The sequence below is a fragment of the Macrotis lagotis genome, chromosome 5 (assembly GCF_037893015.1).
Source record: "Macrotis lagotis isolate mMagLag1 chromosome 5, bilby.v1.9.chrom.fasta, whole genome shotgun sequence".
Lineage (NCBI taxonomy): Eukaryota > Metazoa > Chordata > Mammalia > Peramelemorphia > Peramelidae > Macrotis > Macrotis lagotis.
Window position 1 is genome coordinate 239,325,480 of NC_133662.1, and position 121,896 is coordinate 239,447,375.

Here is a 121,896-nt window from a genome sequence, read left to right on the forward strand (position 1 = left end):
AACAGGCAGTTTTCAAAAAGAAGAAATCAAATAGTCAATAGTAATATGAAATATTAATAGTCATATAAAAAGACTCTAAATCGTAATAGATAAATACAAATTAAAATAACTCTTAACTAACACCTCATACCTATCAGATTGGCTAAGATTATGGAAAAGGAAAATGATAAAATACTAGAGGAAATGTGGAAAAATCACAACTCCATTTAATTGTTGGTTGAGCTATGAATTGGTGCAACTATTCTGGAGAATAATTTTTAACTATGTCCAAAGGGTTATAAAATTGTTCACACTCTTTGACTCAGGATTCTCAACAAGATCAAAGAAAAGAGAAAAAGATGTATTTGTAAAAAAATATAGTAGCTCTTTTAGTGATAAAAAGAATTGAAAATTGAGAGGATATTCATCATGTGGTAAATGCCTGAATAAGTACATGATCATGATGGAATAATACTGTGTTATAAGAAATGATGAAAGGGATCATTTCATAAAAACCTGAGAAGACTTATAGGAGCCGATACAAGAAGAAATGAGCAGAGCCAAGAGAATATTGACCACTGAAACAGCAATATTGTAATAATGATCAACTGTGAAAGGTTTAGCTACTCTGACCAATATATTGACCCATGTTAATTCCAGAGAATTCATAATAAAAAATACTATCCACCTCCAGAGAAAGAACTAATAGATTCTTTTTCTTTTTAATGGTACTTTATTTTATTTTTTCAATTATATGCAAAGATAGTTTTCAATATTCATCTTTCTTTAAGCTTTTGAGTTCCACATTTTCTACATCCCTTCCTTCTCTCCTCCCTTCCCCATGACAGCAAGAAATCTAATATAGGTTATATATGTACACTCATGTTTAATATATTTCCATATTAGTATATTGTAAAAGAAGAATCAGAACTAAAGGGGAGGGGTGGCTAGGTGGCACAGTGGATAAGGCACCAGCCCTGGAGTCAGGAGTATCTGGGTTCAAATCCAGTCTCAGACACTTAATAATTACCTAGCTGTGTGGACTTGGGCAAGCCACTTAACCTCATTTGCCTTGCAAAAACCTAAAAAAAAAAAGAACTAAAGGGGAGCAATGGAGAATACCATCTGTATCCAGAAAAAGAACTGTGGAGTTTGAACAAAGACCAAGGACTATTACCTTTAATTTAGAAAAAAAAAAAACTGATATCTTATTGTCTGATCCTGCTATCTCTTTTACTTTATGTTTCTTCCTTAAGGATGTGATTTCTCTCTCTTCATATTCAATTTGGATCAATGTATACCATGGAAAAAATGTAAAGACTGGCAAATTGTCTTCTGTGGGGGTGGGGGGGGGAGGGAAGGAAGATTGGGAGAAAAATTGTAAAACTCAAAATAAATAAAATATTTAGGAAAAAAAAATTTTAAAGAAAAAAAAAGAACTAAAGGGGAGGACTTCCAGAGTAGAGCCAAGATAGCAGTGTGAAGCTAACATGCTCCTGGACCTTTTCCCTACCAAAGATAAATGAAGCCTCTGCATAGACATTCAAGCTACAGATACCACCAAGAAAAGGAGAAGATTCCAAGAAGTCTTCAACAGTAGAGACATCATGGAGGATGTTCAGTGAAGGTCTGTCTCTTTGGGGGAAAAGAAGAAGTAAAGCCAGGAGGTGGGAGAGCAGAAAAGCCAGCAGGAGGCTTTTTTTTTTCCATTTTATTTTAAAGATTTTATTTGAGTTTTGAGTTTTACAATTTTTCTCCCAATCTTCCTTCCCTCCCCCCCACCCCCACAGAAAGCAATCTGTCAGTCTTTATTTTGTTTCCATGCTGTACATTGATCCAAATTGAGTGTGATGAGAGAGAAATCACATCCTTAAGGAAGAAACCAAAAGTATAAGAGATAACAATATCAGACAATAAGATATCTTTTTTTTTTCTAAATTAAAGGTAATAGTCCTTGAAATTTGTTCAAACTCCACGGCTCTTTATCTGGATACAGATGGTATTCTCAATCGCAGACAGCCCCAAATTGTCCCTGATTGTTGCACTGATGGAATGAGCAAGTCCATCAAGGTTGAACATCACCCCCCATGTTGCTGTTAGGGTGTACAGTGTTTTTCTGGTTCTGCTCATCTCACTCAGCATCAGTTCATGCAAATCCTTCCAGGCTTCCCTGAATTCCCACCCCTCCTGATTTCTAATAAAGCAATAGTGTTCCATGACATACATATACCACAGTTTGCTAAGCCATTCCCCAATTGAAGGACATTTACTTGATTTCCAATTCTTCCACAGGAGGCTTTTAACCACAGTGCAGTCCAGGTCCCAATAGCTTGACAACACAGAGGTCCCAGCAGCTAGATAACTAGCCAGCAGGGAGAATTACAACTCCAACAAAGTCTGAACCCTCAGAACACCTGGGCAAAAGAAAGCACTGGGTCAGGAATCAACCACTGCTAAGACAGAACCTAGATATAAGGGAGGAAACAAAAACTCTACAAAAGAAAAGCCTGGACTGCATAGGCAACATCTTGGACAATGACAAGCCAGGGATCAGATCCCAGCCCCAGTATTAAAAGCTTTGTTCTCTATTCCCTATACCCCAGGTGTAGAGCTAAAACAACAAAGATGCAAAAAAAAAAAACCAAACCCAAAAGAGTGCTCTCTGTAGAAAACTACTTTGTGGACAAAGATGATATTAATGACATGTCAGAAACAGAAATCAATGAAAAATCCCTCACAAGGGAAATCTCAAAAGAGTCTATGAATTGGACTCAAATCCAAAAGTCATTGAAGAACTTAAAAAAGAATTTAAAAACTAAAGAGAGGAAGAAGAAAAATGGAAAAAAGAAATGAGAGTCATGCAGGAAAATTATGGAAAATTGACCAGAGAATTCAACAACTTTAAAAAGGAAACACAAGGAGGTGTCTAGGTGGTGCAGTGGATAGAGCACCGGCCCTGGAGTCAGGAGTACCTGGGTTCAAATCCAGTCTGAAACAATAATTACCTAGCTGTGTGGCCTTGGGCAAGTCACTTAATCCCATTGCCTTGCAAAGATCTTAAAAAACAAAAAGGAAACACAAAAGTAATTGAAGAAAATACATTCCTAAAAATTAGAATTGAACAAATAGAAACTATCAAACCTATGAGACTACAAGATTCCATCAAGCAAAATTAAAAAGACTGAAAACATTGAAGAAAATGTAAATTACCTTTTTAGGAAAAACAAATGACCTGGAAAATAGATCCAGGACAATTGAATCTATGAATCTCTGGACTACTAGAAAGCCTAGATCAAAAAAAAAAAAAAAAAAAAGAACATGGAAAGCATCATGCAGGAAATTATTAGGGAAAACTGTCCAAATCTGCTAGAATAAGAAAAAGAATACACAGAACCCCTCCAGAAAGAGACCCAGGATTAAAAACTCCAAAGGTTATTATAGTCAAATTCCAGAACTCTCAAATAAAAAAAGAGAATACTGAAAGTAGCACAAAAAAACCCCCCAATTTAAATATAAAGGAAACACAATTAGACTCACACAGGACTTAACAGTCTCAACACTAAAAGGACCAAAAGAGCTGGAATACCATATATCAGAGAGCAAAGGACCTGGGATTACAACCCAGAATTTACTACCCTGCAAAATTCAGCATATACCAATCAGGAGAAAAAGATGGACGTTCAATGAAATAGAGAACTTCCAGAATTTCCTGACACAAAGATCAGAACTGAACAGAAAATTTAATTGCCAAATATATGACTCAAGAAGTGTATAAAAAGGTAAATGAAAAGGGGAAGGAAAAAACAAAACAAAACAAAATAAATGTTGGTCAAGACCATGAAATTGTATACAACCCTAAAAGGGAAGATATAACACTTCTAATTCACCAGAACTTTACTTCTCTTAGGATAATTAAAGTTCGAATATAATTGAAGAGATTGGACTTAAAGGATATGGGTAAACTTGGGTCTTTTCTCTCCATTGTAGCAGTCCAAGATGACATTACTATGTTTGAGACAAAAAGCCCCTATGAAAAGCAGGGGTGTTAACTCTAAACTTAAGTTAAAGTCTAAATTTATCCTTTGACCCACTTTAATTCTGCTGTGCTGACAAAGCTTAGCACTTTTTCTGGTGAGGGCATATTAACTGAGCAGTCTTGAGTCAGTGTCTCTCATAACTCACAATCATTTGTAAAATTCTCAGGTGAGATCTCCAGAGCCTCCGAGGATTTAGAGCCCTTTAAACATCATAGACTTGGGCAGTCCTGAGCCAGTGTCTCTGTAACTTTCTTTTTTTCCTTTTAAATAGTATTTTTAAGATATCTTTTTAGTTTTTTCCTTTTTTTTTTTGCAAGGCAATGAGGTTAAGTGGCTTACCCAAGGTCACACAGCTAGGTAATTATTAAGGTTTCTGAGGCCAGATCTGAACTCAGGTACTCCTGAATCCAGGGCAGGTGCTCTGTCCACTGTGCCACCTAGCTGCCTCATCTCTGTAACTTTCAATCATTTATAAAGTTCTCAGGTGAGACCTCCAGAGCCTCCCAGCACTTAGAGATCTTTAAGATTCTTGTAGTTAATTACATCAGAGTTTGAGTTAAACTTCACTTCACTTAACAAGGGGTTAAGCACCCTGGGGGGAAAAGGGGGGGAAAGAAAATAGGCCTGGTGTGAGGGCTACAAAATGTTCAAGAAATTATTTGGTTTTGGATGATACTTTGGCTCATGAGGAGGACTGTGTGTTCTTGGAGGGTACTTGAAAAGGAAATGTGGTAAAAAATGTTTATTTTTATAATTTGTTGTAATTTGAGACAATGCTGCTTATCAAGCAATCAATCTGAGATGATACTTTGATAACAATATGAGCTTATTAAGCAATCAAATGATCAAACTGTGATTGATAATACCTGATTAATAGTACTGGAGCAATAAATAACACCAAGTGAAGAGGCATAAAGATTTACAATTTTAGAGGGAAAGAAGGAAATTCTATTCAATAGATTTGACCCAGAGAGAGAATGAGATACATTCCCACTTGGTTTTAAAAATCTATCCTAATCTACAGGGAATAAGGGGATGGGGGAAGGGAAAGATAAGGGAAGAAGGGACTGATAAAAAGGAAAGTGAAGGTATAAGTGAAAATAAACTGAAAGTTAAATTTTAAAAGACAAGTTAAAGGGGAAAGGGAGTAAAATTTTAGTGAGGAGGAATAAGAGGAAAGAGAAAATATAAGTGGGGAAAGACAGCTTAGAGGAAAATATAAAATTATTAATCTTAATTGTAAATGTGAATGGGATGAACTATCTCATAATCCCACAATATGTTGTTTACAAGAAACACATTTCAAGCAGAGAATGTTTACACAGGGTAAAGGTAAAAGGATGGAGCAAAATATATTATGCCTCAGCTGAAGTAAAAAAACAAACAAACAAGGAAAGGGTTCCTAATCTCAGATAAAGTAAAAGTTGATTCCATTAAAAAGGATAAGGGAAGGAAACTACATCTTCTTAAAAGGCATCATTGGTAACAAAGCTATAGCATTACTAAACATGTATGCCCATTATCACCATTACTATTCAATATAGTATTAGAAATGCTAGCTTTAGCAATAAGAGAAGAAAAAGAAATTGAAGGAATCAGAATTGGCAATGAGGACACAAAACTTTAGAACCTGAGAAAATCATCTAAAAAAACTCCTTCAAACAATTAACAAATTCAGCAGAGTAACAGTATATAAAATAAACTCACATAAATCATTAACATTTCTATTTTTGAATAATGAAGCCCAAGAACAAGAGATGGAAAGAGAAATTCCCTTTAAAGTAACTATAGGCAGGGCAGCTATGTGGCACAGTGGATAGAGCACCAGCCTTGGAGTCAGGAGTACCTGGGTTCAAATCCAGTCTCAGACACTTAATAATTACCTAGCTGTGTGGCCTTGGCCAAGCCACTTAACCCCATTGCCTTGAAAAATCTAAAAAAATTTTAAAAAATAAAGTAATGATAGGCATTAAATATTTGGGAATCTACCTTCCAAGACAAACCCAGAAACTATATGAACACAATTATAAAGCACTTCTCACCCAAATAAAGTCAGAACTAAATAAATGGAAAAATGTCAATCACTCATGGTTAGGTCAAGCTAATATAATAAAAATGACAATTCTACTCAAATTAAATTACCTATTCAGTTCTGTAGGCACTCAAACTACCAAATTACTATTTTTATCAAGCTAGAAAAAATAGTAACAAAATTCATCTGGAGAAACAAAAGGTCAAGAATAGTGAGGGAACTGATGAAAAAAAATGTAAAGAAAGGTAACCTAGCTCTACCAGATCTAAAATTATACTATAAAGCCACAATCATCAAAACTGCCCTTTACTGGTTAAGAAATGGAGTAAATAGATCAACAAATTGGGATAGGTTCAAAAGAAACCACGGTAAATGACTACAGTAATCTCCTGTTTGACGAACCCAAAGACATCGGCTTCTAGGATAAGAACTCACTATTTGACAAAAATTGTTGGGAAAACTTGAGAACAGTATGACAAAAAACTAGGCATTAATCCACATCTCACATCCTATACCAAAAATAAGGTCAAAATGTGTACAAGATTTAGACATAAAGGGTGACACCATAGATAAATTAATAGACCAAGAAATTATCTATCATATCTATGGAAAGGGGACAAATTTATGACCAAACAAGAAATAGAGCACATTATAATCTGCAAAAGGAATGATTTTGACTATATTAAATTTAAAAGGGTTTGCATTAATAAAATCAATGCTGCCAAAATTAGAAGGAAAGTGGAAAGTTGAGAAACAATCTTAACTAGGAGTTCTGATAAAGGTCTCATTTCTAAAATATATAGATAATTGCATCAAATTTATAAGGTTACATGTCATTTCCCAATTGATAAATGATCAAAGAATATGAATAGACAGTTTTCAAATGAAAAAATTAAAGCTATATATAATCATATGAAAAATGCTTCAAATCATTATTGATTAGAGAAATGCAAATTAAATCAACAATGAGGTATCACCTCATCCCTATCAGATTGGTGAAGATGAGAAAAAAGGGGAAATGATCTATGTTGGAGAGGTTGTGGGAAGATTGGGACATTGATGCATTGCTGGTGGAATTGTGAATGGATCCAACCATTCTGGAGAGCAAAATGGAACTATGCCCAAAGAGCAATAACACTGTTCATTCCTTTTGACCCGGCAATTTCAATTCTAGGTCTATATCCAGAAGAAATCATAAAAAATAGGAAAAGGCCCACAAGTTCCAAAATATTCATAGCAGCTCTTTTTGTAGTGGCAAAGGATTGAAAATTAAGGGGATGCCCAACAATTGAGGAATGACTAAGTTATGGTACATGAATACTATGGAATATTATTGTTCTATAAGAAACCATAAATGTTAGGACTCTAACAACATTCTGAGATGATCAACCATGATGGAAACAGCTCCTCTCATAAGTTCAGAGAGCCAGACAGCCATATTAGACCAGTTATGAATAATCTATCCTCATCCAGAGGAAGAAAAACAAAACAAAACAAAACAAAACAAAAACTCCTTCGGAATCTGATGAATACTTTATAAAAATTATCTCTTATGTATCTCTTTCCCTTACTCCTAATTCCTCATACTGAAAATGACTAAACTGTAAACATGTTTATCAAAAATATGTATGTACAATGTTAACCTGACTGTTTGCCTTTGAGGGGAGGGGGATGAGAAGGGAAGGTAGAAGGAAATTTTGTAATTTAAAAATATACATATACAAATGGATGAATGTTGAAAAAACTTCATAATATGTATTTGGAAAGATAAAATATCAATTAAAAAAGAACTAAAGGGAAAAACATGAAAAAGAAAAAATAAAACAAGTTTTAAAAAGTGAAAATAGGATGCATTGGTCTATATTCAGACTTCACAGGTTTTCTCTGGATGTAGATGACATTTTCCATCATGTCTTTTAGAATTGTCCTTGACTGGGGGTGAATAGGTGGCACAGTGGATAGAGCACTAGTCCTGAAGTCAGTCGTACCTGAGTTCAAATCCAGCCTCAGACACTTAATAATAATTACCTAGCTGTGTGGCCTTGGGCAAGTCACTTAACCCCATTTGCCTTGCAAAACCTTTAAAAAAAGAAGAAGAAGAATTGTCCTTAATCACTGAACTGCTCTCTGAGAGGAGCTAAGTTCATCAGAAAACTAATAGATACCAATTTAAGAATAAAGTTTTTTTTCCTTTTGTATCACGGCTAATGTAGAAAGATCTTTGGTGTGCTTTCATTTATATATAATGGGTACCTCTTTTTTTTTTTTTTAGGATTTTGCAAGGCAAATGGGGTTAAGTGGCTTGCCCAAGGCCACACAGCTAGGTAATTATTAAGTGTCTGAGGTCGGATTTGAACCCAGGTACTCCTGACTCCAAGGCCGGTGCTTTATCCACTGCGCCACCTAGCCGCCCCTGGATACAGCTTTTCTTGCCTTCTCACTGGGTGAGGAGGGAGAGAAAGAATTTGGAGCTTAAAATTTTTAAAAAAATTTATGTTGGTCGCAAGATATTTAATTCCGGGGACTATGCTTTGCTAGAAAAAGAGAAGTATCAGTTAAGATGAAATTTCAGAAATAAAATCGGCACGCATGAATGGAATATGAAATATGCTTGAGAAACAGCTTTCATTTTAACAATCATAATAATTATTATAATTTTGAGTACAATCCAGGAAGATTCTCAGTATCGTCTCACAAACTCCAATAACTCTTTTGCATGACCTCTGGAGACAATACAAAAGAAAAATGAGAAGATATGAATAGTGTGTGAATTATTGAACTCTAAGCAAAAAATTAAAGAGGACCAGAAAACAAATCAATGCCAAAGATTCAAGATTCTTTGGATTGTCTATTAAACAGCAGACTTTTAGAGTTGAATTTATGCAATGGTCATAATTATATTCCATTGGCAAAGAAAAGAAGGTAAACACAGATTTCATCTGACCAGCTGGATTTTCCCAGCTTGAGCAAATGCCCCAGGGTACCTTAGAGATATCTACCATTTTCCAAAAGTTGATAGAGAAAGTATCAAATTCCCCCTTGTATAAGATGCACCCCTTTTCAAAAACTTTGGGTCTAAAAGCTGGGAGTGTCTTATACAGTGATTGTAGATTTTTTGACTTTCATTTCCCACTTTTTCTCACTTCTTGTCTTTGCGCTCATTGTTTCACATTTATTATCAGTATATTAGATTATGTTTTGCCACATTCTGCCCAGAAATGGCTTGGAAAAAATTTTCATACAGTGCTAGGATAATTTCAAGATTGAGATCATTGTCAAGTCATTTAAGAAATGTGTAATTTTGGGGCGGCTAGGTGGCATAGTGGATAAAGCACCGGCCTTGGAGTCAGGAGTACCTGGGTTCAAATCCGGTCTCAGACACTTAATAATTACCTAGCTGTGTGGCCTTGGGCAAGCCACTTAACCCCATTTGCCTTGCAAAAAAAAAAAAAAAATGTGGAATTTCACATGCCATAGCTGGAACTGAGGACAAGGCAATATGTGAAGACAGAGATTCGTCATCAAACACAGATGAGGACAAACTAATGCATGGGAGTTTTGACAGTGATGAGGAGTTGTATGAATTTTATGATGAATAAAATGAGTTCAATACCTTTATATAATATATTTTTTTTCAAATTTCAGGTCCCAAAATTAAGGTGTGTCTTATACATGAGGAAATATGGCAGTTGGAGATATACATTATCTTGAAGCAAAATGGACCTAGATGGTCTCATTTTTTTTTATTGGAAAAGCACTGAAAGAAAGGTTAATTGGAATATTTGGTTTGAATGAAGCTGTTGGATGACAAATGTCAATCAAGTAGAACCTTTGTTAAGTTATAGGGTCATATAGGTTCTAAGCATCATGTAGTATCCAAGACAACCAAGTGATACAATGCATAGAGTACTGGTCTTGGGGTTACAAGAGCTGAGTTCAAATCCAGACTCAGATACTTACTAGTTATGTTGACCTGGTCAAATCACTTAATTTAATCTGTAAAATAGTGATTATAATAGTACTTAGCTTTCAGGATTATTGTGAGGATCAAATGAAATGATATTGGTAAAATGCTTAGTATCCCACAGTAGGCACTATATAAACATTGACTATTATTATTATAAACAAGGAGTGAATACTTGAGGAAGCTAGATGTCAAGGTAGATAAAACACTAGTCTTGGAATTAGGAAGATTCACCTTCATGAATTCAAATTTGTCTTCAGACATTTACCAGCTACATGACCCTGGGCAAGTCACTTAGCACTGCTTGCTTCAGTTTCTTCATCTGCAAAATGAACTGAAGAAGGAAATAGCAAACCACTCCAGTATTACTACCTGAAGAGTCAGACAGGATCGAAATGACTGAACTACTGCATCCAAGAAACTTAACTGTTCATATCCAAAGAACCAAAAATATTCATGAATTTTTCTAGAATTTAGAGATTATGGGGAATTTGTAAAGAAGCATCTTGCTATTGGCACATATATATGTATGCAAATGTATGTATGTACTGTCCATATACATCACATATAGGTGTGTGTTTGTACATAGATGTAGACAAAGATGGACAAAGATATAGAAATAGACACAGACACAAACATAGACAAAGATGTAGACAAAGACACAGACACAGACATGGACACAGACACAGAACAAGCATAGAAACAAGGATGTAAATGTAGATGTACACATAGATATACATGAAAACCAAAATCAAAAGATAATGAAAGATAAATTTGGAGATAGTTGGGATATATGTGAATAAGCTTATAAAATTTTGATCCTTTGTCACATATTGACCTTGCTGTTCCATGTACAAGATAATCTCCGGACTCTATCATTACACTGGCTATCTATTTCTCATAGGGCAGCTATGTAGATAGAGCATTAGCCTAGGAATCAGGAGGATGGAAGTTATATGACCTTGGGCAAGTCACTGAATTCTGATTGCCTCACATTCAGGACCATCTCCAGTCATCCTGATTCATATCTGGCCACTGGACCCAGATGGATCTGAAGCAAAAAATGAGGCTGATGACTTAGTACAGCACTCTCTCATTCAAATACAATTCATATGCTTGTCATGGCATTACCTCCCTTAATGTCATGGTCTTTTTTTGTTTTTGTTTTTTTGCAAGGCAATGGGGTTAAGTGGCTTGCCCAAGGACACACAGCTAAGTAATTATTGTCTGAGGCTGGATTTGAACTTAGGTACTCCTGACTCCAGGCACTTTGCCACCCCCATGGTCTTCTTTGAGAATAAAGGACAAACAGCATCATCATCTCCCATGTTCTCCCTCCTCTGCTCTTTCTCTTCTTCTCTATTTGCCTTCAGGTCTCAGCTAAAATCTTTTGCAGCCTCCTCAATACTTGTGCCTTTCCTATGAGATCACCATCAATCTATTCTATCCACATCTTGTATGTACATAGTGGTTTTCAGGCTGACTCACTCAATAGAATGTGAGCTCCTTGAAAGCAGGAACTGTTTTTACCTTTCTCTGATTTGCCTGTACAATGTCTGGCATATAGATAGGAATTAATAAATTCATGTTGACTGACACGTACCAGTAAGCTAAAGCTTTTTTGTTTTTCTTTTTGTTTTTTGGTGGGGCAATGGGTTGATTGACTTGGCCAAGGTCACACAGTTAGTTAAGTGTCTGAGACCGGATTTGAGCTCAGGCCCTCCTAACTCCAGGGCTAGTACTCTATCCAATATACCACCTAGCTGTCCCCAGTATACTAAAGCTTAAGATAAATTGTGAACATGGGAAAGAGTGTCCACAAGATCGACTTGTGTGTCCTGATCATCTGAAACTCTGAAAAGATCAACCCCCAGCTCAGACTTGCTATCTGCCCAATTAGAGTCTCTAAATTTCCCAGAACACCTGAAGAACAGGGGCCCAAAAAGGATGAATGTCACAAGTGAAGGGGTTTTTTCTTACTTTATAGACAATAATCCAACCTCAATAGCATTGCTCCCCAAGACTCACCTTGTGACTGTCGCACAGATACTGGGGCTGGTATGGCTTTGAAAACAATATGTGTAAGATCAAAACCAATCTACAGCATCAGAGAAGTATGCCCTTCGTGTGGTGGTAATGAAGGGGCCAACTGCATTCCCATCTGGGACACTCTCCATCTGAGATCCAGCCATTTCTGTCATTTTTCATATTCTTTAATAATCTCAATGAAACACATGGGAATTATATGTAGGATTTTTTCATCTTTTAATGGAATAACACATAATGAGTACTTAATAAATGCTGATTAACATTTTTGTTGTTGTTAAATCCTGTCAGTCTCTTCATGACCCCATTTGGGGTTTTCTTGGCAGAGATAATAAAGTGGTTGTGCCATTTTTTGTCCCACTTATTTTACGGATGAGGAAACAGGCAAACAGGGTGAAGTGACTTGCCCAGGGTCACACCAGCTAGTCAGTGCCTGAGTTCATATTTGAACTCAGGAAGCTGGGTCTCCCTGATTCCTGACCTTATACTCTATGATGCCACCTAGCTTCCCTCATTGACTTTACTATATAACTATAAAGCATTTGCTGCTAAATGTTGGATACTAGTAAAAAGAGACAATTACAGGAGAGCAATCTGGAACTATGCCCAAAGAGCAATAAAACTGATCACACCCTTTGAGCCAGCAATACCGATACTAGGTCTACATCCATAACAAAATGGGCAAAGTTCCCCATGTTCAAAAATATTTATAGCAGCTCTTTTTTGTAATGGCAAAGAATTAGAAATGAAAGGGATATCCATTAATTGGGGAATGGCTGAACAAGTTAAGGTATATGAATGTTATGGAGTACTATTGTTCTATAAGAATTCATGAGTAAATCCGGCCTCAAATACTTAATAATGACCTAGCTGTATGGCCTTGGGCAAGCCACTTAACCCCATTCCCTTGCCAAAAAAAAAAAAACCCTAAAAAAAAAAAAGAATAGTTGGACTCTATGGAAACAGGGAAAGAATTGCATGAACTGATGCTGAGTGAAGGGAACCAGAATCAAGAGAACATTTGTCACATTTAACAACAACTATGATCAGCCAGGATGGCTGCAGCTCCTCTCAGCAGTTCAGAGATCTAGGACGCCCCTGGGAGACCTGTTATGGGCAATATCATCCACATCCAGAGGGGGGGAAAGGTCACAGAACCGGAATGTGTACTGTGTTCACTTTTTAAAAATTTCTCTTATATTTTTCCTTCCTTTCTCATGCTTTTTTTTTCTTTCCCCTTAGTCCTAATTCCTCTTACACAAAATGACAACTATGTAAAGATGTTAAGCACAAATATACTTGCACAACTTTTACCAGGCCGTTTGCCACCATGGGGAAGGAGGAAGGAAATGAGGGTGATTGAAAAATGAATGAATACTAAAAAGCTACCATAGCATGTAATTAGAAAAATAAAATAAAATATCACATTTTAAAAAAAGAGACTAAATTAGTCCCACAGAGCTAAAACAAAGGTCCACCCAGTGCTCCAGAAGTCTTTCCTCTAAATCTACTTCTTTTACCATCACATAGGGTTACCAGGACAGCACTGAGGTTCTCCATATGGGAGTTTTCCATCTTGTTACATGGTATTCATATATTTTTTTGTTTGTTTTTTGTTTTTTTAGATTTTTGCAAGGCAAATGGGGTTAAGTGGATTGCCCAAGGCCACACAGCCAGGTAATAAGTGTCTGAGACCAGATTTGACCCCAGGTACTCCTGACTCCAAGGCAGGTGCTTTATCCACTGCACCACCTAGCCGGCCCAGTATTCATATATTCTTGAGGAAGTGAATGCAAAGAGCAGTGACCTAGGACTGATAACCATGTGTCAGCTAACTGACCCTGGAGCCAGGAAGATGTATCTTTCTGAGCTCAAATTTGGTATCAAACTCTTACTAGTTGTATTATCCTAGCTAAGTCACTTAACTGTTTGCCTCAGTTTCCTCATCTATAAATTGAGTTGGAGAAGGAAATGACAAACTATCTTTGCCAAAGAAACACCATATGGGGTCATGAAGAGTTTTATATGACTCAAACAACTGAATATCAATGATCCTGGTTGTCACTTATCTTAAATAGCTCTTTAAGATTTTTTAGCTACAAAACATTTGCTGATCTGCATTGATGGAGGGAGTATCTTACTCCAAAGAATTTACACATTCTGATCAAAAAAAGAAATGGTATTTGGAATCAGCAGACTGGATTCTAGTCCCAGCTTTGCTCCTCACCAGTTATGTGATCATTATCAAGTCAATTAATAACTCTGGCCTGTTTGTATGGAACTACTTTTAATACATTAGCAATTTAATATTTTTTTAATCTGCCCCACTTCCACCAATGGAAAAAAAAGAAAAATAAAATCACTTGTAATAAATATTCACAGTCAAGAAAAACAAAGTATTCCATTGGCTATATTTTAAAAATATGCCTCATCCTGCCCTGAGAACTATCTTGGGTTGCAGTATTTCAGTGATGGGCCTGTGTCTTCACTGGTATGGCCACTCTGTCCAAAAGTGATGGGTGTACCGTTTTATTCTTTTTTCTTTTTAATTGCTATTTTATTTTATTTTTCCAATTATAGGTTATGAAAGTTGCATATACTTGTATATATTTTTATACACATGTATATTTTTAAGTTACATAATTTCCTACCATCTTCCCTTCCCACTCCCCACCCTCAATGGTGTTTAACATGATTACAGATTGGTCATTTTCAGTATGAGGAATTAGGATTAAGGGAAAAATGGAGATAGTAAAGAAATACATAAGAGAAATTTTTGCAGAGAGAATGTAGAGTTTATTTAGATTCTGAAGGGGGCTTTGTTGCTTTGTTTTGTTTTGTTTTGTTTTTCTTCTTCTGGATGGGGATACCATTGTCCAAAACTGTTCTCCCAGGGTTGTCCTAGCTCGATGAACTGCTAAAAGGAGCTGCATCCATCAAGGTTATCAACTCACAATGTTTTTGTTAAAGTATACAATATTCTCTTGGTCCTGCTCCCTTCAGTTCCTGTAATTCATTCCATGCTTCTCTAGAGTCCGACCATTTAGGATTTCTTAAAAAACAATAGTGTTCCATCATACACTTACACCACAATTTGTTCAGTCATTCCCCAGTTGATGAGCATCCCCTCAATTTCCAATTCTTTGCCACTCCAAAAAGAGTTGCTATAAATATTTTGGAACATGTGGGACTTTTCCCATTTTTTGTGATTTCTTCAGTATATAGGTCTAATATTGGAATTGCTGGGGTCCAAGGGTATGATCAGTTTTATTGCTCTTTGGGCATAGTTCCCATACTGCTCTCTGGAATGGTAGGACCAGTTCACAACTCCACCAACATGTCATTAATGTCCCAGTCCTCCACAACCTCTCCAACACTTATCATTTTCCCTTTTTGTCATCTTAGCCAATCTGATAGGTGTGAGGGTACAACCCTATTTCAAGGGTTACTAGGATTGAAAAATTCATCCCTCTGTGGTCATTCTATTGTTGGGTTTCTCCCTAATTGACTAGGTCAGTCCTCAGGCAACAGACACTTTATCTATACTCAAAACCCTTCCAGACTGAGAGGACTTGCTGGAGCATGGACACTACAAGCACAGTCTCTTCTTTTCTTTCTTTTTTTTTTCCTTTAGGTTTTTGCAAGGTAAATGGGGTTAAGTGGCTTGCTCAAAGCCACTTAATTATTAAGTAATTATTAAGTGTCTGAGGTCGGATTTGAACTCAGGTACTCCTGACTCCAGGGACGGTGCTCTATCCACTGTACCACCTAGCCGCCCCAGTACAATCTCTTCTTAAAGAGATCACCTCTGAATCACCTCTAGGTGGAGTACAGTGATTTGTACATAATAAGGGCTTTATAAATATTTGAGCAAGTAGCACGTCTTTGGAAGTTTTAGTGATGGCAGATTTTGAGGGCAGATTTATTTCTTTTAAACAACCAACAATTCCAACAATTGCCCTCGATCACCTCCGGGCCTTAGGGAATTAACAGAGGAGAACCTGAGTGGAAATAATATTTATATTAAATACTTCTGATACAATAGAATGAGAGTTTCTTGAACAGTCATTTTCAATTGTGTCTGGCTCTTTCGGTCCCCGTTTTGGGGTTTTATTGGTAGAAATGGTATGCCATTTCCTTTTCCAGATCATTTGACAGGTGAGGACGCTGAAGCAAAGAGACATGACTTGCCCATGATCCCACAGCTAGGAAGTGTCTGAGGTCAAATTTGAATTCAGGAAGATGAGTTTTCCTGACTTAAGGCCAAGTACTTTATTCATTGTTCCATCTAGCTGCTCCCTCTTAAAAGCTGGCTTTGTCTATATTTACAGCGCCATTCTAGTACATAATAGGTGTTTCATAAATGCTTGCTCGATGATTTGCAGGTTGATAATATCACAGATTTAGGACTAGTAGAGACCTCAGAGACTGTCTAGTTCAAGCCCCTCATTTTAGCAATGAGAAAATGGAGAGCCTGAGGGGTTACCTAGTCCAAAGTACAAGCTTAACAGGAGACTGGGCTAGGATTGATTGACCAGTTACATTTTTTAAGTTATATTGCCTGAAAGACTCCTATTCTGCATTTTCTTCTACATTATTTCAAATAGAACTTTCCACATTTCTACAACATCTCCAAATTTATTGATTTCATCTCCCTTTGTAGGGGATAAAGTCTTTCCTATATTGAAGCATACTTAGTCCTTCAGTCATGGGGTTATTGTATTATTCTCAGTTCTGTTTTCAATCATTATAGATAACAGAGCTATAAATATCTTTGTACAAGCTGTTCTTTTTTTTCTTCCCCTTTTCAATTGCCACATTAGGACAAACTCCTCTTGATATCATTAGGTCAAAGGACAGGATCAGTTTTATGCCATTTGTCCCTCCGGATAGAACTGTACCAATTAGCCTTGTCATCATAAAGATAGAAAGTGAGTTGGTTTTCACAAAGTTCCACCATTGGGTGTGTATATGTTGTGTGTGTGTGTGTGTGTGTGTGTTTTATCTGTTTATTATTCCAAATAAATAAATAAATCTGGTCCTGTCTGACCAGAAATGCAATTACTCAGCTTAATCATCTACTCCATAACCACACACTTAACTTGGAATGACTCTTGGCTATTTATAAAAAATAATAAATCTACCTTCAAAGGCTCAAGACTTGTCAGCACTATAACTTTCAAAGAATTATTTATTAAACACTCACTGTGTGTTAATCACTGTACTCCACCCTGTGACCACAAAGACCAAAAATGGACAGTTCCTGTCCTCAGAGTTCTGCCAAAGCCTCACCAGACATTCTAAAGCAATGGGAACCTCTAGAAGTGTATCAACTCTCAAGAAGACTTTAAAAGTGACAACTCTGATGTTGTTGCCCGGAAGTCAAGGGTCCCAGGTTATGTTTCTACCTCACTTCAAATCAGTGCAGGAGAGATTTACTAAACATTTCTTGTGGACAAAGTTGCATTGAAGGACGTGGAAAGACACAAAGTTTAGGTAAGTTTTTTTTATTTATATTTTCTTTCTGTTTCAACACAGGACCTGATCCATTGTAAATGGTTAATAAATGTTTGTTGATTGGTTGAGGAAAGAGAAGAAATAAGCATTTATTGAGCTCCTACTATATGCCAGACCCTATAATAGAAGATAAATAATAGTTCATTTGATCCTCACAACAACCCTCAGTTTACAGTTGAGAACACCAAGTCAGATATAAATTATGTGACTTGGTCACAAACACAAGGATCACAAAGCTAGGGTATCTGAGGCTGAATTTGAATTTAAGACTTCTTAACTCCTGTTATCCTCTGTGGCATTTAGGACTTTTTCTACACAATTCCTGACCTCAAGGAGCCTAGAATGTAAAAAGGGACCTATACCAACAATTTATTAAATTAAGCCTCTTGAAGCTAAGTCAGGAACTGGGGAGGGGAAAAGAGGAAGAAAAATAGTTCCCACTATCATAGATGTTACATTTTACAGTGGGAGGAGGCAAAAAAAAAACTGGGGACAGTTAGGTGGCAGAATAGATAGAGAGCACAGATCCTGGGGTGAAGAGAATCTAAGTTCAAATCTTGCTTCAGACGCCTACTTAGCTGTGTGACCCTGGGCAAGTCATTTAACCCCAACTGCCTTCAAAAAGAAAAAGAGAGAGAGAGAGGGAGAGAGAGAGAGAGAGAGAGAGAGAGAGAGAGAGAGAGAGAGAGCAAGTGAGAGGCTCATAGGTCAAAGTTGTTCTTTATTCCAATGAATCCAGAGGATGATCTCTCATTTTCTTTTTCTCTGAGTCAGGAATATTTCTTTGAACCTTGAAATGGAGGAGGGGCAACTCCTTATCTCCCACACATCTCTGATTATTTTGTCTTTTTGATGTTTACTCCTTTCTGATCCCAGGGATGCTGAATCCTACAAGAAGTTAGCCTAGTAAGAGGCCAACCTGTCCATCTCTGATGCAGCCCCCTGAATTTGGTGGAGGTTCCATGGAGCAGTGAAGGAATCCCAGGGCCAGATATTTCTCATTCACATGGCTTCTCCATGGCTCTGTCCTCTGACTTTGAATTCACTCTCCTCAGGGACCAAATGAATGCAGAGAAGAGAGATGTCTTGTAATTTCTATCCTTGTAAAAATTTCTCAGTAAATAACCCTTTGTAAAAAGCTAGCTAATGAAAAGTAATTATGAGATACTGGGGAGCACACTGAATGGAACCTTGTGAGCACTGTATGAGAAGCTACAATTATTCACGGTGGAATGTAAAGGGGGGAAATGATCCTTTGAGAAAGGAAACACATTTCTCTATGAAAGCAGAGATCAGAAAATAAGTGAATGCAAGCTATTTGAGGGTAAAGAATCTTGCTTTGTGTATTTGTAACCTAAATACATTGGCATGTTTAATAAATTAAAGATTAATTAAATTAAATTAAAAATCTTTAATAATAATTCATTCATTCAATCATTTGCTCTCTCATCTCTACCTTGCTACCCCAGCAACGTCTCTCCAGAGCTCAAACTGACTCTCCCATCCAAGCTTAGCCCCCTCAACAACAGCAGCTAACCCATACTCGGGATGCTCATGCCATGGTGGGTTCACCTCAGGACCAGAATCAGTTACTCAACTATTCCAAGCTGCAAGATTATTTTTAGCCACCCACCCAGAAGTAATGGAGACCCTGGGAAAACAATTCTTGCTAACCAAACTCCGTTGAGATAATTCCTAAAGCAGACTGTTAATTGATTAATTATGACAAGATATCTAGTGAGAAAGAAGGTGGTGTTAGGAAAGACCGTCAGCCTTCGAGTCTGAGAAATGTGGGCTTCTGACTCATACTAACTGTACAGCAAGCTCACTTAACCTCTCTGATAAATCTATAAGACTGTGGGCAGGCACACCCTATCTGGAATCTGAGCTTTATCTAGAATCTGTTTTTTGCTTCCAGAGTGCAAATCTGCCTCAGAAAGGGAGTTTTCCTGTATTTGGACTTACCAAGGTGGATGAAATCAAAGGACAGGTGGTGGTGGGGGAATCATGCAGAACTTTGGCACCAAGCCTTCTAGAAGGATAAGTCTATCCAGGGAAAATAAATAAGAGAATCTTGCTAATGATCAAAGGTCCTCTTAATGCCAATTCTGAAATCTCTTTCCAAACCCTCCCCTGATCTTTATTCCCATGACTTGAACCTTAAATAGAATCCCATTCTCTAAAGTCTGCAGGATCCTCTTAAGCATTTTCCTCAACTTCTAAGCCATCTTTCATAAGATTATCAAATTAATTTCCCATGTAGCAGATATGATCACATCATTCTTCTATTGAATACCAAAAAAATTTGAAATAACCTATATCCAATATTTCTATTTTTAAAATTTTCTTCTTCACAAATAAGAACATTTCCATACCTACAAATTTCTAAAAAAAAAGAGAGAGAGAGAGAGAGAGAGAGAGAGAGAATTTTATGTGAAATCATGAGCCTCCATTTCTTTTTGTCTGTTTTTGCAAGGCCATGAATGAAGTTAAATGACTGGCCCAAGGCCATACGGCTAGGTAAGTATTATGTGTCTGAGGTCAAATTTGAACTCAGGTCCTCTCCTGACTCCTATCTACTGCTCTACTGTACCACCTAACTTCCTCCATTTCTTTATTTTTAAAAGTAAATGAGGGATGGCTAGGTGGTGCAGTGGATCGAGCACTGGCCCTGGGAGTCAGGAGTACCTGAGTTCAAATCCAACCTCAGACACTTAATAATTACCTAGCTGTGTGACCTTGGGCAAGCTACTTAATCCCATTGCCTTGCAAAAACTGGGGAAAAAAAAGTAAATGACAGATTCTAAGGGGCAGCTAGGTGGCGCAGTGGATAAATTACCAGCCCTGGAGTCAGGAGTCCCTGGGTTCAAATCCAACCTCAGACACTTAATAATTACCTAGCTGTGTGGCCTTGGGCAAGCTACTTAACCCCATTGTTTTGTAAAAAAAAAAAAAAAAAAAAAAAACAAAACCTAAAAAACCCCCCCAATATATGCAGTAGTATGGTATAGTGAATGGAGTGCTGACCCCTTGTCTTTCTCCCAAGCTTGCCCAATACATCAATAAAAAAATGGAGGCCATTCACACTGAGAGCTCCTTCTTCTCCCTTCCTCATTTTACATTAAGCAGATGTCTTCTCCCCTTAGCTCCCTCTTCATTCTTGTCTCAAGCAAAGATGTGGCCTTTCTCCTGGACAAACATGTAGGACTCTTTTGGACATGAACTTGGTAGGACTAATACTAGAAATTTCTGGGTCTACTCTGTCTAAAGATAAAGTGATATAGAAAAGAGAGTATCCCTGAGGTATTGGGGAGGGGGAATATTTGGACTTTTTTAAAGCTATAAATTTTTGTAAATATCCTTTTGTAGAAGCTAGTTGACATACAACGATATGAATGAAAAGAACAATGACACATCAAGAAATCCAAAGAAAAGTAACAAAATTATAAAAATCAAATAAGGCTCAAATAAAGAAAAGACACTCCCAACTTATTCCTTTGTGGAGGTAAAGGAGTTCATGGGTATTTCATTTTGTCCATATTTTCAGACTCTTTCAACATATTGATCAGTTGTGCTGACTTTTTTTTCTCTCTCTAAACATTTTGTTGTTTTTATTGAATTGTGTCTGATTCTTCATGACCCCATTTTAGAATTTTCTTGACAAAGATAGTGGGATTGTTTGCCATTTCTTTCTCCAATTCATTTTATAGATAAGGAAACTAAGACAAATATGATTAAGTTGCTTAGCCAAGGTCATATAGCTAATAAATGTTTGAGGCTGGATTTGAACTCATGAGGATGAGTCTCTTCCTGATGCTTATCCACTGAACCACCTAATTAGAAAACTTGAGTTCAGATCTGACCTCGGGCCCTTAGTATCTGTGTGAACCTGGGCAAGTCACTTAACCGTGTTTGCCTCAGTTCTCAAATCTGTAAAATGAGCTAGGGAAGGAAATGGTAATCTACTCCTGTATCTCTTCCAAGAAAACCCAAAAGTGGTCACTTCAGTCCTGGGCAGGATTGAAAATAACTAAAACAAATGCTCAGTTGTTAAACAACACTGAGGCACTAATTACTGGGAGCTAATAATGGGTGGTGGGATGGAAATACAACTGGAATGCCTACTTGAACCAATGGTATCAGAGAAAAACACCATTGAAGAAAAACAGAAAAACACCTTGAAGTATAGCCCTAGAATCCTAAAGGAAGAGATAAAGCCAGTCTCCTTCCAGGAGGGTGAGACAAAAGCTAAGCAAAGCATACTCCCTACAAAAGTCACACATAGAATCTATCATTTTTTTAAATTATTTTTTTTAGGGTTTTTTTTTTTTTGCAGGGCAAATGGGGTTAAGTGGCTTGCCCAAGGCCACAGAGCTAGGTAATTATTAAGTGTCTGAGGCCAAATTTGAACTCAGGTATTCCTGACTCCAGGGTCGGTGCTCTATCCACTGTGCCACCTGAGCCTCCCCTGCATATATTGTTGATGGAGGACTTGAACCCAGATCATCCTAACTCTGGGGCTAGTTCTCCATTTGTTGTGCTTAATAAATGTTCATTGAACTGAATTGGTTCTAAACTATATGCCTTTAAAGGTAAGGACACAATTTTTTTTTTTGCCTCTATCTCTGGAGTCTAACACTATGCTTGACCCATGGCCATATTTAATATTTGTTTAATCTTTACTCTGTGATCCACAATGAGGGGGACTCTCTGAGAACAGTTCTGTGGAATTTCTTGTGGGTTCCTTGGAGGTTCCTAGCAGTCAGTTTTTCTTTGTGAAATTTTCAATGATTTTTATTGAGCATAAACTACTATCTAATTTGATCTTATTAAATTTTTTTCCAAAATAAGTAAATGAATATTTATTTAATCTAACTGAACTTCAATCAAACACCTTCCTCCAAAATGCCAAAGTTGTAACCATTTAACCAAGGAGAACTTTGACCTTGGAATTGGTTGACCTTGCTATACAGGTATAAGCAAAGACAGTAAGTTATAAACTTTTTATGTACAAAGGTAAAAAAGTTGTTCAAAGTCAGCATTGGTTTGACTGAGATGGAAGGGTCTTCAAAGAGAAATGTTCTCCTAAAAGTATAACAATAATGCACCCCCATTTAGAAATAGCTAAGGTTTTTCTTCACAACTCTATGATGTGCCCAAAAGTCCAGGGAAGTATTCCTATGGACCCAGTCCTATGGCCAACTGAAAAAGAACTGAAACCAATAAGACACGCGTTCCAGAATCTAGCCTAACCATTATTTTACAGTGAAGAAACTGAGGGTCAGAAAGGTTAAGCAATTTACCAAGGGTCACATAGGTAATGGCCAAGATATGATTTGAATCCGGGTCTTCCTGACTATAAGTCCAACATTCTAACTACCAGAGGCAGCTAAATGGCATAGTAGATAGAGTACTGGGCCTAGAGTCAAATATAGCCTCAGACACTTAATAGCTGTGAAACCCTCAAAGAGTCACTAAATTGCTCTCTGCCTCATTTTCTCAATTATAAGAGATGGACAATAATAGCACCTATCTCCAAGTGTTGTTGTCAGCATCAAACTATTTTATAAAGCACCCACAAAATGGGCTTAATAAAATACTTGTTCTCTTTGCCACTAAGTCATATTCTTGGTGTCTTGTCATTCTACAGAGGGCATCCAAAATAGAATGAAGGTGAAGATTCAAAAGAACTCCCTCAATCTTTGGTAGAAGAGTGCTAAGAGAGAATCTCAGAAGAAAATCTTAATGATAGGAAGGGAAAGAACATTGCCTGTCATCTCTGAGGAAAGAAGCAAACTCCTACCTAAGGGTAGAGAGTTGGAAGAGAAGACCTCTGGGAAGGCATTTCAGCATTAAGAGGCTATGAGGGGTGAGGTGGGGCACAGAAATCCATTGGGCACCCATGGAAAAATCAGTCAGAGTGAAAACATTAGTGGTCTGGAACAGACAACGTTTTGCTTTTTTGGAATAACCTAAGGAAATTCTATCATAGGTCTGCTCTCGATCCTCAACTCAGAGATTTCTAAAGGGTCTCCTGAAGTGAAACTCCCTAAGGTCTTCTTTTACTTCTGTGGTCAACATTCCACCTACCCTCTAAGCCATGATTGCAGCCTACCATCTATAGGGTTGTAGATTTAGCACTGGGAGGGATCACAGAGTTTATCTAAATTAAATATTTCATTTTACAGATAATGAAACTGAAAGGAGAAAAGATTTACCAACAGTTTTTTTAAAATGACAGTGGTGGGGCGGCTAGGTGGCGCAGTGGATAGAGCACCGGCCCTGGGGTCAGGAGTACATGGGTTCAAATCTGGCCTCAGACACTTAATGATTACCTAGCTGTGTGGCCTTGAGCAAGCCACAAACCCCATTTGCCTTGCAAAAACCAAAAACAATAAAATAATAAAATAAAAGACAATGGAGCCAGAATTTAAACTCAAATTCAATATGATTTCCAGTACCCCAATGGTTCCCCCTTTCTCCATATTTATTATGCAAAAACTGTGATTAGTGAAGGAAGCAGAGAAGAGATAGTTGAATGCAATAAAATAATGCCATATCTTGGGTCCAGATAAAAATAGTATCTTTCAGCAGTAGTACAAAGCCTTATCACTGGTGTCTTCAGGAACAACATATAATGTACTGAATCAGACCTTTCTTCTGGACCTCTCTGTACTTGACTTACATGCTTATCAAATTTTATTCTCACTCCAGTTATTTATTAAATGGTTTTACATTCGTAGATTATTGCAAGACACTTGGATTAGGTGTAAAACAATGAGTGTGAGACAGGACAGAAGATTATTCCCAATAGGAGAAATCAGAGAAGTCTTCTAGAAGAGATAGCTCCTAACATGGATTTTCCAAACTAGCTAGGAATTAAAAAAGCAAAGGGGGGGGGGGAGGGAGAGGAGAAAGAAGATATTCCAGGCATAGGGAATAGTGAAGTCACCATGGAGAAGAGAAGTCACAAGCATGTTTAAGGGACAGAGAGCTGTCCAATTTGGAATACAGTGGGTGAAGTAAGATAAGATTGTAAAGATAAGATGGTGCCAGATTATGGAGGATTTGGAATTCCCAGTTAATGGTCTGAATTTTATTTAGGACACATAAGGCACATTCACAAGGCTAGCCATGGGATAAGGAGATCACTTGTCCATGACAACCCAAGAAATGAAGAAACATTTACAATTTCCTTCTGCTTCTGCAAAGTAGCAGAAATGGAGATAAAGGGACCTGAGAATCACACTTTTTAAGATGTTTAGATTGAGAATTTAAAATTTTTTTTTGGTGTTAGATGTTGTTTATGGATATTGTTGCTATTGCTATTTGTTCTTCATTCTCAAAGAGAAGCAATACATCAAGGAACTAATGCCATGACATGCACCTGAATTGAATGGGGGGGGGGGGGTTGTGCTAAGTTACCAACTTCACTTTCTCCTCCAGAGTCATCTTGGTCCAGTGGCCTGATATGGATCAGGACAACTGGAGATGGCCCTGGATGCGAGGCAGTCTGGGAGAAGTGACTTGCCCAAGTTCACACAGTCGGTAAGTGTCTAGTGTCTGAGGCTGGATTTGAACTCCTGAGCTCCTCCCCATAGACTGTGCTTTAACCATTAGCCACCTGCTTCATCATCTATTGTAGAAGAAGGAGAATTCCTCAGAGACTTTGGCAGGGCCTTCCTAACTGAATTAACATATGGTTTAATACTGGTTGATTTTCATACTAATGCAGATGCAAGGAAGGATAGCATAAACTGTTGGAAAACATTTTTCAGGAAGAAGAAATCAGAGAAGTCAATGACTTAAAAATTATTTAAAAGACTCCCACACATTTATCTGTAGGGAACTTGAAATTTTCCACTGGTCAAAATAAAGCTGAGAGATGTTTGATGAAAGATATATCAAAAAAGCCTAGGTGGGTGAAGGACAATAAATTTCCATGTGGAATTTGTTTTACTTGACTATGTATATTAATTACAAGGTTTTTTTCCTTCTTTGTTTTTCTTTTTCCAGTGTAATAGTGAAAGAGAAATAAAACATTTTAATTTATATAAAAAAAAATTGGCCTCCCCTCCTATGCTAAGCTTTTGTTCTGGGTCAGATTCATTTGCAAGTCTATGAGGGGAATGTTCTTACTATATTTTTTTATTAAATGACTTTGTTTTGAATTAATAGTATCTTCTGGCTGAAGAGAAAAACACATTCGGGAGGCTCGTAAACTATGGCTTTGAGTGGCTACAGACCCACAAGACATCTTGAACATCAGGTAGTTGTTCTGGAGACTCCATGTTTGAGGGAGTAAACGTCTGAAATTTTTCACATAATGAATGGTTTCATTAGTTAAAAAGAGAATGGAAAGATATTGATCAAAATAAGCACCATAATGCATCATAAAAATAAAGTTGATTATATTTTAACAGACCAGAACCTGGATGGTGATGTGGAAGACATTTCTGAACAATTTGTCTTTATACAAATAGACCACAGACTTGTTAAAGACAAAAATCAATGCCAAATATTTTTGGGAAAAAAAAAAGAAAGGGCATGCTACTGAGATAAATCCAGTCTTTATTTAAACAAGTTACTGATGCAAAAAATAGAAATGAATAAAAGAATAGAAATCAATACAAATTAGCATCTTTTCTTGAGGAAATTTAATTGGTGTAAATCAATGAGCACAATAGGAGATCAGAAGAGGTTAGGAACTACCTAAGTCATCAAATATTTGCTCCCCTTGCCAAGCAGAGAGATAAAGCAGACAGGGTCACCAGCAATTTAGAATATAAACTTTTTTAATTGATCTGGAATGGTATAAAATTATAATAAATATTGCTTCATAAAACACCAAGATGAAATGATAAAACAATTTTGTAGAGAAGGTGGCAGGAGATCCGACTAAGTCGGTTCATCCCAAGGGTACTTAAGGATGAAACTGGAATGAATACAGATTAAAAAAAAGAAAAGGTCTGTGAGGATCTATAATAAATTATTGTCTCCATGGGTGACATTGCAGTCAACGTGATTGTAGTCTAATATCAGCATCTCTGTTGTGCAGCATTAGGAAGTCAAAAGGACACTCTCTTAAGTGAATAGAAATTGGAAGAACAGCTAAACTAGAACAGGTATACCCAAAGGAAGTCTATTAGAAGAAATAGAATTTCGAGGGCACTAAAGAGTTGATTCTCAAGTTATCTGAAAGAGGGAAGCATACCAAGTATTGAAAAGTATTTGACATTAAAATATTTTCTTATAATCCCCAAAGAACAACCATGAAAACATTACTATTTATTGACCTACTTTCCCATCTAGACAATTTTTCTTTTTTTAGGTTTTTGCAAGGCAGCACGGTTAAGTGGCTTGCCCGAGGCCACACAGCTAAGTCATTATTAAGTATTGAGGCCAGATTTGAGCTCAGGGACTCCTGACTCCAGGGCCGGTGCTCTATCCACTGTACCACCTAGCCGCCCCTTAGACAAATTTTTAATAAAAATAATCCATACACATGTCAAGGATATATTTGATGAAGAAACGAGAAGGGAACAGGTAGGTTTTCACAAACTCTCTTCTACAACAAACCATATCTTTATGGTTTTACAATTGACTAAAAGGTGTTGAAAAAAGCAAGGTCACAGTTTTTTCTTGATTGTTAAAAAAAAAATATTTCCCTGCTGACAGGCTCTCCTCCAACCATGTTTCTCCCCTTTTCATGCCATAATCTTCCCAGATTCCTTAAAAGCAGTGACAATATTGACAGCTTTATATGATGACCCTTTGAATAACAGTACAAAGTGAACTAAAAACAAGAAGATACATGCTCATCATTTTTTTGAAATTCTTGATTTTTTTGTTCTTCCAAATAAATGTTGTTATTATTTTTTCCTAATCCAGTAAAATAATTTTGGTAATTGAAATGGGATAGTATTGAATCAACAGATCGGTTAGATAAAATGGTCAGGGGGGGCAGCTAGGTGGCACAGTGGATAGAGCACCGGCCCTGGAGTCAGGAGGACCTGAGTTCAAATATGACCTCAGACACTTAATAATCACCTAGCTGTGTGGCCTTGGGCAAGCCACTGAACCCCATTGGCCTTGCAAAAAAACCTAAAAAAAGAAAAACAAACAAAAAAAAGATAAAACGGTCATTTTTATTATATTGAATTTGCCTCTCCATAAACCGCTAATATTTCTCCAATTATTTACACCTGACTATTTGTATAAAGAGCGTTTTATCATTATTTCCTTGTAGTTCTTGGGGCTGTTTAGGCAGATATGTGGGTTATTTTATCCTACTACTTTGCTAAAATTATTATTTCAACTGATTCATTGTAACCACAAAAAGAGCTGCTATGAATATTTTTATATGTGTGGGGTTTTTTTACCCTTTTCGTGACCTCTTTGATCGAGTAGTGTATTATTGGATCAAAGGGTATAGTGTGTGATAAAAATACACTAAAGAAAAATTTCAGAGACTGGGTCTAAGAAAAGGAAAGTTTTATTTACTAGAGGGGGAGAGAGAAAGAGAGAGAGAGAGAGCTCAAGTTAGAAAGCTGCACTGAAAACACAATAAATTTGGTTTATATAATTTCTAACTGCAGTTTTCCCCCCTTTGAATATGAGTGTGAGCTCACCCTTAAAAAGGAAATAGATAGCAGAATGGATTAAAAATTAGAATCCAACATTATGTTTACAAGAAACACAGTTAAAAATAATATTTACACACAGAATTAAAATAAAATACCAGAGCAGAATTTATTATGCTCCAGTTGATGTGAAAAAAGCAGGTGGTACAATCACAATTTTAGAAAAAGATAAAATAGATTTAATTAAAAGACAAAGAAACTATACTGTGTCACCAATATAATTCAATATTATTTCAGAAATGGTAGCAATTCAATAAGAGAAGAAAAAGAAATTGAAGAAATTAAGATGAGAAATGAGGCAATAAACTCTCTTTTTGCAAATGATATGATGACACATTTGTAAAATCCTAAAGGTTCTACTAAAAAGGTGTAGGCAATGGTGCTCAATGATGCTTCTTACTGTTCTTTTCTGAGCTCTGTCTGGGGGCCTAAACTTGGAAATTCCTTTGTCTTAGCTGGGGTCCCCAGTCACACCAGCCCACAAAGGCTTTTACTCCCTGCAGTCTCTCCCTCCTTTGGCTGCAAACTTCAGCTCTCCCCTCTGCCCTAGAACCAAAACCAGGGATTCCGGCATACTCTTTCTTGTCTACAATTTCTGTCTAGGATAGAGTGTGCTCAGCCTAGTTAGGCCTAGTATACCATTACATTGCAGGGTCCTTCAATCTACCCCAATTAAGCTAGCTGACCCTCATGCTGTCTATGAGTTGGAAGTTACTGATGCCAAGGCTGCCTTCAGATCCAACAGTTCCCAGGGCTTACTACTAGCTAATTCAGTGGTGTCTACCTCAAAGTGTTTGTGCTTCAGTTGGGTCAAACCTCTGCCCTAGGAGACTGACTCTTTCCTGAGGTCCTCTCAAATTGTCTTAGGACGACTACTCCTTTAACTTTTGTTTGTTTTTGTGGTGATGCCTTCATTTTGAGGCTATGTCCTATCTTCTTTGGAGAAAAAGTTTGGAGAATTTGGGATTTTCTAACCTGTTCTGCCATCTTCCTGTCTCTCTCTTTAGTGCCAAATTAGTATCCCATATGAACTCTACATTGAACTACTGGGCAATAATTTTAGGTTTCCCTTCTTATGCTATTCCATCTGCCAGAAATATACTTTCCTTTTCCCGCTTCCTGCCAAAATCCTTACCAACCTTCAAGACATGAAGCATGATACAGTAGATTCAGAATCATGACTTTAACTCAAGAAGCATTTATTTTTAGAAATTGATATCTTCCTGACCCCAAAAGACATCTCCATAACAAAGAATGAAAATACAAAAGCAAACAGGCAGGTCAACAAAGTGAAGCCAACATTTTAACCAACTCTAAAAGTGTATGCATTGATTTGTCTTCCACTTCTATAAAGAAATATAAGAGGTTCATCTTCAATCAGCCAATCAATCAGTAAACATTTCTTGCTTTCTGCTGTTCCAGCCACTAAGCTAAAACAATGAGGATACAAAAGAAGAAAAAATTTCCTACCTTCAGGGAGCTCAAACCATAATGAGGGAGGGGAATAATATATACAAACAAGCTATATACAGGATAAACTTGTAATAATCAAAAAGGGAATGCACTAGAATTAAGAGGGATTGGGAAAGACTTCCGCTAAAAAATGGGATTTTAATTGAGACTTACAAAGACTCTGTTTTAATAAGCATTTATTAAGCATCTATTTATGTACCAATCTAGGGAGGGATTGACTTCAACCTGAATGATTAACTTCAATCCCTCCCTAGCTGAAATTCCAACTGAAGAAGAGGTTTTGAATGCCATCTGGCTCCTTTCATGTGGCAAAGCAACTGGGTGTTGATTCTATTCCAGTTGAGATTTACAAGGTAGGGGTCCATTGCTCATACAAAAGCTGACTGAAATTTTCTAGATTATAAGACATGAGGTTATCCCCTCCAAGTTCAAGGATGCCTCAATTGTCCATCTCTATAAAGGTAAAGGAAATGACGATTCCAAGGGGGTTTCTCTCTTAGGCATTGCTACAAGATTCTTGCCAGACTCCTCCTTAATAGACCAATCTGTCACCCAGAAGAAGAGCCAGTGTGGTTTCAGAGAAGGCCAAGGAACAATCGTTTGATGTTTGCTATCCAACAACTCCAAAAAAAAAAAAAAATACCAGGGGCAGAACAGAGGTCACTATACAATGTTTGTAGATCTGATCAAGACCTTTGATACCTTCAGTCATGAGGACTTATGAAAAATTAGATCAAAATGTTGCTCATAGAAGTTCATCAGTATTGTATGTCAATCTCATGACAGCATGCTTGCCCCTTCTGGAGAGTGGACAATGCTCTCATGATTTCCTGGTCACCAATGAAGTGAAATAAGGCCATGTCCTTGCTCCCATGCTTTTTAGCATGATGTTTTCAGACATGTTGTCAAATGCCTTCACGGAGGATGAACAGCATCAAGATCAGCTACTGCACTGCCTAGAAATTCTTCAACTTGAAAAGGCTACAAGCCAAGATCAAAGTGGGGGAAGCGTTCATGTAGGGTCTTCTGTTTGCAGATGATTGGGCCTCAATCCAGCCTCTGAAGCTGAGATACAACAAAGTATGGATGGGTTCTCTGCTGCTTGTGCTCATTTTGGCCTAACAATTAACACCAAGAAAACTCAGGTGCTCCATCAGCCTGCACCACACAGGCCATATGTGGAGCCATTGGTTACAGTAAATGGGGAAGCTTTGAATACGATGGATAATTTCTCTTACCTTGTCAATATAATTTCCAGGGAGTTATACATTGATAATGAACTTGACACACACACATTGCCAGAGCTGGCTCGGTGTTTGGAACATTCTGAAGGAAAGTGAAGAAGAAAAGAGGTATTCCACTGTGCTGACATCATTGTTGTATGCCTATGAAACTTGGACAGTCTACCAAAGCCATGCCAGGAAACTGAATCATTTCCATTTAAATTCTTTTAAGAAGATTCTGAAGATTACCTGGTAGAAGGTACCAGACACTGAGGTTCTTTCTAAATTTAAACTGCCAAAACAACTCTGCTGGGTTGACCACATTGTTCATATGACAAACATACACTTGCCTAAAAAGACTATTTTATGAAAACTCATTCGGGATAAGCACTCTCAGGGGAAGGAGAGTCACAAAGAGTATTACAAGAACATTCTCCTGATCTCTCTTAAGAACTCTGGAATTGGTAAAAATGAAATATTTTTAAAAAACAAAAAAGTGAAAAAAAAGAACTTTGGAATTGATTGTGCAGCATGAGAGACACAGGATTGCCCATTATGACATGCCCTCATCAGAGAGGTTGCCATGCTCTATGACCAAGGCAGAATTGAAATAGTTCAAAGGAAATGTGAGATGCACAAGGTTAAAGAACTCACGCCAAATGTTCACATAGACAACTTGTGCCCAATCTCCAGTAGAACATTCCAAGCTTATATCGGTATGATCAACCACAATCGGAAATACTGTAAATTGACTGTAACATGATGATGTTATTGAACCTCTTCAAGAACAAAGAACAACAGCCAACCCACCAATGTGCCAAGCACTGGGCTATGGACAAAGACAAAGAAGATTCAGTCCCCTGACCTCAAGTCCCCTGACCTTCTATACTGGGTGTGTATGGGGGGCGCACAGGAGCAGAGGGAAAGGATTTGTACAAAGGTACTTAAATATAAATATAGCTACAGACTCTGGAGGTGCATATCCCAACTTCAACTCATAGCAATTAGCTAAATCCTCCAGAACAAGACTCCTACATCTTCCCCACCCAGACTTCCAAGGGTATCTAAGGAACTTCAAGGATTCTTCTACAATGTTATTGACTCAAGATCTCATTCCTGAGCATTCTCCATAATATTAATCACCATTTACTATATCCTCCACACCTTGGTATTAATTAGTACCCACTATCATTTAAGCAATATCAATCAGAATTTATAAAGAAATATGTACAGAGAAAATGTTCTTGCTGGTGTAAGAACAGATGTGCAAAGTATTGGGACCAACCAAGTTCATTCACAAATTTAACATAACTAATGAAAGAGTCACTCTCTCTTGGCTGCAGTTTATCTACTGCTAATGCTAGGTCAAGTAGGTCTCTCTTCAATAAGTTTGACAGCTGTCAAACTCATCCATGGACCCCAGTGCCTGGACCTTGGTGGTCTCCTTCTTCCCCCATTCCAGTGAAAATGTTCATATTTCTTAATCCTCATTAAATCCCAGAGACTGGAATCAGATTGTGAATGGCTAGACAATAGAGAGCCACTGGATCTGGGTTTTTAACCTGGAACCCACAGAACCTCAAGATTTCCATGAAAGGTTTCAGCTGATCTATGAACTTAGATGGGGAAAATATTTCCTTATTTTCACTAACCTTTATCAAAAATTAAACATTTCCTTCAATGATTTAGAAACATAATTCTGAGAAAGGATCCATGAACTTTTCAAGATTGCTGCCAAAGAGGTAGTAACATTAAAAAAAATTGTTAAGAACTCCAGCACTAAAGCTTCTTGTGACATGATCAATCCTGTGCTTTAGGAATATCAGTGTAGGACATCCTCTGTGGGCTATTGCCCACACTCATATTTGATGGGTTGAATATCCTAGAAGATGACTAGTACATCAGATTCATGTGTACTTTATGGATCTGTCTTCCTTAAATCATAGCTCACAAGCCCCCACTAGTGAACTTACCTTTAATAGTCATCCAGGAGATATAATTAACTCAAAGCAAATGCATCTAATAAGACAACATAACAACACCTTTTAAAAAAATCCCTTCAACTCCCCACTCCTATCCCTGATAGATAGATAGATAGATAGATAGATAGATAGATAGATAGATAGATAGATAGATAGACAGATAGATGAAGCTTTCTCTCTATACAAAAAATGCAAACAGTATCAATGGAAAGAATGGATGCATATATAGTATGTGCTGGTAGGGAGGCACATATATAGAGAACATATGTAGCCAAAGCAAATCACATCTCTGGCATTGCAGAGCCCCATAGTCCTTTCTCTTTTTGGGGGTGTCCTCATACTGCTACCCCTAGAAACAGCATCTCTATTGGGAATGTCACTCAGTTTGGCTACTTGTGCCTGCTGCTCTCTGAAACTCACTGCTAGTCTACCAGATATAATTCTCATTTGAATCACTAGCTACCTTCATTATATGTTGCCTCCTTGATTTCCTGGGCATTCTCTTTGCAGGATACCACATGAATAGCTGCAATACAGATGTCATGACCAGAGGGACTTGGGGAGGAAAGGAAAGAAAGAGAAATGCTCTCTCCCAACAAAAGGGGAGACAATGATTCCCTCTTAAGCCTTGGGTTCTTCTTCTATAACTGACTCTCCTCCAGACTGCCAGGAATGTGACCCTCCTTGGAGGTGCTTTCTGCCAGGACTATCTCTAAAGAGTATGTTTGGTTTCTATAAAGGGCAGTAGGTGGCACAATGGAGTCAGGAAGACCTCAGTTCAAATTCAGCCTCAGACTCTTACCAGCTGTGGGACCCCATGTGAGTGGGCAAGGCACCTAACTTCTGTTTACCTGTTTCCTCATTTTTAAAATGGGGATAATAAAGCATCTCCCAAGATTGTTTGTTGATCAAATGAGATAATAATTGTAAAGCACTTCTCCTAGAGACGGGCACTATGAAATATATATAGCATTAGATATATATATATTTATATATAATATAGCATTATATTAGATATTTATATATAACATGGCATTATATATTAATATATAATTTACATAATACAATATTATATATGTACACTGAATGCATAGTATAGTATTATATATTAGTATATAGTGTACTATATATTTAGTATTTTATAGTAACCAATATATAAGTGTTAATTATTATTAAAGGCCACCAACTCGAGCATCCAACTTCATCAAGTAAAAATTTTCATATCTTAAACAAGGGAGTGTATTAATGCCTAGTTTTCTCTATTACTTGCCCCTACTGTGACTTTATCAATGGACAGGGGAGAAGAGGCAATGGAAATCAAATGACGATCTCACAACTCAGCCCCAACCCCCTTCCCCACACCAGTTTGGTAGCTATGAGGAAGATGGATTGGACAGAAGAGAGTCTAGTTGGGGTTGTCGCTCTCTCTCTGCTACAGTGGATCACTTTTATCGCTAGGTAAAAATAATTCCCTTAGGTGACCAAAAACAACTGAGGTGGAGAAAAACAGAGAAAATATTGGGATACACATTTTAAAAAGCAATCAGTTAAGAGGTTACCAGGGATATCAGGAGCTCTCTTCCAAAGTCATAAAATTTGATTATATACTTTTTCTCTAAAGGATTCTCACTGGGTCCCAGTGAATCCAGGCTACCCCCAGTCTACATCACAATTTTCTTGCTCTCAACAATCTTAGCTTGGTGTTGTGAGGATGTAGGAGGTTAATTTGTCCCTTCCCAGTCCTATGAGTATCCTGGTACATAAGTCTTAAGTTTGGGGAATGAATTAAATGTCTAACTCTTATAATTATGCTTTTTTTTTTAGTTTTTTGCAAGGCAATGGGGTTAAGTGGCTTGCCCAAGGCCACATGGCTAGGTAATTATTAAGTGTCTGAGGTCGGATTTGAACCCAGGTACTCCTGACTCCAAGGCCAGTACTCTATTCACTGCGCCACCTAGCCATCCCCTTAATTATGCTTTTTTAAAGAAAAAGATACTAAAATGAGGGATCCTGCCTTGGGCATTCATCCCAAGAGAGTTAAAGATAGAAAGAAATATCTCTATCTCTATCTCTATCTCTCTATCTCTATCTCTATCTCCATATCTATATCATCTATCTCTATATCTATATCTATCTCTATATATACCAAAATATTCATAGTATCATCTTGGTGGTCACAAAGAATTGAAAACATAGTAGTTCTCTATCAATTTGGGAATACCTTAGCAAAATATGGCATATGAACAAATGGAAGATTACTGTACCATGACAAATGAAATTGAAGAATCTTTGTGAATTGAACAATCATGATTCTAAGGATAGGTCCAGAGCATACAACAATCTGCAGTTAAGGGAGTCAGGTCAGAGTACAAAGGTGAAGAACCCCTGGATTAAGTAGATAATCTCTAAGATCCAACCTAACTCTAAAATCCTATAGAGTGGATAGTGCAATGGACTTAGAATCAGAAAGATCTGGGTTCAGATCCCACTTCTGACATTAGTTATGTGACTATGAGCATATTACAACTTTACTAAGCCTACTTCCTCCTCTGGAAAATATAGATAATAGTACCTATAATACTTCTGACACCTAATTTTTTAAAGACTCAGATAAAAAAAAATGTTCTGCATTAAAGTTCTATATCAATGTCTGTGATAATGTTGTTCATGGATGGACAGTTCCAACCCCTACATCCTCCTTGAAACTTCCAGATAGAATAATCATTTCTCCATCTTCTGAACCCTGAGGACATTTGACAGGCAGTTCTTCCTCTCATAAACACAGTCTACTTTGTACCATCATTATCTGCATACATAGCTTATCTCCTATACTATTATTGGGAAGTCCTTAAGGGCAGGGAACTTGGCTCTTTAATATTGTATCCTTTGAACCTAGTAGGCATTAGATAAGTATTTGCCAAAGGAATGAATGAAAATAAAAGACTGAATAAATAATTCAGACAATAAAATCAGAAAAGGGAGAAATAACCAAGAGTTAGAGTAATGAAGAAAGCCTTCATGAAGTAGTGAGTGGAATTTGATTTCAATTTTGAAGATTGAATAGCATCTAGATAAATAGAAAAGAGGAAATAGAGGAACACTGATAGAGGAACAACAGTAGTGGAGATAGGAAGTAGGGTTTTAAACAAGTTTATTTGGGATACAGTTGAAGTAGGGAGAGAAAGTATACTATCAGGTAATTATTTTTCATTTTTATTCATTATTCCTAGTAACCAATCACTAAGCTTGCTTGTTTGTAGGATATGTAAACAGTCTAAATTTCAGTACCCTAAGTCAAAGTCTCAACTGCCCCACTCTTGTAAAAACTCTACATATTAATGAACAAAATTTCATCTATAAGAAACTTGACGCATATATCTCTCACACTTATTTCTACAATTTATTTACAGCTTCTGCTGGAAGACATTCCATTCCATTTTGAAAAGCTCTAATTTTTTTTTTGAATGGCTCTAATTCTTAAGAAGATTGTCTTCAAGGCTAAAATTTTCAGTTTTCCCTCTTCTATTCATTGCTCCAGGTTTTACCCCAGATATTGCCACAACATACACTCATATTTAATGAGTTGGATATTCTAGAGGATGACTAGTACATCAAATTCATGTGTACTTCATGGATCTGTCTTCCTTAAACCATAGCTCACAAGCCCCCACCAGGGAACTTACCTTTAATAGTCATCCAGGAGATATAATCAAAGTAAATGCATCTAATGAGACAATATAAGAATGTCTTTTAAAAAAATCCCTTCACTCCCCACTCCCATCCCCCATAAGGGATGGCCAAGCAAAACAAGTTTAAGTCCTATTCCACAAAATAAGTCATACTCAATCAGCAAGTGTTTAGTTAATGCAGAACCAACCTGAACTAAGTCTTCTCTTCTTCAGATTAAGCCTTCCCTATTTTTCCAAACAATTCTCACCTGCCACATCCCTGATGCCCTTCTCCATTTTGATTTCCATCTTCTCTTCACTATCTAGTTTATCAATTTTTTTTGAACTATGTGACCATCGCCATACCCAACTCAAAACTGAATGGGATTGTTAAATGTAGTCTGACCAAAGCAAACTGATCAAAAGAACTATTATTTCTCAGGTTTTGGACACTCTGTCCTTCAATGCAACATGGTGAGAGAGAGACAGAGAGAGAGTCAAAGAGACAGAGACAGAGAGACAGAGAGAGACAGAGACAGAGAGAAGTGGCACAGGGGATAAACTGCCTCAGATGCTAATTAGCTGTGTGACCCTAGGGAAGTCAATTTAACCTCTGTTTGCCTCAATTTCTTCTTCTGTAAAATGGAGCTAATAATACACCCGGCTTGCCAGGTTTATTATGAGAGCCAAATGAGATATTACTTGTAAAGCATTTCACAAACTATAAAGCACCATATAAACACAATCAGTGGGGCGGCTAGGTGGCGCAGTGGATAAGCACCGGCCCTGGAGTCAGGAGTACCTGGGTTCAAATCTGGCCTCAGACACTTAATAATTACCTAGCTGTGTGGCCCTGGGCAAGCCACTTAACCCCATTTGCCTTGCAAAAAACCTTAAAAAAATAAATAAAAAAATAAACAATCAGTTATTAAAATTGGATTGGCTTTCTTGATTGGCACATATTGAAATTATAATCCACTAAAACCTGAGGTTAGGGTTTTGTTTGTTTTTAATTTCCAGGTAAACGTATTTCCACTATCTTGAAGTTGATTTTTTGAACCTACATTCAAGAATTGACATTTATTCCTCTTAAATTTCATTGGATTAGGTTCAATACAAAGGTCTAGCTTGTCAAGATGCTTAGGGATCTTGGCTCTGCCATGCAACGCATTAGTTCTCTTTCCTCAATATGTGCTAATTTGACAGAAATGATATCTATTCCTTGTTACAAGTCATTGATAAAAATGTTGGGCTGCATGGGGACAAAACATAGGGCCCAACAGCAATCTACTTGAAACTTCCTTCAAAACTGACATTGGACCCCAAATGACTGACTCATCTTAGGGTTTGAACATTTAGCCATTTCTCTCATCCCACCTAACCATAATCTCATCATATTCTTTTTTTTTCACAAGAGGAGTATAAGATAGTTTGTCAAATCTCTTAAGTCTATATAAATTATACACACAACTTTCTCCTGATCTTTCCTGTCAAAAAAGGAATTATAGGGAAGGGAATTTTGTTACTGGAAGTCCCAGAAAGGATTAATGGAGTTTGACTGACAAGACTCTTTCTAGAAACAATTGAAGTATTAATTTGATTACTAGAGCCTGAAGTAGAAAGGGTGAATGCTGGACAGGGGATCAACAAAATCAGGGGAATGATGAGAGTTAGGTCACATCAAGAAAAGAATCAAGATATAACATGATCAAGGGTATGGAGACTAAAACTCATATGTACAAAAATATTTTTAGCAGCTCTTTTTGTTGTGGCAAAGAACTGGAAATTGAAGGGTTGCCCATCAATTGGAGAATGACTGAACAAATTATAGTATATGAATGTGATGGAATACTACTGTTCTGTAAGAAATCATGAGCAGTTGGACTTCAGTAAAACCTGGAAAGACTTGCAAGAGCAGATACTGAGTGAAGTGAGTAGACCCAAGAGAATATTGCACATATTAACAGCAACATTGTTGTGATGATCATCTGTGATGGACTTGCTTTTCTCAGCAATATAAACTCAAAGACAGCTCTAAAGTATTTGTGATGGAAAATACCATCCACATCCAGAGAAGGACTATGGAGCCTGAGTGTATACCAAAGCTTATCATTTTCAATTTTTAAAAATTACTTTATGTTTTATGGGGTTTTCCCTTCTCATTTTTTTCTTTTTGTTCTAATTCTTCTTTCACAACATGAATAATATGGAAATATGTTTAATATAGTTATACATATATAAGCTATATTAGATTACTCTGTCAAGGAGAGTGGCTAGGAAAGAGAGAGAGCGAGAAAAATGTGGAATTCAAAAACTTACAAAAAATGGTTGTTGAAAACTATCTTTATATGTGGTTGGAAAAAGAAATTTAAAAATTAGGGTGTAGTAGGTGGTAGGTGAGGCAGGTGGACCTGAGTTCAAATTTGACCTCAGACACTTACTTGATACTTACTAGCTGTGTGACCTTAGGCAAGTCACTTAACCCCACTGCCTTACAAATACAAAAAAAAAGTTCAGAAATTCAATTTTCACTGATCAAAACAGAGAAATAAAAGGAAACCAGGTTAGTCTAGTCTGGCATGACTTGTTCTTTAAAAGGATATTTATTCTAGTGATACTTTTTGTCTTTACATCACCGTCATTTCAACATACACACACCTACCTTTGGACCTTTCGTGTTGACAACAATATTTAATTAAAAACACAAATCCAATATAGTAACCACATCTGACAATATATAATATTCTGATTTAATAGGCTTCTACCTTTGTACTGTGCAGGGAGGGGTATATTTTATCATTCCTAAGTGTTCACTAGCAAAATGTTAACAATAACTTTTTCAAAACATTTGTTAGGAATTAAAGTTCAGGTTACTCATTCATTTCTCTTTTTTTTCTTTTTTTTAAATTGTATTTATTTAAGACAATGGGGTTAAGTGAACTTATTCATTTCTTGCCCCATAAAAGTATTTGTAACCCAGGGCTCTGACTTAGACTCTTTTTTCTCTATATATATAATCCCAATGATCTCATCAAGTTCTATGGCCTCTACTGTCCTCTATTCAAACAACTCAGTGCCCATCCCTCTCCTGAGATCCAGTCCCTATCTCCAAGAATCTGTTGGATATGTTAGTCAGATGGGAACCTGCCTCTAACCTGGGAATGGCTGGAACCATAAGAACAGGTTAAAGGCAGGAGAACCAGGACACAAACAGAAATTTAATTTATTTCAAAGTGAGGAAAATGGCTTGCAAGCAATAACAGGTGCCAGAGCCTTACCCCTAATGGGAGGAACTCAGTTTAGAGTCGACAACTATGGCTAAGCCACTAGTGAGCTATAGCTGTGGTAAAGATGTAATAAGTTCGGTTCATAATAGAACTTTATGTCCAGAACATGCTGGGAAACAATACTGGGCTTTTACTGTGGCTCAGATCATCCAGAGCCCAAAGGATTGTTGTTATGCCAACCTTAGGACCTAGCCTACTTGTGGGACCTTAGCTACGGGAAAGAGGGTGTCGCCAAAATCTTTTGACAGGTAAATCCACTCAGAGCTGTCCTATCATCATCTCAAATGTATGTAACCTGTCAAAAATAGGACTCATGTTTCTCCAAACCTGCCTTTCCATCTGGACTTCCCTGTTAAGGTACCCTATTTCCTCTAATCACTCCGGTTTGAAACTTGAGTCATCCTCATCTCTTCATTTCCCATATCTAGTCAGTTGTGAAATCTTAATTGTCTCTATCCTTTTCTGTCATATTCTTCTTAGATCAGATAATTCTCCCCTTTCACCTGAACCACTCATGTGGAGAGAGGAGAGAAGGGAAGGGAAACAGAGATAGACAGACAGAGACAGACAGACAAACAGACAGACAGGGACAGAGACAGACAGATAAGAACAGACAGAGACGAGCTGGGGGAGAGGGAAGAGAAATCTTGAATCAGTCAATAAACATTTAATTAGTAGAAATACAAAGAGACAAAAGACAGATTCTGCCTACAAAAGGTTTACCTATTGACCAGGGCTGCATGCAAACAAATTTGTATAAAGCATGCTCTGAACAGGCTAAACAGGAAACCATGAACAGAGGGAAAGAATTGGAATTAAGAAGGGGTAGGGAAAGTTTCCTGTTAAAGATGAGAGCTAAATTGAGATTTAAAAGGAAGCAGGGAAAATGAAGAGGTGGAGATGAGGAGGGGGAAGCTTCCAAGCAAGGGGGACAGTCAGAAAAAAATGCCTAGAACCAAGAAATAGAGGATCTTGTTCATGAACAGTCAGAAGACCTGTTCGCTGGATGGAAGAGTACTAGGAGAAGTTGTAAGAAGACTGAAAAGGTAAGAAGGGGCTGTTATAAAAGGATTTGGAGGGGCAGCTAGGTGGCGCATTGGATAGAACATTGGCCCTGGAGTCACGTGTACCTGAGTTCAAATCCGACTTCAGACATTTAATAATTACCTAACTGTGTGGCCTTGGGTAAACTACTTAATCCCATTGCCTTGCAAAAAAAACTAAAAATGATAATAATAATAATAATAATAATAATAAATAAACATAAAAGGATTTGGAGGACAAACAGAAGATTTTGTACTTTATCTTGGAGGGTGATCAGAAACAATAAGAGTTTATTGAATAGGAGGGTAATATGGTCAGGTCTACACTTTAGGAAAATGCCTTTGTTGACTGAAGGGAAGATGGATTGGAACGGGAAGAGATATGACACAAGCAATCCCACCACAGGCTATGCTTCAAGTAGCTTTTTAGTTGATTTTCCAAAGTTCTCTAAGTGCACCATCATATAGTCTGCAAAGAGTGAAAGTTTTGCACCCTCATTGCCAAATCCCTTTCCTTCAATTTCTTTTTTTCCTTCTCTCATTGCTATAGCTAACATTCCTAACACTCTACTGAATAGTAATGGTAATAATGGGCATCCTTGTTTTGCTGAACCCAAAGAAGTGAGATGGAGACCAAGCTCTGAATCTTGGGGAGTACATTTTATTATCAATGACTATGTGGGGATACCTCCTCAAAGCACATAGCACTGAGTGTCCAGAGAACAAGGTTTTTATAGCTTTTTTGGGGGGGGGGGGTATTGTGAGCAAACAAAGATAGCAGTTAGATAGATTTCCTTGTCAGACTATTACAAACATATGCAAACACATGGCCTAGTATAGCTCTTGCTTTATGTCTTAACATGTTTCTCCAGACAGAGGGAGTCCCATATTCACGGGCTTCCCACAGGTTCAAGATGAGTAGAATTTCCTGTCTTATGGTTCCAGCTGCATCTGGGGGAAGAGGAGGCAGTCCTGGGAGAAAGCAGTTACCGCAAAATGATTAAGTTAACAAGCGTGTTTGTGTATCTCAGACAAATCTATGGTATATCTCAGGACCCCCAAAGTCAAGCATTTGGGTCCTGTCAGATTATTCTCAGACCCAAAGGCACCTAGCCAAAGTTATATTCCTGAGCAGTTTCTCAGGGCCCGGAAAGGTGTCAAGGACCCCTTCTATACAAGGATTACACAAATATTGATATTGTACTCCAGTTTCACCTCTGATCTTATGGGAAATCTCCAGCAGGCTATGGCAATAATCTAGGTGTCACAATGGATAGAGCTCTGGCCTTGGAGTCAGGAACCAAGAGTTCAAATCCAGCCTCAGATACTTGACTCTTTAGGCAAGTCACTTAACCCTGATTGCCTTGTATCTAAAGGCCATCTCCAGTCATCCTGATTCATGTCTAGCCACTAGACAAGATGGTTCTGGAGGAGAAAGTGAGGCTGGTAACCTAGCACAGCACCCCCTCACTCAAATCCAATTCACATTCTTGCCATGGCATCATCTCCCTGATGTCATAATCTTCTTCAAAAATGAAGGACATTCAGGAGGCGGCTAGGTGGCGCAGTGGATAGAGCACTGGCCCTGGAATCAGGAGTACCTGAGTTCAAATTCCGCCTCAGACACTCAGACCTAGCTGTGTGGCCTTGGGCAAGCCACTTAACCCCATTTGCTTTGCAAAAACCTAAAAAAAAATGTGATAGACGAAACTTAAAAAAAATGAAGGACATTCAATTGGGGAATGGCTTAACTGTGGTATATGTACATCATGGAACACTATTGTTCTATTAGAAACCAGGAGGGACAGGAATTCGGGGAAGCCTGGAGGAATTTGCATGAACTGATGCTGAGTGAGATGATCAGAACCAGGAAAACATTGTACACCCTAACAGCAACATGGGGGTGATGATCCACCTTGACGGACTTGCTCATTCCATTAGAGCAACAATCAGGGACAATTTTGGGCTGTCTGCAATGGAGAATACCATCTGTATCTGGAGAAAGAGCTGTGGAGCTTGAACAGAGACCAAGGACTATTACCTTTAACTTAGGGAAAAAAAACCTGATATAATTGTTTGATCTTGCTATCTCTTATGCTTTATGTTTCTTCCTTAAAGATATGATTTCTCTCTCATCACATTCAATTTGGATCAATGTATACCATGGAAACAATGTAAAGACTGGCAAATTGCCTTCTGTGGGGAGTGGGGAAGTAAGATCAGGGGAAAAATTGTAAAACTCAAAATAAACAAAATCTTTTTAAAAAAATGGACAAGGGGTAGCATGTGGCATAGTGGATAGAGCACCAGCCCTGGAGTCAGGAGTACCTGAGTTCAAATCTGGCCTCAGACACATAATAATTGCCTAGCTGTGTGACCTTGAGCAAGTCATTTAACCCCATTGCCTTAAAAAAATAAAATTAAAAAAAAAATAAAGAGCTAGAATTGGGTGTGAGGTGATAAAGGCCAGCATTATCAGCTGATGGTGAAGTCTAGAACTGTTTGTCCAAAGCCCCCCCTTTTCTTTCTTCATAATATGCTCCACTCATTTAAAGTAAATAATTACTTAGAATTATAATGCAATAATATCATATATAAAATAATAAAGCAACACAAATGAACTTATCATTATTTAGAAACAAACTTCATTATAAAAGTAAAGATAACAACCAAAATTTATGGGTAAGGGATATGAGATTGCCACACAACAGTGAGGGGGAGAAGGGGGTGAATTAGAAGAGAGGATCAATTCGCCAAGTCCCAATGCAGGAGAAAATTCTGTCCACACAGTCACTCCTTACGTGTTTCAGTGAGCCAGGGAAGCCTCCAAATGCTCATGGTTATGTTCACTTTGGGGTAGAGATCCCCTAGCAGTTGACTAGGCACTGATATGTCAATGTTTACCCAGCTCTCCTATGGCTCAAAAGTTCCCGATTCCCCTTAATCTCATCATTAACCTCTACCTCCCATGATCCTTCAGTCCTTCCTTCCAAATATTATACTTCCCATTAGCCCCCTTGCTGATAAAGTTTTTAAACTTATGAACTTGGCAATTTTTTTTTAAATCAAGTACTTATACAAAGAATAGGAAAGGAGACATTTATATGAAATATTGAATCTCTACTTCAGATTCCTTATTTTCAAAAGTTTCAAATATTAAATTTAATATGGTAGTAGCAACACTGCCCTGCTTCTCTGTGTCCCTTCTTAACTTCCTTCTTGCTTCCCTGTATTTGGGGGGGGGGGGGGGCATTAGGGGTTAAGTGGTTTGCCCAGGGTCACACAGCTGGTAAAATATCTGAAGCCAAATTTGAGCTCAGGTGCTTCTGACTCCAAGGTTGGTGCTTTATCCTCCACCCCATGGAAACTGCTCCATATTCTATGTGTATTTTATTTTATTTTATTTTTATTTTAGGTTTTTGCAAGGCAAATGGGGTTAAGTGGCTTGCCCAAGGCCACACAGCTAGGTAATTATTAAGTGTCTGAGTCCAGATTTGAACCCAGGTACTCCTGACTCCAAGGCCGGTGCTTTATCCACTACACCACCTAGCCGCCCCTCTATGTGTATTTTAAATATTTCTTTGATGTTCGTTTTTCTTTTCTATCTTTTGTATCATCATCCCTTCTCTGTCTTAGTCCTGACTTAACACTACATCAAAAGCTTCCCAACTAACTTTAATGCCTCAAGGTTTTCCCCTTTCCATTTAATACTTCATCAGGCTAATATTGTTTTTCTTTTTTAGTTTTGTTTTATTTTTGTGGGGCAATGGAGTTAAGTGACTTGCCCGAGGTCACACAGCTAATATCAGGTGTCTGAGGCTGGATTTGAACTCAGGTCCTCCTGACTCCAGGACATGTGCTCTATCCACTGTGCCACCTAACTGCCTGATTGTTAGTCTTAAGCATATGTCTTACTAGATCAATCTCCTCCTTGGGAAATTTCAGTGTCTCTTTGTTGCCTAGAGGATCAAATATGAGCCTCTCAAATCATTCCCAACTTAGTCCCAGTGTATTATTACATACACCTCAGAATCAAAAGGTCAATCAATCTCTCTTCCTTATCTTTCCTCCAAAATTCTGTTTCAAAGCATAACTAGCAAGTCTGATCACCTCCAAAATCAAATACAAAATCTTATGCTTGGCATTCAAAGTCACATGCCTAGCCGCCTTCTATCTTTCCAAATACCTAGCTCCCTTTTGACCTTATACAACACCACCACCACCACCACCACCACACACACACACACACACACACACACACACACACACACACATTCAGCAATCTAGTGATCCTGGTCTCCTGCTATTCAGTGAATGGATTCACCATCTCAGGGCTCAGGAATTTTCACTGATTGTCCCCAAGTCTAGAAGTCTGGTTTCTTTCAAATTCCAACCAAAATCTCACTTAATTCCAACTCATTTACAATTTATATTGCCTTGGCATCTTCATGGCATTGCATATCATGTTCCTCTTTGAGAATGAAGGACAAACAAACAACAAAATCTCACCTTCAGGAAGCCTTTTCCAATCCCTCTCAATTCTAAAACTTCCCTCTGTTGGGTTATTTACTCCCAAACCTGTATAGAGTCCATTTGTAGATATTCACTTGCATGTTATATCTTGTATTAGTTTGTAAGCTTCCTGGGGGCAGGAACTGTCTTTTGCCTCTCTTTGTATCCCCCAGTCTGACCTATAATGGGTACTTAATATATGTTTATTGACTGACTGATTGATCCGAGAGCTTTCCCAACTGGGTCACCAGCTGCCTAGTAGAATGCATTCCTTGAAGACTTCAGATTGGTGCTAAATTTAGGTAGAAGAGTGTTCCAGATCAAAGGTTTCAGACATCCTTAGGGATTCCTTGCTTAGTCTCAACTCTGAAGAAAATGATCCAGACCCATTAATAAATCTCTGCTATTAATATGATTTCTGATTTGCATATATATGATGAAAAGAATTTCACTTAAGCTATACCCAGGTCCCCTCATTTCCCTAGCTGTGATTTTGTAAGGCAATGGGACTAAGTGACTTGCCCAAGGTCACACAGCTAAGTAATTAAGTGTCTGAGGCCGAATTTGAACTCAGGTCTTCCTGACTCCAGGGTCAGTACTCTATGCACTGTGCCACTTCCACTTAGGTGCCCCAGTTTTTGGATCCCCAGTACTCAGTCAATGCCAGGCACATAGTAGGCACTTTCCTCAGTTTCCTAATCTGTAAAATGAGCTGGGGAAGGGAATTGCAAATCATTCCAGTGTCTTTGATAAGAAAACCCACTAGGGGGGCTGCTAGGTGGCTGCAGTGGATAAAGCACTGGCCCTGGAGTCAGGAGTACCTGGGTTCAAATCTGGTCTCAGACACTTAGTAATTACCTAGCTGTGTGGCCTTGGGCAAGCCACTTAACCCCATTGCCTTGCAAAAACCTAAAAAAAAAAAAAAAGATGAGGGTGGAAGGATAAGCTGACCCATTAGGGTGAAAGAAGATCTTTTGTGCCTCCCATCTTTCATCAGTCAGGTTTAGGAACTTCTGGAAAGTGGTTTTAAATTGAGAAATGACATGATTAGAACTGAGTTCTCCAGAGTTTCTGCTGGTCGTAGTAGGAAAGATGGATTAAAAGTGGTTATTATAGGGGCGGCTAGGTGGCACAGTGGATAGAGCACCAGCCCTGGAGTCAGGAGTACCTGAGTTCAAATCCGGCCTCAGACACTTAATAATTACCTGTGTGGCCTTGGGCAAGCCACTTAACCTCATTTGCCTTGCAAAAACCTAAAAAAAAAAAGTGGTTGGTATGAGCAAGAGAACCAGAAAAAAGGAGAGCAGCACCCTGGCAGTGTTGCAGGTATATGTGATCATTGAATCAAACATTATTCCTGCTCTGTTTACTCTGATCGATGGGAGGAGAAAAAATCTGACGGCATCCTGGTGTCACCAATGATCAGGGAAGGCTGTTTTGGCAACTTCCATCCCAAAACCTCCTTTGACTTTTCTCAGACCCAGAGGTGAACCCCAAAAGTCAACCTTGTAACTGAAAGATTAGCAATGTTTTTTCCCTCTTGACGTCAGAAAAAGATGTGCTCTGAGAGGTTCCTGTCCATAACCTATCAGTAGAAAATCTTTTGGGTAAATAAACAGGTTGATCACACAACATAAAATGCCTTCTAGGGCCAGAAAAACACCTCAAATCCAGGCCCGGTTACTTTAGGATTTGTTTTATTCGGTTTTGTTTAGTATTGTTATTTCTTCATTGTCTATGCTACCTCTTAGAAAACTGTATTTCTCTTCCTTATTCCTTTTAATGAGATCTTCTTTTGCTTTTGCTTTGTCTGAGATAAGGTTCACTACCCCTGCTTTTTCTCTTCAGCTGAAGCATAATATATTCTGCTCCAGTCCTTTACCCTTACTCTATGTCTTTTGCTCAGCTTCAAATGTATTTCTTCTAAACAGCCTATTGTAGGATTTTGTTTTTTTATCCATTCTGCTATTTCCATTTTAACATTCACATTCATAGTTATAATTACTAAATCTTTATTACCCTCCATCCTATCTTCCCCCCCACCATTTGTACTATTATTTCTCCTTTCACCCTATCCCTCCTCACCAGTGCTTAGCTTCTGATCACTATCTCCCTCAATCTGACCCCCTTCTATCAGTCCCTTCTCTTTTCTTTCCCCTTTTCCTTTGACTTTTCCCCTTCTTTCTTCCCTCCCCTCTATCAGTTCCTCCTTTCCTTCCCTTCCCCCCCTTTCCCTTCCTAATACCCTGTAGAGTAAGATAAATTTCTAAACCCAACTCAGTGTATATTTTATTCCCTCTTTGAACCCAAACTGATGAAAGTAAAATTTAAGCTTCTCATCCCTCCCTTCTACCTCTCTACTGTAATACATGCTTTACACCTCTTCATGTGATGTAATTTACCCTATTCTGCCTCCCCCTTCTTCCCATCCCAGTATAATCCCTATTTTTTAATGTCTTAATTTTTTTAAATAATCTCATCAAAATTAACTTTTGCCCACACCTTCTAAGTTACTCTCTAATAGAGAGACAGTTCTCAAGAGTTATGAGAATCATCTTCCATGAAAGGATATAACCAGTTTAATCTTATTGAATAGCATTCTTTCTCTTTTTCTTTGTTTACTTTTTATGTATCTCTTGAATTACATGTTTGAAGATTAGATTTTCTGTTAAGTTCTGATTTTATCATAGGAAAAATATGAAAGTCATCTATTTCATTATTTGTCCATCTTTTCCCCAAAAAAGAGTATGCCTTCTTTTTGCTGAGTAATTGATTCTTTTTTTATAGCTTGTTTGTGCATATTTTTTAATTTTTTTTTATTTATTTAAGGCAATGAGGTTAAGTGCCTTGCCCAAGGTCACACAGCCAGGCAATCATTAAGTGTCTGAGGTTGGAACTGAACTCAGGTCCTCTTTTTTTTTAAGGTTTTTGCAAGGCAATGGGGTTAAGTGACTTGCCCAAGGCCACACAGCTAGGTAATTATTAAGTGTCTGAGGCTGGATTTGAACTCAGGTACTCCTGACTCCAGGGCTGGTGCTCTATCCACTGCACCACCTAGCTACCCCTGGGTATTGATTCTTGATTTAAATTCAAGCTCTTTTGCCTTCTAGAATATCATATTCCAGGCCCTTTGACCCTTCAATGCTGATGCTGCAAAGTACTGCATAATCCTGACTGTGGAAACTTGGCATTTGAATTTCTTCTTTTTTGGCTGCATGTAGTATTTTCTCCTTGATCTGATAATTCTGGAAATTTTCTACAGTATTCCTCAGTATTTCCATTTTGGAATCCTTTCAAGAGGTGATCAATGAATTCTTTCAATGATTATTTTACCCTCTGGTTCTAGGATACCATGGCAGTTTTCCTTGTTGGCTTCTTAAAAGACATTGTCCTAGTTCTATTTTTTTGATCATGACTTTCAGGTAGTCCAATAATTCTTAAATTATCTCTCTTGGATCTATTTTCCAGGTCAGTTGTTTTTCCAATGAGGTATTTTACATTTTATTTTTTCATTTTTTAAAAATTTTGTTTGATGGATTCTTGATGTTTCATAGAGTCGTTAATTGCCACTTACCTTAGTCTTTCCTTCAAGAAATTATTTTCTTCAGGAGATTTTGCATCTCCTTTTCCATTTGTCCAATTGTATTTTTTGAAGGAATTGACTTATTTTTATTTGCTCAATTATATTTTTATTTTATTTATTGATTTTTATGGGACCAAGTGACTTGCCCAAGGACACAGAGTTAGGAAGTATCAAGTATTTGAGCTCAGATTTGAACTCAGGTCCTCCTGACTCCACATTCAGTGTTCTGTCCACTATACCATCTAGCTGCCCCTCCAATTGTATTTTTTTTTAGGTTTTTACAAGGCAAATGGGGTTAAGTGGCTTGCCCAAGGCCACACAGCTAGGTCATTAAGTGTCTGAGATGGGATTTGAACCCAGGTACTCCTGACTCCAGGGCTGGTGCTTTATCTACTGCATCACCTAGCCTCCCCTCTCCAATTGTATTTTCAAGGATTTATTTTCTTCAGTCAATTTTTGTGCTTCCTTTAACAAAATGTTGAATTTCTTTTGCATTTCTCTTCCCAGTTTTTCTACTTGCTTTTTTAAATCCTTTTTGCCCTCTTCTAAGAAGTCTTTTTTGGGTTGAAAACCAATTCATATTCTCCTCTGAGGCATGACATGTAGTATTTTTCTGCAACCCTCTTCTGAGATGGTCCTGTGTTCTTCTTTATCTCCAAGTTAATTTTCTCTAGTGCTGGCTTTTCTCTGACTTTTCTTATTCGTTTTGAGCTTTGTTCATAGGTGCTGTCCCAAATTTCTTGTGTTGAGGGAGGGGGGCACTTGCAAACCTTCCACTTTGAGAATGCCAGAGGCTTGCTCACTGGCTGGGCTGTCCAGCCTAGGAATGCCTGTGGAACAGGAGGTCTGGCGTACCCATGTTGGAGCCCTCCCAGTTAGCCAAATGTAGCACTGGCCTGCTGAGCCAGGACTCCAGGGGCCTCTGATATGGCTGAGAACTTCTAGTTGGTCTCTTCCATATCCTGCCTGCTCTGCTTTCAGCTCCCTGCCCTGGGCTCCACTCCCTGTTTCTGGTTATACTCCCCCTCCACCTTAGACAGACCTTACTGGAAAATGCTCCACTCTTTTCTTTTATGGGTTCTGTTGCTCCAGAATCAGTTTGATTAACATTTGAGGGAATCCTGGAAGAGTTCAAGGAAGTCCCTGGATTCTCTCTGCTGTCTTGACTCCACCCCCAATTATATCTTTTAAAGTAGTTCTGAATAATCGCTTGTTTGTTGCATCCCGGTCTGCTCTGATCATGTACTTATAGATAGACAGATAGATAGACAGACATATAGACATACAGATGGACAGATGGATACATAGATAGATAAGATGACTGGATAGACATACAGAGAAAGAGGTAAATAGATAAACATAGTTATATTGATATATAGAGAAAAAGATACTGTATTTCCCCATGTATGATGCATCTTAATTTGGGGGCCTGAAATTTGAAAAAAAATATATTACATAAAGTTGTTGAACTCAAGTTTTATTCATCATAAAATTCATACAACTCCTCATCAGTGTCAAAACTCCCATCCATTAACTTGTCCTCATCTGTGTTTGATGACGAATCATTGTCTCAGGAGAGGCTCTGACTGTTCTCCTGTCTGTGCTCTGGTCTGTGGTTGACTACAAACACTCCCTGGGCAAGTCTGGGGTGTGGATGCATGCTTAGTCCATTCCATTTCACAAACTTGAAGGACCAATCAGGTCCTCCTTTGAAATCAGTCACTTCTTTTTCATGAGCATTTCTTCTTGCCTCATGCTGAACCATCTTTGTGGACATAGGAATTCCACTGGTCCTTGGCTCTGCACTCCATCTTTTCAATTCCCTCTCTAACTCTGGCCATTTGACTAACTTGCCTCTCATGGTCTTCTTCTGCCATGGTGTTTTCAATAGGGTTTATTCTTCCCGTAGCCAGTCTTGGATTGTTTTCTCAGTTGGAAGAGGACCAAACTGACATTCAGCAGCATGATTTTCATTCACTTTTGCAAACTGGATCACTTTGAACATGAATTCAGTACTGGATGAAAATCTTTTCTGAGTCATTTCTTGGCAGAACATAGCAAAATGTAACCTAATATACTGGTAAAAAAAAAAATACAAAACAATGAGCCCAAAGACAAGTGCAAAAAAGTGGGAAATGCAAGTAAAAAATCTACAACCACTATATAAGACACTCAGTTTTTAGATCCCAAATTTTCCCATAAAAAGGTGTGTCTTATACATGGGGAAATACAGTCGATAAAGATACATAGAAAGAGATAGGTAAAAATGCAGAGAATGATAAAAAACAAAAGATCAACAGATAGATGATAAATAGATAGATAGATAGATAGATAGATAGATAGATAGATAGATAGATAGAAAGACAGACATGCAGACAGATAGACAAACACCTCACAGTAATGGAAAAGTTCTACAGGTGACCTATCCAACTGCATATCACAGTCTGGAAGATAAGCATCTTGGTTTTTCCTAGAGTTTTGATATATAGCATGGGAGTCATCTGCATAAAGATTATCACTGAGCCCATAGGGTTTGATAGAATCCCTGAAAAAAAAGAAAAGGAAGGGAAGAGAAGAAGGCTGAGATGGGCAAGACACGATTGCTGATCCAAGGAAGGAGATTGAGAAGGAGAACCAGGTAAAAGACATAGTCCCAAAACTCAGGTAGGAGAGAGTTTTCAGGAGGAGGGAGTGGTCAAAGGTATCAAAAGTCACCCAGAAGTCAAGAAGGATAAGGATGGAGAAAAGACTATGGATATAACCCTTAAGAGATTATTGGTAATTTCCGGAACCTAATCAGATCAGTCTATGCCATCCATTCAGATATTCAAGACTACTTTTTTCCCTTGATCCCCAATACCCTCAAGTCTTCTCTAAGATAAACACTCCCACTTTAACTGACAAACATCATAGAACTAGAAGGGATCAAAGTCCTCTGACTGGTATTTAAGACCTTCCACAACTTAACTCTACCAATTTGGCTTTTTAGATTTATTTCACATTACTCCCAGCTTTACATATGCTGCATTCCAGTGATATCGGTTTATATAGATTGTCCACTAGACGTCAAATGTCCTCCCTCCTCACAGCTGCCTCTTCTATCACTTATCTTCCTCAAGTATTACCTCCTAAGAAGCCTTCCCTGAACCTCATTAATATATTTATATTAGAGTTCTTTCTCTTTCCTCAAAATGTCTTGTAATTAGGGCGGCTAAGTGGCATAGTGGATAAAGCACCGGCCTTGGAGTCAGGAGTACCTGGGTTCAAATATGGTCTCAGACACTTAATAATTACCTAGCAGTGTGGCCTTGAGCAAACCACTTAAACCCCATTTGCCTTGCAAAAACCTAAAAAAAAAAAGTCTTGTAATTATTTATTCCTATATATTATAGAATGTATACTGAGGACACATGCTGCACATAATAGAAGTTTAATAAATTTTTGATGGAATGAATAAAAATTTTTTTTAGGTTTTTGCAAGGCAGATGGGGCCACACAGCTAGGTAAATATTAAGTGTCTGAGGTCCGATTTGAACTCTGGTATTCCTGACTCCAGGGCCAGTGCTCTATCCACTGCACCACCTAGCCACCCCTAGCCACTGTGCCACCTAGCCACCCCTGGAATGAATAAAATTAAATTTAAAGTAGAGATCACGTAGGCCAACTTCCAACCAAATTAAAAAATCCTTATCTTTAATATCTCTGTCAAGTGATTATTTATTTCCTCCTTTAATAGCTTCAATGCTGGGAAATTCATCATCCATTCCATTTTCTTGGTAGTTCTTATTATTAGTTTACTATGAATTGAACCATTTGTTTCCTTGGTTTCTCTATAGTAGTCACTCCCAGAAAAATATTCCTAAAACAAGGGTATGATGGTATCAGTCCTTTGTTCTAAAAACTTCCTTGGTCCCCCATTGTCTCTAGGATCAAGTGTCACATTTTCTGCTTAGCATTTGAAACTCTTCACCATCTGGCTTCAGTCTATGTTTCCAGACCAGTTAGAATGGCCTTCTTATCATTCCCTATTTGAGGCATCCTATTTCCTGTCTCTTTGTCTTTACCAAAGTGGTACCCCATGTCTGGAGTACTCTTCCAACTCATTTCTGCTCTTGAAACTAACTCATTACAAATCTTGGTTCAAGTGCTACCTTATTCTAGAAACCTTTACATGTTTTCCTAATTTTTGATTTTGCATAAACATATATATATATATATATATATCAGATTAGCTATTGTTGATATAAAGCAAATTGACTAAAGCAGAAAAAGAGAGCCAGATCCAGTGTAAGTGTATATATGTATGTTTGCTTGTATCCTGTATTTATTTTCCTGAGAACTTCTCATCTCTTTCCATAATTGTTTGCACAGTTCCTTCTGTTAGATTGTAAACTCCTTGAGGGTAACTTTCTATATATCACCAGTGCTTAGCACAATTGCCATCACATTGTAGATATCTAATAATGCTTGTTGACCGATGCTAGAATCTGTTTGGATTTTAAATTCCATGCATACTGAGCCCAGGAATGTCGTTCATTAAAAATTCCTATGTAGCCTCTCTCTCTCTCTCTCTCTTCTTTTTTTTTTTTAGGTTTTTGCAAGGCAAATGGGGTTTAAGTGGTTTGCTCAAGGCCACACAGCTAGGTAATTATTAAGTGTCTGAGACCAGATTTGAACCCAGGTACTCCTGACTCCAGGGCCGGTGCTTTATCCACTGCGCCATCTAGCCGCCCCATCTCTCTCTTTTTTTTTTAACAGTATATTAATTTTTACTGATATCTTTTTTCTTTATTTCCCCTACCTTCATTACCCAAGAAGTAATCCTTTGTAACAAAGAATAAAAAGAAGATATTGTTCAGGCTATTTTTAGTCATGCGTGACTCTTCATCGTCCCATTTGGGGTTTTCTTGGCAAAAATAGCCATGTCTTTCTCCAGTTCTCCAGTTCATTTGACAGATGAGGAATTTAGGCACTAGGGTGAAATGATTTAATCCAAGGTCACTCAGCTAGTAAATGTCTGAGTCTGGATTTGAATTCAGGAAGATGAGTCTTCCTTACTTCTGGTCCAACAGTCTATCCATAGTGCCACCTTTTTGCCCAAAAGAGGAAATGAACAAAAGCATTTCAGCAAAATTAAACAATCCATCAACTGAGTCTGACATCATATTCAATGTCCCACTTCCATAGACGCCCTCCTTTGAAAAGAAGGCACATTTTCTCATCTCCCTCTCCTGGGCAAGTTTGATCATTATAATTACATTGGATTTGGTTTTCTTTTTCTGTTCAATCAATTAACTTTGTTTCAATGATAGCAAACATTCATATAATAATCTTATAAATAAGATTTGCAAAAGAACTTTACATAATATCAGATCAATAAATTCTCACAACAAACCTTTGAGGTAGATATCATTATGATCTTTACAGAAGTGGAAACTGAAGCTGAGAAAGATTGAACAACTTGCCCATAGCTAATAAGTGTGTGAAGCAGGATTTGAATCCAAATCCTTTTGACACCATGTAGAGTGCCCAATCTCCTATACTAAACTGTCTCACTATGTTTATTATATTTCCAGATCATGTATAGAAAAAAGAGTGATCTGGAGCAGCGAGTTGGCACAATAGAGCATTTGCCTTGGAGTCAAGAGTACATGAATTTGTATCCAGACTCAGAAACTTGACCCTTACTAGCTGTGTGACCTTGGGTAAGTCACTTCACTGCTGGACCCAGATGGCTCTGGAGGAGAAAATGATACTGGTGACATAACATAGCCCCCCTCACTCAAATCCAATTCAACTGCTTGTCATGGTATCACCTCCTTGATGTCATGATCTTCTACAAGAACAAAGGACAAGTATCATTATATTTCTATTTATTTCCCTTTGCATCAGTTCATATAAATCTTCCCATATTTCTCTAAATATATACTTCATTTTTTATAAAGTCAGTAAATTCTATCACATTCAGGTTCTATTCCTCAGTCCATAGATATCTCCTCCTCCTCTTCCTTCTCCTCCTTTTCTTTCTGCTCTATGGACCTGTGATTTACTAGTATGCTTTAGGGAACACCCTGATGAGGAAAGTCCCAGATTGAGACCTGTGTAACTCTTCTGCAAACCTATGACTTGGAAATTTTCTGGGACACTAAGAGATTAATTAATTAGCCCAGGGTCATATAGTCAGCAGATGTCGGAAACAGACACTGAATACAGGTCTTTCTGACCCTAAGAGAGATCCTCTCATTACAATCCCATTCTGCTCTTCTTTCCTTTTTTATTCTTTTTTTTGGCTACTACAAAATATGTTGGTGTCTCTGGGATCTTTCTTTTTATCTTAAACATCCTTTAGTAGATGGTTATTGGTGGGGCCAAAGAGTTGACCCTTTTTTAGTCATTTTCTTAGCTCTTTTTTTTCATGACTTAGATGTAAATCTCCCAACCTATGAAATGTATTCTTTCGGCTTGAATGAAGAATGTTATAACTATTCTCATTTAATTTTACGATGCTGGCTATATTCATCTAACCTATCAAGTTCTTTCAAAATTTCAATTCTGTCATCCTGGGAATTAACTACACCTCTTCATCTCCTTAATCATTCCTCAGAAGACATAGGAAGAGGTGTGGTACAGTGGAAAGTTTGCTAGACTGAAGAGATAAAAGGCTGGGGTTCAAATCCTTAACCTGTATGAGTATGGATCAGTCACTTCTATGGGTTTCAGTTTCTTCCTCTATAAATGATAGGATGGGTGACTTGTAATATTCCTTCTAGCTCTCAATCAACAATTCCTCATTCTGACTATCTGCCTCTGGACAAACTCTGTCTGGAAGTTGACGGTGCTCTAAAAATCTAGGATAATTTCAAAGAAGATGGGAATTGGAATTCTGGTCCTTCCACTTCTTCCGAAATCCAGTCCACTCCCTGCCTGGTAATGTGATGGTATCCTCATCTCACTTGGTTCCTCCTTTAATTTTCTGGGGTCATCCTTTCTAAAAGTTATTCCACCCCATCCCTTGATTTTTAATCTCCTTTCCTTCTTAGGAGCACTTGTTATCTGGTTCTACAATGCCCACAGAAAGAGCTAATTTTAGCAGACCAGGGACAATATCATCCCAAGAATTCCAAGGAACAAATTCCTCCTCTCAGATCATAGTTCAAGATTCAAGACTGAAAATCTCCTTGAATACTTGGATTTATTCTTGACCTGCCCAATTTCCAAGGCTTATCAGCCTCTTTTCCACTCAGCTGTTTCAGGAATGGATGAGCAATCGATACAAAGATAACAAAGATTATCCTGCCCTAAAACAGAGAACTCTTATGTGACTTGATCAGATATCTGATATCAAAAGTTCCAAGTTCAAGGACCAAAAGTATACTTCCAATAGTATCCTGCTAAAGGATTCTACATTGGCAAACTTTGTACTTAGGTTTTTTCTTGGGAAAGTGTGGTCAGCATATCCACAGGGAATAGGCAACCCTGCAAGAGAAAGGATGTTTATTTCCAGTTTGGGCAACAATTTTTTTTTAATTTAATTTTTTTTTTATTTTGGGGGAGGGTTGGCAAGGCAATGGGGTTATGTGACCTGCTCAAGGTCACACAGCTAGGTAATTATTAAGAGTCTGAGATCACATTTGAACTCAGGTCCTCCTGACTCCAGGACCAGTGCTCTATCCACTGTGCCACCTAGCCACCCCAACAAATATCATTTTTGTAGGGGGAGGAAGAAGGAGAGAAGGAGAAGGTTTATTGAAGGAGGAGCACGGTGGGCCTGAGAGGGCCTGCTTCTGTCCTCTGGCTGCTTCTGTTCTTTACAGAAGACTGGATCTCTACCTCACCTCCAGTCTGTTTTCCTCTCCCCTCTCTTTTTTCCTTCTCCTCTTTTCTCTTTCCCCTCATCTCTCTTGTCTCCCTTTCTCTTCTTCACTCTCCCTTCTCTTTTTCTTCTCTCTCCCGTCTCCCCCTTTTTCTCTTCCTTTTTTCTTTGATTCTTCTCTATCTTTGCCTTGGTTTCTCTCTGTCTCCCAGTCTCTGATTCTTTCTGTCTCCCTACCCCCCAAATCTCTCAATCTTTCTACCTCTGTTTCTCTCTTTTCCCTTTCTCTTACCCCCCCATCCCCTTTGAGAAGCAATGTGCTTTGGATCTGATTTTTACTTCACAAGGACAGATTCCTTAGAGGAAGTAATAATAATAATTAATAATAATAATAATAATAATAATCTATGACCTCTGAAGAACAAGTTCATGTTCTCTTGCTCCTTGTCTCTCTCCATGCCATCCTGTGAGTTAAGCAAATGATTATTTGATAGAGGAGACCCAATCCCAGAGAGGGAAGTGGAGTAACTTGTGAAGACAACACAGAGAGTGACTGGCATAGCCAGAAAGAAAATCGAGGACTTTAGTACTCCATAACCCGGGTTATCTCTCCTAGTCTACTCATACATTCTTGTTGTCTTTGATTTGTTTTTTTAGGAGGCAACCAAAGCTAGAAAGTGTCTGAGGTCACATTTGAACTCAGATCCTCCCAATTCCAGATTCAGTATTCTATCTACTATGTCACCTAGTTACACTGGCTTTGATTTATCCTTTCACATCTGATAACCAGAGATCAAGATTTCACACACACACACACACACACACACACACACACACACTTCTATGAATCTGGGAGAAGAAGAGAGATCCCTAGCCCCATGTCCCCAGCTATGATAGAGGAAGCAGGACCTCCAAACTAAAGCACCATTTTAAGCAGGGGCTCAAGCATCTTCAGTGGATCCCTATTGCTGCTAGAATAAACTATGAAATACTTAGTATGACATTTAAAGAAATTTTCAGGCTTATTTCACATTCTTCTCTTTTATTCACTATGTTTCCGTCTAATTGACTCACTGTTTTCCAGACTCATTGCTTCTTTCCACCTCCACGGATTTGCCTAAGCTGTCTTCCACACCTAGAATTCACTTCCTCCTCACCTCTGGCAGGGGAGGCTGCTAGGGTGATCTCATATTATTTCTTGAGAGTAAATTGTTAAATTTCCAGGATGAAAGTTTATACCAGGATAAACATTACAATTCGGGGCTTACATTATTGTTTTGTTGACTGTCTAGGGTTAAGGGAGTGATTTAACCATTTAGATTAAACTTAAAAGTGTGTCTCTGTTAAACATTTAACATCCTTAATTATTAAAAGTCACTCCTTAAATAGCCTCTTAAAATGTTTAGCTTTCTTTGACACAAAAGGCCCCAACACAACTTGGAGTTTTCTGGATTTCTCTTGGTTGTCAGTACCTTCTGCCTCTACTTCCCTTCTAGGTAGAATGGAAAACAAAGAAATTTTTTTTTCCATTTTTGTCTTTGTATCTCTAGCACAGAGACCTGCATATCATAGACACTCGATAAAGCCTTCATTAATTGAAATTGATTTAATGATCAACTGTGATTCCAAAGGACAAAGACCAAGCACATAACCCACCTCCTCACAGAAAAGTGATGAACTCAATCAAATGTGTCCGATATGGGAATTTGTTTTGCTTGACTATTCTTATTTGTTACAGAGATTTCATTTGTCCTTTGGGGGGGAGGAGAGAAGAGGAAAAATTAATGCTTATTCATGGGGGAAAAATAAAAAAATAATTGAGAGCTCTCATCTTGCCCAAGTTCATGGGGTTGGGGGAGGAATGGGGACAGAGTTAATTATTCCTTGATCTTTATTGTTTTATCATCTGGTCCAAATTAGATCATAGAATAACAAATCTAGGATAGTACTCTAGTCCACTTAGAAACTCCTCGACAGCCTTTCCGTGCTCCCCACACCCATTTCTGTTTGCTCAGATTACAATTAATGGATAGGGTCAAGTGGTTCAGGTAGGGAAAGGCCCAGCCAAGAGACTTCGTGAAGGAGGAAGAGATCTGTTGCTCATGGAAAAAAACCCAAGGGCATCCTTCAACATAATTGCCCAGCAATTTGCTAAATTCCTAAGCATATAGGATAAATCTGAGTCAGTATTCCCAAGGGGACTGGAAGGAGATAGATTGGTAGAGAGCAGAGAGAAGTCCCTCATCTCTTAGATTTCTATTCCCCTTCCCCAATAATACCCACTGCAGCAGACAAATACTTACCTAGACCCACAAAGCCCAGACTTTTGAGGCTTATATCGGGTGAGGCTTGGGTATTAGTCATTGGAGTGTCATCACTAATTGAATCAAGAAGGCACAACCCTAGAGTTGGATCACAGATAAAATCCTGGAAGAAACCTCAGAGACCCTTTAGTCCAACTTCCTCCTTTTCCAGGTGAAGAAATGGAGGTTCAGGGAGGTTAAAAAACAGCCAGGTGGTGCAATGGGTAGCTAGAACTGGAGTCAAGAAAATGTCTCTGGGAACTTCTGAATTTCTTCATTTATAAAATGAGAATAACAACATCGCCTATTTTATGGGGTTGTTATGAGGATAAAATGAGATTCCATTTGTAAACTGCATTGCAAAGATTTAGATATATATATATATATAATATATATATATATATATATGTTTTGTATACATTATATTATCATCATCATCATCACCACTCATGATCACAAAGAGAAATTGCTTGAATTCCCTGTTCAAAATTTAGAGCTTTTTCTTTGCTCCTCCTTTGTCTGATTGACCTTGGACCAATCTCCTTGCTTGTCTTTAATTCTTGTAGATAAGGCACTGGACTTGGAGTAGGGAGGATATGAGTTTTCATGACAACTCAGACCTTGACTGACTAGTTGTGTGATCCTAGGGAAAGCACTCTCTCAGCCTCAGTTTCCTCATCTATAAAATGGGGATAGCAATAATAGCTCCTATCTTCTGGAGTTGTTATGAAAATCCAGTAAGATCACATATAGGAAGCATATTGCTAGCTATTATTATGAGTTCACTGTACCCAATGATCCCTATGGCCCCTTCCAGGCCTAATAATCCTGTGATTCATTCATTGATTTAGCCAAAAATTGCTGATTGCCTCCTGAATACATACTACATTGTGAGAGCAAAACAAACATCTAAAAGTTTATAATCCAGAAGGGAAACAAAAGTATGTATAGAATCAAGTATGATAGAAGCCATGATGTAATCAGTGTCTCAATCAGAGCATAAAGTACCATGGGAGTTCAAGGGAAAGAGATAATACCTATGTTCCCAGGCTCCTGCCTGAAGGTGACCTTTGAAGGGGGTCCTTCCTCTGGAAAGCGAGTATAATTTCAGCCAGTCAAGGTAGAAGGTCTACCTTGGGAAGAGGGTATTCCAAGAAGAAGGAAGAGTTCAAGTAGAAACAAGAAAGTTTTTCCCAATTAAAAAAGCACTGGCTTTAGAATCCAAAGAGCTGAGTTCAAATCTTGCCCTCCATTGATTATTATTTGTGTGACTTTGGACTAGTGATTTGACTTCCTTGAAAAATGGAGATATTGAACTAATTGACCTTAGCTCTGGATGTACGATCGGGATCAAGATGTATGGGGCATTCAGGAGGACTAATCTGGTGTGAGGACTTGATGAGCGCCTTTTTAGACTTTTGCTCCTCCACTGTTGGAGTCCACTTCTACCCAGATCTAACTTGTAGCTTCAAGAAGTATAGCTAGGTGGCACGGTAGATAAAGCACCGGCCCTGGAGTCAGGAGGACTTGAGTTCAAATCCAGCCTCAGACACTTAATAATTACCTAGCCGTGTGGCCTTGGGCAAGCCACTTAACCCCATTTGCCTTACAAAAACCTAAAAAAAACAAAAAAAACAAAAAAAAGTATAGCATGCTCATCACTCAATAAGACATCTGGGCAGACAGACTAAGTCAGTTTAAGTATAACCAAGAGGTCTCAAAACCATTGGTTTGTCCTTGTGAAGACTTCCCCACAGAATAGGTAGATGAGAACAATTTGTTACAATGACCATGAAGGATGAAGGCAAGGGTGGAGCATCTGGAGCTTGGTCACACATCCAGGATGCCAAGGTCATCTACTGCATCCTGAGTCATCACCAATGGTCCGGACTTTTGTTCTACCACTAGACTTGAATGACTCTGGAAGAAAAAGGGAGCCTGAAGACTTCAAGCAACTCTGCCTCACTTCAATCCAGTTCATGTTCAAGTCAGGTCATCATCCGTGAAGCTATTGGTACTTTCAGAAAACAATGACAATCCTTTGATTAATGAGACAACAAAGTAGAACAGACATTAAAAAGACACTTTTATTTTGGTCCTCTAACCTTAGACAATGGAACTGACTGCTATCAATTATATAGTACTTTAAAGTTTGCCGTTGTTATCTTAAGAGATGCTCATAATAACCTTGATAGATGGAAGCATTTTACAGATTAGGAAACTGAGTCCAAAAGAGATTGAGACAGAAAGTAAATGTCTGAGGTAGGATTTGAACTTGAGTCTTCTTGATTTCAGGGCAGCTAGGTGATACGATGGAGAGAGCACGAAATCTGGAGTCAGAAAGACCTGAAAACCATTCCAGCCTCAGACACTTGACCCTGGGCATTTCATTTAACCTGTCTGCCTCAGTTTCTTAATCTGTAAAATGACCTGGAAAACAAAATGGCAAATCACTCCAGTATCTTTGCCAAGAAAATCCCAACAGGGACACAAAAAGTTGGATATGACTGAAAAAGAACTAAAAACAAAAGGGATGGGGCGGCTAGGTGGTGCAGTGGATAGAGCACCAACCCTGGAGTCAGGAGTCCCTGAGTTCAAATCTGGCTTCAGACACTTAATAATTACCTAGCTGTGTGGCCTTGGGCAAGCCACTTAACCCCATTGCCTTGCAAAAACTAAAAAAAAAAAAAAAAAAAAAAAAAAAAAAAAAAAAAAAAAAGGATTACTGGGAATGACTTCTTTGGAGAGTCAGTTAGACTAAAGTAAGACCTCCTCCATCAACAACAAGGACCTCTTTGCCTTGTAGACCTTTGGGACTTTGGCTCTGGACCATTGATTCCATGATTGAGTTAGTCATTGTTGAAAACTACTGACTGCTTCTCTCTAGAAGCCCCAGATCATTAGACACTATAAGGATTAGAGAAGGAGCTGCAGGGCTGGATGAGGAGCAAGTCTTAAGAGGTAATGACTCTGAAAGGGGCACTCAGACCTTCAGAGAGGACTTGATTTTTGCTCTTTGCTTTTACTATTTTTTTAAAAATTTATTTGCACATTACTAAAATAGCCCTGGTGTAAGAGTAAACATCATCACCCTCCCCCCACAAAAATTTAAAACCTCACAAAAAATAAAGTGAGAGAAAAAGAAAAAATTCATACTTCAGTCTGAGTTCAGATATCATCAGTTCTGTCTCTGAGATGGATTGTGCTCTTTATCTTAAGTCCAGCAGAGAAGTTGCTTCAATATTTTTTTTCTCACAATTGCTAATTCTATTTCCCTCCATCCATTCCTCCCCATTCCCATTTATTCTATTTTTTCTCTCTCTCTTTTCATTTCATCCCTCCTTAAAAGGGTGTTATGGGACAACCAAGTGACACAGCAGACAGAACACTGGCCTTTGAACCAAGAGGACCCAAACCCAAATCCTGCCCCAGACACCCAACAACCACCTGGCCACATGGACCCAGGCAAGTCACCCAACCCTACTATCTTGCAAAGAAACAAAAAAAAAAGTGTTAAATCTGACTACCCTCTCCCATGATCTACTCTCTCCTCTATCACCTACACCCTCCCCTCTCCTTGACCCTTTCTCCCTTTTTCCTCTGGGGTAAGATATATTTCTATACCCTATTAAGTGTGTTTATTGTTTCCTGTCTGAGCCAATTCTGATGAGAATGAAGGCTCACTCATTCCCCCTTACTTTTCCCCTTTCCACTCCATTGCAAAAGTTTTTTCCTAACTCTTTTATATAAAATATATTAGCCCATTCTACCTCTCAGTTCCCTTTCTCCCAGTCCATTCCTTTTTCACCCATTAACTCCATCTTTATAATATATTTTACCTTCATATTCAGCTCTTTCGTGTGCCTTGTCTATATAATCTCCTTCTAACTGCTCTATTAATTAAGGTAGTTCATATGAGTATTATCAATATCTTCTTCCCATGCAGGAATACACACAGTTCAACATCATTAAATCCTTCTTAATTTGCTCTTCCCCTCCACTATCTCTATGCTTCACTTGAGTCCTGTACTTAAAGATCAAACTTTCTGTTCAGCTTTGGTCATTTCAACAGGAAAGCCTGAAATTCCCTTATTTCACTGAATGTTCATCTTTTTTTCCTGGAAAATATCATTCAGTTTTGCTAAGTAGTTGATTCTCTGTTGTAGTCCAGGCTCTTTTGCTTTACAGACTATCATATTCCAAGTCCTATGAACCCTTAATGTAGTCGCTGCTAAATTCTGTGTAATTCTGATTGTAGTTCCATGATATTTTAATTGTTTCATTCTGGCTGCTTGTAATATTATCTCTTTGAGGGGTGGTTAGGTGGTGCAGTGAATAGAGCACTGGCCCTGGAGTCAGGAGTACCTGAGTTCAAATCCGGCCTCAGACACTTAATAATTACCTAGCTGTGTGACCTTGGGCAAGTCACTTAACCCCATTGCCTTGCAAAAACCTAAAAAAAAATTATCTCTTTGACTTAGGAGTTCTGTAATTTGACTATAATATTCCTGGGAGTTATATTTTGGGGATCTCTTTCAGATCAATAGATTCCGTCAATTTCTATTTTTACCTCTGCTTCTAGGATATCAGGGTAATTTTGTTGTAAAAATTCTTTATAAATGAAGTCAAGGCTCTTTTCCTGGTCATGAGTACTTGATACAATAGCCCAACAATTTTTAAATTGTCTCTTCTGGATCTGTTTTCTAGATCAGTTGTTTTTCCAAAGAGATATTTTACATCATCTTCTAATTTTTCATTCTTTTGGTTTTGTTTTGTTTCTTGATCTCTCACACAGTCATCAGCTTCCTTTAACTCCATTCTACATTTGAAGGAGTTGTTTTCTTCAGAGAGCTTTCTTTTTTTTTTTTAGGTTTTTGCAAGGCAAATGGGGTTAAGTGGCTTGCCCAAGGCCACACAGCTAGGTAATTATTAAGTGTCTGAGGTCGGATTTGAACCCAGGTACTCCTGACTCCAGGGCCAGTGCTCTATCCACTATGCAACCTAGCCACCCCAGAGAGTGTGTGTTTTGATTCTGCATGGGACCAAAGTAATTATATATGATTGGATTCTTTTTTTTTCTGTCTACTCATGAGAGGCTTTGACTGCTCTCCTGGTCTGTGCTCTGGTCTGTGGATGACCACAAGCACTATCTTCTGCCCTAGAACTGTGAGGAGGATCTGTCTCCCCTAACCCCCTACCTTCCATGTGTGAGCACTTTGGAACCAGCTACTGGGTAGATCTCTGCTGTATGGCTCTGTAGACCTGTTTCTATTTCCCAGACTGGGGCAGTACTGAGGGCCACACTGGCCTGGGCTTCAAGATCACTCTGGCAGAGGTTTTCTGCTGCTCTTCTAAGTTGTGCTTGGTGATCCCTTGAGTTGGGAGGTCTGGAAATCACTACTGCTGTTCTGAGCCCAGGCACCCAAAGGGACCCAGGCACCCCTCAGACTATTCCTGGAAAACTGGAGATCCTTCAAAATTTGGTTTGAGTCATAATATTAAGGGTTTTGGAATATTTTGGAAGAGTCTTTCTGGAAATTCCTGCTCTCATGCTGCCATCTTGGCTCTGCCCCCAGAGCCACTTTATCAAAGGGAACATTTCACCTGAATTTTTGTGAATGGAACATACTATCTGACTCAACAAGATACAGAAAAATGGGCCTTTCCAATTTGTTTGGGATGATTGATCACTTGTAAATTAGCAGATTGTAGGCTTGGGCCCTCAAAAGGACCACAGATGTTAACTTGTCTCACTTTCCCAAATTACAAATGAAGACCTGAGGAAGATATACAGGCATACCTTGTTTTATTGGGCGGTACAGATATCATTTGGGTTTATTATTGTAGTTGATATTGTTGAATAAATTGAAATTTTGTGACAAACCTGAGTTAAGCAAGCCTAGTGGCATTATTTTGATAATAGCATGTGCTTATGTTGTCTCTGTGTTACATTTTAGTAATTCTCACATTCCAGATTTTTCATTATTATTATATTTGTTACAGTGATTTATGATGAGTGATCTTTGATGTTACTATTGTTCACTTGTTTGGGAGTGCAATGACAGGTGCTCACATGAGATGGCAAACTTAATAAATGTTGACCCTTCTGACTGTTCCAACTACTCACTGTTTCTCCATCTCTGTTCTCCTCCAATCTTCCTATTCCCTGAAACACAACCATACTGAAGAATATTATATAAATTTAGTTGATAAAGCAGCAGCAGGGTTTTGAGAAACTCCAATTTTCAAAGAACTTCTATTGTGAATAAAATGCTGTCAAACAGCATCACATGCTACAAAGAAATGCTTTGTGAAAAATAGAGTCAATTGATGTGACAAACTTCATTGTTGTCTGTTTTAAGAGATTGTCAGTCACAGTCCAATCTTCAGCAGCCACCACCTGATTGGTCAGCAGCCATCCATATCCAGTCAAGACCCTCCCCCAGCAAAAAGTTTGACTCACTTTAGGCTCAGAAGACTTTTAGTTAAGGTATATACAATATTTTTAAAGACATATTATTGAATACTTAATAGACTACAGTATAGTATAAACATTAACTTTTATATGCACTGAGAAACCCAAAAATTAATGTGATTGGCCACTTTATTGTGGCAGTCTGGAACTAAACATGCAATATCTCCAAGGTATGCCTGTACAAGAAAGAATCTCCCTTTTTTGCAGAAGTAAAGAACCAGAGTGGTGGAATACTATAGACTTTTTGAGGTGTAGACTTGTTTTTATCAAAGTTCTTTTTCTTTCTTCCTCCCTTCCTTCTTTTCTGTCCTTGTTTCTTTTATTTCTTTTCTCCTTCCTCTTTTTTCTTGTTTCCTTCCTTTTTCCTTCTCTTTTTTTCCTTACTTCTGATCTCCTTCCTTCTCTCTTTTCTTCTGCCCTTCATGTCTTCTCTTTCTTTTTCCTTCCTTCCTTTCCCTCCTTTCTTCCTCCTTTTCCTTCTCTCCTTCCTATTTCTTTCTTTTTTGAATTCCTTCTTTTTCTTGCTTTTTCTTTTCTTTTTCCCTCTCTTCCTCTCTTTCCTTCCTTTTATTTTTTCTTTTATTTTTCTTCCTTCCTTTTTTCTTTCTTTTCTTCCTTCCTTCCTTCTTTCCTTTTTTTTCTTCTTTCCTTCTTTGCTTCTTTCTTATTTCTTCTTTTCCTTTATTTAGATTTGAATTCAAATCCTGCCTCAGACTCTTACTAGATGTGTGATCCAGGCCAAATTACTTAACCACTTTTAGGCTATTTCTCCTCTATAAAAATGGGGAGAAAAATTGTACTTACTACACAAAGAGAGTTGCTGTGAGGAACAGATGAAATAATACATATAAAGTGATTTGTGAACCTTAAAATCCTAGATTATGCTAGCTGTTTGCCTTTTTTCATTTCCTATTTAATTTTTTTTTTAATTTTAGGGTTGTCTTTTTAGACTGGGGAAAATACACATAGAAATCAAGATGACATAATAACCAAAGATATAAATATTTTTCAAAACTTCATTTGTTTAAAAAAATTGCCCATTAAGCAACTTCTACACAGTTTGCCAGCAGCAGTTCCTCCTTCAAAGTAGGATCCTTCAAAGGATTTAAAGCCAAGGTCACAACTCCAAATCTAAAATTTGGGGGAGTTAAATCAAGGTGTCATCTCAGAGTTACAGGTTCTGCTATCAAAAGTATCACACAAAATATCATAGGATCTTAGATTTTGAGTTTGGGTGGATCTCAGAAGCCACTGAGTTAAATCTCTTGATTTTACAGATGAGGAAACTGAGGCAAGGGGTACTAAAGTGACCTGCCCAGGATCATATAGCTAGTAAGTGTATGAGGCAGGATCTGAAGCTAGATCTTTCTGATTCCATTTAGAGTGTCCTAGTCAATTAACCAAACTGCCTTAATCCCCTCTTTGGAAGTAAGCCTCTTATCAGCATTCCTCCATTGTCCTATGGTTTGAGAACAGTAAACCTCAGTAGGAACCCTAGAAGATTTAGCTACTTTGCCCCCTCCCCCACCTCCAGGTGGTGGTTGATTAATACCTTAGAATGAGGAAACCCAGAACAGTTCCTGGTCAGAAATAAACAGGTATAACTCAATTTTCAAACCAGCCTGGGGAATTTTACTATTGCCCTATATTGGGTAGAGAAAATGTTGACTCAAGGCTGGGTGTTGTTGGGAGGAGAAGAGTTGAAGCAAGAGCTATCTAGAGGAGGGAGATTCCTTTTTCAAGAGAGACATATGTGTTTCAGATTCCAGGCAAGTGGAGATGGAGATTTTGGAAAGCTGCAGTTTTATGGGAGGGGATGGAGTGGAGGAAAATGACTCCTTAACAAGTCCTAGATTTTTCATTTGTTTCTTTTGAGACTTTGAAGAATTCCCTTTTGGTTGGAGAGGCTGTCATCTCCTAACTCCATGCCTTTGTACAGGCAAAATATGTCCTGGTATATCTTCCCTCCTCACCACTGTCTTTTGGAAGTTCTAACTCCATTCATGCCACATCTGTCAGGAGGACTCAAAGTTCCTTGTATTTACTCTGTTCGTGGTTTGTATATATTTAAATGAATATGTTGTTTCTTCCTTGCTTCTTAGAATCCTTAGCCTAGCTCAGATGCTGCCTCTTCTGAATCCCCTGCTCTCTCCCTCCTCTAATCAGTTTGAGTTTATTCATCTATGGACATTTGAATGTGTAGCAAGAGTTCTCCCTCCAGGTCAGCTCCCAGAAGGCTGAAACTGTTTCATTTCTTCATATTTACACTCACAGAGTGTGCTTAATAAATATTTATTGAATTCAATTGAAGTGATTCCTTTTGTTGTCACTCATGTCCAACTCTTTCTGGCCCCATTTGAAGTTTTCTTGGCGAAGATATTAGTCTGCTATTTCCTTCTCCAGCTCATTTTGCAGAAGAGGAGATTAAGGAAAACAGAGCTCAGTGATTTGCTCAGGGTCATCAGGCAAGTAATCGGTCTGAGACTGGATTTAAATTTAGGTCTTCCTGATTCCAGGTTCAGTGTTCTATCCACCTAATAATGTTTGTCCTTCATTCTCAAAGAAGACCATGATGTCAGGGAAGTGATGCACATGAAATGGATTTGAGTGATGGGGAGCTGTTCCTAAGTCAACCACCTTACTTTCTCTTCCAGAGTCATCCGGGTCCAGTGGCTGGATGTGAATCAGGATGACTGGAGCTGGCCCTGGATGGGAGACAATCAGAGTTAAATGACTTGCCCAAGCTCACACAACTAGTAAGTGACAAGTATTTGAGGTCAGATTCGATCCTCCTGACTTCAAGGTCAGTGCTTTATCCACTGCACCATCTAGCTGCCTAAGATCTACAGAAATAAAGGCATCCAAAAAAGGTTCAAAATGTTCAAATTTTAATGGGGAAGACAACATGTAAATAATTAGGCATATACAACATGTCCACCATGCCTGTGATGCTCTTCTTTGGGGCAGCTAGGTGAATAGAGCACCAGCTCTGGAGTCAGGAGGACCCTGAGTTCAAATTTGGCCTCAGACACAATAGCTGTGTGACCTTGGACAAGTCATTTAACCACATTACCTTAAATAAATAAAAAATTTTTTAAAAAGGAATACTCTCCCTCCTCATCTTCCATCTCCTAAATTCCCTACCTTGCTTAAATTCCAATGCCTTCCCTCAGTTGATTCCTATTTTTGTAGTTTGCTTTGTTTGTTTGCTTATGAGATTGTGGGCACAAGGACAGAAACAACCTTTTGCCTTTTTTGTATCTCCAGTATTTAGCACAGGGCCTATCCATTAATTAGTTCATCAATTTATTTAAATAAGTGAAAAAAAACAGGCTGACTGTGCTGAGCAATGATTACAAATCCAGAATTAAAGTCAATCCTGGCCCACCACAAGAGTACAATGAGGATGAGAGGGAGAAAGACAGGTACATGACCAAAGGTCAATAAGAATGAGTCAATATGATAAACAATCAGTATGATTTGTAACAGTCATCTGTCGTAGGCATTTAATGTTGTTGTTCAACCAATTGCATTGCAAGTGATTTCTTGACTTGCTCCTAAAATGGGAGCATGAAGTTGTCAGCCTTCCTCTCTCTTCCAGAATCATCCAAGTCCAATGGCAGGACAAAAGTCAGGACAACTGGGGATAGCCCAGGCTGCATCTTGAAGTCTTCTATGTCTGACCAAGCTCCGAGTCTCCACAGTTGCCTTCGTAGCCATTGAAACAAATTGTTTTCATCTGTCCATTCCTTGAGGGAAGTCTTCACATGTTTAGGATAGAGACCTCACTAATCCACCAGTGGCTTTGAAGTCTATGGGTTACCTATGTTTAAGTGTAATAATAATTTCTGTAAGTTTGTCACAATAGTAATCTTGATCAAAGATTGATTTTTTTTTTTAACTATTGTGAGGAGTGGAATGTGTCCTTTAGACAGGAAAAAGAAGACTAGTCCTGCCCTCCTTAATCTAGAAAAAATTATGCCCTCCTTTAGACTTGGAAAGAGTACCTGTCTGGCCCTCCTGGTACTTCAACTCATGAAAAGACAACTTACCTAGTTCCCTCAGGCAAGATAACTTTGTAGAAGGATGATTCTCTTTGATATCAGATAATAGAATGGTTTTCAGGGAAGTTTAAGGTTTTGTCTACTCTTGTTGTGTATATTTTGTTCCTCTCCCTGTTGTATAAAGTATTCTGTTCTCCCTCAGCTATGTGTGTAGTCATTGCCAGAATGGTCTTCATCTAGAAATTAATGGTAAATCTTAGAGAATAAAACTTTATGTCTAACTTCTATTTTCTGTCATTTTATTTTAACCATATATTTTTAAGGTTTATGGTTTTTAGGGTTCATACCTTCAACCTGGTTTAGCCAATCTATAGAGATGGTTTAGTAGGGATACCTCCACTGTGAAAGCTGCAAATTAAGAAAATGGAGGAATGGAGGGGATGATTAAGGAGGGACTCTTTAGAAGGGTGAGTAGATTAAGTGATAGAGAGAGAAGGATAAATATTGAAGGAAAAGAGTATGGACATTATTTCTCTTCATACTCTTTTCCTTCAATATTCTTCTCTATCACTTAATCCACTCACCTGGATTAGAATTACCATGCTTCAGTAAATGTTAAAAAATAGATATAGCAATCATAATCTCAGAAATAATTGAAGCTAAAATAGCTTTAATTTAAAGAGATAAACAGGGAAACTACATAATGTGTCACCATGTTGTTTTAGACTATTTAAAATAATTATAGATAGTATAAAATCCTTGAAGGTATGGTATACCTGTCAAAATAGATGCAGGAATGACATGAACATAATGATAAAACCCTCTTTATACAAATGGACAGGCAAAGCCAATATATTAAAAAATGACAATTATATCTAAATAATCTATTAATTTTTTGTATTTAATTTTGTTTCAATACATATAAAGATAATTTTCAACATTCATTTTTTGTAAGATTTTGAGTTCCAAATTTTTCTCCCTCTCCCCTCCTCAATTCATCTGATATAGGTTGTACATGCACAGTCATGTCAAACAAATCTCCATCTTAGTCATATTGTGAAAGAAGAATCAGAATAAAAAGGAAAACCACAAGAAAAAAATTTTAAGTGAAAATAGTATACTTCAATCTAATTCAAACTCCACAGTTCTTTGAATGGCATTTTCCATCACAAATCTTTTAAAATTATCTTTGATCACTGTATTTTTTTTTTTGGTTTTTGCAAGGCAATAGGGGGAGGGGTTAAGTGACTTGTCCAAAATCACACAGCTAAGTAATTATTAAGTGTCTGAGACCACATTTGAACTCAGATCCTCCTGACTCCAGGGATAGTGCTCTAATCACTATGCTTTGATCACTGTATCACTGAGAAGAGCCAATTATATCATAATTGATCACTTAACAATGTTGCTGTTAATATATACAATGTTCTAGTTCTGCTCACTTCACTCAGCATCAGATCATGTAAGTCTTTCTAGGTTTTTCTGAAATTAATCATCTATTTATTCAATGATATCCCAATTAAATTATTTTTTTTTTTAGATTTTTCAAGGCAATGGGGTTAAGTGGCTTGCCCAAGGCCACACGGCTAGGTAATTATTAAGTGTCTGAGGTAGGATTTGAACCCAGGTACTCCTGACTCCAAGGCCAGTGCTCTATCCACTTCGCCACCTAGCTGCCCCATCCCAATTAAATTATTTTAAAAAAAGAGTACTGGGTGAGATAAAATAAAAACAAAATTCATTTTGAAGAGCAAAAGGTCAAAAATTTCAAAGAAACTAATGAAAAAAGCAAAGTAAGGAAGTTTAGCTGTATCAGATCTTATAAGGCAATAAATATCAAAACTCTTTGGTACTGGCTAAGAAGTAGAAAGGTAGATCACAGTGCAAAGAGTAGACATCTATAACAGTAGGAAATGGTTATAGTAATCTTGTGTCTAATAAATATAAAGGTTTAAGTTTGGGGATATTAATTCATTATTTAACAAAAACCGTAGAGAAAGTTGGAAAGCAGTCTGGCAGACAAAACACAAGATCAAATTGTATATATAACCTAGCTATAAAGGGAGATATCACAGGAACAATGTATGAAGAAATAAGAGAGAGAATTGTAAAGTGCAAAATGGATAATTTCAATTACATTAAATTGAAAACTTCTTGTGCAAATACAACTAATGTAAAGCAGAAAATTGGGGGGGGGGGGGAACTTGATAGTCTCTCAAATTAAGGTTTCATTTCTCAACTATATAAAGAATTTTGTCAAATTTATAAGATTACATGGTATTTCCCAATTGATAAATGATCAAAGGAGATGAACAAGTAGTTCTTTTTCTTTTTTCTTTTTTTCAATTAATACAAAGATAGTTTTCAATATTCATCCATTTGCAAGTTTATGAATTTCACATTTATCTAACAATATTTCTTTCCCCTCTCCCCTTATTAGTGAACAATCTGTTAAAACTCGTATATGTACAATCTTGTTTAATATATTTCCATCTTAGTCATGTGGTAAAAGAGGAATCAGATCTAAGTGGGGAGAACCATGAGAAAGAAAGAAAAAACACAAAAGAAGTTTTAAAAAGTGAACATACCATTATTTGCTCTATATTCAGTCTCCATGATTTTTTTCCTCTGGATATGGATGGCATTTTTCATAACAGGTCTTTCAGGGTTGCCCTTGATCACTGACCTGTTGAGAGGAAGTGTGTTCCTCATAGTTGATAATCTCACAATGTTGCTGTTAACAGTATAATGTTCTCTTGGTTTTGTTCACATCATTCAGCATCAGTTCATGCAAAGTTTTGAACAGGCAATTTCTCAATGAAGAAATCAAAGCTATATAGGGTCATATAAAAAATGCTCTAAATCATTATTGATTAAAGAAAAGCAAATTAAAACAAGTTCAAGATAACATCTTGCATCTATTAGATTGCTAAAATGATAGATGCTCTTCAATTGGGAAATGGCTAAACAAGTTGTGGTATAGGATTGTGATGGAATACTACTATGATATAAGAAATAATGAGCTGGGGGCAGCGAGGTGGAGTAGTAGAGTACTGGCACTGGAGTCAGGAGAACCTGGATTCAAATTTGACCTTAGAGGTTTAATAATTGCCTAGCTGTGTGGCCTTGGACAAGCCACTTAACCCCATTGCCTTGAAAAATCTTTAAAAAAGAAAGAAAGAAAGAAAGAAAGAAAGAAGGAAGGAAGGAAGGAAGGAAGGAAGGAAGGAAGGAAGGAAGGAAGGAAGGAAGAAAAGAAAGAAAGAAAGAAAGAAAGAAAGAAAGAAAGAAAGAAAGAAAGAAAGAAAGAAAGAAAGAAAGAAAGAAAGAGCGAGCTGGGGGCAGCCAGATGGCATAGTGCATAGAGTACTGGCACTGGAGTCAAGAGGACCTGAATTCAAATGTGACCTCAGACACTTAATAATTGCCTAACTGTGTGACCTTAGGCAAGTCACTTAACCCCATTGCCTTAAATAATTTTTTTTTATTTTTTAAAAAATAATGAGCTGGTTGATTTTTAGAAAAAATGAAAAGATTTGGTGCCTACTATGGGGGGGGTACTTCATAATTAATTGTTGTACTAAACTGAACAGAGGGTTGGCATCCAATTGCTAAAGATAGGAAATTCCTATTTTGCTCTCCTTTAGCCAATGAAAACAATTCCAACCCACCAGGGAATCAAAGTCTTAAAAGTGCAGTAGGAGTTAACCTCGTCTCCTTAGAAGACTATAAAAGCTTCCTTTCTCTTTTTCTCCACCTCCCTTTACAAAGTCTTCCTGGTTACTCCGCCTCTTCTCCTCCACCTCCTCCCAGTCTCCTCCTCCCTCATTCCCGAGAGACTGCCCAGAGTACAAGTTCTATCACCTTCTGGAGTCCAAAAACAACACCTGGTTTGCCATGGTCAATGGTTAACATTTGACTGGCTTTATATAATCCTTCCCCAGCCGAGTGGACTCTTGTGTTCAGCACCGGCCAGCTCCCTCTGCCACCATGGTAAAGGTGGAGCAGCAATTATGGGCTTATCGGAAGTATCTGATGTCTATCCTGTTTCCAGTTGTGCTGCTGCCCCTGCCCATCCTGGTCCCAAGCAAGGTAAAAGAATTGGCTTTCTGAGAGTGGAACTGAGAGAGCTTGGGGAAGTCTGGGGGAGGCCAGTTGGAGTGGGCAGATTCAGAGGGCATGGGTTAGTCTACTGGTCTTTCCCCCAGCTGCCAGGAGAAGGGGACCTCTCATTCTTCTTTCTCTCCTGAATGGGCTCCTCTTTTCTCCGTCTTGGCCCCAACTTACACAAATTTCAGGAATCAATGTGGGAATCACTGTGTGTTTGTGTGTGTGTGTGTGTGTGTGTGTGTGTGTGTGTGTGTGTGTGTGTGTTTTGAGGACAATGGAGGAGCCTTAAAAAAAAGGTTCTCTAGTTGGAAAAGAGGTTTCATAGGCCACCTCATTTTGCAAATCAGAGCTGATTCAAAGACCCTGAAATTCAATTCCTTAATTTTTGAAAAATGATGGCAGGGAGCTTAAATGACTTTCCAAGGGTCACATAGCTAGTGGCTTAGTCAGGATTTGAACTTGGGTTTTCCTAACATCAGCTATTTGCCTTAGGTTCTTTTAATGGTAAAGCAGTACAGGCTGGATTTGAAGTTAGGTCTTCTGATTCCTATGCTACTCCCTGAACCGGTACACAGCCCAACTTGTTCTTACTTTGAAAAGAATCATTTGCTTCCATGAAAGGCGTTAGTCTTCAATCTTATGAGTGGTTGGGGATAAGGGTGGGAGTTGGGTAACACGGCCTCTTGTCTTCTATTGCCCAGTTCTCAAAATGTAAAGAAAGTGAAAAATCAAGGTTTGTTTTTGTAGTGGAATTCTCGGTGCTTGAGCTGACAACTAAGGTCGAGGTATCCCTAAAAGACCTGATCTAGGACCCTTGAGGCTTCCAGATCAGGCAGAGTCTGGTCAGTCTGGGAGGAACCAAGAGAGGAGAATCCTTAGCCTAACTGACATGATGAACAGATGGCAGACATTTGGAAGCAGAGAACACCTAAGAGATGAGCAGAGCCTTCCCTCCAAGAAAGGAATTCAAGAGAGGAACCTCCAAGATAAAGTGAGGGACAACAGAGAAGGTGAAGGAAACAACATTGCCTGAGGAAACTTGGTTTGGAGAATCTTGGCAGTGGGGGGGGCAGGGTTGGGCATAGGCCTTCCCAGAGCTGACTGAGCAACCCCAGGGGGCAGGTTATGGGACAGAATGTCCTGGCACTAAAGCCTCTGCTTCTTCCTGTCTTCAACCGCTTAAGGACTGAGGGGGTGGGCTCCTGGACTACCAATCTTTCTGCCCAATATTCAATTGCTCTGTTAGTATCCTCTTATCAAAGATGAAGGAAACAATTCTCCCACAGTCTCTTCAGGAATGGAGTGATCGAACAAGATATAAAACTCAGTAGGGCCTAAGTATGATTTCCTCTAAAATCAAGCAAGTCAAACCCTGGACAAAATCTTGTCTCTTTAAGCTGCTGGTCTATAGAGTTTGAAAGGAAAGAAGCATCTGGATCTTCTTTGCCTTCAAAGTCCCTTACCTCTGTATCATGCACTTTCTCTCTAATAATCCTATAGTTTGTGCCAGGCAGGATTGTTTTATATATCCATTTAACAGATAAGGAAACTTCAGTTAAGGAGATAAACCAAGCCCCACCTCAGAACTCCTATATCTCATACACACACACACACACACACACACACTCCCAAAACTGATGACTTCCAGCCTTTTCTTAATGTCTGAGATTGGCTGTCCCAGGACCCTGGATGCTGCCCATGAAATCCAATACATCTACCAACCCCAAAACTAGTCTTTCTCCTTCCTTCTCTGGATCTCCTAGACTCTTCTCTCCATAACCCAGTGACATATTCTTTCATTCTTTATTCAAAAGTATCACTAGGAATATAAAGATAAACAGGGAACTAGCCCCTGGCCTCAAATGTTTGCGTTTGTCTTAGGGCAAACTAGAGATTATAAATAGATAAATACAATGTAAAAATGGGGGGGAGGGGCAGAACATAGAATATGACTATAGTATAGACACTCAGGAATGCTGGAGGACTGGTTGAGATTCCCTCTTGGAGAGGAGTGGGTTGACTATTCTCCTGATTCGTAGGGTAGTGATCTTGGGGAACCAACCAGTGGGGAAACAATGATGACAGAGTGAGTGGATCCATGATCAAAACTGGGCCTCCCTGAGCATGAAGCTCATCCAGTCTCACATTCAGCTCTTCAAGGGATAGTGTAATTGATGTCTCAAGTCAGGAGACCTGGGTGGAAGTCCCGGCTTGACCACTGAATGAGCCTCTCTGAACCCCAATTTAATCTTTTCTAAAAGAGGAGGAAAAATATGAAGATTATGAGGACTAAATGAAATAATGGGGAGGAAGACTATGGATGCAAGGGGTTATTCTTGAATACAAATTACTTGTAATGTGAAAACTTGTGAGGGGGCAGCTAGGTGGCACAGGGGATATAGAGCACCGGCCCTGGAGTCAGGAGTACCTGAGTTCAAATGTGACCTCAGACTCTTAATAATTACCTAGCTGTGTGACCCTAGGCAAGTCACTTAACCTCATTGCCTTGCAAAAAGAGAGAGAGAGAGAGAGAGAGAGAGAGAGAGAGAGAGAGAGAGGAGAGAGAGAGAGAGAGAGAGAGAGAGAGAGAGAGAGAGAGAGAGAGAGAGAGAGAGAGGTGAAAACTTGTGGTCTAGCTGTCTGTAAATCAGTCAATAGGCATTTATCAAGCACCAGATGCCAGTAGGGGAAATAGTTGTTTGCTCTTTCTCAAAGAAGACTGATAACATCAGGAAGGTGAAGCCAAGACATGAAAGTAATTGGATTTAAATGATGGAGAGCTATGCAAAGTCACCAGCCTCACTTTTAGGGGAGACAAGACAGGGCTGTTGTTAAAAGTTTTGTTGTTGTTAAGACATGACCCACTCTTTGAAACCCTATATGGGTGGCGGTTTTTTGTCAAAATCCCTGGAGTGATTTGTCATTTCCTTCTTCCACTCATTTGACAGATTAGGAAATGGAAACAAATTAGGATTAAGTGACTTGTCCAGAGTCACACAATTAGCAATTATCTGAGGTTGGTTTCAAACTCAGGTTTTTCAGACTTTAAGTTCAGCACTCTACAATATCACCTAACTGTCCCATGTTTACATTAAGCAATCTATAATACCAAGCCATTTTTGATAGAGAGTTATCATAAACATATAAGTAAATGCTATAGAAATTCAGAGAAAGGAAAGATCACAAAGGAATCAGAACTCTTTAAGCTACATAAGACCTTCTAATCTTCATTTTATAAAAGGAAGGGCAGCTAGGAGGAAACTGAATCCTAAAGACCATGTGATTTGCATAAGATCACACAGGACTTGAAGCCTTGAGGTATCTTCTGCTAAATTATATTTCCTTCCTTCTGAATGGAGAAACCAAAGGAGACTTCATCAAGGAGAACTATTTGTATTGAGCCCTCCTTGAAGAATTTCTGCTGGTGGGAAAGATAGTGAGAGAGGGAACTGTGGAAAAATGTTTTGGAGAAAGGAAAGCGCAGAATTTACAGCATTCACCTGGAGGAGGGGAGAAAACTGAGACTCAGAGCTTCAGTGTAGTTGTAGCATGTGGATGAGAGTTTTTAATGCAATATTTATTAAGGATCTTCTAGGTGCAAGGGTAAAAATAAAGTTTCAATAAAACATAGTTCATGACCTCAGACTTCATTTTCTTATCTGTGTAATGAGGCTGAAATCATATACGTGATATTCACTTTGAAAGCCTAAAGATGCTATTTAAATGCCAGTTAGTATTTATTAATATTTTTATTAAAGTAAGAGGATAGGTACCAGATTTCCGATTTCATTTGATTGAAAAAAGGAATTGCTAAACCTGAGAATCAGCACCCTTCTAAAACTTAGCATCTTAAAGGTACCTCCAGAAGTTAGAGATTTAATGGATTTACTTACCAGAGACACACAGCCAGGATATGTCAGAAACTGGGATTAAGACTAGCTTTCTCTTCATGATGCCATAGCTGCCTCTCACTGGGACACATACACAGGCCACCTAAATAATAATATTTTATTGGTGGCCAGCATTGGAAGAAAACTTAGCATTCCTGTTTTCAATGCTTTACAGAAGTGATTCTCAAACTTTTTGGTCTTGGGACCCCTTTTTTCTCTCTTTTTTTAAGGTTTTTGCAAGGCAAACGGAGTTAAGTAGCTGACCCAAGGCCACATAGCTAGGTAATTATTAAATGTCTGAGACCGGATTTGAACCCAGGAACTCCTGACTCTAGGGCTGGTGCTTTATCCACTATGCCACCTAGCCGCCTCCCTTTTTTTTCTCTTAAAAAATATTGAAGACTCCACCGAGAGGTTTTATTTATGTGTGGATTTTTACTGTATCAGAAATTAAAATGTCTCATTGTTCTGAAAATAGCTTTGAACTTTCAGACTCCCTAAAAAAAAGTCTCAGGGACCCCTAAACCACACATTGAAAACCTACTTTTCAGAAACACTCTGGGCAGGGCTGCCTCCTGGCAATGAACAGCCTCTCTTCCAACTCTGAAATCTCAGTAGCTGCATTTTCTTGGCAACTCAGGAGGATAAGGTAGTGTCTTATGACTGATGCATAATCTCTGTTATCTAAGACCCTATAGAGTCATAGGATTGTGAACTTAGTGAGAAGTTTCATATTAACTAATCCAACTCCTCTCAATTTGAAGGAGAAAAGTATATACACAGAGGAAATAATTAATTCACAATGAAACAGTCAATTATCAGAAAAGTCAGATTCAGCTCTAGGTCCTGATACTTCAGATAGGTTCGCTTTCCTTACCTCCCTCTTACTAAACTGCTAGCTATCTTTATCAGACTCATTACCCACTTTAAGAATTATTTAATAGATGAAGTTGCCTTATAGAAGGCTTTCTTATAATTTAGTAACTCGTTCTCCTTGAGGGTCTCTAAGGCAAAGCAACCTTATATCAATGATCAACATTATTAATACCTACTATATAGCAGACACAATGATAGGCCCTGGGGATATAAGTGCAAAAATGAAAGTGTAAAAGTCAGCTCCACCTCCAAAGTGGCCCACTGCCCTTGTAGAAGGTTCTTTTTAGGAAATCTTTCCTAACTTAACCTAGCTTTTACTCTTGCCATCTACCCACTGCTCTTGGATCTGCCTTCTGGAATTAACAGAACAATACTAATTAATCCTTCCTCCATGTGACGTTCCACCCTGAGTCTTTGTCTTTGCTTCTCCAGAATGAAAACTCCTACTACCTTCACTCAGTCTTTATGACATGTAGTTAATGTCCTTTGCTGCCATGTTACTTTCTTTTTGTTTTTTTTCTTTTTTCTTTTTGCTTTTGCAAGGCAATGGGATTAAGTGACTTGCCCAAGGTCACACAGCTAGGTAATTATTAAGGCTAGATTTGAACTTGGGTCCTTTTGACGCCAGGGCCGGTACTCCATCCACTGTGCCACCTAGCTGCTCCCATGTTACTCTCTTATTGATGCTCTCCACTGTCAATGTCTTTGTTCAAATATGCTGATATTGCAGGGAGGAATTCCCTTTCACTTAAAAATGGCCCAGCCTGCGTTGAAAGGACAGACATTAAGGTCCACTTTTCTCTAGAGCACACCAACTTCAGGTAGGTCACAGGACTGAAGGATTTTGAGCTACAAAAAGAAGTTATTTAACCCCACCCCCAGTAACTTGGTTTTACAGAAGAGGAAACTAAAACCCAAGATTCAAATGACTTTCAGACTTCTGAATCTGATGCTTTTCCTCACTTTATCTCAGAGAAAACAAGTATAGCTGAAAGGTTGAATCATATCTAGTAAAGATAAAGAGGGAGGAGAAACTTAACAGCTTTTCCCCAGATTCTAGGATAAAGGTTTATCAGGAGTTATAATGAAAGGTCAATTACTATAACACTCAGAAAGGCCATCTGATGTGCTGAGGCTTCTCAAAACTACATGATCTCCTCTGGGAGAAATTCTACAAGATTAATTAAAATCCTTGACTGGAAGAGGTCTTGAGAGGTTTTCATCAACTTTTTCCAGTTCCCATTGGATCGGATTGTACCAGTACTTTCTCAGTTTCATAAGGATCCAGAAGCTTTTGGCTCTCTTGGATTCATTCATTATTCTATGTAGAGGACTCCCAGATAGATCTATCTCTATCTGTCTGTCTGTCTATCTGTCTATCTATCTTCCTACCTACCTAATGTCTATTGCTATCTATATTTCTATCCATCTATATTCCTCTCAATATATTTAGCCCTAGTCACCAGTCACCAGTTACTTATGGTACATTTCCTACTGAATGTTCCAAGGGCATCTCCTCCAAACCCCCTCCTCTCCCAAATTTCCCAGTTGCTGTGAAGAGCACCAGCTTCTTTCCAATCAACCAGTTTTGCAAGCTCAAAATCATTCCGATTCTTCACTCTCAGGAGTCACATCAGCTGCTGTCATTTGCTGATCCTATTCCCATGGGATATCTCTGACATCCATTCTCTTCTCTTCACTCACATACATCACAATCTCATCGAACTGACTTATTACCATCGGTCTCCTAACTGGACTCTGAGCCACAAGTCTCTCCCCTCTCCAAAACAGTATCCTGAAGCCCAGGACTTGATTGTAACATGTTCCTGTTCCCCATCACCTTTAGGATAAGATAAGAAAAATACTTCTGTTTGGCACTTGAAGATCTCCACAATGCAACTTCAGGTGACCTTTCCAGGCTTATTACCATATCACTCACCTTCAGTCACTCTGCATTCCTAGGGAATTGGTAATCCCTCTATACAATACTCCCTTTCCCATCTCTGTGATTTTTGCCCAGGTTTGAATATTCAACCAATGTCTGATTCAGTTTCCTTCAAAGTTCTAAATTCTAAGACTGGTTCCATGACCTACTTTGAGGACCAAATGACATAATGTATGTAAATCACTTTAAGGGAAAGATCTCTGACTTGGAGTCTATGAATTTGTGGGGTCTTTTCTTTAATCAATGTACTCATGCAAAACATATTTTGAAATTAAAAATTTGTGGACAGCTTCATGGTGCAGTGGCCCTAGAGTCCATGGAGGAGTTTAAATTTGGCCTCAGACACTTAATGATTACCTAGATGATGTGACCTTGGGCAAGTCACTTAATCCTAATACCTTGCAAAAAACAAAAAAATTAGCCATTTGCAAAAGAAAACAAATGTAGAAAAAAGTTTTAAAAAAGTCTGCTTCCATCTGCACTCAAAGATCAGCAGTTCCTAGATCCTTTGCACCTGTCTTGGATCATCATTTTGATCATAATGACTAATCTTTCACAATTCATCATCCTTACACTATTGCTGCTACTATATACAATACAATATACAAAATATTTTTGATAACTATGTTTCAATGTAATTGATTTTTCCTTTTCAATTCAGTATTTTTATTTTATGCATTAAAAAAAAATTCTGAGATGGGTTCCATGAGCTTCACCAGCTGTCCACAATCACTAGAAAAAAATTTTAAGAGCTATAAAAATGTCAGCTATTAGAGAAAGCAACAGGGGGCAACTAGGTGGCACAGTGGATAGAGCACCGGCCCTAGAGTCAAGAAGACCTGAGTTCAAATTTGACTTCAGACACTTAATAATGACCTAGCTGTGTGGCCTTGGGCAAGTTACTTAACACCCATTGCCTTGCAAAAATAAAAGAGAGAGACAGAGAGACAATGCATGAAATATGCCTGACAAGCCTTAAAAGCTTTCTACATACAAGCTATATTCATCACTTCATGATCTTGTACTAGACAAGTAGTAAATGTCAAATCAGAGAACAGATGTTTCAATCCTCCTTCTGTCATTTGCAAGGGGCTTTGGACAAGTCACATCCCTTCTTTGAGCCTCCATTTTTTGACTTGTAAATGAGGGAGTTAGAATTCCAGAAAGGGATTGACTGGTCCTGTCACATAATGACTTGTGATCGTTAAATTTTAATTGTGAGGAATTTAAACCTCCAAAATTGACAAATGTTTCAAATCAGGGTTTGATTTGTTTTGATGGTTGTCTAGAATTAAAAATGTGATGCAGAAAATGTTATTAAAGCAGATTAAACATAAAATATGATCTATATTTATATAAAAAACATATAAATGTTTTTTCAGACAGTCGGTTATTAAATATTAATTACACAGTGGGTAGCGTACTACCCTTGGAGTCAGGACCTGATTTCAAATGCAGACTCAGACACTTATAATTACCCTATTGTCTTCCAAAACAAAACAAAAACATTAATTAGCACACTGCTGCTTCCCAATCCTATGGCTGTAAGCATTTAAGGGAAGGCTGGATGACTACTTATAAGGAATGCTATAGAGGCATTCAAGGAACTCTTTTTTTTTTGTTGTTTTTTTTGCAAGGCAATGGGGTTAGGTGACTTGCCCACCTGATTCTGGGACCGGTGCTCTATCCACTGCACCACCTAGAGGGCCTAGTGGCCTTCCCATTTGAGGAACTCCAAAGTCCCCTACAACTCTCAATCTCAGATCCCCTGTTTCAAATCTTGTCATTTCTTCCCATCATAGGATTCCTGGATTCCCAAACAGGCTGATGCTTGGTCCCAAGGGTATATAGGGTCTTTCTTTTGGATTAGACATGAAGTTTTATTCTCTGGGATTTACCATTACTGTTAGATGGAAGCCATTCTAGTAATGACTTCTACTATATAGGTTCTTAATAGAATATATAAGTGAAAGGGAAGCTAAATCAAAGGATCTGGATCTGGAAGGGACTCAAGATCATTTAGTACATTTTATAGATGAGGAAACTGAGGCCCAATAAGAGAAAGTTGTTAAGAATCAAGGTTTGAACTCTGGCTTCTTGATTTCTCCATAGCACAACCAGGTCTAATTTATAAGATGAGAGGATTGAATACTAATTCAAGGCCCCTAACCTTTTTTGTGTGACATGATCCCTTTGTGCAGCAGTCTAGTGAAAGCTGAACCCTTTCTCAGAATAATGTTTTTAAATAAAATCAAATACATAGGTTTGGAAAAGGAATACATTATACTGAAGGACAATGTGAAAATGCTTTTAATTACGAGTTTAGAGTCTCTAAGTTAAGAACCCTGTGAGATAAGCCCTATGGGCCTTTCTAGTTCACTTCCATTCAATAATTATTTATTAAGTTTTACAGCTCTTTTATTCAGCATTTTTTTTTGTCACTAATCTAGCATGGTTTATTATAGTCACAGCCAAAAAGGGAGGGAGTAGGAGGAAGGGGCTAACTCCTCACTCAGTGGTCTGCCAGAGGTTCCTCAAGGTCCAGGCAACCAAGGCAACTGCAGGAATCGGGTTCCCTAGAACCACTGTTTTCCAACATTCCTGCAGTTGGGATGAGGGGGGAAATATTCTTCAATCCTCCCTCAAGCCTTCATCCACTAAATTCAACCCAGATTCTTTTTGTCCTAAAATCTGTGCTTAAATCTGTAAGGTAGCTTAGCATGTCCTCTCAGTTTTCTCATCAGCAAAATGGGACTGACTATACTTGCTCCTTCTACCTAGAAAGTTGTTCTGTGAGAATCAAATGTACATGGGAGTGGTTCCTACATCCTGCCCCCCATACATACCCACCACTACCAACCAATTTTCTCATTCATACAAATGAGGGGGCTTGGACTAGATGGTCTCTAAGGTCCCTTCCAGATCTAAATCTAGTTGCCAATGAGCCAGCCCCAGAAAAGGAAACTCTAAGGAAAGACTTCCTTCTTATTCTCTCCAGCTAGGCCAAGTCCCCTTGGAGGATCTTGGCACTCCCTGCTCTAGCTACAGGAGTACAAAGCCCCCTTGGCTATCCTAAGCGTGACTCATGATAACTGGGCATAGCTACTACCTAGTGGGTTTTCTTCCTGATTTACAGATCAAAAATACACTTCTCCAAAAAATGGAAGAAAAATGGTAAGAAAAAGAGGGAAGAAAAGAAAACAAAAAAAGGAAAGAATGGAAAAGAAAAAGAATAAAATAAAGACAGAAGGAAAAGAGAAGGGAAAGAAGGAAAGGCAGGAAAGAAGGAAAAGGAATGTTGTGGAATTATAATGACTAAGCTGGGCCTCAGAAAAAGAACTGAGAATACACTCCCCTCTTTTCTTTGCAGAGTGTGAAGTGTTCTATTTATTGTTAAATCCACTTGTCATATTAGTTGGTTTTTCTGGCTTGGGAAAAGAGAAGAATTATTCAGAAATGAATGAAGATGATCTGGAGACAAATTTTAATAAAAATAAGAGGGTAGCTAGGTGGCACAGTGGATAGAACACCAGCCCTGGATTCAGAAGGACCTGAGTTCAAATATGACCTCAAACACTTAATAATTGCCTAACAGTGTGACCTTGGGCAAGTCACTTAACCCATTGCCTTAAATAAAAAAAAAATCAGGGGCAGCTAGATAGAGCCATGGATAGAGCACAGGCCCTATAGTCAGAAGGATTTCAGGCACTGAACTTCAGACACTGGACAAGTCACTTAACACTATTGCCTTACAAAAATAATTAAAATAAGATTCTAAAAAGTTCATTTCAGAATGCCATGAAGAAGCAATGAAGGCCCACTCTGTTCTTATCTGCTCAACTTGGGCAACCTTTTGTAGGCCGGTAAAATTGGCCTAGCTAAGGTTGCCCAACCAGGACCAGTCTCTATCAGCCCAAGTTAACTATCTAACCAAGGGACAGCCTCTGGGGCATCTGGGCATTTCCTGGTGTTATTTTTGCCTTTGTAATGGTTAATCCCAATGTGGGTCATTTCCCACAGGCCCTTCTGGGAGCACCCGGGGTCATTCTTCCCTCCATACCCCCCTCCCCCCTAGGGTTGTTTTCCCAGGAAGCCTTATTGCCTGTGTCTGGCACCCTAGGGTTGTTTTCCCAGAAAGCCTTATTGCCTGTGTCTGGGCCCTATCTTTTCCATGCATTTGAAATCATTTCTTTTTTTCAACATGCTACTAATCATCCCTCTTCTCTTTTATTTCATTCGGGGCTCCAAGTCACCACCTCTAGGGAGTTTTCCTGGATGGGTATTAACCATTCTCCACCACCATTACTCACACAAAAAATTCTAAGCAGGCAGGGACCCACATTTTTAGTTCTCTATCTTTTTTGCATCTGGATAAGTCATTGAATTGTCTTTCCTTTCTTCCTCCCCTCTCAGTCTTTTCTTCTTTCCTTCCTTCCTTCCTTCCTTCCTTCCTTCCTTCCTTCCTTCCTTTCTTTCTTCCTTCCTTCTTTTCCTCCCTCCTTTTTTTCCTTCTTTTGTCCTTTCTTTTCCTTCTCTCTTCCTTCTGTTTTTATTTTATTCCTTTTTTTCTTTTCCATTCTTTCTTTTTTTCCTCCTCTTCTTACCATTCTCTTGATCCGTAAATCAGAAAGAAAACTTACTAGGTAGTAGCTATGCCCAGTTATCATGAGTCACGCTTAGGATAACCAAGAGGGCTTTGTATTCCTGTAACTTGAAACAGGGGGTGCCAAGGTCCTTCAAGAGAACTTGGCCTAGCTGGGGAGAATAAGAAGGAAGTCTTCTTTTCTTAGAGTCTCCTTTTCTGGGGCTGCCTTATTGGCTCCAGATTTCGATCTGGAAGGGATCTTAGAGATCATCTAGTCCAATCCCCCCTCAATTGTATAGATGAGAAAATTGAGGTTTAGACAATTCAACAACTTATCCAAGGTCATACAGATAGTGGGACTCTAAACTATTCAGTCAGTCAACAAACATTGAGTGCCCACTCTATACTGAGCACTGAAGCAGAAGCAAAGAGGAGTGGACAACACAGAGAACTAAAAATGTGTGTCCTTACCTGCTTTACTTTACTGATTTAACTGTGGGAAGAACCGGTATACCATTTTGATTGTAACAAGTATGGGCTTTGTATTTGTATTTGTATTTGTCCAGGAATGGACAAATGTCCTGGTTATAAGGGTATCATGAAAAGATTGTGGGTGAGTTGGAGAGGAGGCATTTCAGGGAAGGGGAAAAGGAAAAGAAAAGGGAAGTCCAGGGAGTGGGTTATGTTCTGGGAAAGCAGGAAAGTAATCAAAGATCATCTGCAAGCCAGAAGGGACCTTCAGGGACCAGTTCCCATATTATTCAGATGAGAAAACTGAGCCCTCTGAGGCTAAATTCACCTTGGCTAAACTGGGTCAGAAGGAGTAGATCCTGAGTATCAAGAGAAGAGGTCAAAAAGTCTGGAGAGGTTTTCGAATGGGAGTGTGTCATGGACCCCTTTGACACTGAAATCTTGAGACCCCTTCTGAGAACAATATTGCCTGCCTTCATAATTGAAGGAAATACTATATTTCAGTGAGAGGTTAATGAAAATAAGAATGAGAGTTTCATAGACCAGCTGAAATCTCGTTACATTCTCTTTGAGGACCTATGTGCCCCCAGATTAAGAACCCCCTGCAGAGGGTAGATGACTTGTACTCAAATACTAGGTAGGTGGTGATGTGATGATAAGCCCTGTGTTGTAAAACAGGAAGGCTTCAGTCTTTTCTTGCCTACTAACCTATTGGGTAACCTCAGGAGAAATCACTTTTCTCTGTAATGATCAACAGACTAGACAAACTAGGTAAAATTGATGTTAGATAGGAAGGTGGAGTAGATAGGAAAATAGATGATAAAGAGATGGCTAGATGGAAAAATACAGTAGATAAGAAAATAAAGAGAGGTAGCCATGGATGGAGGAGATAGATATGAAGAGTTAAAATACATAAATAGGTGGGTGGGTGGATAGAGATAGATAATTTAGATATCCTTCTATTATTCAAAAATAGTTATTTGCTATCCATAGATAGTATCTAAATGATGGGGAGATAAGTAGAAATAGAGAGATAGATAGATAGATGATAGATAGATAGATCAACAGATAAAAAATTAATAAGCTGAAGACACTACAAGCCTGTCCTCAAAGAACTAACATTGGAATAAGGAAGTCTATACATCAAGGAGAACCTAAGAACCCTTTCACGCTGAAGCCTCATCCCCCAAGTGTATTATATTGCAGGGAGGAGAGGTAGGGAGAAGAGTAAAAAATTTGAGAGAACTCCCATTTTATTTTTTAACTTAAATATTTTATTTGTTTTCCAATTACATACAATAGTGGCTTCTACCAATCATTTTTTTTGCTAGGTTTTGAATTTTACAATGAACTCCCATTTTATTGATGAGTAAACTGAAAGTCCCAGAAGCAAAGTAATTTTTCCCCTAGGAGGGAGAAAACAGGGGCCAGTGCCCCCATTGCCTCCTCCCCTCTCCCCTTCTTCCCACCGGAAGCTGAGATCTTGCAAGACTTCCTTGGAAGGAGCAGGGCAGGGAGAGGGGAAGGTTTGGTCTCAGAGTCCACAGGGGCCCCTGCTTTTCTGCCTGGCCTGGTCCGGAAGACTTGATAGGGCTGGGCAGATTAGTAACTGAGCTGTTCAATCATTGCAAAGGCAATTAGAGACAGAGGAACTATGGGGTCAGCAGAATCCCCCATACCCCGTGAATGAAAGATAAAGCAAGAATGGGGGGGATGGAAGGGGGGAAATAGGGAAGCGGAGAAGTGGGGAACAGCCTGGGTTCAAGGCAGCCTCACACCTGAGGTCTTCCCCAGAGGACAAATGGGTACAAGTGGAAATGAGGAAAAGAAGGGAACTGGTAACTTGGCCCCTTCCCAGACTGGGCAGAGGACACTTGGAGGACCAAGTCTGCCCCTATGACCTGGCTCAACTGGTTTGGGATTGCTGCCTGTTCTGCTTTGCCCTCAATTTTCCAATCCTGGCCCCCAGCTCTAGAGTTCAGTAGGACATTGGGGTGGTTTGGCCAATGTACAAGCTCCACTTTTCTTCTGCCAAAAAAAGAGCCTGGCAGGGAAGGCCCTTAGTCCCTATGGGGTAGCAACTACCCCATGGCTTTAGAAACTCGGCCTAAGGATTCTTAGCCAGAAAAATTCAAGGTGTTTCTCCTCCAGCCCCTCCCTCCAACTACTCACCACCACAGAAATGTTGACTATACTGAATAGGAAGTCTGATCTGCTGATGAATTATTCCCCTCCTCCTCCCTCCAGCCCCCATCACTCCCTCCACTCTTTCCTCCCTACCCTATCCACCCCTGCCACCTCCCCCATCCTTTAGGCTTCTTACCTGGCCAGTTCAGCTACTCATTGATCTTACTCCTCCCCTTCCCATTCCTACCACACTCCTCCCCCCATATCAGAAACTCAGGATTATGGCTGTAAATAGCATACTGGAGACAAAAACTTTGGAGAATGTGACAACTCCGCCCATGGGAGTTGCCAATTATATATTGATTTAGTCTGGGGCTTTCTTGGCAAAGATACAGTAATGGTTTGCCACCTCCTTCTGCAGCTCATTTTACAGATGAGGAACTAAGGTAAACAGGGTCAGATGACTTGCCCAGACTTAGACCCTGCCACTAGTGTCTGAGGTTGGATTTGAACTCAGGTCCTCCTGACTCCAGGGTGGTGCTCTTATCCAATGCTCCACCTAGGTGCCCCGTACTCTTGTCAATTCTTTCCAGCTAACCCTCCCAAATGGCCTTAGACTGTATATAGCTTTAGATTTCTCCAGTTTCTTGATACTGTATTCAGCTCCCCCCCCCAAAAAAAAATCTCAATCATGCTGACCCTTCCCCATCCCCTGTCTTAGCTCACTCAGCCTCACTTCTTATCTTATCCCCCATGCTTTTTTGCCCTTAGGATGCCCCTGCCCCAATATCTCTTTCCCTATTAAAATCCTCTAGTTGCTGTCCCTTCTCAGTGTGAGATTGTTTGCTCTCTCCACCCTTCAGCCTTGCTCCCAGCCCCCTTGCCCAGGATCCTTCTTTTCCAGAAGTCAAATCAAATGGATGATTATCAATGATAAGTGATTAACACATTTCCTGCTTCAGCTGGGAAAAGGGACGCCTTCCTCTATTAGAACGTCACAATGGAGTCTCAGTTTCCTCTTAGGATAATGAAGAGTTGGGTCTATAGCTCTGATATTCTACATTTCAGGAATCCAATTGCCCAGTCTTCATCCTGCCCCACCCCAGTCTCTGACCCAGACCTCAGAACCGTGCTCCCTGAAGAAAAGTTGGAATAGAAACTCCTTGATGACAGGAACCATTATTTGTTTTTGTGTCTCTAGTGGATGACCTACAGATGCTTAATGAATGATTGTGGATGGATGGATGGATGGATGGATGGATGGATTCACCCTCCTCACTAGTGAAACCTATTCTTTGTCTCCAACTGCTTATAAGAGATAAATATTTTCCCTTTTCCTCAAATCTCCAAACTCTCAAAGTTGGTTCTTTCCTCTTCTCTACTCCATTCAAAAGCCCTATTCCCCTTGTCACCAATTTTATGCAGTAAGATCTATCCTCCTCCCATGTTTCTGAGGATGAAGAGTAGAGAAAAGCCATGCCATGGGCTCTGGAGGGAGCCAGAAGGGCAGAGATAGATGGTTCATTAGAGGACATTTTTATCTTCATTTATCTTCATAAATGAATACAGGGCAGGAAAGGTATTTCTTTGGCCCTTGACTCTCTCTTATTTCTGCCTCCAGGAAGCGAAATGTGCCTACGCAATCATCCTTATGGCGCTCTTGTGGTGTACAGAGACCCTGCCACTGGCAGTCACTGCCTTTTTACCCCTCATCCTCTTCCCCATGATGGGCATTATGGATGCAGAAGACGTAAGTCTCTCTCCTCACTCCCACCTCTCCCTACCCATCCAAATTCACACCTCCCAAGAAGGATTTAGGGGAGATTGGCAGGGGTTGGGTGGGCAACACTATTGGATAGGGAGTCATCATAAGTCCTTAAGAATGATCAATATGTTAGAAAAAATAGTTGTGGTATGCACTCCTTTGTTTTTGAGACATCATTATTATTTCCATTTTTCAAATGACCAAATGGAGACTCACAGTACCAAAGGGATTTGCCCAAGATTACTTACCTTGATGATTCAGAACTCACACTGTCATAGACTGTACATTTCTTTTCTTTTCTTTTCTTTTTTTAAGATTTTTCAAGGCAATGGGGTTAAGTGGCTTGCCCAAGGCTACACAGCTAGGTCATTATTAAGTGTCTGAGGTTGGATTTGAACCCAGGGACTCCTGACTCCAAGGCCGGTGCTCTATCCACTGCACCACCTAGCTGCCCCTGTACATTTATTTTCAATACAAAGAGTTCTGAAATTGGAGGAATGAGAAAAAATTCTAGCCCCTTTACCCAGCTGCCTTCCACACCCCCACCTGCCAATTAATTGCTGTATGATCTTGGGAAAATCATCTAACTTTTCTGGGCCCTGGTCACCTCATCTCTAAAATGGGAACAATGACAATTTCCTTACTGAAAAGTAGGAGACCAGAGGTATCCTCTGGAAATCCCTCTTAGCTTTAAGATCAATGACTCAATGATAAACAGTCCAGGGCTGTATTGTTACCTTGCAGGTATAGGATTGGGCCAGTAGCCAGCCTTTGTCTTTGGGAGTGGGAGGGGAGAACCCTGTTAGTTGAGATGCTCCCATGTGGCTACGATGATGTCGAAAGCATGTTGGGCTTGAAATAAGGGAGCCCAGTGGTCCTGTTATTTAGTTACTATCTAGGTGACTGCTGAGCACCTAGAGGCAGTTAAGTGCAGTGGAGAGAATACTGACTTTGGAATCAGGACAGGAGTTCAAATCTGACCTCAGACATTAGACATTTACTAGTTGTATGACTTTGGGCAAGTCACTTAACCCTGTTGACTACATATTCAGGGCCACCTCCAGTCGTCCTGATTCATATCTGCCCTGGACCCAAATGAACCGGAGGAGAAAGTGAGGCTGGTAACTTAGCATAGTGCCCCCCCCAAACACTCAAATCCAATTCATGTGCTTGTCAAGACATCACCTCCCTGATGCCATGGCAGCTAGGTGGCGCAGCGGATCGAGCACCGGCCCTGGAGTCAGGAGTCCCTGAGTTCAAATCCGGTCTCAGACACTTCATAATGACCTAGCTGTGTGGCCTTGGGCAAGCCACTGAACCCCATTTGCCTTGCAAAAAACCTAAAAAAATAATAATAATGATAAGAGAATGAAGGATAAAACGCCATCAGGGTAACTTCTTCTGAGGTTCATCCATGAAATGGGTATATTATTAGCCCTAAGATGCTACATAAGTGGCAATTGTTATTAGCCTCAGGACCTACTTGGATTCTGATGACATCCAGGAAAAACTATCTTTCCCCCTCCCCATTATGAGGTGAGTGGAGAGTTCATGAAGAGTTTGACCCAAGAGGACATCTTTATCTTCATTTATCTTCATAAATGAATTTTCAAGGTTACATTAAACGCCCATAATGACTCTGGGAAAAAATTGCTTCTAAACATTTTGTACTCTAACCCCAAATAGTTAGATGATGTCATATTATTTGTTTCCTAATTCTTGACATCTTCTCAAGCTTATTTGGCCGTGGAACTCATTAAGGCTTGAGATTTGCGGTCAGAACTCGTACATACAAATGGGAGAGTGGTTAGGGCAGGAAATGTCTGAAGGATAACAGGACAGGGGGAGGAGGGGCAAGGAATATTGAAGCTAAAGAGGAGAAAGTGGCTCATTTCCTTTGATTTATATAATTCTATGTTTGCTTTTTAAGAAAGTATCAAGGGAAAGTTTCACGGCCATTGATTTTTCTCCCAGAAGCCTATTCACCAGACAAAGAACATCACGTTCCATAAGATACTATCTTAGCGGCTTTTTGAGTAGGAAGATGTAAAATGGGACCATTGGTTCAGTTGCTTTGAAGGTCATTCCATTTTATGGAGTCTGGGCAGAATCCTTCACAATTTGGCAGGAATGTGACTATTGAAGCTGATTTGGGGTTCATAGAATAACTAATTAAGAACCCGATTTAGAGGTTATTAGAAGTCAGCCAGTGGGATCAAATAAAAACTGGGACCATCAGTAAGTGCATGAGGATCCCCGTGGGCTGCCAAATGGCTTAGTTTTTAAATGTACTATTACCTGTGTTCAATAATTCTCAATTAGATTTTAATCTGACGGAGGGGCCCTCAGGACTTCGGGTCATGGGCAGGTGTTTTACACTTCTGGTCTAGTCTGAGAGTTAAGTAACTTGCCTAAACCCATGTTTATATATGTCAAAGTTTAACCCAAATTGACTTGAAATATGAAGGTAATTCTCAACTCTCTCCTCTCTTTAGGGAGAGAGAAGGGTAGAGATCTAAAACAAAGATTAATCAAAAAATTATTCACACTGGCTTTGGAATGCATTATGTTATTTGCTTATTCATCTTCCTCATTATGCCCTTTTTTAGGATTTAAATTGAATGATTTATTTAAATTATATTTAAACTATGACTGTCTAAATAGATGAAGCCAATGGGTACATGGAATCATGCTTGGGGCAAATGGAAACCAGTCTGGTATTTCACCTTGGATAATTCAAAATATGAGGGTGAGACTTCTGTTTGAAAGTGTAAAGTTGGGCAGCTAGGTGGCACAGTGGATAGAGCACCAGCCCTGGCATCAGGAGTACCTGAGTTCAAATCCAGCCTCAGACACTTAATAATTACTTTGACTGTGTGGCCTTGGGCAAGTCACTTAACCCCATTGCCTTGCAAAAAAAAAAAGTCTAAAATTGCTGTGATCCCCAAACCTGTGATTATCTGGGTAGCTGGGTAGAGAAAGTGTCTTAACCCTTTCTATGCCCTGGTTCCTTTTGGCAGCAAACTGGTGAAGCCTATATGTAAAAAACTTTTCTCAAAATTATGTTAAGTAGAACAAAAGACATCAAATTATAAACTAGTTAGACTGACACACCACCACCGACATGCTAAAATACACATTCATGAGCTCCAAGCTAAGAACCTTCACTAAGAATGGGGCAGGGGAGAGTGCTCACTTTGCTTCTCACTCTCCTCTCTTCTCTGGGGGGGCTTGACACAGGTTTGCATTGAGTACTTGAAGGACACCAACATCCTCTTCATCGGGGGTCTCCTGATGGCCATCGCTGTTGAACACTGGAACCTGCATAAGCGCATCGCCCTCGGGGTGCTCCTCACCATTGGTGTGAGACCAGCATTGTGAGTTGAGGACATCCAGGAGGAGGAGAAGAATCTGGGAGATTAACATGGCAGGGGACTGAGCTGGGGAGAGAGGAAAGGGGTCAAGGAATTATCCCATGATCTCCATGTTGGTTTTTTTATTCGAAGGAGTCAGGGAGCCATTATGGATAGAAAGCTAGATTCAAATACCATCTCAGGTCCTGACTAGTTTGCCCCTGAGCAAAACTTAGACTGTGCCTCAGTTTCTTCATCTGTAAAATGAGGAAGTAGCATTCTACAGGCTTTAGAGGCCCTTCTAGTTTTAGGTCTATGATTCTATGACACTCAGTATCTGAAGCCAGATTTGAACTCATGAAGATAAGTCTTCCTGATCCCAAGTCCATTGCTCTATCCACTGAGCCACCCTGATGCAGTGTGTACTTGATACATTGAACTGAACCGGTTCTAGTCTCGTTGCCTCCCTTTACTCTCTAGAGAGTGTTTTTATATGTCTGTATGTATTAAATGTGTGTAGAAGTGCTAGCTTTTTTTTAACATTTCTGCCAGAGTGGTCTAGGGGTGTCAGGAAGACATTCTATATACGGCAGGGGGAATTGGAAGTCAACCTAGGAGTAGTTAGTTCCAGTGCTAGTGGCTGAGAACAGACAATGAGAGAGTACCATGGGGATCCTCTATAATCTCCTTGTTGGGTATGTTTGATATGTGAAGGAGATGAAGTCTGCCTCGACCTGGTTTTGCGGCCTGGATTCAGTTACTCCCATGTACAACTTAGACCTATGGGGAGTGAGCAATGATGAGAACTATAGGATTAATGCTGGCTGATCCGGAAGGTCTAAGGTTGGGCTAAGCTTGCCCCTGGGTTTCTGTTTTCCAAAGGGGGTGGGGGGGACTCAGGCAACTTAATCCCATGCCTCTCCCTAGATTGATCCTGGGCTTCATGATCGTCACAGCCTTCCTCTCCATGTGGATCAGTAACACTGCCACCACCGCCATGATGGTGCCTATAGCCCACGCCGTCCTGGAGCAGCTGCACAAAAGCCCAGAGGAGGACATGGAGATGGGCAACATCAACAATTCTTTTGAGCTCCAGGAGCCTGATAACACTATCACTAATAAAGAACCATCAAAGCAGTATGAGAAAGGTGAGAAAGGCTCTGAGTCTTGAGAGGGTTCCCCCTACCTAAACACCCTTGATTCCTGATATCGGCCTCTGCTCTGGGAAGGAGGGTACAGGGACATGTGATTCAATCTCTAGAAGCCAGAGGAAGACTTCCCAAGGCCATCTAAGAGAAGAGCAGTCAATGTAGGAAAAAAGGAGTAGAATAAAAAGAATAGTGCCCTAGCTCGTGAGAGGGTGGGGGATGAGAGACCTGCAATCTAGATCTGGTCTGGCATTGACAAGCTCTGGGACCTTTACTATCAAGGGAAGGTTGGACACATTCTCTAAGGCCCATTCTTCCCCTAAATCTGACTCTGATGTCATTCTATCAAGTCCTTCCCAGCTGGTGACTTTGCACAGCCCTCCCTCACTTCAGTCCAATTCACTTGCAAGTCACGGCATCACCTTCCTGATGTCATGGTCTTTTTGAGAATGAAGGACAAATAACAATAGTATGGAACCAAAGCAAATAGAGAACAAAATCCTCCTCTGAGGTGTCCTTGGCTCGACTTTATGAGCAGCAAAGGAAGAGAAGCCCACTTCCTTCTACAGTGTCCATTGGGCAACACCCTCCACTGGGCTAATGGATCCATCCTTATGTGGCTGATGAAAGATGAAACAACTAAGGAAACAAAGATTTGGCCTTCCTAGCACATCAGTTTATCAAGTAATACATGCCAACTGTCGAACAAAGTGGGACCAGACCTCTTTAGCTTAGGCCTGGACCCCAAATACAAGGGAAGACATTATTTCATATACAAAATATTTTATACATTAAAAACTATTTATCAAAAAAGGCTAATTAATTAAAAGGAAATAATACATTATTAGCTACTCTGACTTGGAGGAAAGATTAGGGACATTCCAAGTTGGGAGGGGAGAGGGAATGTGTACAACTCCCTGAATTCAGAAAAAGCAGTCTTACACTCACCTCAAGTGTCTATAAACAATCAAAGGAACATAGGAACAGTAACTGATCAGCATAAAGATCACTTTTCAGATAAGACATATGGGTTATTTGAGATGTTCAATTGTGAAGAAACTCCTTGCGTCAATCCTTGGAGCTGACCAGGTATCTGGTCAACATAACCCAGGTCTTTGGTTGAGGGTGTCTGAGCAACAGGTAGAGTGGTCTAGTTCCCCAGTCTCACAGGATGATGTACAAACAATACAACAAGGTTGTCTTTCAAGTCTTACAACTGAATAAAGTTTTGTGACAGAAAGGAAACTGAACTAAACCCATAGTTGAATAGAAAGGAAACTGAGCTGGTTCTAGAATAAAGTCACAAAATAGATTCAGTGTGGTTCACTCACTTCCCATAGTTAACCATTTGCTTTCCTTATCCCCTTCTTAAAGAGGTAACTAAACAGATCTCAAACCAGTTTTCTTCCTTCCCCCCTTGAAAAGACCAATAGGGCCCATCCCCTTTGCTATAAACTGTAATATCTTGTCCACTATCTTCTCTTACTAACACTCATAGTAGCTGAGACTCAGAAAAATGTGACCTTTGGCAAGTCATCTCTCAACTCTTAGGTCTCTTCTCTCTTACCTCAGCTACCCTGACCCCCATCCTTTTCCTCCACCCCACAGATAGCAACCCTATCCCACCACCAGTGCCATTGGATTACCAACAGAAGGAGAGGGAGCACCTCAAATTTTCCCAGGGCATGAGCCTTTGTGTCTGCTACGCTGCCAGCATTGGGGGCATAGCCACACTGACGGGCACCACTCCCAACCTAGTGTTACAGGGACAAATCAACTCGTGAGTATGGAGCCCCAGGCGCCATCTTCCACCTCATCTGTCTCCTGTCCCGAGATGTCCTTATGGGGTGAAAAATGCTCATCTAAGGGCAGGGTTTTCCATGTTCTATGACCAACTCTTTCAGTTCTGTGATACACAGTGTTCTATACTCTCAGGTCCCGCCCAGCTCTGATAGTTAATGTTCTAACTTCTAAGGACACATCCACCTCATACTCCCATATTCTTTGTTCTAAGGTCCTTTCCACCTCTAATATTCAATGTTTCAGGTTCATGTCTCTTCTATCTCTGATGCTCAAGGCTTTATCTCTCAACATTTCTCCAAGCTGCTTTACTGTATTCTTTGTTCTGAAGTTTTTTCCACTTCAGATGCCCCCTCTCATCTCTGGTAATTGATGTTCTCTGTTTTATACTCAGTATTCTATATTCAAAGATCCTTTCCAGTCCTGGAAAATGAGGAAGTTAAACTAGGTCAAGGGCTCTTAGCATGAAGTCCATACACCAAGATCTGTGAATAGATTTCAAGAAAGAAAATAAAACATTTCATCTTCGTCATTATTACCATCAAACCAAAATTTAACATTTCTTTCAATTATTAAAAAAAAATCACATCCTGAGAAAGAGTTCATATTCTCTGTCAGCTTGCCAAAGGGATCCAAGACAACATGAAGTATTTTGCTGTGGTCTTAACAAGATGGTATCTGAGGTTCCTTTTGGTTCTAGTTCCATCACTCTATGGCCTTCTCTAAGATACCTCCTAGGTTTGAGAGCTGATGCTCTGTAGGCCCTGCCACACCTTCTGTCCTGTCTTCCTTCCTACAGCCTCCTTGTCTCATGCTTTCTACAGTCAAGAATTAAAAGAGATCTTGGGAGACAGAGCAATGAGTAACAGAGGTAGAAGAGACATTAGAACTTAGAACATTGAATATCAGAGGTTAAAAGAACAAAGAACAAAACAGATTTTCCCAAATTCCATACTCCATCTCCTCTGTCCATGCATTTGTACATACTGACCTGTATCCCTGGAATGCACTACCTTCTTCATGAAAGTTTTCTAAATTTTTTTGCCTTCTTTCAAGGCTTGCCTCAGTTGATCAGTTCCCCAATTAGCTAAATAGTGTTTTCTCCCTCCTCAGTTTTCTTCCTACTATACTAATTGCATTCATGTTATGTCCCCCAATAGAATGTAAGCTTCTTGAGTTTCTTTTTTCATCTTTTCTGTCTCCAGAATCCAGCTCTATTCTTGCATGAAGTCGTAGGTACTTAATGTTTGTTCATTTAATTTAACTGAATGAAGGGGATATGATGAAATGAACAGCTGGGGATAAGCAGAGATGGGTTTCATCTACACAAACACACACAGAGATCCATCAGATTTTCTGCTCTACCCTTTGACCGACGACCAGGAGATGTCTCCATTGCCCGGACCAAGATAATCTATCCATTGGTTGATAGGAACATACCGGAAGATGATGCCTAGTTAGTTTATAAAAGGTGGAATCCCTGAGTCCTCAGTTCTCAGTTTAGGTTCAGCTGCTTAGAATACCCAAAGCACCCACAGAATTGAGCAAGGGAAATAATCACTGTCAATTCTCCAATCCTAAAGGCTCTTCCCAGACAACCCCAGCGTGGTGAACTTTGCTTCCTGGTTCGGTTTTGCCTTTCCCACCATGATCATCCTACTGCTGCTATCCTGGTTGTGGCTTCAGCTCCTGTTCTTGGGATTTAAGTAAGTTTGGGGGGACCGCTCTAAAGCTTCTAGAGATTCCATCAACGGGTCTAAACCTCAGGAAACTTACAGTCAGGTCAGGGGTCAAGCAAAAAATAAATGAGCCTTTATTCTTGCCAGGTACTGTTTTTGATGCTAACGACAGCAAGACTACACTGAAACTCTCCCTCTCCTCAAGGAGCTTACACTCAACTGGGTGAAACAAGTAATAACCATCCCTGAGATTTGTACACAGCCCCTTAGAGATACCAATAGATAAAAAGTACTCCAGAACCTTCTATCTCTTGTGGTCCTCACAAGTGAGGTAGGAAGCCCAAGTATCATTCTCCCCATTTTATAGGGAGGAAAATGAAGCCCAGAGAGGTTAGCTATAGCTTGCCCAAGATTAAACAGATCATTCTTATGGTCAAAGCCAGCATGGTGGCCAAGTTTGAAATGTGAACCAACATAGAATCACAGGATTTAGAACTTGGAAGGGGCCATAGAGATGGTTCAGTCCTATTTCTCTCCCACTTTAAATGTGAGAAAGTTGAGGTCTAGGATGGATTAAAATGACTTGGTAGTAGTCAGAAAGCACTTATTAACTACCTACTATATACCAGGCCCCATGGTAGGCACCAGAGTTTTAAAAAAAATGGCAAAAACCAATCCATGCTCTAAAGCTCACAATTGAATAGGATTTATTGAATAATGTGCAAATCGCATGGACATCCATTATATTTACACACACACACACACACACACACACACATATGTTCCACCTTACTACCTTCTATCGAGTCTCCATCTTGGTCTGATCTAGGGTAAAAAGATTTCACAGATAAGTGACCTTGCTAAATGATCATTTTATTATATAATTATATCTATATCTATCTATATATATATGGATATTATTATAACATTTTTAACCATCTAGTGGTCCCCAAAACTTAGGGATTATGGGGTTTTATACAGAGTTAAATAAAGGGAGATGAAATATTTTACAGAAGGATCAAAATTTATTTTTAATTGTCTCTGTTTTTAGTTTATTTAGTATTTTGTTTTCCCCCAGATATGTGTAAAAACAATTTTTTCAATATTCTTTTCTTTTCTTTTTTTAATTACATCGTTTTCAACATTCATCTTTTTGCAAGCTTTTGACTTCCACATTTTTCTGCCTCCCCCCTCCTCATGGCAGGGAGTAATCTGATAATCATATTTAACATATTTCCATATTAATCATGTTGTGGAAAAAGACTCAGTACTAAAGGTAAATAAATCATGAGAAAAAGAAAAAACTCTAAAACAAGAAAAATATTTTAACATTCATTCTTAAAAGTGTGAGTTCCAAATTCTTTTTCTTCTTTCACCTCCTCTCTACCCCCAGCACCCTTTTGAGAAGGCAAACAATTCAATATAGGCTGTACCTGTGTAGTCTTGCAAAATATTTCCATAACAGCAGGAGGACCAATCTTGAGTCTAAGTTTAATCAAAGTTAATAGAATTCCTCAGAAGTCAGGAACTGTACTTATGGACACTTATTAATCACTCTGACCCTCTTGATCCTCATTCCACTGGCTATAATGACCTGATTGAAATAGGTTTCTTGAATTTCATCTTTTTTTTTTCATTTCTTTCAGAAGTACTCCTACTACCAAATATTATTTTTTTAGGGTCCCCTCTGAACTGAGTCAGCCATGACAGTCCTGTGGGGTATACAAAGAGGTAGATGCATGATCTTTGACCTTAAGGCTCTCATAGTCTAACAGGGAAATGAAGCAAAAAAATTAAACAGCAAAACAAGACTGAAAGGAAAAAGCAAAACCAACCCAACACCATGACAGCCTTATAAGAGATTCCCAAGGCAGTACATGCTAATTGCCATGAAAACATCAACAAAGCGGTGAGCCGAATAACAAATGTGATGGACAAGCTCCATGTGAGGTACAGGGAGAACAATCCTCTGAAACATAAGCATCTTTTCAGTTTAAACATCCTGGGATTCATGGCAACATAGAGTTAGAGTTGGAAGGAACCTCAGAGACCTAGTCCAGCCCCTTTAATTTTACAGATAAAAAACTGAGGTGCAGGGAGGTTAAGCTATTTGCTGAGGTCACATAGATAGGATTTGAATGCAGGTCCACTGGCACCAGAATCGTTGCCCTTTCCACCGATGATTCTGGAGTCAAGTCACCTTCCCTCTCTGGATCTCCAGTTTCCTTAACTGTAAAATGAGAAATTTTGCTTCAATGAGTGCTAGAGTCACTGCTTATCCTAATCTAGGATCAGGAGATACTAACTGGTCTCCGAGACCCTTTCCAACTCTAAGGCAGAGGGTCCTTCTGGTCGAGGGTAATGGTGGAGGTGAGGTATCTAGTCAAATCTTACAGAATTGGGACCAGGGACAGACTGAGAAACAGGACCAGGCCACTCCTTCCTATTGCCAACCGGCCCCTTCTTGACCTGCAAGGGGCTTTTGAAGGAGGAGAGCCCTTCCCCCTCTGGGGAACCACTGGGAAAGCAAGGCCAGATCCAAATTGGAGTACTTCCTTTTGACAAAGGGTGAAGATGAAACATTAGAAAAATTTCCACCTCCCCTACTTTTCCCAAGCCAAAGGATGTGAAAACTGTGGCTGGATCTCGGGCCTAGGATCATTGCCCTTTCTTAAAGCCATACAGGAGACCTCCCTGTCTTTGCCTTCCAAGATTTTCTTATTTAACTCCCCTGTTTATTTATATTTATATTTTATTACCTGGATTCAAAAACTTGCAATACTCTAGTCTTATTACTCCCCCTTTTCTTCTATCCATCCATCTCCACTTTTTTTGGAGAGTGGAGTCTTCCTATCTCATCCAGGTCATCCATGAGCCTCAGCCTCAGTGCTGGTCAGCAGGGAAGTTGTAAACTCCTTTTTTTCTCCACCCTGGACCTAAACCATCCTTCCCGGGCAATCTGGAGACTCCAAAGCTCCCCGGGGCTCACCAGTTTAGTGCCAAATGGAGGAATCCACCAGTGTTAACCTTCTTTAGTACCCGGGAATGACAAGTCTGCCCCTCTTCATCAGGACCGTTCCTATTTCTGGGCAGCCAGCATATGCTTGGTTCTTATTGCATTCCAGCATCCCCTTCCCTTGCCCCCCCACACACACAACAGACAAAAGCACTTTTCTTGCTTATAAGAACAACTGGAAGCATAGGAAGCCATTGTTGTACAGTGGAAAAAACATGGGCCTTGGAGTCTGAGGATCTGAGTTCAAATTCTGTCTTTATTACTGTTCCATCTTTGGTAAAATCGTTGAACTAATGGCCTACAAAATCAATCCCATCTCTAAAGCTAAATAGGGTCCTATTAAAGAAACAACAACTAATTGTTCATTATGTGGAGTGGGTCTCTCAGAAAGGAGGAGGTGAGCAATACAGAGAGAAATTTAGGCGATGCAAAAACAAAGTATAGTCATAAAAAAACCTTTTTTTTTTCAAAAAAGAAATAGTAATAATAAAAACAGCATTCATTTGGCACTTTGAGGTTTGCAAATCACTTCACAAATATCTAAGTTTATCTTCACAACAAATCTGGGAGATAGGTGCTCTTGTTATCCAATCATTTGTAAATAAGGAAACTGAGGCAGACTTGAAGTGATTTGCTCAGGGTGACATAGTCATTGGATTTGAACCCAGGTAGTCCTGACTCCATCGGTAGCCCTCTATCCACTGTACTATCTAGCATGAACCCTAAAACTATAAAACTTAAAAACTCAAAGGATTAAAATTAAAATGAGAGAAAATATAGGTTAAGTTTTTATTCTCAGGAATTTACCCTTAACCTATAGGTGGAGACCATCTGTCCAAGACAGACACACCTAACTGGGGGGGGGGGGGGGGGATATTTATCAAAAAACAAAGGATGGATGAAATTATTCACTTTCTCGGTGGCCTGACTATGAAGGTTGTGCAATATTAAGTTGCCCAGTTGCTCCTCAAAGTCCATCATCCTTATGCAACACTATTGGATTAATTGTTATTACTTCCTGGACTTTAAGCACTGTAAGGCCAGAACAAGTCTTCCAGGACCTTAAATCATTATCTTCCTGAGTTTATAACAAATATAAGGGGAGATAGCCATAAGTCTTGATTTCTCACCTAGTGATGAAGGTGATTAAGACCTGAGGCTGAGTACTGTTGGATGAAATCATCCTTTATGACCAGAAATATAGGGGGGGTTTTAAGGGTTTTTTTTTTTTTGCAAGGCAATGGGGTTAAGTGGCTTGCCCAAGACCACACAACTAGGTAATTATTAAGTGTCTGAGGTCACATTTGAACTCAGGTCCTCCTGACTCCAAGGCCAGTGCTCTATCCACTGCCCCACCTAGATGTCCCCCCAGAAATATAGTTTTGACACTTACCTTTAGGGTAAGATGAATAGAAGAAAATTAAAAATAAAACAATAATTTCTTTTATATGAATCTATAATAAACATATAATGGATATATTATATAGATATATAGATATATAATTACCATGCCTTATAAAATGATGGTTTTATTTAGATATATAAATATGCAGTATAAAATAAGCTTCATTTAGATATATATTAAACATACAGAATAAAATAATAGTTTTCTATAAATAACAAATATATAATGTGAAATAATAGTTTTATAGATATATGATATAAAATAATTTTATATAAAATAATGAGTTTGAATAAATATATAATAAATAGATGAGAAATTTAATTATTACACTGTTTTATTTTATTAAATATCATTACAGAAGAAAATAATCCCAGAATAGATGATTTATAACTTTTAAATTTATTTTTGTAGCTATGGTTCCCCTGCCCTAGCTAGACCCATTGTAATCCTCTCAGAGCTTAGTCCCAGCTGTCTCATGACCTCAGATGAAAATAGCATCTTTCAAACCTAAAAATCACCAAGTCAGTTTTAGGATATATCCACCTGGGCCTCCATTCCACATTTCTGGCATAATAGATGTTCCCATCTTATAATAAATGCTATTATAATTAAAATATAATAAATAATAAAAATAGTCCTGAATTTGGAGTCAGAGGAAGCAGTGTTTGAAACCAGGTCCTTGACTTCCTCCCTTTAAAGTCCAGTTCCTATAAAATAAAAGGTGGTTGTTCAGTCATTTGTGACTCCATCTGAGTTTTTCTTAGCAAAAATACTGGAGTGATTTGCCATTTCCTTCTCCAGCTCATTTGACAGATGGAGAAACTGAGGCAAATAGAGTGAAGTAACTTCTCCAGGGTCACACAGCTATTAAGTGTCTGGGGTCAGACTTGTCTTCCTAACTACAGGTCCCACATGCTAAGCACTATGCGCCACCTAGCAACTCCTGAGGGGGTTGGTAGATGATCTCTAAGATTTCCTTTCAGTTATAATAATTATTGTTCCAAGACCTTAAGAACTTGAAAGGAATAGAAAGAACAATTCTATACAAAGTTAATGGAAGGAAGAAAGGAATTCAATCCCCATTTGTCAAAAGGTCTTCCTTCTTTCTTCTCCCCTTGTAACCTCCCCAAGATCTGCCTTCTACACTTATGCTCAGCATCAGTTCCTGTAATTTTTCCCATGCTTCTCTGGAGTTCAACCATTCATGGTTTCTTATAGAACAATAGCACTCCATAGCATTCATATGCCATAACTTTTTCAGCCACTCCCCAATGGATGGGCATCTCCTCTATTTCCAATTCTTTGCCACCACAAAAAGAGCTATTATGAATGTTTTTGAACATGTGGGACTTTTCCCATTTTTTTTTTATTTCTTCTAGATATAGATCTATTATTGGAATTGTTGGGTCAAAGGGTATGATCACTTCTATTGCTCTTTGGGCATAAACTGAGAACTCTTTAATTTAAAGCCTGACTGTGCCACTTACTAGCTATGTGATATTGGACAAGCCATTTCCCTTGTCAGGACCTCAGGTCTTGCATCTGTATAACAAATTGGTTGTTGCAGATGTTCTAGAACTATCTACCTATGAATCTATGACCTCTCTCTTAGACAGTAATTAGTTCCTGACCTGGATCCATGACTTTTTTAGAAATATATTTTGATAAAACTGCATTCCTGTGTGTTTTGTATTGTAATCCTAGTAATATAAATATGTAATTCTATATATTTTGATAGCCAGTATAATCAGCTTTCTTTATAATCTTACACGTTTTATTTTGTTCACTTAAAACTGTGATTCAGAGAAGGAGGTCATGGTTTCACCAGATTGTCTTCCCAGGTCCTCCAGAGCGCCAAAAGAGCCCATTGACTCCCTTTAAGAAGAATAAAACTTTGGGAGACAAGTCAATGGTTTGCTGTGTGACCTTGGGGAAGTCATTTCCCTTCTTTGGTTTCAATATATCAGTCCTTGAAATGGGAATATTAACAAGAGAAGCCCACTCTTGCTCTGGGAGAAATTCTGATTGAGGTTACATGAGTATGACTGTGTCCCTTTCCCCTTAGCTTCCGGAAGAACTTCAGCTGTGGAGGGATAGCTAAGCAACAGGAGAAAGCCGCCTATCGTGTCATCCAGGACGAACAGAAGAAGTTGGGCCCCATGACCTTTGCCGAAACAGCAGTCACCTTCCTGTTCATCCTCTTAGTAGTGCTGTGGTTCACCAGAGAGCCAGGCTTCTTCCCTGGTTGGGGAAATATGCTCTTTGCTAATAAAGATGGGGAAAGGTGAGACATCCCTCAGAGGCCTCCTGCTTGGGGGTGAGGAAAGGGGACAAGAGACAACCCTGAAGAAGACTCCAGGACAGTCCTGAGAGCCAGCAGGCAGATCCCACCAAGCAGAGGGACAATGGGCATCTCCCTCAGGAAAGGAAGGAGGAATGTTAGACTTGGGGAAGAGCTTGCCAGAAGTAGTGGTTATGGAGGTCAAAGAAGACAAGAGACAGAGACAGAGTCAGGACAGGTGAAGAGGACTTTGTATATCATCTAGGGCAGAGGCTCTGTGAACTTGAGTTTTTCCTTAATATTTGTCTTTTTTAATACATGGTTTTGTTTTTCTTAATTATTTTTCTCTTATTACTTGGTTTTGTTTTTATTAATATTTGTTTTTTCTTAATACTGGATTTTGTTTCTTCACAGTTGTGTTTTTCCTTAATATATTTTTAATACTTGGTTTGGTTTTTCTTAATATTTGGTTTGGTTTTTCTTAGTCTTTCATTTTTTTCTTAATACTTAGCTTCATTTTTCTTAATATTTAGTTTTATTTTCCTTAATATTTGATTTCTCTTAATACTTGGTTTTGTTTCCTCTTAATATGTCTTTTTTCTTAAAGCTTGAGTTTTAATACTTTAATATTAATAAATGATGCTTGGGTTTTTAACTATTTCGATAGCTATATTTCAATATAATTAGTTTCCTTTGTATATTATGGTTTTTAAAACCTAAAGAGGGGTGCAAAGGCTGCCCCAGATAGTCTCCATCACAGAAATATCTAGGAGTAGCTACATTTTATGGGATGGGAAAGAAGAGATGGAGTTGAGGTTAGAAGTGTTTGGAATGAGGGTTAGAAGAGGAAGGATGAGGAGTTAAGAGGCAGAGGAGTTTCATTTGTTATGATTCAGTAAACAGTTATGAAAAGCCTCCTATGTGTCAGACATCATGGATACAAAACCAAAACAGTGCCGGCCCTCACAGAGATTGCATTCTATTGAAAGGGGACAATATCACACAGCTAGACAATATTACTTCCTGACCTGAATCTATGAACTTATTTATTTATTTATTTGTTTGTTTGTTTGTTTATTTATGTTTTCATAAGGCAAATGGGGTTGAGTGGTTTGCCCAAGACCACACAGGTAGGTAATTATTAAGTGTCTGAGGTCAGATTTGAACTCAGGTCCTCCTGACTCCAGGAGCGGTGCTCTATCCACTGTGCCACCTAGCGGCCCCCATGAACTTTTTTAGAAATAGATTTTGATAACTATTTTGATAACTGAATAGACTTCTACAAAGAAATAGATGAATAAATTCAAGATAATTTGATTAAAATAATACCTAACATTTAGATAGTGCTTCTAAAGTTCTTAAAACCTTTTATCTCATTGACTATAATAGTGATCATTTAGAGATGTTGGTCAAGATCCCTTTGCTTTAAAGTAACAAAGAATTCTGAGAGAAAGAGATGAGAAGGGAGTAAGAGATAAAACACCTAGTTCTGGGGAAAGCAAGGTCAGTTTGGTTAGAATACACAGTACAGGAAGGAGGCGAATGTAAAATAACTCTGGAAAAGTGGAGGGACACACTGTTGAGATGGCCCTCTCTAGAAGGGAAAATACTTTTAAATTCCCTCCTTTGGTCCAGTCAGATCCCCCTTCTGCAGGAGACTTTACTCAGGGGTCCCTCTGTCATCCCCAACAGCACCGCTACTGCCTTCTTTTCCAGTTACACTCTATCTGCATACTGGTTTGCATCTTCTGTTAGATTGAGCTGCTTCTTCTCTCTCTCTCTCTCTCTGGTGAGGCAGTGGGGTTAAGTGACTTGCCCAAGTTCACACAGCTAGTAAAGATCAAGTGTTTGAGGTCAGCTTTAAGCTCAGGTCCTCCTGACTCCAGGGCCTGCACTCTATGTACTGAGGCACCTGGCTGTCCCCAAACTGAGGTTGGTGAGGGCAGACATCATATTTCTCCTCTTTGCGTGCTCAGTATATGTCTGCATATAATAGATACTTGGTAAATGTTTATTGACTGGCCATCGGATCCCAAAGGGTGGCTATAAACTGGTACCATCACCTAGAGAGGGATCACAAGGGAAGAGTGAGCCTAATAGGGACAACTTTGGGGTGGGGTTCAACAAGGGAAGGCTTCCTCGAGGAGGGAGACTTGAGCTAAAGCAATCAGTTGATTGAATCAATCAGTTAATCAATTAATAATGCTTGGGGTTTTTTTTTTAACTATTTCCATAGCTATATTTCAATGTGATGGAGAATGGGGTCTCACCTGTCTAAAGCTCTGGAAAAGTGGAGGGACACACTGTTGAGATGACCCTCTCTAGAAGAGAAAATACTTTTAAATTTCCTGAGCAATTGGTCTCCCAATACTTTCCCAAGATAGGTAAAGCAAGCACTGTTATCCGCCTTTTAAAATGAGGAAACTGAGGCTCAGAGAGAGCTTAGGCAACTTGCCCATAACCACACAGCTGGCAAATGTTGGTTTCAAACTGAAACCTTCTGGCTCGAGGTCTAGCTTTTGACATACCATATTACATTGTGCTGACCTAGACAATATAAAAGTTGCCCAGGTACCAGGTGTTGATGCCTGCCTTCACCGAGTTGACAGTCTAGCTGTGGAGACAAAGAGGAACATGATTACTATGCACTGTAAACCCTGGAGGAATTTGGAGCACAGGTGGGTCAGTGAAGGCTTTGAAAATAAGTATGCATATGAGACTTGCCCTGAGCTTTGAAGGATGGGTTGGAAGGAGAGATGAGTTGAGGGAAGAAGCCAAATTCCTCTGACATTCTTTTCCAAGACCCTCCCAACTGCCCTCCTCCCCCAAGCCTTGGACCTCACTCATTGTCTGCCCCTGCCTTCACTGCCCTTTCTAGCATTGTCTCAGATGGCACCGTGGCCTTCTTCATTGGCATCCTCCTGTTTATCATACCTTCAAGTTTGCCTGACTGGTCCCAACAACAGGGTAAGACTTTGGTGGCAGAGGAGGGAGGAAGAAAGGGGGAAGGTGGGATGGAGAGGTGGGGCAGAGAGATCAGCAAACCTTAGAGAAGGAAAAGACCTTAAAGTCATCTGCTCTGCAGACCTCCCTCACCTTTAGGTGGATAGTCCTGACTTTACAGAAGAGGTAAACCAAGGCCCAGCAAAATGACTTATAGGGTGGGCTAGAACTCCCAGTCTTCCAGATCCCAGCTCAGTGTTCCTTTTCCCACTATACTACAATGGAAGAACTCTCCCCAATATCTGGACAGAGTGAGTAGAATTGGACTGGGGGAGAAGGGAATACAGCATCCTGGGGCTCTTTTAATGACCCAGCTCCTCTTCTTGGGGACCAGAAACCCAGGGGAAGTTCAAGGCCCCACCCGCCCTCCTCAACTGGGATATTGTGAATAAGAAAATGCCTTGGAATATTGTCTTCCTGTTGGGCGGAGGCTTCGCCCTGGCCAAGGGCAGTGAGGTAGGTACCCCCACCACCGCCCCCCCCAACTTCCTCTCTGCTCCCCGGTAGAAGAAAGAAAGAAAGAAATTGGGGCAATGAGGAATTAACTGAGTGTGAGAGCTGATAGACCTCAGGGGAGAAATTAACTTCTATCCAGCAGTTAGAAGTTTGGGGGAGAAGATGAAAAGAAATAATTTGATTATAGATTAAGAGACTACAGTGATATAAATCATATCTGCTAAATCGACATTATATTACATGTATACACATTATATATATATATATATATATGTGTGTGTGTGTGAGTATATTATGTAGATATGTTCATTATGTCCACACTTGTGATTTCATCAATATAGGAAATGTCTATTGAAGAAACTCCCTTTATCTTAGGGCAACCATGTGCACAGGGAACTGGCCTGGAGTCAGAAAGACTCATCTTCCTTAGTTCAAATTTGGCCTCAGGGGGAGGGAAGTAATATTAGGGGGAAAATTGTAAAACTCAAAATAAATAAAATCTTCAAATTTGGCCTCAGAGACTTACCATATGTCCCTGGGCAATTAACCGGCTTGCCTCAGGTTCCTCATCTGTAAAATGATCTAGAGAAGGAAATGGTAAAACCATGCCAGTATCTTTGCTAAGAAAACCCCAAAAGAGGGTTCCAAAGAGTCAGATGTGATTAAACAACATCATCAATGACCTTTTGCTAAAACACTACTTCCTCACCTGCTCTTCATAAAAATCCCCTGCAGGGCAGGTAGGTGTTGCTATAGATAGAGCTCTAGGCCTAGAATTGATTTCAAATCCAACCTCAGATATTTACTAGCTGTGTTTCCTTGGGAAAAGGCACTTATCTCTGTCTCAGTTTCCTTATCTGTGAAATGAGCCGGAAAAGGAAATGGCAAATCCCTCTGGTCTCTTTGCCAAGAAAAGCTCAAAGGGGGAACCAGAGTCAGCCACAACCAAACAACAAAAATGTACAAAGTCCTTGAAAGTTTGCAAAGCCCTTTTACCCTTGTGCTCTCATTTGATCCTCACAACAACCCAATGAAGTAGGGGCGATTATTATCCACATTTGATAGGTGAGGAAACTGAGGCTGATAAAGATGAAGTGATTTGTCCAGGGTCACCTGTAGTACCTGAGATAGAATTTGAACTCGGTTTTTCGGTGACTACACATTCGGCTTCCTCTCCACTTAACCACCCAGTTGCCTCCAGGAAGGGAAAAATAAAACAGTTTGAGCTTGTTCTTGAGCGTCAGAAGGTTCAGGGACCTCTTGCTGAACTTAATCCAATAACTCCAGGCTCAGGATTGCTTTCCTGTGACGCTGGAGCAGTCCCGTTGCCTCCTCCAGCCACAAGGAGGCGACAGAGTCGTGCTCAGCCCAGGCTGCCCCAGTCCACTCTGGGCCTGGGCTCTGATGGCATTGTGCCCTACGGCCCTTCTAGGACCACCTGAGCCCGCGCTGAAGGGAGGAGGCGTCCCCCCTAAGCCCAGAGCTCCTCCTCTCCCCTACCACGGCCTGGGACAAAGAGGACTTTCTCAGAGAGCACAGCCCTAGAAATTTAGTCCTGCAAGGACCCTAGACAACCACCACCACCTCCTCATTGTACCCCTGGGGAAACTGTGTATGGGGGGAGAGTGATAGTTCATAGTCACCTGGCCTCAAGACATGGATCCAGCTCTCAATGATCCCCAGTCTCTCTTTTCTCTCTGAGTTCTAGGGGGCAGGGACAGGTTATAGGTGTGCGGGGCCAGGAGGCAATGGCAAAGATTTGTAGAAAAGGTCTCCCTGGCTGAAGGACTGGGCCTTATCCCCTCCTGCTTAAGAGGTCAGCTCATACAGCATTCTCTCCCCTTCCCCCCAGTTTAGTTCCTTTTGCTTCATGAACAAACCATATGCCCAGAGACAAAAGGGAAGTTGGAGAGGTATGGGAGGAGGGGCAGAGACAAGATGACCCCTCCTTTTAAAAGACTGTTTTTTTCCCCATCTCGCCCCCTTATCTGCCACCCTTTTGTTTCTACAGTAGATGTTTCTCATTGTTCTAAGAAGTCTCTCCTCAACAGCCTTTGGGCAAGCCACCTTGGGCAAGTCACTTAACCCTGTAGATCCCATAACCTTGAAAAAAGAAAAGTCTTTCCAGGACAAGGAAATATGGAGCCTGGGGATCCAACCTCCAATAATATTTTGGTCTTCTCCCTGTCCCAATTACTCCTGGGTCAAGGAAGAATTAGGCAGGGAGGAGAGACCTGGATTCCAGGTCTGTTCTCTCTTCTTACTCAAACCACTGGGCCAGACCCCCTGAGCTATATAATTCAAACTCCCAGAATTCAAGTTGCCATTGTCTGCTTTCCTTGTTTTTTCCTTGGGGGGAAAAACAGGGAAAGAAAATGAAACTTTTTTACATCAGATCTTAGAAAGGCAAAGCAATTTGGCCAAGGACACACAGCATTTTGGCCCATCCCAAGAATCCTGGATGAGGTGACCATGTTCTAGTTCCTTAGGTCAGCATATGTATCTTCCCATAGAAATCAGGTCTGTCCCAGTGGCTGGGAGCCAAGTTGACACCACTGCAAAGCATCCCTTCTCCAGCCATTGCCTTCATCCTTTGTCTCCTTGTGGCTACCTTCACCGAATGTACCAGCAATGTGGCCACCACCACCCTCTTTCTGCCCATCCTTTCTTCCATGGTAAGATACCCTTCACCCATCCCTCTTCCTAACCTGCCTTTTAGAGGCCTCTCTTCCCTCACATTACCTCACCCCAGGCTGACCTGATCTCTGAGTTTCTAAACTGAGGGATAGGACCGTGCCATTATCTACAGTTTGTGGAAGAGAATGGAGAATTCCTGGCCTCCTTTAGCTGCCATTCTTGATGACCTTTGGATACCTGGCTCTTTGGCCCCTGACTCACCTCCACCCCCCTACCCTCCCACCCCCATTCCCTGTTCAGGCTGACATCACCAGATGAGAATTTAGTTGGTTGTTCTGTCATTTCTCCCTTCCCAACCCCTCCCAATATGAGTCTTGGTCACCCCCAAAGTGACCAGGTGAGATTTCTCACCAGGGGCGTCCCTGGGCCCCAGCCCTTTCAGGGAGCGTACCCACAGCCCTTTGATGGAATCCCTGTGGTCCCTTTGAGATCAGTTTTATGGGCCCCTCCCCTCTCCACACCTGAAGGGCAGGTCAGCATAGTCATCCTCTTGAGGAGATCTAAAGCCCAAAGAGGTGAAGGGCCCCTCTTAGCCCTCAAAGCACCTTCTTAAGTGGGAAACAAGCCCTAGTGCACTCCTAAGAGTTTCAACCCTAACTAAATGGGCAGAGAATGTGGGGTCCAAAATTGGCCCCATCCCAAACTTGTTCTGGCTCTTTTTAGGCCTCCCCATCAGTCCCCTCTCTTATCTGTGAAATAATACAATGAAAGCGGGTACTATGGATAAACCTCTTTCCCCTTCCTGATCCCTCCCCACCTTACCTTTATGAAATGAAGCCTGATTCTTTTATACCCCACCACCACCATTCCCCAATTGTTCTGACCTCACCTTTTTGTCTTCCCTTCTAGGCCCAGGCCATCTGCCTCAACCCACTCTATGTTATGCTGCCCTGTACCATGTCAGCTTCTCTAGCCTTCATGCTTCCTGTGGCCACCCCACCTAATGCCATCGTCTTCTCCTTTGGACAGCTCAAAGTGTTTGACATGGTGAGAAGGGGAGGAAAAACCATAGTGGGAGAAGCTGTGCCACCACCCCCCCAACAATACACTTCCATTCTCTTTCTTCTCCTATTTTATCTCTCTATCTTCTCTACATGGAAACAGACTAGAGCTAGTAGTTAGGGAAAGAGGTGGAAACTGAGGGTCCTAGTAGACCACAAGCTGGTTAGACAAATGCTCTCCTATATGATATCTTTCCCTTCTCCCCCTTAGGCATCTTCCACCTTTTTCTTGTCTATACCTATTTGTGTACATAATTATCTTCAATAGAATGCAAATTGCTTGGGAGGCTATTTTTTGCCCTTTTTTTGTCTCTCTAGCTTTTAACAGGATTCCTGATTCTTATACTTAACTCTTTTAATTGATTGATGGGAGACATGAAAAGATCCCATTCTCAGGGTTCTAGGAAAAGGAGGGGAGCAAAAAACATCTCAATTAGCAGGGAAAAGTAATCCACTTTCCTCCCCTCTCAAAAGGTATAGTACTAAATGGCTCAAAGTGCGATGAACTGGCTGTGGGTTCAAATTCCAATTCTTATATTTCCTATCTGTGTGACCTTGATGTTCAACATTGAACAACTCAAGCTTAGTGTCTCTCATCTAAAAATGAGAGGATTGAGCTGACTTCTGTGGTCTCTTCTGGATTTAGAGCTATGAGGCCAAGGTATTGTCTTGTTATTCTTGCTATTCTATTCTTTCTTTTCTCCATTCCCTTGACCCTGCAGGATGTTATCTTCCTTGAGGGGAGACTATTTGAATCCCCTACCACCTGGCCCAGTGCCTTGCTTTTGATGACACTTAGACAATGTCTTCATGAAATGGGATGGAATGGGATAGGTTGGAATGGAATGGGAATGGATCTTTATGAGATGGGATGGGATGGAAAGAGAAGAGATGAGAGCAGATTGGATAGAATGGGTTGGAAGAGAAAATGGGATGGGATAGGATAGAATGAGATGGGAAGAGAAGAAAAGGGATTGGATGGAATGGAATGAAAAGAAGAGATGAGATGAGATGAGAGAAAACAGGATAAGACTGAATGGGAGGGGATGACTTGGAATGACAAGTAATTAAAGGATGGGGTGGGATGGGATTTGGTGGGATGGAATGGAAAGAGAAGAGATGAGATGGGATGGTACAGAAAGGGAAGAGATGAGAGAAAATAGGATAGAATGGGGTGGGATGGGATGGAAAAAGAAGGGAGGCATTAGGATGGTGTGGGATAGAAAAAGAAGAGATGAGAGAAAATAGAATAGGTTGGGATGGAATGGAATGGGATGAGTTGGAATGAGAAGAACTTAGAGGACAGAATGGGATGGAATGGGAAAAGAAGACCAGAGATGGGCTGGGATGGTATGGAATATAGTGGGATGAAATGAGAAGAGAAGAGATAGGTTGGAATGGGATCGATGGGATCAGGTGGGGAGAGAAGAAAAGAGATAGGATTGGATGGGATCCTATAGGAAAGGATTCCACAAAGTGCATACCTTCTCACCTGAGTTCATTCCCAGGCTAGGGAAATAGTTTCCTTTCTCCACAGGCCATGATTAAAGAATCTTGTTTTTGGATCCATCTTGACTAACTTGACTTTGAGAGTAATCTGGAGTATTTGGAAAGGCTTCAGAGGAAACATATGTAACTATAGACTCCCATCTCCAGTGAAAGAGTCAGATCATTAGGATTACATATTGGTGAAATGATGAGGATGAGAGAGAGTACTATGGATAAACCTCTTTTCCCTTCCTGATCCCTCCAAAAAAAGAGAAGGCTGAGGGGAAAAGACTGAATGGTCTTACCAGGAAGGCAGACACTACTTGGACTTCCTAACTAGTATAGTGGATATTGTGCTGCGTTTGGAGTCAGGAAGTTAGAGACCTGTCTCAGATACTTATTGGCTAGGTGACCCTGAGCAAGTCATTTAATTTATCTTAGCCTCTGCTTTTTCACCTGTAAAAGAATATTGTAATAATTACATCTACTTTACGCCACTGGGTTGTTGTAAGATAGCTTGTATATAATTTGCTTTGGAAATCACAAAGTGTTAGGAAAAAAGTCAATTATTAGCTATTAGTTGTAGGATTTCCCCTGGGAGAGGCAGGATGTGGGTTTGACCAAAAGGACAGTTTTCAACAGGACCTCCACAAGGGCAGTCCTTTCCTCTCCATAGTCAGTGGAACAGATCCTAAGCAACTTCTTCCCCAGAGATACATGTCCAGGTCTTATTCAGGGAAGAATCTCTCCCCTTTTCCAGATTGGGGAACAGAAGCAGCTGACATGCAACCCAGCTGCCTTTTCATTCCTGACAAGCCAGGCCTCCCCTGGACTTGAAGTGAGGAGGAGCTGGATTCAAATCTGGTCTCAGATACCTATTAGTTTCCAAATTCAGAATAAATCATTTAACATCTCTGTGCCTCAATTTCTGTATCTGCAAATTGGAGTAGGGGGTGGCCTCTAAGGAAAGAAGGAATGAAACTAGCATTTATTAAGTGCCTTCTTGGGTTATAGACACTGTGCTAAATATAAATATTATTGCATTTGATCTTCACATTTTATCCCCATTTTACTGCTGAGGAAACTGAGGCAGACAGATATTAAGCAACTTGCGCATTCATAAACTGCTGAGTGTCTGAGGTTCTAGCTGTTATTATCCTCATGCCCCACTCTTTGTGACTCCATGTGTGGTTTTCTTAGTAGAAATAGTAGAGTGGTTTGCCAATTCCTTTTCCAATTCATTTGACAGATGAGGAAAACTTAGGCAAATAAGATGAATGACTTGCCCAGGGTCACACAACTAGTAAGGGTCTGAGGTCAGATTTGAAATCAGACTTTCCAGGTCATGCTCTAGGGCTCTAGCTACTGCTGCTCTAAATGATTCTGTGATCCCACCTACCCCACTCTATTCAATCAATCAATTAACACATTTCTATGCTAAAACCTGGGGATTGAAAAAAGCAAAGACAAGTCCTGTTCTCAAGGAACTTCCAGTTTTTTTAAATTTCATTTCATTTTATTTCTATTACATGTAAAGATAGTTTTCAACATTGTTTTTTTTTGGGGGGGGTGTTTTTGTTTTTGTTTTGCAAGGCAATGGGGTTAAGTGGCTTGCCCAAGGCCACACAGCTAGGTCATTATTAAGTGTCTGAGGTCTAATTTGAACTCAGGTCCTCCTGACTCCTGCTCTATCCAATGTGCCACCTAGCCGCCCCCAACATTGTTTTCTTATATGATTTTGGATTTCACATTTTTCTACCTCCCTCCCTTCCCCATGACAGCAAGTAGTCTGATATAGATTATATGGAAATTCCAATCTAATAGAATTCCAATTGGAGTGGGAATTCCATAGAGCCACAGCCTAAATCCTATTACCTGCCCTCTCTCTCTCTCTCTCTCTCCTCTCCCAGGCCAAAGCAGGATTCCTTCTCAATATCATTGGTGTGCTGACCATCACACTGGCGATCAATACATGGGCCTATTCCATCTTTCATCTGGATCAATTCCCGAGCTGGGCTGAGTCCAACAACACCTCTTGCAATGGCCAGTTCAACACAAGTTTTTCCCCTTAATCTCCCTCTGGAGGGAGTCTGCTCAAGGAGGCTGGTGATCCTCACTGAACACATGCTCCTGGGCCTTTCAGCCTAAGGGTCTGGGCAGACCTGGGGATGGTGAAGAGGTAGCCCCAGCATTAGTGGGTATGGACATGTCTGTACGTGTGTGTGTGTGTAGTCGTGTTACATTACATATATGTGGGGTCATAGGGTATCTATGCTCTTGTGATGTGGTGTTTTCCCAACACACCTGGCTAAAAGAAGAAGAAATGATGCCGACACTTCCTTTGGTTTCTCGAAAGACCTGGCTACAGCCCCTTTTGACTCTATGTACTGAGTGGAGCTCCAGAGTCAGGTTGGAAGTTCTCAAGACCCATTGACTTCTACAAAGTCCTTCTACAAAGAGCTGAACAATTTCAGGACCTGGCTGGACAGCTCCTCCCTTGAAGAGTCTGGGGGTGGGGTGGGGTGGGGTGGGGTGGGGTGGGGTGGGATGGGAGAGGAGGCTCCAAGGTTTTACCACATTAAAGAATTTTCTGTACTCTAGACTACACTCATTTAAGGGACAACCTCAGCATCTCTCTCAGAAGAAGTCAACCTACACGTCGGCCCCGGAGTTAGAGGGTCTGACCAGTCACAGGAAGGCTGGGAGAGGGAACGCCTGGTTCTGAGGCCTTTTTTCTAGTCTGGAATCTTCCCTAGGGAACCAGGAGAGATCATTGGGAAGAATTCTGGCTCTCCAGTCAAAGGACCTGAGTTTAGACCTCACCTTTGTCATTTAATCCCTCTGGGCCATTTGGGCAAGTGCAACCTCTCCAGGTTTACTAGTTTACTGGTTAGGCCTTGAGATCTCTTAATTTCTTGGACCTCACTTCTTTTTTAATCTGAGGGTTCTATTCTAGAACCTAAGACAAGAGGGGAGAAAGAAGGGCTGGAAGGGAGGAAGAGAGACTGGAAGAATAGGGGCTGGTTCTGGAAGGCTCCTTAGAAATCACCTAACCCATTCTTCTCGTTTTACAGATGAAGAAACTGAGGCTCAGAGAGAAATTGCTTGTCCGACATCATACAGTTAGTAAATGGTCAAAGCAAGATTCAAACCCAGACCTTCTGGACTACAAATCTAGCTCTCTTCTCATTGCACTAAGATTTGAGAAATCAGTTTAGCCTCACCAAGGCAGCTTCCCCAGAGAGAGACGACCCAAAGGAAGCCCGAGGAGATGCCTTTAGCAAACTTGAGATCAGAGCAGCCCTTGGTCACCAGCAGCCCCACACTGTGGGGGTGTGCAGCCCCTCCCCCTGTCCCCATGCCAGCCTCTGCCCCTGGCATCCATAGCACAGAGAGAAGGTAAGACCTGGCACTGTTGCGAGGGCCAACCAGAGTAGGCGCAGCCACCCAAGGAAAGCAGGGCTGACATCACCACAGCCAGGCTAATTGGGAGCTGCCGGTCCCTGCCTGTCTTTGGGAAAACCAGCCTACCCCTTCCCAGAGCACTCCCTCACCATTTACATAAAACCCGCCATCCTTGCCAGCTCCAACGAGCGCCGTCATCCGGACCCTTTCTCAGGCTGGTAAAACCGGTCCTGGGCAGGGAGGGGAGGTAGTGCCACCCAAAAGGAAGGGGCATGATGGTTTGCAAGGCAGCCCCTTTCCTGCTTCCTTGCACAGAAACAGAACGAGAGAAGAGTTAACATTTTGTCAGACCCATGGAGGTTTACCAAGGACTTCCCTAGCAGCAAGCCTGTAAAGAGCCTGTGCTCCAAATTATTCCCATTTTACAGAAGAGGAAACCAAGACCCAGTCTAGACTCAGAGAATATGAGTCTCTCTAGCCCACACATAACCCTTGCCCATTTTTCACAGATAAGGAAACCAAGGTACAAAGAGAAATGAACCTGGGTTTCACCAGTCCAGACTTGAAGCATCACAAGAGAAAGAACTGACTCTGGGCTTCAAATCCCATCTTTGTGACCTTGAGACGTTACTTCATCTCCCTAAGCCTCAGTTTTCTCCTGTACAAAATTAGAGGGTTGGATCTCTGAAGTCCCATCTCTAGATCCATGAGCCCATAAAGACAGAAGAGAGCCCAAGGTCAGGCAGCCATCCCACACCATCCCTTCTCCTCTCTCTGGCCCCCAGACTCCTTCCCTCTAATCATCTGCTACTCTTCCTATCTTATATGTTCATTTACATCTAGAGGTCCCTTCTGATGTCTACTTTATTTCTCACCTACTGTATTTCACTAGTCAAAATTATTTTTAAACACAGTCCCCCCTTTCTAGGAGCCACCTCTCTAGGTGTGATGGGGCAGCTAGGTGGCACAGTGGAGAGAGCATTGGCCCTGGAGTCAGGAAGACCTGAGTTCAAAACTGACCTCAGACATTTGATATGACCTTGGACAAGTCACTTAAAAAAATAAAAACATAAAACCATCTACTCTAGGTGTGATAGAATGAGGAAGGGGAACAGGGATGAACAGAAATGCAGGTGAGATCCCAGATCACTACAGTATGAGAAATCCTTCTCATCAGACTCCAGTGCCCTAACATGGAATGCCACAGCTTCAATCACCTTCAGCAGAAAGGAAGTGAGGAGGGTCTGTCTGATGGGTCCTGGATGAAGGGGGAGAGATGGGCCAGGGGGAGGAGAAGACAGAAGTGAGACTGGAAGGGGCTGCGGAGATGGGGAGAATGCAGCTGTCCCCTGAGGGTGAAAGGGGGGGGTGTATCCTGACAGCACTTGCCTGCCACAAGATTCCCAGAGAAGAGAGTTCTCTGGAGCCAGCTGTCCTTGGTCCCTGGGGGCTGGCATTCCTCACCCATGAAGTACAGGGATATAAATCACTTCCCCCCACCTCCACCTCAGAGACACAGCCACACCTGGGAACCCTAGCCCCTTAGGGGACAGCCCCCTTTCTAAGGATATGGTGTCCCCACCCTCCCTACTCTTGCTCCATTTTCACACAATCTCCCTTATTACCACCACAGTGCCCAAAAAGAAAACCCATAAGCTCACAGGGTAGTGGGTTCAGCCCACTGTGGGATCACCTTAGGAGTAGCCCCCTAACTCTCAGCCTTACCTGTACCCCATGATTGAAAAACAAAGTCTTTTTCTTGATCTGCCCCCCCAAAATTGTGTTAAAATCAGCATTAGACAAAGTGGAAAAAATGGTTACTTTAAATGTGGGTACTCCCTATCCCTGCCCACTGTGCCCAGGGCCTCTGAGGATCCAGTCCTAAAAAGAGGATAAAGTCTACTTTATCAAGGAGTTCCAGTATCAATCCCTTTTTCTTCTCTCCAGGCAGGCAGGAGAGAGAGGATTGAGGGGGAGGGGAGACCCAAGAAGATAGCCAGTGAATGGCACACAGGGAAGAGAGATCTGTCCATATGGAGTTGGGGTTGGGTAATGGACAGCACCCTAGAACCTCCAGCAATTTCCTCCCCGATTGTTGAGAAATCTATGGATATGGCGGAAACAGCAGACCTGGGTTGGATCAGGGTGATGGGCCTTGGGGATTCTCTTAGGTTCAAGTTACCAGCCCTCCTGAACTCCCACTACTAGGCCTCACCCAGCCATTCAAAAAAAGAGCATTCTCAGCAGCAGCACCTGCTGTACTAATCACCATCATTAGCCCAGCAATAAAGCGGGCACCAGGACCAGAGATCCTTTGAAGGGCCTGTCCGCCTCCAGCTAGACTTGTACGGACATCCCCCTCCCATCTAGGACTGTGACAGGTGAACAGAGCCTAGGAAGGAGGACGGCAAGCAGGAGGGCATCCGCTTCCCCGATTTCCTGCTGAGATTTTGGAGGGACTTTAGCAAAAATCACTCAGTACCAAAAGAATTTATTAGAACATAGTAGGCACTTAATAATTGTTTACTCATTGACTGACCAACTAACAGCTCCATTGAATGATTGGGGTGGGGAGAAGTAGTGAGTTCTCCATCACTGGAGGTATTCAAATGCATCTAGGAAAATTCCAAGACTCACTCTACCCCACCTGAGAGTCCTTGGACCAGCCTCAGCCTCAGGGGTGGGGGGCAGGGGGTGGGAAGAAGAAAAAAAGTGGTAAGTAATGCCTAAGTGAGAGACTTGCCTGCCCTGGTTCAGTCATGGAGAAGGAGGAGTCTCCAGGGAGGAGGGCCCTTGGGCCCAGGTTAGGTAGAGAGGAAGGGGAACTGGGTCTCATTTGCCTCTCATTCCCATGATTCACTCCTTAAGCAAATATCCAAGCATCTAGCTCCCTCTGGGCTTTCTTTCCGTCAAGATGGTGCTGGGCAGGGGCGGCTAGGTGGCGCAGTGGATACCGGCCCTGGAGTCAGGAGTACCTGAGTTCAAATCCAACCTCAGACATTTAATAATTACCTAGCTGTGTGGCCTTGGGCAAGTCACTTAACCCCATTTGCCTTGCAAAAACTAAAAAGAAAAAAAAATGGTACTGGGCATCAAGGAGGAGTCTGGACCAAGATTTCAAATGGGGGGCATAGCTGGGGACTTCTCGCTTAACTAGCATCCCAAGAAGGGTGGAAATGAGGCTTGGAGGGGAGGGCCTGCGATATACACTCTTTACGAATATCATCTCATTTGATCCTCACAACTCAGTGGGATAGGTACTGTTTGTCTCTCCATTCTACAGATGAGAAAAATAAGACAGTTTAAATGACTTGCCCAAAGTCACACAGCTAGTAAATGTCTGAAACGGGATTTGAACTCAGATCTCCCCAATCCTAAACCCAGCTCTTTTTATCACTGCACCACCCAGCTCTCTAAACTAAACAGGGTCAGGTAACACCGTCTGCCAGTTGATGACATCCCATCCATCTAACCCATCTGTCACACCACTTTGCCCTGTTCCTTCCCTTCATCATGCTTCACTGTCTTTGAGTGGTCTTCATCATCTGGAAAATTGGTGTGGTAGAAGCAGGAATGAGTTTAAAGTCACAGGATGGAGGTTTGAATCCCTGCTCTTCAATTGGTATCCTCCAACCTCTGGGACATCATTTTACCTGGGCCTCAGTTGCCTCATTTGTGAAAAGAGAGGGTTGAGCAATGTTATTATTGCTCGGTCATATCCAACTCTCCATAACCCCATTTGGAGTTTTCTTAGCAAAGATACTGGAGTTGTTTCCCATTGTCTTCTCCAGTTCATTTGACAGGTGAAAAAACTCAGGCAAACAGGATTCAGTGACTTGCCCAGGGTCACACAGCAAGTGTCCGAGGACAGATTTGAAATCAGGAGGATGAATCTATCACTCTCGGTAAATACTCTATCCATTTTGCCATCCAACCGCAGAAAGTTGAGCAATCTGGCTTCTGGAGTCTTTTCTGGTTCTAAAATTAATGATCCAATGATCTATATTTCAACTACCTCATTTAATTAAATTTTCTAAAATTCTAAACTTATACACCAAATATCTTGAGAATTTCCATATCTAAAGTGGAACTGAAGACAATTGTGCATAAAACTGCAGATCTCGCTTCCTTTCCCTACTTTAAATGTTCAAAACTATCCTGTTTATCTGTTTTCTTCAGTTTTTCCTTCTCTTCTCTTTCATACTTCCAACAATTCTCCCTTTTTTTTTTAACTTTTTGGCATTTTTAACACTAATACCCCTCTCTCTCCGACTCGTCCCCCAAATAAAGAAAAGAAAAATAAAGTTTTATTAGACATTCACCAGTTCCTTCCATTTTTACAGATGAAGAGACTAAAGCCCAAAGTGGGGGAAACCACATAGAGACTAAGGATTAGAGGAGGTGGGATTGGACCCCCAGGCCTATTGCATTTAGCTCTGGTGAGCTATGGCTGTTTCCATGGAGCAAGAGGAGTCAGGAGTTGAAAGACCCAAGAGGACAAAATCAGAAAATTGGAATTAATCGAGAAGCCAATTTGTGCTTAATTAGAAGGAAAGAGAGGAGGATGAGAGACCATTCTCTCTATTAAAACCTCTTTAAACAAGAACGGGAGAAATGGATCCAGTGGAGGAGAGGAAATGGAGCAGGAAGGGGTCCCCCCACCCCGACTGCTCTCCATCTTGAATCCGCAGCCCCCTCCTCCTTCTCCATTTCCTCTTCAGCCTGCTCACCCTCAGCCCTCCAGGAAGTCATCTTCCCAAACCAGCCCCTTCCCTCAGATGCTCAGGGCCCCAAGGTGGGTGTGTCTCCCCCCAATTCCCAGGGATTGTCCCTTATCCCCATTCCCTATTAATAGGCTGGTCCAGGCTGGAGGTATCTATTAGTCCTTTCAGCATGATTATTAGGCAGTAATAAAGGCCCTGGCTGTTTCCTCCAAGGTTCAGAGGTGGATTATTAAGCCCCAGTTCTGTCCCATAGAAGAGTCACAGAGATATCCTTGGGGGTGGAGCAAGGCCTGGAGAAGATGGAGACCCTTGGACACTGAGGTCCCCTCCAAGGCCAGTGGGGAATTAGGGAGTGGAGCCCCTCCTCCGGACCACCAGCACATAGAAGAGAGAATGGAAGCTGGGGAAAAAAGGGAATGGTATCTCTAAGATGAAAAGAACCCTACTGGCCTCCGGCCCAGTTCTGTGGAAGTGCTGAGACTCTCTCATTTGCCCCAAAATGGTTCATGCTCGGCTGGCCTGGCTCAGGAAGGCTCTTTCTGCCTCCTCCCCCAAGGAGGGCCTGTTCAGCCAGAAGGGTTGAGGTCAGACTTCAGGAACCCCCTCCAGCCTCCCAACCTTGCCCCTCCCTGCCAGACCCCCTCTAGCTAACAGCTCGGAAACTCCCTGGATTTCCCCAGGCAGGCCCTAGGGTCACCCAACCAGAACCAGTTTAGACCTCCAGGCCCAGCTCTACCTCATGCTCTGACTGGTTTCTTCTATCTCCCCCAGTCTCCACCCCACATGGGTTCACTTCTCACCTATCAGGCAAGAACGAGAGTTTGGACCACTGGAAAAACGTCTCCCCTAATTCCCAAGCACACGGAGCCCACCTGCTCAGAGAGCCAACCAGAGAACATGCCCATTAGCTTAGAAGTAACTAATAATAAGAGAGGAGGCACCCATTGTCCCCAGGCCTTTCCACTAGGCCCCTGATCCTCACCCTTATTCTTCTCTGCTCCTTTGAAGAAACCCTCTCTAACAAGCCCCCTCCCTCTCTCTCCCTTTTCCGCTTGGCTCATGATTGACTCACAGGTTGCCTCCAGGA

General features: G+C 39.9%; 1 protein-coding gene across 2 annotated transcripts; it reads left to right on the top strand.

Moving 5' to 3' along the window:
• The first annotated feature begins 9,635 nt into the window (after window positions 1–9,635).
• SLC13A2 (solute carrier family 13 member 2) lies at window positions 9,636–115,186 on the top strand. 2 transcript variants are annotated; one of them, XM_074189043.1, is made up of 12 exons: window positions 9,636–17,554; window positions 89,210–89,338; window positions 92,594–92,730; window positions 93,634–93,854; window positions 95,463–95,634; window positions 97,238–97,360; window positions 103,820–104,038; window positions 106,914–107,002; window positions 107,373–107,494; window positions 110,008–110,169; window positions 111,041–111,178; window positions 114,591–115,186. In XM_074189043.1, exons 2-12 carry the CDS (start codon window positions 89,240–89,242, stop codon window positions 114,750–114,752), a joined length of 1,644 nt encoding a protein of 547 aa, XP_074045144.1. In that variant the 5' UTR covers window positions 9,636–17,554; window positions 89,210–89,239; the 3' UTR covers window positions 114,753–115,186. The 2 variants fall into 2 exon arrangements, with proteins under 2 accessions (XP_074045144.1, XP_074045143.1); XM_074189042.1 differs by lacking the exon at window positions 9,636–17,554 and adding an exon at window positions 73,432–73,676.
• The last annotated feature ends 6,710 nt before the right edge of the window (window positions 115,187–121,896 follow it).

Bases quoted from the DNA above. Each gene is read 5' to 3' on its own strand.
- SLC13A2 (XM_074189042.1), top strand. From the start codon at position 73,575: ATGGTAAAGGTGGAGCAGCAATTATGGGCTTATCGGAAGTATCTGATG. The intron at 104,039-106,913 runs GTGAGACATCCC...TGCCCTTTCTAG, and splicing joins GCTAATAAAGATGGGGAAAG to CATTGTCTCAGATGGCACCG. The intron at 110,170-111,040 runs GTAAGATACCCT...CTTCCCTTCTAG, and splicing joins TGCCCATCCTTTCTTCCATG to GCCCAGGCCATCTGCCTCAA.